The sequence below is a fragment of the Sciurus vulgaris genome (assembly GCF_902686455.1).
Source record: "Sciurus vulgaris genome assembly, chromosome: 10".
NCBI lineage: Eukaryota > Metazoa > Chordata > Mammalia > Rodentia > Sciuridae > Sciurus > Sciurus vulgaris.
The window spans coordinates 2,722,196-2,864,272 of record NC_136470.1 but is presented as its reverse complement, the minus strand read 5'-3'; the positions used below and the strand labels follow the sequence as shown (position 1 = coordinate 2,864,272).

Genomic DNA, 142,077 nt, shown 5'->3' with positions numbered 1-142,077 from the left:
AGCCAGATGCCACATGCCAGGTGGTCAAAACCCACACCTGCTGTGCTGGCCAGGTGTGCACACATGCAGGCACCACACGTCAGACTACCCATCGAATACCACGCACACCACAGGCTACCTACATACTCTCACATGCACACTACACAAACCAGACTATACACATACCACACAAACACACCACACATGCCACAGACTACACACAATCCTGAATGAAAAACTGCAGGCTAAGAGCAACCAGGGCAGCTTTAAGACTCAGGAAGCAAGCACCCGCCAGTGGGCACCATGGAGAAGCGGGGACTGCACAGGCTCAGGAACCACAGGGGACAAAGGCCCCGCTCCCTGGGATGTCCCACCTTCCCCAAGCAGCAACCAGCAGCACGCACACGCTGAGCACTGGCACTTACCCCTGAGGAGGACAGCAGCAGCTCCGGATGGCTGGGCACCACAAGGATGCGGCTCACAAACCTGCAGCAGGACGAGAGGCAGCCTTTCACCCCAGGAAGAGGAGCCCTCCACTCAGCTCCCACAGAACTGGCCGGTACTACGGAGTCGCTGACAGCGCCTGAATGGGGCCAGGCGAGCTGGGGAAACACACAACAGTGCAACCCGAGCTCCAGCCCAGAGCAGGGCCTCGGGCCTCGGACCCAGACGAGCTCCCCAGTCCTGGTCCCAGAGATTCCTCTGCAGCACCTCAGCCGGCGCCGCGAGCCCCCACCTCTACCCAAAACGCCTGCACCCTTGGGGAGCCCCAGACAGCAGAGCCACAGCACAGACCAGATTCCGAGGGCACCCAACACAACCAGCCAGGTGCCTGATCACGGAGCCAGCAGATGGCTCACTGCAGCAGAGCTCTCCCATTCAGAGAGCCGTTGGGGGGCCAGGTTGTGGCTCAGGGGCACAGCACTTGCCTAGCATGTGTGAGGCACTGGGTTCGATGCTAAGCACCACATGTAAATAAATAAATTAAATAAAGGTCCACCAACATCTAAAAACTATTAAAAAAAAAAAAAAAAAACAGCCATTGGGAGGGGCCTGAGCAACCTGGCTCTCCAGGAAGCCCCTCTGCTGGCCAAGAACATGGCCTGTAGCACACACAAGGCTGAGAGCTCCCTGCTTCTCTCCCACCACTAATGCAGTGGCCTCGAGCGATCACAAATGCAAGGGCACCCCAGGAGCTCCCTTGTCCCCATCAGTCAAAGCCTCTCAGGTGTCACCCTGGCCTGGCCCAGGGCTGCTATCTGCCGAGGTACCCAGGATTCTAAACTCAGGTCCTCAAGATGAAAAGCACACCAGCATGTGTCCCACAGGCATAATGCCTGCAAGCGCCTGCAGCAAAGAACAGAAAGCAGCTTCCGCGGGCTGGAACTCAGGCTCAGAACCGATCACTGCTCACTTATCGAGGACACTAAAAATCCACCAAGCAGCTCCTCTGCACCACGGGCTGGGCTGCGGGCCAGAGCAGCACAGGGGCCGCAAAGAGGAGCACAGGCAGACAGGTACCACCACAGGTCTCGGACGCACCGTCCAACAGAAAGAACACACGCCTGGGCGTGGGGGACATTTTGGGCAGGTTAGCTGCCACATGGCAGAGGCAAAGAGGAACAGGTGAGATTGATCTGGGTATGGTTATAGGGTTGGGGTAGCTCAGCAGCAGAGGGTACACTTTACAGGTGCAGAGTTGAGGTTTCATTTGCTGAACTGCAAACTGTGGGGGAAAGTAACAAATTTCAACCCATTTTTACTAAGCCTAGAGAGGTGGTTGGGAAGCTCCCCCCCAAGAAGCAGGCGGCATCAAGCAGAAGGCTGAGAAAAGAGGGAGAGGGGGCTGTCTCAGAAGACTACTTCCATCCGTGGAGCCAGCACATGCAAAGGCCCTGAAAGACAACTAAGCAAGAGTGAAAATTCGCCATCACGAGGGACAGGCTGAGGGACCACGGGCTCCGAGTCAGTCTCACGACAATCCACTGAGAAACAAGAGCCAGCTCAGAAACCCAATCGAGCCTGCAGTTTCTTCCACAGCCTCAGATAACATACTCTAAAACATTCCCAGCAATCAAGCTAAATGCTCTCCTCCCATGCACATTGTGCTCAGCCTCTGGCCTGGGAGCTCCCGCCTACAGGGCATCACAACCCACTCCTGAACACACCCACCCGCCAGGAAACCAAGGCAGGACGGGCCTGTCCTCATCCCCAGCTCGCCCACCTCCTGACTGCCAAGGCAGACACTGACCAGGGAAGGGATCCTCTAAACAAAGCCCCCACCAGCAGTGTGGACACTGGGAGAGGCCAGCACAGAGAGGCAGAGTCACCGCCTCTCAGCCCTGCTCCCTCGGCACCCTTGGGCGCCTCCCTGGGTGAGAGCTGGGACAGCACTGAGCCGGAAGCTGGGCAGGCCAGTCAAGGGAGAACGCGTTCCTCTGGCAAAGGGGTTTCAGTGGTTCTGCTGAGGGGCCCACTTATCTGCCTTAAGCCCGGGGTTCCCGCAGAGACGGGCAGGACGGCCACACTTACTCCGTGTGCCCCAGACAGAAGGCTTCGATGCTGTGTGGCGCAGCAGCCCAGCTGACCCGAATCTTCTCATCCCGGTCGGCGGTGAGCACGAAGCGGTCATCAGGGCTCACAGCCTTGTGTCACCAGGGGTCAGAGAACAAAAAGGGACTCGCTGGCCACTCCACAGTTTTACAGAACCCCGATCTTCTCCCATCAAGTTCCCTGTGGAAGGCCCCCTCCGAGGCCTCCACAAAGCTGTGGTCCTGGAGCTGGCCAGGGAGTCCTGCCCCTCCTCTATGAAGTCGCTGGGGTCCACCCTCCCCACCATGGGTCGCTCGGCTTTGGTACGCCCAGAACGACGCAGTCTACTCACCCCGCCTCCACGACCCGCCACCTTCCAGGCCACCCTCCTCTCACACGTCCCCACATCCAGCGGGCACCACTCCTAGCGAGCACCCCTTCACACCCTCCCGCAACGTCCTGCCTGCAGGCTGCAGCCGTCTCCAGACGGCTGGGCTGGGGGCCAGGCGGAGCCTCGGAGCACACAGTGCCGCCCGCTGGGAGGAGCATGCGCTCAGGGCTGCTCCCACTCCCTCCTCGGGTCAGCCCCAGCCGCAGCCCCCAGGAAGCGACCCCTCACGTCTGGAGCCACACAACCACATCCTGACGCACCTGTCTTCGTCCACCCTGCTGACCACTCCACCTGCCCCAATTCCAGTCTACGTGCTCCTGCCCTTGGACCCTTCGGCCTCTGCCCCAGCAGGGCCTCAGCTGGAGCAGACAGGAGTCAGTGTGCCCCCTACGTACCACGTCCAGCAGCATGGACAAGTGCCCGAGCTCCAGCCTGCCACCGCCATGCGGCTCCAGCACCGAGAAGGAGTAGACGTCTCCAGACTTGTCGGCCACCAAGACCCTCTCCTCAGAGGCTGTGAAGGTCAGGGCTGTGCACCTCCTCACCACAGTCCTGAGAGCCAGAGACGCTCGGTTAGCAGCCACAAGTCAGCACAGCACTCTGCAGACTTTCACACCCTACCCAGCTGGCCCCAACCAGCTAGCCTGGTTCAGCCTGGACTGTCCGTTTGACGACGGTGTGAAAGCACACCCGTACAATCAATCGCTCTTCTCCTTTTTCTGTGTTCAATGCCTTACACAAAATGTTCCGCACACGTCGTTATGAAATAGGCTTCAGTCCATGGTCTTACCAGATGTGAGCTCAGGGAAGCGTTCTTACCATTCGAGGCAGGTGAGGCTGACCCAGGATGCTCTCAGTGAGGCCTAACAAATGACATTTGGTCTAAGGAGTTTACTGGGACATGATCCCACTCTAGGTCCAGCGGCCTCTGTACTGCTGCCCGTGGCACCACACGCACCCCTCCAGCCAGGGAAGACGATGCCAAGAACACAAAGCATGGCTGAGAACTGAATCACAGCCATGCCCTGGGCTGGGTGCACCTCAGCAGCAGAGCACTTGCCTGGCATGCACCGGCCCTGGGTTCCTCCCCAGCACCAATAAAGCCAGCCCCTTGGACGAATTTTATTTCAATAATTTTTCCTTAAGAAAACTGCTCCTGGTCAGGTGCAGCGGCACACACTTGTAATCCCAGTGGCTCAGGAGACCGAGTCAGAAAGATGAACATTGCAGTGTTCTAAGTCAGGCTCAGCAACTTAGTAAGGCCTTAAGCAATTTAGCGAGACCAGCCTCAGAGTGAAAAATAAAAGGGCTGGGGATGTGGCTCAGCAGTAAAGCAGTCCTAGGTTCAATCCCTGGTACCAAAAAGAAAGTTGTTCCCACTTAAGAAAAAAAAAAAAGAGAGAATTATGCTTGGTGATAAGACCTGGGTGACAGACACATGAGTATGTGATGTAAAGTCCTCCCAGCTCAGCTGCATGTTTGAAACCTGTCATGATGTAATGCTGGGGAAACTGCCCTGTGGCCCCAGAAGTCCTGCCATGCCTTTGCAGAGGAGCTTCACCAATGTATGTGGGCCACTATCAGGGACAAAAGCAAAGGCCACCATCCAGGCCCATGGTCCTCGACTCTCCACACCCGCAGTTCCACCTGACTGACCCCCACTGTTCCTGCAAGAAAAGCTGCCAGTCCTGCTGAATCCCACACACACTGCAGGGCTGCCTCGCCCCTGCAGGAGCAAGGGCACCATGCTTCACCTACGAAGGGCAGCAGTGAAACAGCCCTGGAGTCCCCAGCAGAAATGCCACAGCACAGCAAGGAGCGCGGGAGGGGCTGGGTGCCACGCAGTCAGCACACGCATAAAAACCTTTGATCTGGGTTGCCAAGACCTGCCACATCTGCCCATTGGTTCCATCAGAGACACAGCCACATTCAAGCCTCTGCTGAACCAGGGTCAGGACTCAGAGCAGCGAAATGCTAACTACTCTCCAGGTAAGGTTGGCATCTCAACAGCACAGGCTGCTCCACCTTCCCCTCAGCACAAGAACACAAGAGAGCAGCCCTCCCTGCTGTGTCCACACTCCATGCAGGGCTGACTTTCCACCAAACAGCTCCCTGCAGCTGGATACCCACAAGGGAGCAGGAGGAGCCCCAGAGCGGGGTGTGGTGGGGAAACAGAAAACAAAGACAACAGAGAGACAATTAGGCTCCATGCAGGATCGATCAAAATTCTCAGAGCACATCACAATGTCAACGAACAGCCTGCACTGTGCTGGCAGCAAGCAGCCCCCATCCTAAGGAGCCACATAGGCAGCTTCAACAATCAACCTGGCCTGCTGGACACCAGGAGTCCATCCACCCCAGGACAGGGCGAGTGGCAAGGATGCACCACCCAGCTCAACAGCTGACTGTCAGCTGTCCCTAACTCATGCCTCTCAGCTAGGTCTGACCTCACAGTGACTAGGACACAGCTCAGCTGCAGGGAGTGGGCTTGGGGTTAGGGTCCAAGGGAGTCAGGTGGCATGATGGAGCAGGTGTCACCCCAGTTAAAGGTCCCAGTTCCCAGGATTCCAGGGAACTGAGGCAGTGGACCCAATAACTTTCAGGTCCCGTGGAGTCCTAGTCTGGGCACTTCCCCTTCCACCCAGAGTCTCTGAGTTCGTGCCAGAGCCCTACACAACAGAGCACATGCTTGGCTCTGCAGGGTCCCTCAGGGCTAGCCTGCCCCAGCCTGAGCTGGTGCTGCCACGAGCCCACCTCCAGAGTCGCCTGCTCAGGCCCTGCCAGGGCACTGAGCGTTCCAGATGACCCCTAAACACATTTCCAGCCATCAGCCTCCCCACCAGCCCAACACTTGCAGGCAGAGCAAACCCCATCTGGCTTCCTGGGGCACTGCCTTTCTGAGTGCCAGTATCACTCTCTAACAAGTTACTCTAGAAAGGGTAACTGCACTTGGAAGATTTCTCATTCAAAAATGTACATCAGGGGCTGGGGTTGTGGCTCAGTGGTAGAGCACTTGCCTAGCATGTGGGAGGCACTCGGTTCGATTCTCAGCACCACATAAAAATGAATAAGTAAAATAAAGGTATTGTGTCCATCTACAACTAAAAAAATTTTTTTTAAATGTACATCAAAAAATACAGAAGACAGGGCTGGGCATACAGCTCAGTTGGTAGAGTGCTTCCTTGCAAGCACAAGGCCCTGGGTTCAATGGGGGGAAAAGGCAACAAATGCATGTGTCAAAACCGAATTTACCACCCGTCGCCCCACACCCTCATCTTTAGTTGGGAACCTTGGCCTCAGTTCCAGGGCAGAAGGTCTCCTGATCTGCCCAGGTCCCAGGTCCTCTGGCCCTCTGTCACTCTAAATTGCCACCTGAAGAACCACTGTTGCCCACAATTTCCACCTTGGCTTTGCATCAAATACCCCCAGTGTTAAGTTTGAAAGCAGCAGCATGCTAACATGGGAGGCGACGGTCTGGTCCCAACTCAAATGAGACATACAGCAGCACAGGACCTCACTCAGTCAACTAGACATAAACTGAAGGTAAGTGGAACCACAAAAATTCAACCGTGCTTCAGATGTATTAAAGACAGGCACTTTTACCAGGCCTGGTAGCATACACCTATAACCTGAGCTATTCAGGAGGCTGGAGCAGGAGGATCCCAAGTTCCATGCCAACCTGAGCAACTTTGCTAGACAAAAATTAAAAAAAAAAGGGAGAGGGATGTACAGGTTTCGGTCCACCTGTACTCAGTACCACACACGGGAAACAAGGCAGACATGTTTTCCTGAGGAGGGGATCTATCAGAAGCGGTCTGTGCTACCAATTAAGAGTCACTAGGCTGGGGTGTGCAGCCCCGGCACACCAGCCAACTGCTCGCCCCTGCCTGTGGTTCCGTGTCCACCTGTCTGGCCACACGGGAAGCTCCCACTGCTGAAGACACCAGCTCCCGACTCTCCTCCCCTTGCCCCAGATTCTCTCGTTAGACCCACAGAGAGGCAAAGACCTCCCTCAGTGCTAGAAAATCCACAGCCCAAAACCCTAAAGTAATTTAAACAGAGAAAGAAAACTGAAGGGTCTGCCAGGTCTTGGGGGAAGGTGGCAGCGGCTGCACATCTGTCACCACCACACACACCTAAAAGGTCACATCCCACAGCTCCACCCAGAGACAGCGGCACCGTGCCTCTCACTGGGCTCGAGGGAACGGCAGAGAGGCCATGTGAGGGTGACTCCAGGCCCTGGTCAGCTCAAGGCCACCAAGCCACAGGGTGCACAGACAGGCGCTGGCACCTCCCACAAGTCCACAGCAGTCTGGGTTTTGCCATGCAATGTCCCCACTGCATCCATCACATCATCTGTCCTCCACACCAAATATGCAAGTGTTGCCTAGGCACAGTCATCCACTGGTGTCAGCTGAAAAACCTGGAGCAATCCTGTGATTAAAGGGAAAAACTGCCAGGTGCCAGCTGCTGCGCTCTGCCAAGGTACTACTTCCCACCTCAGAGTTTCATCCGGTCTCTAAGGAACTGCCAACCTACTAACATCAAAAAGCAAAACAGGGTTGGGGTCATAGCTCAGTGGTAGGCACTTGCCTAGCATGTGTGAGGCCCTGGGTTCGATTCTCAGCATCACATGTAAATAAATCAAATAAAAGTCCATTGACAACTAAAAAAAAAAAAAAAAAAAAATTAAAAAAAAGGATATTTCTTAAAAAAAAAAAAAAAAAAAAGCAAACCACACACACTTCAGATAGAGCACGTATCTCCAAAATTTATAAAGAACTTACAAAACTTTACACCAACAATACAAAGAACGTGGCTGGGGATACAGCTCAGCTGGTAGAGAGCTTGCCTCGCGAGCATGAGGCCCTGGGTTCGATCCCCAGCACTGCAAAAAAAAAAATTACAAAGAACACAACGGATAAATGGGCCAAGGAACTGGACAGACACTTTAGAGAAGACATATACAGGCGATTAGCAAATACATGAAAAAGCGTTCAACATCTTTAGTAATTAGAGAAATGCAGATTAAAACAACTCTAAGATTTCATCTTACTCCAATTAGAATGGCTATAATCAAGAACACAAACAATAATAGATGTTGGCATGGATGTGGGGGAAAGGCACACTCATACATTGCTGGTGGAGTTGCAAATTGGTGCAGCCACTCTGGAAAGCAGTGTGGCGAATTCTCAGGAAACTTGGAATGGACCCACCTTTTGACAGAGTTATCCCACTCCTCGATTTATATCCAAAGAACTTAAAATCAGCATACTACAGTAACACGGCCACATCAATGTTTATAGAAACTCAGTTCACAATAGCTAGATTGTGGAACCAACCTAGACGCCCTTCAACAGATGAATGGATAAAGAAACTGTGGTATATATACACAATGGAATATTATTCAGCCATAAAGAAGAATACTGTTATGGCATTTGCAAATAAATGGATGGAACTGGAGAATATCATGCTAAGCAAAATAAGCCAATCCCAAAAAACCAAAGGCCCAATGTTTTCCCTGATAAGTAGAAAATGATATATAATGGGGGTGGGGAGTGAGAGATAATGGAGAAACTGGATTATGTAGAAGGAAATGAGAGGAAGGGGGTATGAAAAATGGTGGACTGAGATAGACATCATTACCCTATGTACATGTATGATGACATGAATTATATGAATCTACATCATGCACAACCATGGAAACAAAATGATGTGCCCATTCGTGTACGATGAATCAAAATGTAGTCTGTAAAAAATTAAAACCTAAATAAATAATTTTAAAAAAAAAAGAAATATCAAGTCACACTAACAAAAATAAATAAATAAATAAAACCACAAAGCACTTCCCCCCAAAACAACTGCAAACAAGCATGAAGAGGGACAGGCCTTGTTCACAAGTCACTAGCAAGATCTGCACACTGCCCACGGAACTGACTGGCACTCCAGGAGTCCTGCCCCCAAGTTATCTCATCTCATCAGCCCAACAGCCCCACAGAGCCTCCCTCAAGAATCCCCTCTCCATCATCAGTGCAGGAGTGCAGCCCAGACTCCTAGAGGAGCCGGATCCCGCGAGGCCGGGGCACTGGCTCTTCATCTCGGTCAGCCAGAGGGCTGTGTGCGGAGACACGGGCCCCAGGCGAGCATGTGCTGAACACAGGAGCGCGCCGCAGGCAGGCCCGCACCTGAGGGAAACGGGCAGGGCACGCCGGCGTCCCGCAGAAGGAACACCTCCGATGCTGGGTTAGGGCGGCCGCTTTCTGCTCGCGTACTTCTCTGGGGTTCCCAATTTTCTGTATGAACCAAAATCGAAGGGAGAAAATGGAAAAAGCAATGCGGCAGGACACCCACCCGACTCCAGGGGAGCCGGGCAGAACCAAGAACTCACTCTGCACGTCCATGATGAACGTACTAATCTACCACAGCTCAGAGGACCGCAGATAAGGCCCCTGAAGGTGCCCACCACGCGGCAGCACAAGAATCCCAGATCCGCACCAGTTCTCAGCCCGAGCTTTGAGGTCAGCAGCCAGAGCAAGTGTACTGAAGACGCTTGACGCTCATCCAGTCCCACAGCTATGAGCGCATCGCACGCTGTGTGCTGGCACTGCTGAAAGGCCCGTGCCACTTCTGTGGGCAGACGTCCCTAGAACCAGCAGTCCAACACACTGTGGTGACAAAAGGCACCTCCTGTGTGCAGTGCTGGGATGGAACCAGGGCCCCGCATATGCTCAGTGCTCTGCCCTGGACCCAGCGGCACTCTAGACTCTGGGAGGTAGGCACAGCTCCTTTGGAAGGCAGTCTGGAATTAGCTCAGTTACCTGATGTCCTCCTACAGGTCTACTCCCAAGTGGGAAATGCTACAATCGTGCATGACTGTTCATCAGAGCACTTCCTGAAATAGCAGAACAAGCATTGTGTGAGAAAAACATCCAGACAGAGATGTATGTGTCAGCCCTATGACACACCCAGGTCTCCTTTCCCCCAGGCAGACATCACGAGGTTGTCTGGACACTGCTCAAGTCCCCTCGTCAACCTGGAAGGCCTACTGCCCATTCACCAGGTCTATGAGGCAGCGGGTCAGGGCAATCTGAACTCTACAACATCCTGCTGTTCAAAGTGTGGCCCATGGCCTGGCAACCACAACCACAACCAACCAGGAGCACCTTGAAATCAGACGGGGCTGGGGTCTGGCTGAGCAACAAAGCACATGCTCGACATGCACAAGGCCCTGGGTTCAAGCCCCATTGCCAAAATAAATACACAAGCAAACCACAGCTCGTATAGCCCAGGCCAGTGCATGTCCAGTCTGCATTTCCACAGGGACCAGGTGATAGAGTCTCCTTACACAGCAAAAGGACGGCCCTTGGCTTGGTTTAAATCATCTCATATCTTTTTGGTACCAAAGCCCCTTGGAGACTTCGTGGTAAGCTAAGGGCACGTTCTACAAATAAGCTTAGCAGTCAGGATCAGAAAGACAAGGTTAACCATTATGGGCTAACCTTCCCCCACACTCCTGTGTTGAAGCCCTGACCTACCCAGCACCTCAGAATATGCCTCCATTTGGGTAGGGCCTTTACAGAGCCATATAGATCCAACTGGGCCCTGTTCCAACCTGACTGCACCTTTGCAGGAGTTCGAAACAGACAGGACAGATAACCACCTGAGGACCCAGGGAGAAGCTATATGCAAACCAGGACAGGGGCCCCAGGAGGGAGCAACCCTGAGACACCCTAAATCTCCAACTGCAGCTTCCAGGACTGAGAATAAATGTCTGGGGTTTCAGCTACCTGGTGCCTGGTGCCTGGTTACCGTGCTCAGGTAGCCCGAGCAGACTGAATACCTCCCAGGGTTCCCTCTTCTGCCTTGCCTCCCAGTTCTCCACAGATGGTCAGAGACCCAAAGTCAAGGCCAGCCAGCTGCAAAACCCCCACGGCCTGCAGGGGCCCCGAGGAAGGGGCTCACAGCCAGTGCACAGTGTTCACCTGGAGACACTTCACTCCTCCACACCTGTGGGAAGGGAGATGAGGAAGCCTGGCACATCACTGGGTATCCTTTTGTTTAATTTTGTTATCTTGTTCGGTTTCCAAACCACAGATTTCTACACACAAAGACATACATCTGCCACACAAACACACACTGTGAATACTAAAGATGAAGCAGTATTCAACAGGGCTTTATTTTTAATCTGACAAGAAGAGAGGGCAGGGGGAATACTCTTCCTTTAGATGGTTCCTTACTCTTATCAAAGAAAATGAGATAAAATAAAAATCTAAAGAGTTAGTGGAATCCAATAATTTGGCATGAGCCAGTTACAAAGGAAAATTCCTTAACCTTAGCAGTTTAAGCATGGCAACCTACATGTTTATCTCTGATTGCCAAGGGAGAGTTAAACCAGCAGCCTCGGGGAGGAGAAGAGGAGGGGCCTAGGACTGACTCTGTCCATGTGTTTATGTGTCACAGAAAAAGCAGGATGACAGAGCACTCACTTTCAAGAACACATCAGGAGACTGTCAGAGCCAACAGAATGTAAATCTGCCCGGTACCACGCACATCCTCTCACAAGGACATGGTGGCAGCAAATAAAGGCGGTGGCTTGGGAAACAGATTCGCCGCACTGCAGGGTTACCTGCAGTAACAAAGACGTTTCGAAGGAGGGGCACAGATGCACACAAAGCAGACACTCCGGGAGTAGGGAGCAAGAGCACACAGCAGCACACCTGCACTCCTGCCTTGGGTACAGGCCACGCTAGCTCCCTTCTCTCCTCCAGCACACAAAAACAAGTGCACTCGACCCACTCAGCAACCCAGTGCATGGCAGGACTAGCTGAAGCCTCACCCAGCTAAGGGATTTGCTTCTACCAGGCACAGGGCTGGGGAGCACCATGTGGGAGGCAGGATGGCCCAGTGTCTGGGACAGCAACACTGCCACAAGAAGAATCACCTTGTAAGCCCACTGACCTGAGAGCAGCGGCCCAATTCCTCATCACTAAGGTGGGAGCAAACAAGGCACCTGACAACCTCACAGATGGCTAGGCCCTAATCAACGAATACCCATAAGACCCGGGATCAGTGTCTGCTAGCTGGAACTCCATGTTAGGTGTTTATTACTATGGTAACTATCTCTACTGCTACTGACATGCAAGTATAAGGTGTGCATAAGACATCTTAATGATTCGACATTAACATTTCATACCTGACACTCAGACATTGCCACGGTTTTGTACGGAAAAGAATCAGACGCTTACTGTCATCAGTTAAAGCAAAATAGCTGCCAGACTTGGAGAAGGTGGACGCCAGAATTGTGTCATTCCCCTGATCCGTGGGCCGGCCGTCCTCCCTGGGAAAGAGGAGGAAACAATCAGGCCTTGCCATGGTTTGGGCAAGTGTACCCAAAGGTGCAGGTGCTAAAGGCATGGTCCCCACCATGCTACTACTGGGAAGTAGTAGCCTTTAGAGGTGGGACCTTGCCAGGCACAGCAGCACAGTCCACAGTCCTAGTTCTTGGGAAGCTGAAACAGGAGATAGCTTCTGCTCAAGTTGAAGGCCAGTCTGAGGAACACAGCAAGATCCTATCTCAAAAAAAAAAAAAAAAAAAAAAGTAGAAGGTATTTATTTAGATCAACAGAGGGCATGTCCTTGAAGGGGACTGTGGGATCCTGGCCACTTCCTCACTCTCTTTTGCTTCCTGGCAATGACATGAATAGTTCTGCTCTGCCATATGCTCCTGCCCTGAGGTGCTGTATCAGCACAGGTCCAAAGTAACAGGGCCAAGTACTACAGGCCAGAACCTAGAAGACCCTGAACTAAAATAAACCTTTACTCCTTGTAAACTGTTTATCTCAAGTATCTGTTGTAGCAACAGAATCCTGGCTAACTCACCCAAGAAAATAAGGCTTTATTCCTGGATGGCTAGCCTTGTCAATTTATAACATGGGCAGAGGCAGAAAATGCTAATAGTTAAATGGTTCATGTAGTCAGAACATAAAGACATATTAAGGGGACATGAGAAGGTTCGGAAACTACTGTCATGTTACAAAAGTTACATCTAACTAACTCTATTGTCTCTTAACAAACATGCTAGAATCCAAAGGGTTGCACTGGAAGGACCCTCAGAGATCACAGAGCCCACACCCTCATGGACATGGACTAATCCAAGAAGAGACACAACAGTTAAATAAAACTGAAAATAATGGTAGGACAAACTGATCCAAAGGACCAACTGTACTAAAGTAACCCACCATGCAAAACTGCACTCTCTGCTTTCCTTACCTTTGAGTTAGGTGACATTAATGTCCTATGCATGCCTTCTCTGCATTTAAAACTATTATTTCAAGGAACCAATATAGTAATTACCGACAGGGACAAATTAAATTTTTAAAAGTCCTAAATATTCCTAAAAAAGATTCCTAAAAAAATTTTTTCTTTTTTTTTTTTTTTTTTTTTTTGCGGTGCCAGGGATTGAACCCAGGGCCTTGTGCTTGCAAGGCAAGTACTCTGCTGACTGAGCTCTCCCTGGCCCTCTAAATATTCTTAATACCCAGTATGAAAGTTAATTTCCATGTTTTTCTTAAGTTCATCTCCACAACCAGGTGACATAAGTTAAGAATTCTGCAAGACAACAATTACTTCTTTGCCTAACGGGTCCCCCGATCAAACCATCAGGCATCAACGCTCTTCCCCATCATCTCACCCTTCATTTCCTGGTGACTTCTTTTCTGCAGTACTGCAATCATATATGAAGAGGCTGTCATCATCACTAAAGAAAAACAACACAATGAACATTTTTAACAAAGACGCAGGGTTTGGGGTTTGTTTTTTTTTTTTTTTTTTTTTTACCCTTGGAACAAAACCATTTGTACATTTGCATGTCTGTTAAATTCTGAATCTTATCAATGAGAAGAAGGAAAACTGTTTTGATACAACATTGCCCAGAAGAGTTCAGGAGCTCTATTTGCTTAAACTCCTGTTTGGGTATGTCATACACAATCCACACGATTCTGTCCAAAAAAAAAAAAATCAATTCACTCAGTTAAAAACTCAACCAGAATTAATACGCTGTTCTTTCAGGCACTAGAAAAGCAACACAAGGTGATTTTCAGAAGAAATTATGTTCTGATATATTTGGGATTTTGCACTCAAATTTAAAATACTCATTACTTGTTCAGAAAAATGTCTCATCTACCAGAAAAAGTGACCCCCAGGCACTTTCCAATATAGAAATCACCCATCTTCCCTACCAGACCCTAAGCTCTCTTGGGTTTATCCCATCCCCGGCAGGCGCAAGGCATCTTGTACACGTTGATGACCTTTAAAGTGACAGCACCCACAGGCATGTCTCATGGAACACTAATGCTACAGAAAGAGAAATTGTCTTCAAAGTCGAAAACCGCCAGCCAACGAGGTTCCTCCAAAGGCAAGGACTGAAGGAAGCGGACAGCATCTAACACGCCCTTGTTTCACAATGGCATTTATTAGAGGCTCTGAGCCCTAAACTAATCTGGGACACGTCGCAGGTTCCTGGGTAAACTTTCTGTGCAACCTAAATTCGGCATCGAACAGCAGGCACGCTGCTCGTTTCAGACGTGAAAGAACCAAAACCACCCTGGAAAGGACTCAAGAGGCCCAACAACCGGTACTAAATCCCGGCGCGTAGCCCCACGTGACCCGGGCCGGCCCGCCTTCTGGCCGCGCAGCCGCCGCAGAACCCGGAAGTGCGCGCGAGGTCCGAGGCGGCCGGGCGCTCGCCGCTCCACGTCCAGCTCCCGGTGGGCTCGCGGGCCGCTGCAGGGCTCCCGGGTGGCCCAGAGCGGACGTGGCCATGGAGACCAAGGAGTCGCGCCCGCATTCCCCTCCCACGACCTTCACCTGCTCGCAGTGGAGGCGGCAAGGAACCGGCTGCCACCCCGCACCACCAGCGCCTTTCCGCACAACGCCAGCCCCGCGGAACTCGCCATGTACCCGCCCGCCGCGCCGCCACCCACGTGTGCCGCCCGGCGCTCCTTCCTGACTGCGCCGGCCAGTGACGTCACGCGCAGACGCGGCGAGCTGACGTAGCCCGCGAGCGCCCGCGGAAAAGCCATAGCTGCGCATGCGCGGTAGGCACGGTCTCCTTCCCGCCACTGAGCTCGCGGCTGGGCTCAGTGCACCTGGCCATGTCCAGGACTGGACATGTTCTGGATCTTTGATGTGGACGGAGCCCGGTCCCTACTTGGTGCTGGTTAATGTCCTTCAAGTAACTTCGGAGTTCGAGTTAATGCCAGCACCGGGATGGGGCCGCGGGTGTGGGGGTCACTGTCAGTGTCGCCAGGGAGTCTAGGCTACTGTAAGGAGCAGAGTTAAATGTGTGACATTCTGTGTGCTGTGTAACTTGCAAGAAAAACAACTTGTTTACTCTGTGCTGTGTAACTTACAAAAAACAACTTGTGCTGTGTTAACTTGCAAAAAAATAACTTGAGTGCTCTGTGCTGTAATGAGGTAATGAGGTGGTGTTGCCCCAAGATAAGATTGACGTTGCCCCCAAGTTGGAGACACATGCAACTGACCCAGAGTAAGATAACTAACTTCCCTCGGACTAAGACCGGCTGGCAGGGTCTGAAAAAAGGGGCTTAAAAGGACTCATGATGAGCCTAGCTCCAGTCCTCATGTTACACCAATGACGCCAGTGCTAAGCCAAGCCTGAAGGGGACTCACTGACTTGCTCTTGCTTGATGGGCCATCCATCATCCTGACCAAGACCAGACGTTCCTGTGGAAGTGACAGCGGAGCTGCCCATGTGCAACCTGCCTGAGACGTCTCCACCCGGCCTGCCTTCCAACCGTCCTCACCAATCAGGACTCCCGTCAGAGGGAGCTCCCCAGAGAGACCTCCTGAGCCGTCTTCCTGACTGACCTCTGGGAGTCGCTGCCCTTCGGCTCAAGACATGTCACACAGGAGTGGACCTTAAGAACGGGTCTCAGTAAGGAGTGAGTCTTGCTTATTCGGGGCTTGTAATAATTTAGTGATTAAGTTGTGTGTGACATTAGTGTGACTAAAAGTTAGAATGACTATAAATAGTTGTGTGATCAGCATCAAATAAAAGCCAATTGATTTTGGACCAAATTTACTCTCATTGACTCCTCCTTGCCGCTCCTGAGAGCTACTTCACTCACACACACATGCGTGTAAACAAGCCCAGGACGCCTTAAACTCAAAGTCTTCAATCTGGAAGTGGTGTTTTCAGTATGAACTGATTATGTCCCAGCGTCCCAAGATTCCCCAAAGCTTTGTCGGATCCCAACACAAAGCCCAAAGTCAGGGATGGCATGGTTCCTCCTAGGTTGGATGTGGGTCCTGTGAGGCCGATCTTCTACAACCAGAGACTTACCAGACTAAGAAGATGGGTCCTCCACACCTCGGTCCTGATGACTATGGTGAAGGATGACCACATATACTAACGTGTAGAAAGGCATGCAGTGGACGCACAGAATCCCGGGTCCAAAGCAATTCTGAAGCCTTGGGGAAGAGTTTTGAGTTCCAGCAGCTGTGGCGTGTTCCTTGACTGTTAGGTTGTGGTAGGGACTCGCTCAAAACAAAGAAGATAACATGGCACCATCGGTATCAATGTGCACATTCCACAACTCTGATGAAACATTGTTGCATAGAAATAGAATACCAATCACCATGTGTATTACCTTATATGGGAGACAGCTGGCTAGTAAAAGAGGAACTAACAAAAGGTGTATAAGGCAAAGACTTCTGCATTCTGTGCTCAGCCTTTGAATACGAATCTGCTGGGCAAGAGTTGGCACTAATAAGCACTGCTTCCAGCTGAACTTCCAGTGCCCTCTCTGTGAGTCCCACAAGGTAGCTACTCAACCAGGAGTGGGTGAACAAGTCAAAGACAATAAGGGACCACTGAGAGCTACAGGGAGCCTTATCTGATAGATAAGCACCTGGAAGATAGGGTCCTTGTATGTTAAAACCTAGGCCTGCCTTAATTAGAAAAAACTACTATTTCTGGACCATGTCATCATTATCTCTTGTAACCAAGTCTCCAGGACCCTTCCTTATCACCACCAGTCACCCTACTATCCAAAACATCAAGACCCTCACAATGCTTATCTATTCAAAGGCAATGAGTCAATTAGGGGAGCAGAAAATTGAGGCAAAAACAGGATTACTCAATTTCCTTAAAAGCTTCTACACTATGAGCATCACACCCTGGTCTATGGGAGGTGGTCCATGCAGTTCTTATGCTGTCAGTCAGAACTCAGAAGGTGGGCTTGGGCAGGACTCTGAAAACTTCCCTGGGGCTCCCCATGAAACTCGAGTGCAGGAGAGGCGTGCAGTTCCTTGCCCTTCTAAGAGCACCCACTCACTCCCTTGAGAGTATCCCCCTTTCCCAGCCCTTCTACTCTGAGCCACATCTGAAATCTTTTTGACTTGATAACAAGAATCAGGGTTTACAAGGGGGAGCCTTTGCACTCCTCGGTTTCACAGAAGGTCCGGCCCTATAACAACTGGTCCGGAGAGCTGCCCCAAGGTGCATCTCGGCATTCTTCTTACCTCTGCCCTCGAGTGTCCCTTCTTTCCCAGCACCATCTTGGCTACTTTGAAGAAAGTTCCCTCAGAACAACTTTCACAGTACTTCCTGACCTCGGCAAATTGTGACCCTCTAGCCTTTTTCACATAAAACTCTCTATTTCATGTAACACCCACAATAAATCCCTGGAAGTCTTCCATTTAACTACCTTAAAAAACTTTGAGAGTTGACTGTAGGGGCCACAACTTGGGAGGCTAAGGCAGAAGATTCACAAGTTCCAGGCCAGCCTCAGCAACTTAGTGAGACCCTACCTCAAAAGGGGGAGGGAGGATGGTCAGTGGTAAAGTGCCCCTGGGTTCAGTCAGTGGCACCAAAAACATAAAACCTTTGTGGGCTTCTAATAAATTTGATCCAGATCCATGCCATGCCCCCAGAAGCCACTCCACTGTTCTTCTTGAGACAAGCCTTTAAGAATTTTAGAAACCCACGTGCACTGCCGAGAGGACCTACTGGGCACAATTCAAATCATTTCTACCACCTTCCAGCACTGATCCTGAGGCCACGTTTTCCTGTCACCCCTGGATTTCGACCTATGTCCCACAGGGGAACTTCTTACCTCCTAGAGAATCTAATGGTGAACTCCCCTGCGACTCTGACGGTCGTGGGACTCTGCTTCGACAATGGCCATTTCTTCTTTAACTCTTTTCTGTAGTGCCTTTGAGACCCGGGCCAAAGGACAGTCAACGTAGGTGATGAATGACTGGGTCAGGAAGATGGGCGCTGGTTGAAGGGAAATAAAAGGGAATACCTACACACACTTTCCCTCCTCAGCTGCTGCCAAGGTCACCTGCCTCCAGGGGATTGTTCCTCCCAGCAAGGCCTTATTAATGAATGACCCCTGGATGGCTCCCTTCCGACGTTCTGGGCAGATATGGAAAATAGGGAGAGGGACCCCTCAGCGGCTCCTCTTCCAGCTTTTGGTCACTGAGGCAAGGTAAGAAGAGGAGGGAACAAGAGAAGAAAGGAAACCTAAACTCTATCCAAGGGGCAAGACTCCCACTCCCTCCGCACCAGCTCTGGACCCTCTCCTCTCCGGGGGAGTCTCTCTGTTCTGTCCTTAAATAAAACTCTGCTCTTGCCTCGGCGTTTCTTGGGTGTTCAGTCATCAACACCAGGGGAACGGGACCTGACCCTGATTTTCAAGACCAGTTCCACCTTTACATATTCAGGTTAAAAACAAAGTAATTTCAGCATTATGCTGAGATTGTCTCATTCAAGCCCAGGAGTGCAACGAGTACTTTTCTTTTCCTGTCCGTGTTACTGGGGACGTTTGTTTTGCCAGTGCTTCACCCTCCGTCACACGGGTCACCCTTTGTCCTCATGTTGTTCCAGTCCTCACAGTCGGGCTCTTCTTGCTTTTCCAGGCCTCTGGCCCCAGAGGCAATGCCACACGTTCGGTTGTTAATAGTAGCACCCACGTCCACGTACCTGTCCACAGCGTGCACACCCCTTCTGTGGTCCCATATGCAGATCGACAGCCTGAAAACATAGCCAACAACCTGAGCCTGAGTGATACAGGCCTTTCCCTTCCCACAAAGAAACTCACAAACCATGTGGGTGTGGTGTTTGCTTTTTCAGAAGTGGGGATTGGACCACCAAGCTACGTCCCCAGCCCTTTTTCATTTTTTTAACGTTGAGACAGGGTCACTCAGTTGCCCGGCCGGCCTGGAAGTTGCGTTCCTTCTGCCTCTGCTTTTGAAGTAGCTGGGATTACAGGCTTGTGCCACTGCCCTGGTCTAACCCAGCCTCGGGTAAAAGATATTAGGGAGTTGGGAACACTTCCTTTAAGACAGTAAGACAGTGAGCACAGACTTATTTAAATCTTAGAGTGGCAAGACAGGAATAAAGGTAATATTAAGATCCTGGAGGGTTTTTTTAATTGTATGAAAGCAAATGCCCATCAGTTTTGTGGTAGCTGTACTGGGCTTACCAGTAGTTCTCCAGAAGATCTATCTCCGTGGAACCTGTGAATGTGACCCTACTTGGGATAAGGGTCTTTGCAAATGTAATTAAGATCTTGAAATGAGGCCACCCTGGATTTGGGTGAGCTCTAACTCCAATAGCCAGTGTCCCTAAGAGAGAAGAGAGGGAGCAGACAGAGGAGCAGGCCCCGTGAGGAAGGAGGCAGAGGCTGGCATGGTGTAACCTTGAGCAAAGGGTAGCTAGCAGCACTGGACACCAGAAAAACACGAGCGCTGGCTTGACATACGTGAGGCACTGGGCTGGATTCTCGGCACCACATATAAATAAATAAACATTTAAAAGGTCCATTGACAACTAAAAAAATATTTTAAAAAGAGAGAGAGAGAGAGAGAAAATGCAAGGAAGGGCTCTCCCGAGGCCTCTCAGAGGAAGTGTGGCCTGCCCACACCCTGGTCTCTAGAACAGGCGGGAAGAAGTTTCTGTTGTTTTGAGATACCTAGTGGTGATGGGTTAGGATCCACAGTGAACTAATCCAGCTCCCTAGCCCATTTTGGCCGGCCGCTTCTGTGCTCAACTAGCCCCACTGCTCCTCTGTCCTAGAGCCAGGACCTAATGACAGTACCTGCACTGTCAGGGACACTCAGCGGTGTTCTCTGGTGGGCTTTTTTTCCTTAGGAAGAGTAATCTATTAGCGCGGTGAATCTCCTCTTCGACTGTAATATCTTCACCCTGCTCCTGAGGGACTCGGGCCAAGCCCTGTTCATAAGAACAAGCAGGTCAGACCTCAAGAGAGGATGTGTGAGGTGGCTAACCTCATGTGGCAACTTGACTGGGCTGAGAGGTCCCGGATAGCGGGTAAAACATTAGGTCTGGAAGACATAAGCAGGCCGAGTGAAAAAGACCCCTCTTGAGGTGAGTGGGCATCAGCTGGTCCTTCAAGGGCCCAAACAGAACAGAGAGGCAGAAGTGGTGAAGTTCTCCGCCTTAGCAGGGACTTCCATCCTCTCGCACGCTCCAACTTCTGGGCCTTCAGCCTCAGAGTGACTCCCTCTACCAACTTCCCTCGTTCTGCTTGCAGATTCCCCTGATAAGTCTGTGATGGGATAAATCTGTGCTCCGTAAGTCCTGTTGGTCTGTTTCTCTGAGAACCCTGAATTAACACAATAGAACCGACAAAACACCCACACCCACTACCTGAAGCAGGTGTTTTCTTGTGTGGTGGGGAGGGTGCACCCAGAGGCCCTGCCACTTGCTGTAGTGTTGGTAGTGAGGAAAAGCTGGCCTGGCTCCTTGGATCAAGGTTCAGGTGCCATCTGACTTGAGCTGAATGTGACCTCCAGGCCAGGCAGCTCAGCATGGCTAAGCCGGGCATCTAACCTGGCCTCACATTTATGAGTTGGAAGCAAAATTTTGTTGCTAAAGACCCAGCAATTGCCATAGAGCAGGACCTCTTGTGAGTCCACCACTGTTTATAGGAAGAACCTGGGCACAGCAACACACCTGCAATCATCCCAGCTACCTAGGAGGCTGAGGCAGGAGGTTTGCAAGTTCAAGGCCAGCCAGCTTGGCAAGACCCTGTCTCAAGAGAAAGAGACATTTAAAAAGGACTAGGGGCACAGCTCAGTGGAAGATCCCTGCCTAGCACAAACTCAATCCCCAGTACTCCTGTACACATCTGAGTATGTGAGTGTGTGTGTGTGTATTGGAAGAATTCCTTTATTTTGTTGTTATTGCTCTGTCAATTTAATTCTAGTAAAATCTCTGATGAGTATTAAGATGGATTTTATGAGCAAACACAAATTCCAGTTTGTATTTTTTCTTTCTTTTTTTTGTATCTGGGATTGAACCCAGGGATGCTTAACCCCTGAGCCACATCCCAACCTTTTTTATTTTTTGTTTTGAGACAGGTTCTCTCCAAGTTGTTTAGGGCCTTGCTAAGGTGCTGAGGTTGGCTTAAACTTGTTATCCTCCTGCCTCAGCCTCCTGAGTCATTGGAATTACAGACGTATGCCACCATACCTGGCTCATTTTTTTTTTCTTCCAAAATCTCCTTCTTAACCTGTGCCACCCATGGAGATGGGGCATGATCTAGGGCTTATGAGTGTTGCTGGGTCTCTGAGATTTGCACACTTCCTTCACACTCTGCATGTGAAATGTGTTGGCGACTCTTAACAGACAAGGATAAAATTTTTTCAAGGCCTTTTGGAGATGGTGCCTACGCGAGCTGATATTCACACTTAAGATGGTTTTCACCCATCTTACAAACATACGTTACATACGAACAAAATTTTTCTCATAAAATTACCTGAACACAATACTAGATGTGTGAAAATTAAAGAGAAAACTTTGTTTCCTTTGATTAACATTGTGGATTCCTGGATGGCTTCGTCACAGCCTAAAGTGGCTTACTGAGCTGTAGCTATCATCTCTTCAAGCTCAGGCAGCAGGAGCTCCTTGTGTCTGTCTCCTGAGTCCCTCCAGCATTGATCTTTCAAAGGATCCCTGCTCCCAGGCAGCAAGAATCCTAGGCTCACCTTGAATTTCCTGTTCTGCAAACCATGAAAACAGTAATTTTCCAAAGATGGCTGAATTGTGTTCAAGAATGACATGAACACCTAAAATCTAAGACCTGTGTGTATGATCCTGATCTGCACTTCTGCATGCCACTGTTCATAGGACGGGGTGAAGAGTGCAAGAAGAGATGGTTTCTGAAAGGCTGGGATCCACATCGGGAGTTCCATTTTTCCATTTTTCTTCCGCCATTATGTTGCAACATACTTGCTTAAATTGTTAGTCCTCTATCCACATTGTAACTGCTTTTGAAATTCTTTTTTCCTTGTATCATGTGAACGTCTGTGACTGTGCCAAAATTTCTGCTGGAAATGAATCCCCAGAGAAGCAGTACTGTCACTCAGGAGATGGCTAGGCCATGAGGGCTCTGCTCTTATGAATGGGTTGGTGCCTTACAGAAGGGCCCACAGGGCAAGTCTGTCCCTTCTGTCACTTGAGGACACTCAATCCACCCCCTCCAGAGGGTGCGGCGTTCAAGGTGCAGTACTGGAAACAGAGAGCAACCCTCTCCAGACACGGAAGCCATCAGAGGCTTACCCTGGAGGTCCCAAACCCCCAACATGACAAGCACGTTTTTACTGATGATAGGCTAGCCAGTCCTCTGTATTTTGTCGCGTCGGCACAAATGATCTAGGACCCGCGGCATGGTGCTTTCTTCTTCCAACCGCACTGAGTGGTTTCACATCAGATAAAATCATTTCCCCAGGTGAACGATCCTGTGATTTCCAGTACCTTCAGAGTTGTGCCTCCGTCTCTTCTGCCAACTTCAGAACATCTGTGCCAACCCCAGAGCGACCCTGCGGCCCCAGGCAGTCGCCCCATCCACCCTGCCCTCCCCAGCCCCTGGCGACTTTCACCTTTGCCATACAGATCTTGCTGTTCCAGGCATTTCCTCGGACACTGGGTGATGTTTTGTGACGAACTCCATCACCGAGTTTGGTAGTTTCAAGGCCCCACAGTCACCTCACTCTGCAGCTAAATCGTGGTCCACTGAACGGGTACGGAACATTGTTCATTCCTCGGTGGTCAGGCATCCTTGGTATCTCCACTCTGGGGTCATCTCAAACAGTGCCATTGTCATTCCTCTAGGGACACAATTGCAGGGTCATGGGAACTGTTCAACTTTTTTTTTCTTTTTGGGTACTGGGGCTTTACCACTGTGTCCCCCCCCCCCCCCCGTCCTTTTTATTTTATATTTTGAGACAGGGTCTCACTAAGTCACTGAGGGTCTCGCTAAGTTGCCCAGGCTGGCCTTGATCTTGTGACCCCCGCCTCAGCTTTCTAGCAGCTGGTAGTACGGGTGAGGACCGCTGTGCCCAGAGGTCAGAACTTCAGAGGGACCGCCAGCGTCCCCAGAGTTCCCGCATGCTTCACATTCCCAGTGGCACCATCCCAGGGTTCCAGCTTCCCACCCCACCACACCTGCTATCATCTGTCTGTGTGTGTCAGTCAGCTTTCGGTCGCTATGACAAATGCCTAAGAAAAGCAACTTAGTGGAGGGCGGCTTTGTTTTGGCTCGTGGTTTTGGGGGTCTCAGTCCATGGTTGGCGGAATCCATTCCTTCGGGTCTGAAGTGAGGCAGAACATCATGGTGAAAGGGTGTGGCAGAGGAAGCAGCTCAGCTCACAGCAGCCAGGAAGCAGAGAGAGGGGGAGAAGGAGGGAGGCCGGGAGAAGGAACACCCTTCCAGGGCACACCCGAGTGACCCAGATCCTCGACCACGTCCCGTCACCTGGAGTTTCCCCATCCAACCAAGGAAGGCTCATCACTGCCGGGCTCACAGCTCTCCAGACCCAATCTCCAGAAGCCCCCCTCTGGCCTCTGCTGCCCTGGAGATGCCTTCTAGCCATCCCAGGGGTGCGAAGTGGTACCTCCCTGAGGACCAGTGGTGCTGGGCATCTTTTCATCTATTATTCCCCATTTGGACATCTTCACAGAACTCTCTTCAGGTCCTTTGCCCATTTTATAGTCAGTGTTTGTCTTTTTGGGGAGTGGTACCAGGGATTGAACTCAGGGGCACTTGACCACTGAGCCACATCCCCACCCTATTTTGTATTTTATTTAGAGACAGGGTCTCACTGAGTTGCTTAGCGCCTCGCTTTTGCTGAGGCTGGCTTTGAACTCAAGATCCTCCTGCCCCAGCCTCCCAAGCCACTGGGATTACAGGTGTGCACCACTGCTCCCGGCTGTCTTCTTTTTAAAGTTGAGGATTTGCCAGCATGGAAAGAGAGCCAGGTTACCATGTTCTGAAGTTACTCGAAACCTCCCATCTGGTGTGCTTTGGACAAGCCATGTGTTAAATTGCACCCCCACTCACACACACACAAAAGATGTGGGGGAGCCCTAACCCCCAGTACCTCAGAATATGATCTTATTTGGAAATAGGGTCTTTACAATGCAACAGGCTCAAATGAGATCATTTGGGCCAGCACTAACTAAATATGCCCGGTGTCCTTGTAAGACTAAGAAATTTTAGACACAGAGACAGATGTGCACACAGGGAAGACAATGTGAAGACCCAGGGAAAAGCTGTGTGGTGACAGAGGTAGCTTACAGGTATAAAAAAAAAAAAGAAGAAGAAAAGAAAAAGAACAAAGGAAAGCAGTTCAGCTCAGTGACCGATGGCCACCCCATAAGCAGGAAGAGACAAGAAAGGACCCTGTTCAGGGTCTCAGAGGAAACATGGCCCTACTGTCACCTTGGTTTTGGACTCCAGCCCCAGAACTGTGACAGAATGAATTTCTGTCATTTTAGGCCACCCTGTTTGGGATACCTTGTACACTTACTTTCAAATGCTGAAACCAGACCCCAAGGTGAAGGCGTTAAGAAGTGGGGCCACTGGGTATGAGGGAGCCCTCGAGAAAGGGATAGTGATAGTGTTAGTCGATCTTCTAACACTGTCTCAAACTACCCCAGAACAACTCAGAGGCGGAAAAGTCACTTTTGATTCACGGATTCAGAGGTTCAGCCCATGGTCAGCTGTCTCCAATGCTCTGGGCCCAAGGTGAGGTGGAGCATCATGGCAGAAAGGCTGAGATCTGCTCTCTTTATGGAGGCCACAAGCAGTAAAGAGGGGGAGGGTCCCAGGGAAGAGGCACCCTTCCAGGGCATGCTTCCCCCAGCCACACCCCACCTGCCTCATTACCTCTCCGTCTCTCAGTTCAAACTAGCATATGGACTGACTAGGCCACAGCCCTCACAATCCAGCCATTTCACCCCCACACATTCCTGTGTTAGCACAGGCCTTTGGGGGGACACCTCACATGCAAACCAGAACAATCCACACCTGGTTCCCAAAACTTACATTCATCTCACACTGAAAAATGCATATAGTCCCATCTCCAAGAGTTCCCAGTCATTTTAGGAAGGCCCAAAAGTCCAAGAAGGAAGTCTCATCTGAGACTCGGGGGCACTCCTGTGAGACTCAAAGCAAGTCACAGGTAGCTACACCACATCTGAAGCAACAGATGCCACCAGCAGGCCACAGCCCTCAGGGCTCCCTCCGTGTGGACCTCACTCCACCCCAGGGGTAGCCGCTAGCCTGTTTTCTTGGTTGATTTGTCTTTCTTCTTAGGAAACCATGTGCTCTGGATACTAATTCGTATGGGTTAAACAGTTTCTCAGTTTGTGGTTTGTCTTTGCAATTTTTATACTGCCTTTGGCAGACATTTTTACTTTAATGTTAATAGACATTTTAATTTCGATCATGGTTTGGACTGTTTGTATCTTGTTTAAGAAATTATTCCCTACCCTATATTCATAATGAATTGCTTTTCTGTTACAGAACATTAATTTAGCTAGAATTGTACAAGGTATAAGGTATGTAAAAGGTATAAAGTACAAGGTATAAGGTATAAGGAAGAAGTTATATTTCCCATCTTCTTTTTTTGATACTGGAGATTGAGCCAAGTACTTTACCACTGAGCCACATCCCTAGTCCTTTTTATTTTTTATTTTGAAACGGGGTCTCACTAAGTTACTTAAAGACTCATGAAGTTGCTGAGGCTGGCCTCAAACCTGCCATTCTCCTGCCTCAACCTCCTGAGTTGCTGGGCTCATAGGCCTGCACCACCAGGCCCACCTGCTCTTCCCCTTTTCATCATCAGTTACACCAGCACAGAGATGGAACGGTGTACCCTTTCCTAAATGATCCATGGTAAATCTCTGTCACGCATTGCTGCAACCCTCTTATCTCTCTTGGAGTCCGGGTCAGTAATTAAGGGGATACTGGACATACAGGGGCAATGGGGGATTAAGAAAAACAGAAACAAACATGCATAGGGAGAAAAAGTTGGGGTCGGTGTGAAAGCCCAGCCCTGGTGAAGCTTGACTGACCCCAAGCTAGCTCAGCAAGTTTGCAATATAGGTTTCATGATTAAAAGGTCAACTGTGGGAAAGTTTCAGCAAAGGAGGCAATCTGAAGGACTTGGGACTGGCAAGACATTGGGGTCATCTTGTTTTGCTCAGAATTCGCTATCCCTGGGAGAAGGTGCTGAACTCAAGGCTCCACTGACACAGCTCTATGCTTAGGCATGGAGCCTTCTCAGATCAACATCACCACAGCCATTGGGGCATCGGGACCCAAGCTCAAAGGTAGCCACCGGAGAGTCAGAGGCCATGATTTGATTCAGATCACCGCTCTCCACAACACATTACGTTTCCATACGGTGTGGCTCCTCCACGGACCCTGCTATGTTCTACTGTCAAACCATGCATTCCTGAACCAATGCCACCCAGACCTAACCACACACAGCCTACGTTTAGCACCTACTGAGACCAGACTCTCACTCCCTGCCCCTCACTGCCCTAACTATTCGTGGCCTTTCTTCCTTCCACATAAATGTTATAATTAGGTTGTCAAGTTCCCCCAAAGAAACCCTTCTGGGATATTGATTAGAATATAATTGAGTGCTAGATTACTTTGAGGAAAATCGAATGTCACCATAGGTGGGAGCACCTTTCCTCTTCATTTATTAATGTGCTCCTTCTCACGTCTCTCAAGAAAATTTATCATTTTATCATTTAAAGTGTATGTGCAAAACTTCAACATTTATGTTTCAGCAAAAAATATGGGGTTAACTAATGTCATGGAATGCTTTTAAAATTCTGTTTTTATAAGTGGGGCACAGGACACACACCTATAATCCCAGCTATTTAGAAGGCTGAGGCAGAAGGATAAAAAGTATGAGGCCAGCCTTGGCAAACAACAGAAAGCCTGTCTTGAAATCAAATTTTAAAAAAAACTTAAAAGGTTGGGGACGTAGCTCAGTGGTAGAGTAGCAGGCTAGCATGCCTGAGACCCTGGACTCAATTCCCAGTACTACAAAAAAGAACCCAAACAAACAAGCAAACAAAAAACCCAAACTTCTTTTTCCATTTGTTGTAGAAATACAGTTGATATTTCTAGGTGGTTCACACGCCCAGCAGTTTTGCTGAATCCTCCATGAACTTCCGTTGTGTTTTCAGCCGCCTCGTGGGCTTTGGCACAGACACGGCCAGTCTGCCTGCTGCATGGTGCCAGGCCTGGGGCCTTGCAGGGAGAAGGCCCTAGGCTGCTCTCAGCTCACTTGGTTTGGCCAACAAGAGGCCCAGCCCATGGGGCTTTGCAAGCAGACGGGAAAGAGAGAGAAGGGCATTTCTCCCACAGCAAGAGTCCCTGACAGCTCCTGGCCCTGTGGGATGAGCCCATGGAGGTCTCACTTCCAACAAGCCACTCTCTTGTCTGGCCTCCCAAGGGGGATGGCAGCTTCCCATCAGTGCAGATCTCTGGGTGCCCTTGCTGTCCTCCCTGGCTTCTCAGCTCCTCCACCACAGGGCACCATGTGGTGTGCACATCCCCACCCAAACACAGTATTGAATTGAATCCCTGTTATGAGCTATGAAAAGGTATGACCAGGTGGGACAATTAAGAGGTAACAAGATCCCAAAGGTTCTGCTCCCATGAGTGGATTAGGGATTAGATGGGTCTATTATAAAAGCCAGATTGCCTGTGTCTCTTGGATGTGCACCTCCCATCCTGGGAAGTCCTGAGCTGCCTCCAGATTCTGCATGTCCCCACCAGCAAGAACCTCTCACGAGATGCAGGCCTACCATCTTGGACCTCCCAGCATCCAGAGCTGCGAGCTGAATAGACTTTTATTCCTCATAACTTTCCCAGTCTCTAGTATTTTATTCAGCAGCAGAAAACAGACTAAGACTGCTAAATTCCCTCTGTCATAAACACCTACAAGGACTTCTGTTTTCCTAGTTAGCACTGTCTGCTACACTCACACAATTCCTATTCAAAGTACTTCCCCTTTTGTGGTGGGGGTGAGGGTCCTTAGAACCCAGTTCTTTCCAATGAGGTAAAAGCAGAAGACAGGACTTATGGGAGTTTTGTTTTCCTTGGAAAAAGAGATAGACTGGTGGTCATTCTTTCCTACTCCATCCTATCTGGAAAACAAACAGGTGGCTGAGCGTCTGCTTTCCACCCTGACATTCCAGGTATGAGGACAAAGCCCACATTCAAAGAACAACTGAGCAGAATGATGACTGATGTCCAGATCAATGATCCTTGAATTATCTCACACACACACACACACACACACACACACACACACACACACACACACACAGGTCCTGCAAACTCTCAGAGTTCTCATGATGTGGAACAAAGTTGTCCTTCCTTTTCAGTCACTCTCAGACATGTTTTCTGAAACCTGCACACAAGTACATTCCCATGGATATAGTTACCACTGGTGAAAATTAACAGCTTTGTTTCTTCCTTTCTGTTTTAGTCCTCTTTTTTGCTGCTGTGACCAAAAGACCTAACAAGAACACTTTTAAAGGAGGCTCATTGTTTCAGAGGTCTCAATCGATAGATGGCCAACTCCATTGCCATATGCCCCAAATGAGGCAGAACCTCATGGTGGAAAGGTGCGGTGGAGGGAAACAGCTGGGGACAAGGCACCAGGAAGCAGAGAGAGAGAGAGAGAGAGAGAGAGAGAGAGAGAGAGAGAGAGAGAGATTGCTCCCCTCACCAAAAACAAAATATAAACCCCAAGACTATGCCCCCCTGCAGTGACCCAGTTAATCCCAATTAAGGGATTGATGCACTGATTAAGTTATTACTCTCATAAACTTTCTTGCATATTCTCATACATGAACTTATAGGGCACACCTACTATCTAAACCATAACACTTTCTAAACTCTGATATATTTTCCTTTTCTTTTTGTGTTAGCTATGAACTGAAATTCTTCATTCACCAAATTTAGGGCATTATTTTTTCAAATATGTTTTCTTCTTCATCCTCTTTCCCTCTCCTTCTGGAACTCCAAATAAATAGGTATTAGACCTTTTAATATTGTCCTACTGGTTCCTAAGAGTCTTCTCTTTTTTCTTCACTCACTCTCTTTCTCTCCATTCTTCAGAATGAATTATTTCTATAGATCTATCATCAAGTTACCTGACTCTTCCTCTGTAATTTCCAATCTTTAGTAAACCCATCCAATGCAGGGTGTGTGTGTGTGTGTGTGTGTGTGTGTGTGTGTGTGTGTGTTATTTTAGGTACTGTGTTTTTCAGTTCTAGACTTTTCATTTGGTGCTTTAGATGTTGTGTTTTTCAGTTCTAGCTTTTCATTTGGTGCTCTTATACTGTCTATTTCTTTAATGTGATTTCTCATCTGTTCATTCATTGTGAGCAAAGTTTCCTTTGCATTCTTTATCTTAGTTTAATAGCTGTTTCAAAGTTCTTTTCTGCAACATGAAAAAGCATCTCACCGACTATGATGACTTTTATGTGTCAATTTAACTGGGCTGGGGTGGGGGGAAGGGGAAAAAATAACAGAATGAATCAAACAACATTACTGTATGTGGATTTATGATTACACAAATGGTATGCCTTTGCGCCATGTACGAACAGAGAGGCAACATGTATCCCATTTGTTTACAATAAAAAAAAAAAAAAAAAAAAAAAAACTTAACTGGGCTAAGGGATGCCCAGAGAACTAGTAACACATTATTTCTAAATGTGTCCATGAGGCTGTTCCTGAGAAAGATTAGCACTTGAATTAGCTGTACTAATTTTGCTAACTTTTTGGTCATACAGTGGCAACCTCTTTATCATCTAGAGACTAGAAGTTGCAAAACTGGGACTCATTTGTCCATTAGATAAACTACATACACAGCAAAACAAAATGTGCAAAACACAGAAAACTAGTGTCTGAGAATGTCCAGGATGCACCAGCATATCACCTTTTGGAATCGCTTCCCTACCATCTTATCCACAGCCCTGAACAAGTACAGAATGTACTGTCCTGTTCACAGAGATGGGTCAACAACCCCATTCCCAAAAGACAATATTTCACACAAATTTTGGCAGAAAGATATTTACAAAGTGGTATTTCACTACCTCTACATTTAACATACATCAGGACTTATCAACGTCTAGACAGACTAGATATTTCAAGTAAGAATGCAATTTGTCTACCGTGGCACAACAATCTTGAACAAACTGCACATATGTAACAATAGTTTTAATTAGAAAATGTCTTCAAAACCTGAGTGTTGTGGCTCTTCACTGACCTAGTGGCCTGCAATGATCAAATTTTCAGAGGACAATCTTACCTAAGAACTTTAACACAAAATGTTCCACGTTTACGTTTACTAATTCTACTTTTGTCTTACACTGGCAACCTCTTTAAGATCTAGAAAGACTCAGTGTAGATTAGGAGTCGTTTGTCCTTTATGGACACAAGGAACCCAGCACAGTGAAACAAAGTGCCCAGACAAGATGGTCACTTTGCCTTGTTGTAAGCCCACTGGCGGGGTGCTCTTTGCATTTCTTCCTCCTTTGGAAAACCAGTGCACAGTGTATACTACTCAGCTAAACAGAGAAGGAGCTGTTCCCCACAAACAACATTTCGCAGGATTTTACTTTTTAATTTTTGTTGGAGTGCTATGGACAGAACTCAGGGCCTTGCACATGCTTAGCAAGCTCTCTATCACCAAGCTGCCTCCCCAGGCCTTCACAGGAATTTTTACAGAAGAAATTTACAAAACGTGTTATGGTTTATTGATTCTACTTTTAACCTCTGTTAGGCACTTCAGATCATCTAGAAAGACCAGATATTTCAAAAAAAGCCTCCGGCACTGTCGACTATACACAGTAACGAGGAACAACCGCTGTGACGTGGAGCACGGCCCCCCATGGACTTGTCTGGCACAGGACCTCCTTCTCAAGGCTCATGTCCTCCAACCCTCTGCATGAACGTGGACAGGGTCCCTCCCGGTGCACTCCCATTTCAAAGTCATTTGCAGACGACACTTGTGCTCTGCTGCTTTACCAGAGGGCATCTGTCTTCTAACTGTCACACGCTGGCAACCTCTTCTCCTCTAGAATGCCCAGATGTAGCAGAGGTTCTTTTTGAAGGTGGGGGAAAGCTGAGAGCAGCTTTTTCTATACACACAGGTGTGGAGAGCAGGCTGTGCCCTACTCAGAGTTTAGAATGGCAGTTTTACCTTCTTTCTGCTACTTGTGGATTTAGTCAACTTTTGTATTGCTGTGACCAAAATACCTCACAAGAACAACTTAGAGGAGGAAAATTTTACTTGGGCTCATGGTCTCAGAAGAACCAGTCCACAGATGGCTGACTCCATTGCTCTGGGTTCAAGAGTAGGCAGCACATCATGGGGGAAGGGCGCAGCAGAAAAATGTAGCTCAGCTCAAGGTGGGGTCAGGAAATAGAGAGAGGGAGCAGGAAATAGACGGCAGGGCAGACGCACCTCCCAGGGCTCACTCCCAGTGGCCCACTTCCTCCAGCCCTGCCAAACCTGCCTGCAGAGCACCCAGTCCGTCCAGTCAAGCTAGGAAGGACGGATTAAGTTACAGCTCTCACAACCCGATCATTTCACCTCTGAACATTCCTGCATGAACAGGCGCTTGGGGGGGACACCTCACATCCAAGCCATAACATTTATATATTTCTTTTGCCAACTGATTCCTCATGAGACGAGACCCTGTAGGTATCGGCAACTTGCCTTCCCAGCCCTCCAATCCTTGACCCTCAATCTGCATGAATCAGAGGGACGCCCTCCTTCTGACAGCCAAGTGGGTTTCAACCCAAATGGTTTGCTCCATGCCACAAGCCAGACCTTGGCAGAGTGAGCATTTAGTCTCTGTTCACAAGTCTTTGGCATGGGTGCTGAATTTTATCTATATTGCCAAACAGCTTAATCTATTTGAAAAAAATTTGTATATTCCCAATTATTTTGCTAATCGTCCTTTTACTGATGGAATTCCTTTTTTAATGAATGAAATCCTGCTGACACAGTTTCTTTATCCATTCATCAATTGAAGGGCATCTAGGTTGGTTCCACAGTCTGGCTATTATGAATATGAGCCGCTATGAACATTGATGTGGCTGTATCTCTGTAGTATGCTGATTTTAAGTCCTTTGGGTATAGGCCGAGGAGTGGGATAGCTGGGTCAAATGGTAGGTCCATTCCAAATTTTCTAAGGAATCTCCACACTGCTTTCCAGAGTGGCTACACTAATTTGCAGCCCCACCAGCAATGTATGAGTGTACCTTTTTCCCCACATCCTCACCAACACCTATTGTTGCTTGTATTCTTGATAATCGCCATTCTAATTGGGGTGAGATGGAATCTTAGAGTAGTTTTGATTTGCATTTCTCTTATTACTAAAGATGGTGAACATTTTTTCATATGTTTGTTGATTGCTTGTAGATCTTCTTCAGTGAAGTGTCTGTTCATATCCTTAGCCCATTTGTTGATTGGGTTATTTGTATTCTTGGTGTAGAGTTTTTTGAGTTCTTTATAGATTCTGGAAATTAGTGTGCTATCTGAAGTATGAGTGGCAAAGATATTCTCCCACTCTGTAGGCTCTCTCTTCGCATTGCTGATAGTTTCCTTTGCTGAGAGAAAGCTATTTAGTTTGAATCTATCCCCGTTATTGATTCTTGCTTTTATTTCTTGTGCTATGGGAGTCCTGTTAAGGAAGTCTGAACCTAAGCCAACAAGGTGAAGATTTGGACCTACTTTTTCTTCTAGAAGATGCAGGGTCTCTGGTCTGATTTCAAGGTCATTGATCCATTGTGAGTTGAGTTTTGTGCAGGGTGAGAGATAGGGGTTTAGTTTCATTCTGTTACATATGGATTTCCAGTTTTCCCAGCACCATTTGTTGAAGAGGCTATCTTTTCTCCATTGCATATTTTTGGCACCTTTGTCTAGTACTAGAAAATTGTATTTATTTGGGTTTGTGTCCGTGTCCTCTATTCTGTACCATTGATCTACCTGTCTATTTTGGTGCCAATACCATGCTGCTTTTGTTACTATTGCTTTGTAGTATAGTTGAAGTTCTGGTATTGTGATACCCCCTGTTTCATTCTTCCTGCTAAGGATTGCTTTAGCTATTCTGGGTTTCTTATTCTTCCAGATGAATTTTATGACTGCTTGCTCTATTTCTGTAAGGTATGTCATTGAGATTTTGTAACTCAGGTTTACAGCAAAGAATATCTGTTTCTTGGTGAGGCAGTTTTTGCAGCTTATGGATCCCCTGCTGTTTACCCCATTTGCCTACTACTATCATCTGCAGTCAGCCAGCATATCGACTCCTTTTTGAGTGCAGACTGCTCACTGTCTGGCACCTACCATCTGCCACTTGCCTGCCGCTTACCTGTCCATCGCCTGCCTTTCACCTACCCATCACCCACCGCCCAAGGTTCACCTCCCGATCGCCCAACAGCAGTCAGCAGACTGACCGCAGGCTGCCAGCAGAGCACCAGCTGCCTGCTGTTTCCTGGAAGTTCACTGTAACAGTACCTGCAAGTTTGGTTACACGTGGCTGCCGCCATTTTGAGACAACAGCCAGGACTTGTAGGACCCCTGGCCAAACTGACTGAGCCCCAGGATCCCTCAGCCCAACCAACCACTCCCTGCCACCAGGACCCCCAGACAGATTGACTGCACCCTACCAACAGGATCCCCAGACCAACCGATTGCACCCCACCTACAGGATCCTGCAACCAGACCAACTACACCCCACCTCCAGGACCTCCAGCTGACCACGCCCACACCCTGAGCTGCAGCTCCCCATTTGCCAACACATTTGGAAGCTAGAGCAGCCATCTTCCATAATCCTGGAAGCTGTATCTCCCATCTTTAGGTGGGGCAAATCCCATCCTGAGACGCCTGCTGGAGACTGGAAACTCATTGTGAGGTACCTCTCATGCATCATGCTACTGAAGACTAGGAGGTTTGAATACTATGTAACTGTTATACTGTAGATACTTTTTTTGCTCCTTATTGAAAAATTTTAAGTTTTTATTTCTTTACTTTTCTCACTCTCTTTTCCTTTTCTTTACCTGTTCCCTCAGAGTCTCTTTCTCCCTTTTCTCATACTAACACTTCTTTTGATTACATTCTCACTCTTTCTATGATCTAGAACTTCTATATATTCTTTTCTTATCCCATTAACAGCTACATCCTACACCCCTCCACATCCTCTTTGTCCTCCATTAGAAACTACAGACCTTATTGCAAATCTATTAGTTATAATGAAGCTAATAATCGAACTCATTCTGTTTATTATCACAATATTGTTATTTGTCTTCATAGGGGCTATTTGGTCTAGGGTTGCATACTGTCTGAACTGGGCACTGCTAATATTGATCTCCCCTTAAAGAAAAGCTTTTGGAAACCTATAGGGTCACTATAAGCCTATAGGGGGAAAACTACAATACCCCAGATCTGCACTGCTAGAGGGGAAGATACATGAACAACATGAAAAAACAAGGGAAGAAAATGATCCAAACAAACCTAGATTCTATATTAATAGAATCCAGTAACAGTATGATAGAAGAAATGTCAGAAAAGGAGTTCAGAGTATACATAAATAAGACATCGACAAATTTCTAGAAACATATGATCCTCCCAAACTGAAACAGGAGGACATAGACAATTAAAACAGATCAATATCAAGCAATGAAATAGAAGAAGCCATCAAAAGCCTACCAACCAAGAAAAGCCCAGGACCAGACGGACTCTCAGCTGAGTTCTACAAGACCTTCAAAGAAGAACTTATTCCAATACTTCTCAAAGTATTCCAGGAAATAGAAAGGAGGGTACCCTACCAAACTCATTCTATGAAGTTCATATCACTCTGATACCTAAACCAGACAAAGACATATCAAGGAAAGAAAAATTTAGCCCATTATCCTTGATGAATATAGATGCAAAAATCCTTAACAAAATCCTAGCAAACCGTATCCAAAAACATATTAAGAAAATTGTGCACCACGATCAAGTGGGGTTCATCCTGGGAATGCAAGGTGGTGCAACATCCATAAATCAATAAATGTAATCCATCATGTCAATAGACTTAAGGATAAGAATCATATGGTTATTTCAATTGACGCAGAAAAAGCATTCAACAAAATACAACACCACTTCACACTCAAAACACTAGAAAAAATAGGGATAGTAGGAACTTACCTGAACATTGTAAAGGCTATTTATGCTAAGCCCATAGCCAACATCATTCTTAATGGAGAAAAACTGAAAGCATTCCCTTTAAAAATGGGTACAAGACAGGAATGTCCTCTTTCACCACTTCTATTCAACATTGTCCTTGAAATACTATCCAGAGCAATTAGACAGACTAAAGAAATTAAAGGGATATGAATAGGAAAAGAGGAACTCAAGCTGTCACTATTTGCTGATGACATGATTCTCTATTTAGAGGATCCAAAAAACTCCTCCAGAAAACTTCTAGACCTCATCAATGAATTCAGCAAAATAGCAGGCTATAAAATCAACATGCATAAATCTAAAGCATTTTTATACACAAGCAATGAAACATCTGAAAGGGAAATGAGGAAAACAACTCCATTCACAATAGCCTCAAAAAAAAAAAAAAAAAAAAAAAAAAAAACCAACTTGGGAATCAATCTAACCAAAGAGGTAAAAGATTTGTACGAAGAAAACTACAAAACATTAAAGAAAGAAATTGAAGAAGACCTTAGAAGATGGAAAGATTTCCCATGTTCTTGGATAGGCAGAATTAATATTGTCAAAATGGCCATACTTCCAAAGGCGCTATACAGATTTAATGCAATTCCAATTAAAATCCCTATGACATTTCTCACAGAAACAGAAAAAGCAATCATGAAATTCGTCTGGAAGAACAAAAGACCCAGAATAGCCAAAGCAATCCTGGGCAGGAAGAGTGATTGAGGAGGTATCACAATACCAGACCTTAAACTCTCCTATAGTGCAATAGTAACAAAAACAGCATGGTACTGGCACCAAAATAGATGGGTAGACCAATGGTACAGGATAGAAGACACAGAGACATCCACATAAGTACAGTAACCTCATACTAGACAAAGGTGCCAAAAACTTACAATGGAGAAAAGATAGCCTGTTCAACTAATGATGCTGGGAAAACTGGAAATCCATATGCAGTAAAATGAAATTAAACCCCTATCTCTCACCCTGTACAAAACTCAATTCAAAAGGGATCAAGGATCTAGGAATTAGACCTGAGACCCTTCACCAAATAGGAGAAAAAGTAGGCCCGAATCTCCATCACGTTGGCTTAGGACCAGACTTCTTTAACAAGATCCCCATAGTGCAAGAAATAAAAGCAAGAAGCAATAAATGGGATAGATTCAAACTAAAAAGTTTTTTTTTCTCAGCACAGGAAACAATCAGCAATGTGAAAAGAGAGCCCACAGAGTGGGAGAAAATCTTTTCCGCACACACTTCAGACAGAGCACTCATCTCCAAAGTTTATAAAGAACTTAAAAAACTTTACACCCAAAATACAAAGAACCTAATCAATAAATGGGCTAAGGAAGTGGGCAGATACTTCACAGAAGAAGATATACAGGTGATCAACAGATACATGAAAAAGTGCTCATCATCCCTAGTAATTAGAGAAATGCAAATTAAAACCACCCTAAGATTTCATCTAACTCCAATTAGAATGGCTATTATGAAGAACTCAAGCAATAATAAGTGTTAGCATGGATGTGGGGGGAAAGGCACACTTATACATTGCTGGTGGAGTTGCAAATTGGTGCAGCCACTATGGAAAGCAGTATGGAGATTCCTCAGAGAAATTGGAATGGACCCACCATTTGACCCAGATACCCCACTCCTCAGTTTATACCCAAAGGACTTAAAATCAGCATACTACAGTGATGCAGCCACATCAATGTTCATAGCAGTTCAATTCACAATAGCTAGATTGTGGAGCCAACCTAGATGCCCTTCAATTGACATATGGATAAAGAAACTGTGGTATATATGTGTGTATGTATGTGTGTATATATATATATATTTATATGTATATATTTATAATGGAATATTACTCAGCCACAAAGAAGAAGAAAATGATAGCATTTACTGGTAAATGGATGAAGTTGGGAAATATCATGCTAAGTGAAATAGGCCAAGCCCAAAAAACCAAAGGCTGAATGTTTTCTCTGATAAATGCATAAGAATATATAATGAGGGGATGATGGGGGGGAGAGAAGAATGAAGGAACTTTGGATGGTGTAGTGGATAATGGGGAGGGAGGATGGGGGATGGAAAGACAGTAGAATGAAACAGTATCACCCTATGTATATGTATGATCACATGAATGGTGTGAGTCTACATTGTGTACAACTACAGAAATGAAAAGTTGTACCCCATTTGTGTACAATGAATCAAAATGTGTCTGTAAAAATAAAAAAGATTTTAATTAAAAAAAAAAAAAAGTCAAGAGGTGGACCTGGGCAGGACTCCTTAGACACTTTTCTGGGATTCTCAATAAAACTGGAGTGCAGAAGAGGTACACTGCCCCTCTCCTGTCTGAGAGGACCCACTCTCTCCCCTGAGAGTGTCCCTTTTCCGTTCAATAAACTCATGCCTGTGACTCTGGGGTGACATGTCTGAAACCTTTCTGACTTGATTGCAAGCAACGGGGTTGAAGGTAGAGTGGGGTGGTCTTCATGCTGCCTTAGTTTCCTGGAAGACCCCAGCCTTCGTTCCTTACTGTGGGACAGGATGAGGTCTCACCCAATCACACAGAGCACTCCCTGGAGGACCCAGGTCTGCGCAGCTCAGATGTCTAAAACGGCTGGCCTTTGGGCAGCCATGAGCCTTCTGTGTCCACCTGCTACCCTGGCCCATTCTTTGCCCCACACACCATGGCCACCAGGGGGTGCCTCGTCCTTGGCGATGGCATCACTTGGGCCAGAGATCCAGCAGCCCGCAGTGTCCGGTCTCTGACGTTTGGTCATAGAGGGTCAAGGAGAGGCTTGCTAGACTGAGCTGGGCCTAGTGGGCAGATGCAGAGGCCTGGTGTGTGCAGGGCAGAGGCCACCTCGTCCCCACCCAGCTCCCCAGGCAGCCTGGGCCAGAGGATCAGCCTGCTCTTTCCCACCATGCTCTCTACCAGGACTCATTCCATGTGTTTTAAAACAGTTTTAGGAACATTGGATTTAACTTTCCTTATTTTATCTTGACTCGAAAAATCTTCTAAATTTACTTTCTCTGATGAGAAATTCATTTTTATTTTACTTTAAAGATATCTTACTCAGCAAGGCATAAAACATATGACTATCCTAGACAACTCCACCCCCAACAGTGCTGGGGAAAGCGCTCTACCACTGAGTTGCACTCCCAGCCCGGAGATGATACCTTAAAACCACCGTGCGACTAAAACTGCTAAAGAGATCTTAATTTAAGATACATAATTAAATGCTGTTCATTTACATAAGATAATTTCATGACACATTTCCTTTAGGGCTAAATGGGAATTCATGCATTAGAAGGGTGCAGAGCTGTGGCCTGCTGGCAGACAGGGTGACATCCGAGTGTTTTCTTCTTCTCTCTTTGGCTGTTTACCTCGGAGGTAAGTGGTAGGGGTATGGACCCAAGTGATCCTCCAGTTATACAGTTATTTTAAAAAGAAATTTAAGCTCATCATTGTGGTGCAAGCCTGAAATTCCAGTTATTTGGGAAGCTGAGGCAGGAGGATCTCAATTTTGAGACCAGTGTCAGCAACTAAGCAGGCCTTAAGCAACTGAGTGAAACCCTGTCTCAAAATTAAAAATTAAAAGGACTGATGATGTGGCTCAGTGGTAAAGCAGCCCTGGGTGCCATCCCCAGTACACACCCCCAAAAATTTTTAATTCACCCTTCGGAGACATGAGAAGGTATTTCTGACAGTTCAGGTAGAATGCTATATGATTTATAAAAAAAAATGATATGTATATTTTTATCTAAAAACCCTGGGTCCACTGCTTGCTAGTGCTCCAAGCAAAGAAGATGGTGTCTTCAGGAGTTCTGGGCAGAGGACTAACAAGCAGAGGAACAGCCTCTGCTGCCGGCACAGTCTTGTCCACAGGCTTCTGAGGACTGGACCTATGAAGTCATCCCCTCCACACACTCTGGTGAACCCACTGCCTTTTTACTGGTCTCTGCTACTTTGATTTTTCTGCAGCAACTTAAATTAGCCTCCTACACCTGACCTTGTTCTTTCCACTCTCTCTGGCTATTGTGGTTTGGATCTAGAATGTCTCCCACAAAACTCACGAGTTAGGCAAACAGCAATGTTCAGAGATCAACTGATCAGATCAGGAGGGCTGGAGTAACCTGTTTAATGCATCAAAAATTTGACTGGACCACTGGGTGGTAACTGTAGGCAGGTGGGGCATGGCTGGAGGAATTAGGTCTCTGGGAGTGTGCTTTGGGGACGATATCTGTCCCTGGCCCCTTTTCCTCTCTCCCTCGCTCCTCTTCCTCTCTCTTCTTTCTCTTCTCTTCTCGTCCCCCTCTCTCCCTGCTTCCTGGCGGCCATGAACTGAGCAGCTTTCCTCCTTTCCTCCTTCATACCCTTTTGCCATGATGCTCTGCCTCACCTCAGGCCCAGAGCAATGGGGTCAGCTGACCATGGACTGAAGCTCTGAAACCATGAGCTCAAAATCATCTCCTCCTCCTCTCAGTTGTTCTTATCAGGTGCTTGGGCACACTTGCCAGGTGCTGCCTGGGCCCACATCAGCCTCCCCCTGCTGCGTTAGCATCCTAGCAGTCCTGCTCCTGCCAGGCGCAGGCACTGCTCTTCACAGCGCTCACCATGTGCCTTCCTCAAGAACCACTGAGACAGCTCCCTGCTGCTCACTGTCCCGCCTCCCCAGGGCTCCTCCTCAACACTTCTGAAGTCAACCTGTCTGATGACTACATCCCTTCTGTGTCCATTCATTTTCTGTTGCTATTTTAAAATACCTGTGGTTGAATAACTTATATAGAAAATGTGTTTGTGTAGCTCACAGCTTTGGAAGCTGAAAGTCCAAATAGCATGGTGCCAGCTCTGGCAAGGTCCACTCACTGTGTCACATCATGGTGAATGGCATTGCCACTGAAGCACACGCTGGAGGGTGAGACCACATGGTGAGGCAGCAAATCAGAGAGCAAGAAGGAGCCAGTCTTGGTCTTTATAAAATATCCTTTTGTGAAGATTAACCAGAGTCCCATGAGTATTAATTCCTCCCAAGGGCAGCTCCCCCAGTGACCTAATAACTTGCCACTAGGACCCACCTATTTCCGTCAGTTCCCACATCACCACGCTAGGGGCCAAGGTCCTAACACATGAACCCTTGGGACAAACCACAGTTCCACCAGGGACGTTCTTTCCTCACTGTTTGTTCTTGAGTCTTACATCTCCAGCCAAGATGTCTTCCTGTGACTGGATGTGATGTGGGAAGTGGGGGCCTCCAGGTACCAGAAAAGAAGATGATGTGGATCTTCCAATTCCAATGCAGGTTTCCCGGGTGAGAGTTGTGGCTTATCACCTTTAGTTTTGTTATTCACCTGTCAAATGAGCACACCACACAATGATAAGCAGGAACTTTCCCCTGGAGACAGCGGAATTACAATCCTTGTGTTCGCATGTTTTGTTTTGTTTTCTTCTCTCTTTAAGAACAAAAGAGTATCTTCTGATTATGACCCTAAGTTTGTTCTCTTTGCCCTCCAGGACGAGTTGTTGCATTTACTTCAAACCAGATTCCGCTCTGAAGCAAGTCTGGGTCTGGGGCACCTGTTTCTGCCAGTTTATCTTGCCACTGGAGTGAATCTCCAGCTCAGTCCGAGATCCCTGTTCAGTTGAATTGTTTGTGGAAGGGCCCCTTCCCCTGTGGAAGTTGCAGGTGTGACACATTCGTCTTACATGAAATATTTATGGGGCACTGGACATGGAGTGAGGGAGATGGGGCAGGAGATCACTTTCAATGAGACATGAAGGAAGTTGATAACTAATAACACCTATCCACAACTAAGCTATGCCCCATGTAGGGGGATGTTTCCACTGATAAATATCCAGGTAAAATAAAGCTTCGATTTCCATCTAATTCTGGTGTTGGCAATGTCACAGCCAAAAACAAGCCTGTTCGTGCAGGGTGGAAGATGACCACTGGTGACCACTTGATTGTCGGATCAGACTTCGCAGTTGTATCTATGGAAGGAGACCAGGCATGTGGTGTGGACACAGAGACATGGTGCTGAGGAGTTTTACAACCCACAAAACGTCGGACGTGGTTGGCGCAAACCTGTTATCCCAGCAACTCCGGCGGCTGAAGCAGGAGGATTCACAAGTTCAAAGCTAGTTTCAGCATCTTAGCGAGTCCCTAAGCAACTTGAGGCCCTGCCTCAAAATTAAAAATAAAAAGGGTTGTGGATGTGGCTCAGTGGTTAAGCACCCCGGTGTTCTCACCGGTGCCAAATAAATAAATTCCATGAAACACAGAGGACTTTCAAGTAGGACCAGAAATGCTACGAAGGGCACGATCGGTAAGGCTGTGCACCTGGGAAAGTTTTCAGATTTAAGACAGAGGAAACTGGCAAAGAAGTCAGAGGGATAAGGGGAAATCCAGACCCGCTCTCCGCAGACAGCGAGAGGAGGGGTGCAGCCGCAAAGACCACCTCAGACCTCTACCCGGCCCCAGCAGCTGCGCAAAGGGCACCTTGCGCCGCTGGAGAGGTGGCTGCCCCACCTTCCGAGGTCCACATCTGCCCGGGGGCGGGCCGTTTTGCGCTATTGCCTGCGATTGGTGGACTCGGGCCGAGGGTGTGGCCTAACAGGCGGCTGGAGGTGCGCGCGCAGGTCCTCGTCCCTCACCCCGCCCTTCCTGCTCTGTGATTGGCGAGCTCGGGACCAGGGGCGGGTTTTCAGCGGCGTGCGCGCGCAGAGCGTGTCTCTCGTGCGACCTCCGCCCGCGTCTGCGCCATGGCTGCCGCGCCGGTGCTGCGGCTGGGACGAGCTGGGTCGCTGAAGGTACGGGGTAGTTAGCCGTGGCGCCTCGGAGCGCGCAGGGGCCCGGGGAGGGCGCGGCGCCGACCGGGCCTGCGGCCCCCTCGTGCGGTGCGGTCCGGCTCCAAGCCCGCCTGCGCGAGGCGGCCCCTTGCACAGCGCCGGGTCCCCCGGGGAGTGGCGGACTGGTGTGGACGTTGCCCGGGCGACCCCGCTGCTCCCGGGGGGAGAACCGCCGTCCGGGGGTGACTTGTGCCCCCCGCAGGCTCCCCTAAGGACCGTGCCCTTACTTAGCCGAGAACCCGGCCACCGCGGAAAATCTTGGGCTGTTCTTCAGTCGCACCTGTGGGTTAAGTGAGATGACGGCGCTGGTTGACCCGGTAGCAATCCGGAGTCCGTGGAGAAGCAGGTTGCTTCGCCTGGCCGTGAAAGAAGGCTTGCGTTCTCCATGAAGAGCTAAGGCCGCTACTTTAAACTTTCAGATGGCTCTTATTATGAAAGCAGTGTTTGCCTCCCCCACCCCGCCCTTGGTGCTGGGATTGCACCAGGGCCGCAGCGTGTGCAGTGCGTTCCCTGTCACTGTGCTACGTCCTCAGTCCCCAGAAGCAGTAAGTGTTCACTGCAAAGTAAAGTACACGTGAGGGAAGGAAACCCATTGTCCTGTCCACTACTTATTTACTCCTTTAAGTACCCAACGATTTTTTCCGGTTTTTATGTGTACATGTGGTACACATGCTTACAGTCGTGAACATAAATGTTTTCACATTCTTGTTCTGTGGCCAGCATCTAGAGCATCCTACTATTTAGCGTGTAAGCCTTAGTGATTACCTGCTGAGTGGATTAACGTGTTTTTCATCTCCATTGTAAGCACTTCTGAAGCAAATATCTGTGTACATCATTTTAAATTACAGATTGTATTTTTGCTACTTTCTAAATATAGAAAAAACATTTTATAAAAGGAACATAGTATTTTGGAAGTTAACAAAGTCGGAGATGACAATAGTGTGCACAGGAGGACATCCTTCATTATTAAATCAGATGCTAACAATGATTGTCCTTGAACCTGGGCATTTTCTTATTGCAGTTTTTTTTTTTTTTTTTTTTTTTTTTGTATTTTCCACTGTTTCCTTGACATACATTTGTTATGGAAATTGTGATAACCTCTAGCTATTTGAACATTCATATGTAGTAGTAACATGTAGTATTTATATGTAGTAATAGCTGTTATAAATAATACTACTCTAAATAATCCACGTTTATTAACTCTCTTGTCAGACTATGCTCCTAGAAGCACGGGTATTTCGAGGATTTGCTTCTACAGTTTCTCTCTGTGCAGAATCGGGGAAGAATGAAAAGGGACATTCACTAAATCCCAAGAAGCAAAGTTCACCAAAAAGTAAGATTTTAATGGTAGTCATAAGAGACAGAATGCAAAGTGAATGACTTAGTCAGCCCTCCATGCATGCAAATGAGATTTATTAGCTACACAACTAATGACTCTTCATCTTTGCCATGTCCAGATTATAGTCAGATACAAGTCTGTGACAGACCAAACACATGAGTAATGTTGTCTTTGACTCCACATCAACCCTGAATTGGTTCTTTTTGTTTTCTGAGTGCCCACCTCCAACGTGGAGCCAGTGGTACCAACATTAGTGCTCTGCAGCATTTCTGTGGCCCCACCCTGGACCCCTCACTAGTGCAAAGTAGAGGGACTACCCCCTTGTTTCCCTCCCCAATGTTGACTTTGTTCTCTCTCTCAAACCCTGCGATGGTTTGCTCCATCACAGAGCAGGATTTCATGCGTCATTTTAGGACTGTGGAGAAGGAGTAAATAAGACCAGGCAGTTTTGAACTGTGACTCATTCTGCTGAGGCACAATGTCTGATCTGTTTCCAGCTCTTTATACAATCCTTTTTACTTTTGCCACTAGTTTTTAATTTTTTTTCTCCTCTTTGAATAACAGTATAACATGTCCTTATTGAAGAGCAAAAGAAATGCAACAGTGTTTAATGCTTCTCTTCTGGGTATATTTTATTTTTTTACTTCCTACTCTTCCCCCTCCCCCCCTTTCTGCAGTGCTGGAATTGGAACCCAGGGCCTTGTGCACTCTTGGCAAACACCCTATCCCTGAGCTATATTCCTAGCCCCTGAGCTATATTCCCAGCCCCCTATTCATTATCGATGATTGATTATGATCTAGGCCATTGAATTTAGCTTTAGTTGATGAGAATTTAGTTTACTCTTGAAAGACTACACAGTTGTTTACTATCTCTTTGCAAGTCTTTGATCCTCATATGGGGTTGTAGAATGATAATTGAATTTGGTCTTCCTTTCTTCAAAATACCATTTCCTCAGTTTGAATTCTGAAAATGCCTAGATTCTTTTGCTTGTAGTCTCCTTGACCTGTGCACAGAATATTGATGGGTTTTTTAATTTTTGCACTTGCAGAGAGTGCCAGCCCCACTTTTCATATTGTTCTCCTGGGCTGTGGAGACTCGCCATCCTCCTGGATCTGCATGTCCTGTTGACTTGAGGCCTGTATTGCACAGGAACCTTTTTAAATTCTGTCCTACACCTGCCTCAATTTTAAATCTGGTGTTCTTTTCCATCTTAATGTGTTTTTAAAAATATATTTACAAAAAGAAGAATATTTACAAAAAGAAGGACTCTTCTTTTTGTAAAAATAATCACAATACCAGTACAACACCAAAAAAATGTTTGCAACAGGAATGTCAGTCAGATGCATGCCTGTAATCCCAGCAACTTGAGAGGCTGAGGCAAGAGGACTTCAGATTCAAGACCAGCCTGGTCAACTTAGTGAGACTGTCTCAAAATAAAAAATCAAGGTTTGGGGATGTAGTCCAGAGGTATAGCACCCCTGGCTTCAATTCTCAGTACTTAAAAAAAAAAAGAAAAAGAAGAGGAGGGGGAGGGGGAGGAGGAGGAGGAGGAGGAGGAAAAGAAGAAGAAGAAAAGAAAAAAAGTTAAATTCTATATTATACCTAGCATGGTTTTTTGTTTTTACAAACCCAGGGCCTCATGGTTTTTTGTTTTTACGAATCCAGGGTCTCACGCAACCTGGCACATTTTTTACATTCTTTAAGTGTTTGCTGATGGATGACTGTTGAATTTCGTTACTAACATCATCCTTTCCTTTGGTGAATTTTAGCCTTGCGTTGTAATCCCGCTTCATAGATTTATAAATCTGAACTAAGTAAATTTGAAGAAATGGCACAGCCCAGAGCCTCCTATTTAGAAATGTGTTCTACATGTGCCTGGGAGTGATGTGCTCTGTCCTGGGACAGCTGGGTGGAGTTATGGATGGGAACGCTGAGCTGGGAGCTGGCCTTGGGCTCCTTTGGAGCTTCTGCCACTGGTTGTGGCAGCCTTGCAGGCGTATGAGCCTGGGTCCTTCTGGCCTGATTGGCCAGTGTGCTACCTCCCTGGGTATTGTGAGTCTCTTGGACATGTGATAACATGTATGTATTTTCATAAATGGCAGGGGGGCTTTTGGGTAGAGAAGACAGTTTTTCAGGAATAAATTGTTTTGGGTGTGTATTACATTTGTATCTCATAAGTAAAATAATCTCCATACAAAGAAAAAGGAAGAATGCTTCTAAAATGACACACATGAGCCTGTGTTTTCCCCTGAAGTGTCAGGGATAGGAAAGTGTAAGGATCAAAAATTCTTTTCTCCCACCATGGTGCATTGTTGGCTTACACCCTCTTACCCCGAGGTAGCTTTAGAAGCTCTGGTGGAAGTCTCCTGCCTGCAGATGGGGACCCTAGGTGCTTACCCCAGGATCACATCTCTAGCCAAAGGGTCTGGGCCTGCTTCAGGGCTACAGAAACTTGCTCTGCCTTGTTCTGGGGGTTTCCAGCTCCTTTTTGCACATACTGAGGAAAGCCGCAGGCGTGTGTCAGTCTGGGGTGTCCTTGCAGGGCCCCTCTTAGAGAAGAGTCTGGTTCTCCAGCTTCATCATTTGTTAATCCATTCACCAGGCTGAACTTTGTGAGTCAGTGGTAAGCTGTTGACTGAGTGATTTCTGTGTGACTTTTTAAAGAGTATGTGAGAAGCCAAAGTTAATTCCAAGTCCTATTTCAGGTTTAAAAATGAGGATATTTGGAAATAGAGATTTGATGTATTTGATTACAACCATAGTACCAAGTGCTATTCTGAGCACTTTCCCCTTATTATCTGGTGTGTCCACAGACAAGCCTGTGTGGGATGCTGCTGTCACCTCATGTCACCAGCCAGGCTGAGGTGTCCACAGAGGCAGCAGCGGAGGGTCTGGTTTTGACCCCAGGCATTGTGATTCATAGTTTATATTTTATTCACTGTACTATCTTGCTGCTGAAAAATCTCAATTCTTAATACATTTTTTAAAAGAAAAACGTATCATAGTCAAACACCATATATCACCTATAAAACCCATTTAACTTTATCCTTCTATGTCATGTTTAAATGACCTTTGCTCCTGAATGTGCTTTGTATCCTGAATTAGTTTTGTGATCTATTGAGATTTGGAAGTGTTTTAAGATAGCTGATCTGTTTCAAACACCAGTCATCCTTCTTTTGCTAAAAACTTGAAGGTCATGCCCTCACTTTTCAATCAAGCCCAACAGAGAATCAAGAAGCTTAAGTTTTTTTTTTGAGGAGAGACAGGAAGCACGAGGAGAACGGCCCTCTGGTGTCCGCAGACCTTTTTCTCACGCAGGCTGCTTGGCCTCTTGAGAGGCGGGAATCCCCACAGGCCCCTCTTGTGCTGAGGGCCCAAACTGCCCTGCCAGGCTTGTTTGGCAGCCAGCCATTCTGTTACTTTGTCTTTGAGGAAAGCCACTGTCACACTGGTGCACCGTCCAAGCGTCTCACGTTCAGTCTCCACGTGGAATGGAGAGTGAGCACTGGGGTGAAGGACTTCTATTCAGAGTAAGGGCCGCTTTTCCTTCATGTGGCAGAACTGTCCTTCCAGGCAGCTGAGTTCCACAGTGCAGAACCGCGGAACTCAGACCTGGTGTGCCCTGGACTCCCTCTAGTTAGTGATCAGCTAACAGTCAGCATGACAGGTGGCCCTGTGAGGCACGAAGAGGAGGCTGGGCTTGTGATGTGGGGGGCAGAAACTGGCTCTTGGTAAAAAGCAAACCCTGGTCTTATCCTCCGTTAGCCTTTCCCTGGGGGTTCTCTCAGTAACTAGAACAAACAAAAGAAACTTTAAAACCTTTTATTTCATATAATAAAATTACTTATTTGTCTTTGTTTTTTGTGGTGCCAGGGATTAAACCCAGGGTCTCAGGCGTAGTAGTGAGCACCTCCACCACTGATGCTGTGTCCCAGCCCTTAAGGTTCCTTTTCAAACAGAATTTCTAAGTTGTATCATTGTCAGTCCATCTGGAATGTTCTTTCCTTTTCTATAGGTAATAAGCCAGTTTATAATCAGGTGGGTGTTTGCTGTGTTTTGTGTTTCGTGCTAGGGATTGAGTCAGGGCCTTGTGCTAGGCCAGCACTCTGATCACTGAACTCTGCTCCACCCCAGTGAGGTGATCCCACTTCTGCTAGCAGGTGAGACTGGAGTTCCGGCTTCCGCTGGCAGGTGTCTGAGTGAGGCTGGAGTCCCCTGCAGCTGGGCCTGGCTGCTCTTCATGGCAGGCCGAGCCCTCCAGTGTTGCAGCAGGCCCCAGAAGCCTGCTGTCAATGTCTTCTTTCTGGGTTCGTATTTGTGAATTAAAAGAATGAAATTCACATACCAATATAAGTGAGTGTAAGAGCAGGACTTATTTTTATTTTATGTTTGGAGGGTTCTGGGGATTGCAACTCAGGGGCACTCTACCACTGAGCCATATCCCCAGCCCTATTTTGTATTTTATTAGAAATAGGGTCTTACTAGTTGCTTAGCTCCTCACTATCGTTATTATAATAAATAATAATCTATCAGTATATTACGGATTTCATTTTTTATCAATGACCATGAAGTATCAGACTTTTATATTGACATTTATTTATTTTTTTAGAATTTAAAGTCCATTTCAAGTGATACCTATGCTGTTAACTTATTTAGACCTTTTGGGTGTTTAGCTCTTTTGTTTTCTTGGTTGAAGAAATCCCCAAGTGACCTGTGTGATTGTGAAGGACTTTTCTTTCCTTTTAGGTGAACTTTACTTGAACTGCATTATCCCCTCCCACCACCCCCACTCACACACATGTTCTGTACTTATTTTTGGGGGGAGGGGTAACCAGGGATTGAACTCAGGAGCACTCGACCACTGAGCCACACTCCCAGCCCTATTTTGTATTTTATTTAGACACAGGATCTCACTGAGTTGCCTAGCGCCTCCCTTATGCTGAGGCTTGAACTTGGAATCCTCTTGCCTCAGACTCCCAAGCTGCTGGGATTACAGGTATTTGCCTCCACACCCAGCTGTCTGTACTTTTTTAATATTGGAGAAACACCAAATATTTGCTTGATTTAGGGATTCAAGGAATTATGCATTTATAAAACTTCAGTAGTCATCTAAAAATATCTTTTTATGATTAAATAGTTTAAAAATAACCATCATCAGAGAAGCTGTCAATGTGGAAAATGGATGTAATTTGTTACTCCTGTTGGCTAAAAAACAAAATCTCCATCTTTAATATTTTTAGCAACAAAGGAAAGTGTCTCCATTTCTTACTGCTGGCAAGTATGCAGCTTGGTGTTGCTGGAGAGTGGTCTCCTTGGAACCTGTGTTGGGTTGGTTATGTTGAAGACGTTATAAGTAATGGGTTGATATGCAGTGAAATGTCTATGACTTTGACTAATGAGTTTAAGTTGTTGCGTTAAATATTAAAAATAACATTCCTCTTTATGCCGTTTCCTAGATGTAGTGGAACCAAAGGAGAGGGTCACGCAACTAACCACCCAGGCAGCAGCTGCAACTGCCTAAAGCTTGTCTCCACCCAGGTCTCCCCCGCCAGCTGGGAGTAAAAGCGGGAGGCTAGGTAGCCCCCATCGCAGTGGCAGCATGCTGCTCACAGACAAAGGGCACCCACAGCATTTGTCCGGGAAGACTTTGGTAGAATTTCCTCAAAAAGTCCTGCCTCCGTTCCAAGACCAGGGTTCTGACTCGAAGGTTCCTCAGGTCCCCAGGAACCAGGGGGATGATTCGTCCTCCTCCTCCTCCTCCTCCTCCACATCCAGCTCCTCTGATTCAGAGTCTGACGAGGAGGGGGATGTCTCAGAAGTTGGTCCCCCCGAGTGGTGAGCAAAGGCAAGGAGGGTTTCCAAAGCCAGAGGCTACCCCGCCCCTTTGAGAGGAAAGACCCCAAAGCCACAGCAATCTGCAAAAAGACGATACCAGGGGGCCAAGGCCATCCGTAGATGTCACCTACCCAGGGCAACCCCGTCCGCCAAAGAAGTCGGGGCCCTCCACCAAGTCAGTAGAGGACAGAAAAGCCAAAGCAAAACCCACCACACCCCAGCTCACAGGCCAATGGAGAGATTTTGAAAGAAAAATGTAAAGGAAGAAGAATGCAAAACATATTTAGATCCAGTGAGATAAATGAAGAAAACCTAAAGCCATCTGATGTTAAGGGCATCTTACTGACCACACAAAGGCCGGGTCATCCATGTGGCAGAGTGGGCGGCCCAACGTTCACAACACAGACAGAAGAAGCCAGGGCAGGGGTCAGCTGCCAGCTGCTGCCCCTGGCCCCAAGGCAAAACGTCTGGAACCACAGGGGCCTGAGCCTGGTTGGAAAGCCACTTTTCCCCTAGTCAGAGAAGAAGAGGACACCCGTAATGGAAGGACACGTGAAGACCAAAGGGGGCATCTTGGAAGATCAGGTACCAGTGAGAGAGGTGAGACGGCAGTCAGCCCTGATGAGGAGACTGCAGAGCCACAGCCTGAGGAGAGGGGCGAGGCAGCAAAAGACGCAGCGCCCTGCGCGGAAGCCCACAGCCACACGCAGGGTACACCTCGCCTTGTTAGGCTTCTCTTGTCTTCGGGCGGCTAAGCTCTAATTAACTACTCTGAGTTCTGCTTGCTTAGAAAGAAGTATTAGAGTCAATCAGAGTCTGCTGAGGCCAGAGAAGCTGTCCCAGCTAGGCAGAGAAGTATATATTAGTTATAGGCAATGTACATCTTTACGTACAAAATTCTGAAATCCTCTATTATTTTCTGATATCTAAATTTTTATATTTTTCATGGGTGCATTATAATTATACCTAATAGTGGGGTTCACTGTTATATGTTTGTATATGCACACAATAGAACAGTATCTTTTTTAATTGAAAGAGTATGCCCTTGGCGCACTCTACCTTTTAACCAGCATAATTTTTGCAAACTGGCGGTTTGGCATTGCCACCCTTGACCTTTCAGGGTATCCAGGTGTCTGTTTCATGACCTCGCGAGCATCTCTTAGTCTCCCATCTGGCTTGGAAGGGCAGGAGTGAAAGTGATGCTTAGAGTGATACTCTTCAAGTGAATAAGCCTGAGATCAGGGGAGATTCACAGTTTAGGAACTGAAGCAGTGAGCATCTCGCAAAGGCAGCCACGGACTGTGTGGCTTTTCTTTTCATGCGACATTTCCTTCTCTGCTTTACCTGACAAGCACACCGGGCTTCTTGAGGAAGCAGTGTATTCCTAAGGTGTTACATTTCACGAGCATTGGAGTTTGTGGACATGATGCACTGTAGGTGGGTGTGGCCATATGTTAGTGGGAGGCCTTCAGTTTTAAGATCTGTGGCTCAGCAAGGTTCTTGAAAGCGCAGCATCGCCAGCAACGCCTTCTTTCTGTGCTGCTTCCTTCTTGGAGCCCCTGCTGCCCCGCTGCATCACCTGTGCGTTACTGATGCGGTTGCAGCTGTGTGTGTGTTTCCCTTCCCTTCGACCCCTCCCTTGTCACATGCTTGAGTGCCCGTGCTTGCCAGGCTTCTCCAGACCTCAGGCCCTGCCTTCGGTCATGCTCACCTTTTCCATTCCTCCTCCTCCTCTCAAGTGGAGGTGGGCTCCAAAGCCCTCAGGATAAAAACAGGATTTTTAGATTTTCAGATTCAGACCAACTTGCCAGGCTGGGGTATAGTCAGTGGCAAAAGGCTTGCCTAGCACAAGCCAGGCCCTGGGTTCCATCTCCAGCACTGGTGGGGGGGGTCCTCTTTGCCCTCCTTTCTGAGGCTGAAGAAGGCTGCAGGAGCACAGTCCCCTTCTCGGTGCTGTCTGCTCAGTGCGCTGCAGCTCGCCAAGTGAAGAATTGACTCCTTGCCCTGCAGGTGGACTGGAGTCTGAAACCTTAGGACCCACATCTCCCTGCAGTTACACCTCACCTTGGCCAAAGGTGTATGTGGAGCCACAGAAGAGCTTCAGCTTGTCCAGGGTGGAAAGGTGTTGGTCCTTAGGACATCATTTTGTTTAGCTCAGGAAACTTGTGAGAAACTGAGCTGCTGGAGTTGACTGGGACAGTGAGGAGTGTGTGCGAGTCGTGTTTGCTGCAGCAAGAATAGAGCTGAGGTGGCCCTCAGACTGAGTCCCAGAAATCTAGAGCCCACCAAAGTGTCAGCCTACACCTTGCCTATTGCCCCACACGCCTCGTCCTGCTGTGTCCCACCTCCTGTTGCAGCAGGCAGTGTGCTTGTGCTTCAACCCACGCTTCCAGTTTTAAGGCTACCAACCTCAGAATCACCTAATCTAGTGGAGACCAGAAGGCTCACTTAGTTTCTGCTTAGGAAAGTGTTCTTCTTTGAACAGTTTACTTCTAGTACAGACAGATGTGTAAGAGTGGTAGTGTTTTTTCCTGTGCATCCTCGTGCAACCTGAAAGTCTGCTTGCAGTGGATCTAGGCATTTTTAAACTTAGAAGTCTGGGACCTGGAAGTACACAAAGTGAGATGTTAAGCCATTATCATTTTATTACCAGAACTGAGCAGAGTGTCCCCTTCTCTAGTGGCTGTGTGATGTAAACCTGGGGCAGTTTTCAGTGGCAAGATCAGGGAGAGGTGAACGTTTTGTAGGACCCACTGACAGCTTTGTCCCCAGGTGGTGGTGTAATAACTATTACTTCTTAACTGTTAGGGCCACAAGTTTCAGAATAACTTTTCAGCTAACATCTTTATCTTGCTCTTGAAGGTGTGGTGCCTTTGTGGGTTTTTCTTTTCTAACTAGACAGTTCCTTCATCCCAGATAGGACTGGTGGAGGCTGCTGGTGGGTGTGTCTCCGAAAGCTCTCTTTGTCCTGTGCTTCCTCCACAGAGTCCGCCCAGGCCCCAGTGCCCCCCGAGCCAGCTGACACCACCACCTACAAGAACCTGCAGCACCATGACTACCACACGTACACGTTCTTAGACCTGAACCTGGACCTGTCCAAGTTCAGGATGCCTCAGCCCTCTTCTGGACGCGAGTCCCCTCGGCACTGAGCACTCCTCTTGGATTGACCCTGCATCGTCTCAGTTGCGAAAATAAAATCACTGGAGTCACGAGCCCAGCGTGTGTCGTTGGTTCCCTTTGACACTCCTCAGCGAGGGGTGCACTGGCAACACTGTGGAGTGTTTGTTCACACATAGTACATACTTAGGAACACCTGCTGGGCGCAAGGAATTCTTTAACTGTAAGGTGAAGGCCAGCGGGCACATCAGTGGAACTAGAGGGTGCCAGGTGCTTTCCAGCAGCGAGGTGGTGGTAAGCTGGTTGAGGTGGAGGTGTTGGTAATGGCAGTAGCGACTTCTGAATTTATAGACCTGGTTCTGGTGAATTAGAAATAATTTTAACTACTCATTGCTAAGAACTGTGGTATCATAGCATTTTTTTATCAGAAAAGGAGCAGACTAATTTTGTTTGAGTATCATGTAAACTCAGGTACATTTTCAGTAGGAGATTAGAGCTGGGCGAATGTCTGAGTTGTCTGGGCAGCTGTGCGCCCAGGTGGCCATGGGCCACCTCCCAGCTGGTGTGGCTCCTCAGGGCTCGTCAGTGGACTGGGGACTCCTGCTGCTGTGAGGCTCTGGCTGTGCTCACCTCGGGGCAGTGAGCGCTGCTGTGGCTGGGCACAGGCACTCCTTGGGGATGAGAAGCAGCTGTGGCAGGCGAGAGCCAAAAGATGCTGGCCTCTGCTCCCTGGAGGCCAGGCGGAGTCTGCACAGGTGGGCTGTTCCCCTGTGTTTTGCCTCGCTTTCCTTTTATGGTCTTGATTTTTGTGTTTTACAGACTGCATTTTGATTCATTGTACACAAACGGGATATGACTTTTCATTTCTGTGGTTGTGCATGATGTGGATTCACCATTTGTGTGATCATACATGTACATGGTCTTGTTTTGAGCCCACATTTGGCATTCATTTCATTTGGATCTTGGTCCACATTGCTGTAATCCTACATTTCAGGTATTCAGGAATACCAAAATAGAAAACATAACGTTGAAAGTAAGTGTTGAGATCATCTACCTCAGATTTCATAACCACCCAAGAGGCTTAGCAACTCAGCAAGGGTGCTAATAATCACCTTTTTAATTATAGAAGTAATGAACTAAACTGCGTTCCCCTAAAGAAGGCTGACTCTTGGAACAGCAAGTTTGGAGGCTGAAGCCTGCCCTGCTGGCACTGCCCCCCACCCGTGGCTGCACACGGGTGCAACCCACTCAGATGTCGGTCCCTTCTCTGGGGGATTGGTGGTTGGCTTAATAGCTTGCTCTCAGGCCAAGGCCCTTGGAATCCCTCTGATGCGTGGTGCTGTGCGGGGTATGAAGCCTCAGGGCAGAGCAAGGTAGGAAAGTTTTGCACATGCTCGGAAGCCATTCTGTCCCTGGGAACTGGTTCTGGCTCTCCTAGCCTCCCTGGGAGTCTGGCTCCCTTGGGTCACGCCTTTACAGATTGCCCTCCCAGGTGCTCACCTGGTGGCAATGTGTTGGTGTCCCACAAAGCCCTGTCTCTGCATCAGTTATTTCCTGTGTTCTCCAGGAGTGCTGCCAGAAACACCTGTGAAATGTGCACTCATGTTGTGTTTTTAAATTCTGAGGACAGTGTCTCACTAGGTTGCCCAGGCCAGCCTCAAACTCAATCTTCCTGCCTGCGCGCCTCCTGTCAACTGGGATTACACTGGGCCTTCATGTTTGTGTTTTGTTATTATTTCCTGAAGATGGATTCCAGAAACTGATCTGATGAATCACAGAACGTGGATAGTAGTATTGCTTTCTTTCTGCTGGATTTTAAAACCACTTTAAAATGCATGAATGAGGTCATTATTTTCACCTCTATATTTCCTGTCTCCTGAACTGTGGTGGTCTTTCTAGACGTCTGCTCTCAGGCCTGGTACAGGTGCCCTTGGGCCAGAAGAGGTGGATTGCCTGGGCTGCAGCCACTGCCGATGACGACGTTTCTGGCCCTAATGACTCCCAGGCGGTTGACAGCCTCGGCCATTCTGGTCCTGCTTCAGGCTTGTGTTTGAATAGCTGGTCCTCCTGCTGGTTCCAACTCAGTTCTCCTAAAGCCAGGCGAGACTCATGGGTCAATGCTCCCGGCAGAGTCTGGCCTGGCCAGTGCCTCGCACACAGGAAGCAAGAAAGGTTCGTGAGATGATTTCAGCACCAAGAACTGGCCACCACAGAGGAAGACTAGGGAGACTTGTTCCGTTGGTGCTTTCTGCTGGGGGGCTGGGCAGGGAGGGTCCCAGATGCAGCCTCGCGCAGTCTCACCGCTTAGTCTTTTATAATCCCTTAAGAGTGTAAGGAGTCACTTATAAAATGGACAGTGACCGGGCTCATCTCTGAGGCTGTAGTTTGTCAACCCTGGTATTGAAGGGGCGGCTGTGGGTTAGGGGTTAGGGAGAAGGGCTGATGGAAGATGAGGCGGACAAGTAGGCACTTCCCGTGCTCATCACCTTCAGTTAGCAGCCGTCGCTCCCCGTTCACCTTATCTAGAAGGAAGCAGAAACACTGCAAGCATAAAAGTTATATGCTAAAGCAGAGCAGTGCTCACCTTGGAGGCCTGAACAGCTTTCGGTGCTCCTATCAGCAGGCGTTGGGGGTGGTTCAGAGATGATGGGGTGCTGTGCACCCTCAGAGTTCATGCTGAGGAAGGGGTCCCAGGGAGGCATTGGACAAGGCAGCATGCCCTCAGGACATCCGGAGTGGAGGACAAGAGGCAGGCTGTGGGGAGCAGAAGCCAGTTTGTACCAGAGCCAAAACTAGATGTGATAGGTCACCAGGGTTTGCGGGAGCCCTGGAAGTGGGCTCCGTGCAGAGGCAGGACACCGAGCCACATTGCAGGAAGTGATGGTCGCTGTAGGGGCTGAGGCCAGGCCAACTGTGAGCATTGGGGTCTGGCCCAGGAGAGACTTAGCTACCCTGTTTTATAAAACAAACTATACTTGCTTGAAAGGCCCAGGGTTGGGGGCAGAGTCAGGTGGGGCTCAGCGCAGAGGGGAAACGCTGAGCCATCAGAGCAGGGAAGGGCTCTGGAGCTCCTGGCCACGCTGCTGCCCTGTGCGTGGGGAGAGGACAAGCTCTGCTTCTCCACTGAGCCCCATCCCCAGCCCCTTTTACTTTTTATTTTGAGACAGTATCTTACCAAGTTGCCAAGACTGGCCTTGAACTTGTGATTCTCCTGCCACAGCCTCCCAAATGCTGGTTTTATGGACGTGTACCACTGCATCCAGCTGTTCTCATCTTTAAGTATTTGAAGACTTTCTAGTAAAAAGAACTTTTAAACCCTGCTAGAGGCTGGAGGCCAAGGGGGAGCAGGACACTGCCTGCCCAGGCAGTGAATGGGGAGATGCCAACTCGGGCAGGCTCCTCAGCTGGTGGCCAGGGAGCTCCCAACCCTCGAAGGTCACAGCCCAGCAGCCATCCTGAAAGGCCAGCCCATGCTGTGGTCTTTCCAGCCTCGTGCCTTTGCCAGTGGCGGGAGCGTGGCCTCTGGCAGGTGCTCACGGACAAGCAGCCTTCCTGCCGTCAGTGGGGGGAGGACTGTTCTGCAGCCGAGGCCCAGAGGACATTGCTTTGATAATGACCTGGGCTCTGTGCTCCTTCAGGTATTTGAGACCATTCTTCCTGTGGCTGGAGCAACTCTCCGGTGGTGTACGTCTGAATGCATTTCCCTGCTTCGTTTCCACTTGCTTGGACATTACACCATCAGTGACGTCATTGCTGTCTACCCCATGTGCCACCTTCTATGCCGAGGACGTCTCACTGAGCCTCGTGGAGAAACACTGACGCGTCAGCGGCCAGGAGCTGAGTTTACCTTAGAACTCAGGACTGGGTCCAACCCTGGAGCCTGTCCCAGGTGGAATTTGGGTGCTCAGCACCGGGAGCAGCTGTGGTCAAGGCAGAATGCACATCGTCAACCCTCAGGAAGGGAAAAATAAGCACCCCCAGAGGTAGAGGAGGGACGTCGTCGGGAGGAGCCTCTGGAGCCTCTGTGGCCGCCCAGTCGGCAGCGCTGTGGCACGTTCACCCAGCGAGCCCTGCTGCCCCCAGTCTGCTGCTCAGAGTCTTCCTGGTACTTTCTAGGAGCAGTACCTTGACAAAACTTCATTTGTCTGAGGCTGAGCAATTCCTTTATTTTTTGTTTCTTTCTCAGTTAAATTTAATATTTTAATATGTAATTTCATACCTAAACATGAAGTGCTTAATTAATTAACATTTAATGAATTATTTTAAAATCTGAGAGGAGATTCTTATATAGAAAAGACCAAGGATTTCAAAAATTAATAGTTAATCATGTTTAAACATCTAACCGTCCTTAAAGTTTTAGGCTTACTAATCTTATTCATTTATTTATAAATAAGTTCAGATTTTTGTGCAAGACCCTAAATTCAGTTCCCAGCACCCCAAATAAATATTAAGAACATTTAAACTTGAAAAGTAGAACTTGATTGGATGGCATTTCTTAATTGGAGGTTGGAACTCTTTTTCCAAGTAGCTTAAAGGCTGTGGAGCTGTGATCTGGGCCTTGAGTTCCCCAAAGGCTCATGTGTCAAAGGCCTGTCCCCAGTACGGTGCTGGGGAGTGGCGGGGCAGGTCACCCCGCGTGTGCCCTCCTCTCTCCTGCTTCCTGGCCCCCAGGCGAGCAGCCCGGTCCACCACTGGTTCCCCAAACGCTGTGCTGCCTCAGCACAGGCCCCAAAACGAGGCCACCAACCCACGACCCAAAATCTGCAGAAACAGCTAAGAGAAGCCTTTTGCCTTACAAGTTGGTTATTGAAGTATTTTGCCACAGTGTTAGGAAGCACACTAAGAGACAAGGTCAGTGACCACAACAGGGAGGCGGGTGATATGCCATTGTCAGGGACAGTGGGGTTCAGGGAGCTATTCAGTAAAAAATAACACAGAATCATGAATTCAAAATCACTGCGAAAGTCAATGCCACCAAGTGAGAAAAAACAGCCTGTACATTTTAAAGCTGATAACTATGAACATTGCAAAAATCCAGGGAAAATGCCCTTGAACTACATGTCAGGCAGTCAAAAATTAGTTTTAATATTCTTAGTTGTAGGTGGACACATACCTTTAGTATTTATTTGTTTACATGTGGTGCCAGAGATCAAACCCGTGCCTCACAAATGCTAGGCAAGTGCTTTACCACTGAGCCACAACCCCAGCCCATTAAAAATTATTTTTAACTACATGTTTTGTTTGGTTTGAATTTTGAGACAGGGGCCTCAATAAGTTGCCCAGGAGACCTGGAACTTGTGACCCTCCAGCTTCATGCTCCCAGGTAGCCAGGATCATGAGCGTGCACCACCGTGTCCAGCCCATATTTTGTTCTTACAGAAAAACATGTGCAGGGGACCAGTGAAGCGTGGCCATGCAGTCGCGCTGCCCTATGCAGGAGGCTCTGCCCTGCGTTCTCCTCGTGCCATTGAGACCTTCTCATCCCTGCATGTAGGCACATAGCAGGCTTCCTGCAGGGCGTGAAGGGGACTGGGATGCTGATGACAGCCACCTGCCACCCCGCTCCATAACACTGGTGTCCAGGAAAAGCATGTGGGAAGAGTTGAGTGTGCAAACTCCTTTCTCCAAAGTCCCGCTGTGCTTGGAGTGTCCCCAACCAAAATGTAGGGACCTCCGTTCCTCCGTGCAGCAGTGTGGGGAAGTGGGGCCTGGCGGGAGGTTTCGGGACCGTGGGAAAGCCCTCGTACATGGATGGATGTCTGTGGAGAGCAGGCTGTGCCTGCCTGAGTGACCCAAAGGGCACAGGAAGCAGCTTTCAGGCCGAGCCTGCCCCAAGTGATTCCATGTTGAAAAGCAGCAGTTTGCCATGAGCTACTCCATTTTGAATACAAGTGCCAAGATAGAAACTGATCATTTATTCATGCCAATAAAAAAATTACTGAGAACTTATGCAATTCAGGAGTACATGGACACATGGCAATATCAGATCACATCAAAAACACCAGACACATGAACTTACCAATCACACGAGATATAATTCCTCACTTAAGACCCATAAATGGAGGGGGACCTCAAACTGGCCCTGCAGGCACACTGACCAACCATTTGGTCACGTGTCCAGGTCTTGCAGGAAAATTGTCACAGCAATGACTTCTGACTCTCTTCTGCGGCTGTCAACTAAGTGGGTTTCTCCTGCCCAAGAGGCAGGCCCACTTCAAGTGACATTTCAAGCTGATGCTTCAGAACTGCCTGCCACTCTGACCCTGACTCTGGCAGCTCTGCCTTTGGGTTCCTTCGATGCTTATCTAGCCAACCCGTATGGGCTCTCTGCCCTGGCTCTCAGTGTGGCCTCTCTACAACCCTCTGGCTGCACAACCCTTTCTTAGCTGTCCTGCACCCTGTATGTCAACAAGTGAAATGTCACGTGTGGCATGAGTGTTACTGATAACAATAATTAAGATTGGATTGGAGCCTGTGCAGTGGTTCATGCTTGTAACCCCAGTGATGTGGGAAGCTGAGGAGAATTACAAGTTCAAGGCCAGCCTCAGCAACTTGGTGAGATCCTGTCTCAAAATAAAAATTAAAAGGGATAAGGATGTGGCTCAGTAAAGTGCCATGGGTTCAATCCCAATGAAATTGACATAGCTGGTGAATTTATTATGATGCAATAAATTCTGACATTGTAGAACAACATGAATGTGTCTGCTCTATGTTAATGGCATAGCTCACTCATGACAATGCCTTTCTCTTAACAGGTTAGCAATTGAAGGAGTTCAGCCTCTTTTCTCTTCCTCATGTCTGCCCTCTCTTCCTTTCCACCTTCTGCCACATTATGAAGCAGCACAAGATGTGGCTGTCTAATCTCGGGCTTCCCAAACACCAGAATCATGAGCCCAAATAAACCTCTTTTCTTTATAAATTACCCACTCTCAGGTGTTTTATTATAGCAACAGAAAACAGACTAACACAACCCAGGTTGGGTGCTCCTGGCAAAGTCTGTACCTTCAGGACTGCTGCTCTATAGCACACTAAACTAGCACAGGGCACTAGCACTTACAAAGCAGATTTTAACAATGTCATAATTGAGCTGAAATGGGAAAGCTGAGTACCTTCCTTGGCTCCTGTGGGTGTAAGGCATGAAACCAGGTGTCCTGGAGAGTGGACTGTTTGGGCTCCAATTAAGAAGCAATGCTTTTTACCAAAAGAGGTTGAAAGTCACTTCTCTTGACCCCAGGAAGTGTAGCTGTCTAGACAACTCAGAGAGTGGGGCACAGTGGGTGCCTTTATTGCTGGTCTGGTGAGTGAAGCAAGCAGCTGGCATCTTGCACTGTGTGTTAAAGAGAGCAAATAAGCAACCATGAGGTAGGTGAGGGAGGTAGTTGAACCTGTCACCTGGACTCCAGGACAGTGACCTCCGGGAGGCTCCAAGGGCCCCAGAGCAGTTTCAAGGTGCCCGCGACCAACACTTGGAGGGAAAAGTTGCACTTCTCCGAGTTGGTACTTGCTGGTCTTCTTTCTCCCCAGACACTGACTCTGAAGTCAGGAAATCCAAACAAACGGGAGCCCAGGTACGAGCGTATCTTGATGATCGTAGTGCCCCAGAGGCCTACCGTGCTCATTATTTTTTTGCAGGGTTGGGGATCAAATCCAGGCCTAGAGAATGCTAAGTAAGTGCTCTGCCACGGAGCTACCCTCCACCCTGTTGTTATTTGTAAATGTAGAGCTTAACCTACATCATCTCAGTTCAGAGCCAGCCAGGGGAGGCCAAAGGAAAGCTGTCTCTGCAGAACGTGCAGAGTGTTGCTGCTGTCGCGAGCAAAAGGACTGTCTAGAAAGGATGTTCTCGTACCAGGGCGAAGCTTGAAGTCACCAGAGCTACTTGCAGGGTCCGGGTCCAGCTCAGCGGTTGAGTACCCTGGGTTCATCCCAATACACGACAAAAGCTATTTTCCGGGGGACTTTTAAACTATGGAATTCATGGGAAAAAGTAGAGACAGGGGAAGAGGCATGAACCCCAGGGATCTGGCCTTCTCACTCAGGTGCCCAGCAGGGCAGGAGGGCAGGGGAGGCAGGGAGGCTGGGCAGGGGTGGGGGGCATCACCCAGCCCTGCTGGGCCAGACACACCCGGTTGGCTCTCGCTCAGCCTGCGGCACTGTGGGCCATGCAGGAAGGGCCTCATCTTCCCCTGGCTCCTGGTTTCCACCCTTCCTCCCTTTTCACTGTGCCGCTGGGTCCTTTAAAATCCCTGCTGGTCCTGCCAGAGACACGGCCAGACAGTAAGGACATCTGCAGGCAGGAGGCAGCTCCTATGGTGCTTCTATTGTGCTTACGGGTCATTTTCCAGTACCTACTGGTGTTGGCTGTTTTTTTTTTTTTCTTTTTCTTTTGAAAAAAGCTTTTAGTTATTTAATCTAAAATGCATGATATCTTGCCGTGATTTTAGCACTGGGGGGTTCCCACTTCTTTCCTCTCACAGCAAATGCTGTATTTGTTATTGTTAAAGATCTGACAATGGAGTAGGACATTTTAGGTAGTGCTACTAGATATTCAAAGTTTCTGATTTTTTAGTTCGTTGTTGAAGTTAGTGTATCATCAGAAAAAACAGAAGACGAAAAGGGGCTGTTGGCGGTGTGAGCGTGGAGCGCCAGGTTGGTGCGCAGCGTTCGGAGTCTGTGTAATGGAGAGTTTCTGTTCGTCGTGAATTCTAAGTGACTCACAGACGTGTGGTGTCACAGCTGTTCCTCCCTGGCTGATGTGCGGGGCTGTGACTCAGAGCGAAGTCTATGCCAGGGCGTCCTGTGATACTCCCTGCGGGAGCCGTTCATTGCTGGCGGTGATGGTGACAATGCAGTGACAGGCTGCAGGCGAGGCTGGTGGCGGCAGCACTGTCGGCCGCCATCTCCAGAGCCCTTTCCAACAGACACACCCCAGCCTCAGAATCCTTGCAACGCGCCCACTTAAATCCTTCTATTCACAACACTCCCCACCCTGCAAACCAGCGGCTTCTGAGAAAAGTCCAAGAAGAACTGATTCCCCAGCCCAGTGTCCACCAGGTCCCACCCCCGCTAATGTAGCATGTCCAAGGTTCAACTGTTAGCCCTTGTGACATTGCTGGGTCACCCTGGCCTGAGGGCAGTGTTGCTCAAACTTGACCAAGAGTAGGAGCCGCCCACTGGCACTAGCTGCAGTGCTGATCCCTGATTTAGAAGGTCTGGGCCAGGCGTGAAGGGAGCGCTCAGAGACGAAGCCGAGGCCTGGGGTGCACCTCAGTGGTAGAACGTATGCTTAGAGCATGTTCAATTCCCGGCAACCAAAGGGCCAAACGTGAGATCGATTTTACTGATGCTATCACAATAGAGAGGAGCCCCAGATTCAAGATCAGAGGTCTCTGCCGGTGGCTTGAGCTTAGCCTGCTGTTGGCCACTGAGTCCGTAAGTTTGAGGTCAGCCTAGGCAAAATAGAGAGACCCTGTCTCGAAAGCAAACAAATGAAAAAATTGGTCCCCCTGAAACCAGCCAGACCCGACAAACATCCCTGTTCACTGAGGGATGGCTCCCCCCCCCCCCCCATCCCAGCACAACCTGTGTCCCTCCTGCTCAGCCTCCAGAGTGGTGGGACTGCAGGGGCATGTCCCTGCCCGAAGCAGGGGACAAACAATCCCAATCTCACTAATCATCTGTGAACAAAGAGTGCAAAGGTGCTGGGTCAAGTCTGGCATGTCCCAAGCACGGGGGCAAAATGGGTGGGGAAGATGGTACGCAGAAGGAAGGGGCCTCTGGAGGTGGCGCTTTCTGAGGCACAGGCGCGTTCCGTTATTGGCAGTGCCCGCAATGTCCATTTCTGGCGCTGATGGAGATTAAGGAACAGGTGGAACCAGCCACACCTCGAGAAGCTCTCCAGGGCAGCAGAGTGACACAGGCACTGCCCGTGGCGCCCCAGGAACCCGCTGACTCCTGGCAGTGCCAGGGATGGAAGCCAGGCCTGTGCTCGTGCTAGACAAGCACTCTACCGCTGAGCTCGCCTGACCACACTTCTGGCCTTTCTGGGTTGGTGTTGCCTGTCATGGGAACCTGAGAGGCCAACACGTGGCTCAGGCAAGACCAGGACATCCAGGAGCCACTCACCCTTCTCGAGCCTTTGCTGTTACCTCTGCTCCTGAGGCTGATCGTTAAACTTTGGAGCCCTCAGGCCTATACATCCCGTGATGGCAAAGACACTCTTGACAGATGTCACACAGAGGGCCTGTAGCACGGACGGCCCAGTCTGCCCAGCTGAGGGAGCTTGGCCCTGCCTTCTCTCCTCGGTGACCTTTGCAGGTTCCTGTTCCCTTTCACCTGGAGTCAGTCTGACTGGAACCACCTGGGACGACTTCATGACAAACCCTGGTGCTGAGCAGGTGACTGGCCTCACTTCCCTGGCCCAGCTGCCTTCTGCTGCCTCTCCCCTACTCAGGGCCAGTGGGGTGCAGAAATGCATGTGCAGACCAGACAAACTGAGGACACTCTCCCGGCACTATCTCCAGGCTAAGGGAGGTGGCAGTGTCCCTGGGGAGGGGCAGCAAGGGATGGAGGGAGCTGGGGGCTGTGAGCAGAGGTGCGTGACAAAGGCAGCCCAGGTGTATTGACAGACTCCAGCCTTTCCTCCTACAGTGAGAGTTCAGTCCTCCCCGAGCGGGGACCTTTTCGGAGGCCTGAAGGCTACTGTGCTCCTCTTTTGGCGATCCCTGATCCTCACTGGTTAGGGGACTTTGCAGGTCTCTTCCCTCCCCCCAGTGCATGGAGAGACAGGGAAAGTCCCAACGTCCTGGCTTCTGGCCAGGGAGCTCCAGGCATCTCTCGGGTATTGTTTTCTGAACCCGAGTACTCATTCAGGCCGCTGGACTTCAAAACCGCCATTGTGCTGCTCAGCGGCGAAATCTAGCACGACTGTTCTAACCGTGAGTGGATAAGCTGGTGGCAGGAAGAAACACGGAGAGGGCAGCTCAGGAAAAGCCCGCGTGTCCCTGAGAAGGGTGGCCTGCATGGTCGAGGGGAGAGAGCCCGGGTCTTCAAGTAGAACAGAAGTATGAAGAGGCAGGTAGAGGAGGAGAGGAAGGACAAGGAAAAGAGCTTCCCCTCGGAACCTCTCACCGCAGGTTCCCATCCCTCCACTCCCAGGCCAGTCTCAAATTTCTGGGAAATCTAAAAATTTTCACTAACATCTTAAGGTTATCGGAAATCCACTTAAGAAACGTGCCCTGTGCACTGTTAACTAACCCACAGGGATTGAGCCCAGGGGTGCTCAAACACTGAGCCACACCCCTGCCCTTTGTAATATTTTATTTGGAGACAGGGTCTCACTCAGTTGCTTAGCCCCTTGCTGTTGCTGAGGCTGGCTTTGAACTTACGATCCTCCTACCTCAGCCTCCCTAGTCACTGGCTTAATACATGTATTTTAAATGGATTGAGCGAAGGGATGTGAGACCTGTGATGTTGGGGCTTTGCCAGGTTATCTCATGATCACCTGAGGACCCTGAGGACCACCAGACCACCACACACCGTCCTGTGATCGCAGCCTCATGTCAGCCTACACACCACCACATGCCCAGCCCTTTAGAAGAAGAGCTGGGAACCCAGCCGTCCCTCTGGACGTGGCCAGGTTCTCCTTGGAAGTGCACACCTTGCTTTCCTGAATAAACCCCTGGGCTTCAATGCCTGATGCTGAGATTCTTTTCCATCACCTTCATCAGGGACCCTCATCCTGAGTTGAGTCCCCCTCTCTGGGACCACCTTGGACCCCTTCTGGTGACAGAATCCCTGGCCACCAGACTGACTTCCATCTACAACGCCCTCCTCCTGGGAGCTCAGTGCTGCTCTTTCTAAGCCTGACCACCCCCATCCTGAGCGCACAGACCTACCACAGAGCAAAGACACTCAGAGTCCGGGGAATCAGAAGCTCTCTCGCAGGGACAAATTTTTGTTGAACCACACCTCCCCAGTACCAGTGCAAGGGACCAAAGAAAATCTCCAATTCAGTCTTCTGTCCTCTGGGGCCCATGCAGAGAGCCACACCTCTGAGAGGGCCTGAGCCTGCTGACCTGTCTGACCATATCCCCAACCCTCAAATAAGAGCCAGAGAGACCCCAGGAAGCTACGATGTTTGTGGCGGAGGAGACATGCTCACTAAAAGTCTCCCCAGGACACTGTGTTCGAGATGCCACGCTGGCCATTCGCAGTAGCAAAAGGAACAAGCAGGAGTTCCTGCAGGATCCCAGCGGCCAATGCGTGCTCCGGTCCTGCGACTCCTCACGCGTAGCTTTTATAAAACATTCTTGTGGGTAGGTATAACTTGGGGGACTCAACTTCCTATTCATTATTTAAAGATGAGGCAGTAGGAATAAAAAATAGGTAGACTGGAGACTTAAAGGAAGAACACGGTAATAAGTGTTTTTTGGGGTTTTTTGTTTTTGTTTTTATTTTTTACAGTACTGGAAATGAACCCAGGGGCCTGACCACTGAGCCATATCCTCAGTCCTTTTATATATTTTATGTTGAGACAGGGTCTCACTGAGTTGCTTAGGGCTTCAACAAATTGCTGAGGCTGGCTTTGAACTCGTGATCCTCTTGCCTCAGCCTCCCAAGCTTCTGGGATTATAGGCATGAGCCTCCGTACCTGGTTAGTAATAAGATTTTAATTCAGAAGTTCCACATACTTTTCCAGGCCTGCCACTCCCTAAGCCAGTCTCTTAAGGCCTGTTACTCCCAAACTCCTGGGAGATCTGTAAATCTACCTGTGCACTGTTAATCAACCTCCCAATATATAAAGCAAAGAGAGAGATGTCATCTTGAGGAAGCTATAAGTTAGGAGGCTTTCCAGAACCACGTGTTGATCAGGTCATGAGGGCCATGCCTGTCTGAGGCCCCTGAGACTGCCAGACCACCAGAGACGGCCCGGAGTCACCAGACTGGCATCACTCCCAAACCTTCCCATGGATTCCTTTAAAAGAAGAGCTGAGAATCTCAAAACCGAATCTTTCACTCTGGAGATGATCCACACTTTCCCTTGAATGTGTGTTTACTGCTGTGAACAAGCCATGCTGTTAACATGGACCCAACACCCTGTGTCTTTCCACAGTGTTGGAATTTACTGAATAAAAAGGAAATCATAGGGACTGGGGAGATAGCTCAGTTGGTAGAGTGCTTGCCTCACATGCACAAAGCTCTGGGTTCGATCCCCAGCACCAAAAAAAAAAAAACGAATTCACGAATTCACAAGATACATCACTTTCAGTGGTACCAGTTCACCAAATATTTGTGGATCACTTGACAGTTATAAGCTGGGCAGATACAAGTTCTTTTATTCTAGTCTTCATCTCTAATATCTAGATCACTCAAGTCACACAGCCTGCTCCACACTATGATGTACATCACAGGAGGACTGGGAGAGGTCGAGACATGGTGACAGGCTGCAGAGCCAAGATCCAGGCAGAGACACATGACTGCAGAGTCAAAGGGTGGTCAGAAAAGGGTTTTTTACAAACCAGTTCCACAGAGTTGTCAAGGCAGAGGGTTTGGATGGATGGATGGACAGCAGTTTTAGAACATCAGCTTGAAATGTTTGCTCAGGATGCCAGCTTGGCATGGGCCACTCATGGTTGTCATGGGCAGAAGGAACCCCACTCTGCTAAAGCCCAATGGGGCAGGAAAATGCAGGCTTGTCACTGTAGCGATTATCCGGAAGAGGCTCTGACAAGTGGACAGGTAACAGGATTGAGGCGCTGCGGTGTGCTGTCTCGGAGCTCCTCCTTTTGTGGGTCTTGGGGGGCTGCATCTGGTGAGGTTGATAAGGGGCTGTGTCTGGTGTTGCTGCTATGATTTGGGATGTCCATGTGTCCAGGGGCTCCTGATTTAGTTTGATAAGTTGGCACATGTAAGGTATTTATCAGTGAGTGCCTCGTGGTTGTGCTGGCCGCTGGTGGGTGTGTACTTGCACAGACAAGGTGTGGAGTCACCCTGCCTTGGCACCTGTACTCCAGATGGAGCAGCTCATGGCAAACGGCTGCTTCACAGGGTGGAGTGACCAGGTGAGGCCAGCCTGAGAGCTGCTGTTCCGTGCGACATGGAGTAGCTCAGGGCAGGGCAGGGCCTGCTGTCCACATCTGCTTTCCTAAATAACCTCTGTCTGTGCCTCTGACCGGCATGTGCTGAAAATCCTTCCCGTCGCATAGCTAGGGACCCTGGTGGTCCTGAGTCGAGCTCCCCCTCTCTCCAGGAGCTCCGTGGACTCTTCTCCGGGGTACCTCTTCTCCCGTGACAGAGGGACTCTGGTTTTGCGTTTCCAGAGGTTTACCTGGAACAGTCAGGGGCCACTTAGGGAGCAGACAAGTTCGGCCTGCTACCTGCTGGAAGCATGGTGTGTGTCTCTCCCCAGCCTCTCGCTCACTTGACGTCGCGGTTATGAATCTCTCTCCTCTTTTCTGCCTCACAAGGCACACATCTTTCCCTGACCTCCTAGTCTTTTTATCAGTTTGACCATAAAAGACCAGATGCAGGGTAAAAACCAGGATGGCGCCATGATGTCTTCAAGGCCAAGCTGATGGCTGGTCTGCATCTTTCACAAGGAGATTTCTTGTGGGGGAAAAAAAAATACACTCATGACCAGTGGAAAATGACCAGATTTGACCTGGCCCACCCAACAACTCAGTGAAGCTGGCCCATCCCTGGTTCTGGGAACAGCCTGCTCTCTGGGTGCTGTCTCCCTCTCCTGGAGCTAATCCCCCAACCACAGCTGGGCCTTCCTGTTCTGCTCCTGGCTTAGTTTCCTTACCACTGTCACCGGGTCAGAAGTCCTGGAACCCAGTATCAAACTCTCAATTTACTTGAACACTATGACTAAAACAAATAAATCTGTGTCATTAATCTGTTTCAAAGTCATTGCCACAATTAATTTTTCTAGTAGGTGACATGCTTAACATGTAATTACATAACTAAGTGCTAAAAAGGTAACTAAGTAGCCGGGCATGGTGGTGCACACTTGTGATCCAGGTCACTCAGGAGCCTGAGGCAGGAGGATGGAAAGTTTGAGGCCAGCCTGGGCAACTAAGCAAGTCCTCAGCAACTTAACAAGACTCTGTCTCAAAATAAAAAAAATAAAAAGGGCTGAGGATGTGGTGGAACGTGCCCAGGTTCAATCCCCAGTACCACCAAAGCAAACAACAACAAAGCCGGTAACTAAGGAAAATATTTTTTAGAGATGTCTTCTTTCTTTTTCTTTGTTTCCCACTGTTGGGGACAGAACCCAGGGCCTCAGACATGCCACCGAGTGCTCTGCCTCTGAGTGCTTCTCCAGCCTGGGAGTGGTTTCTTTAGCTCGTAGGAGCACTGCATTGGAAAGAAATTCTCTATGACATCCAGTTTTCCTACAGACTCTGTCATTTCGAGTGAAATTCTTAACTTTCAGTACCTTTCCCCCAAAATTGAATTAATGATATGTGCCCCTGCTTCAGTGAAATAACGTGATGTCTGCGGTTTGCTTTAAAATCTGAAAATCTAAGGTTTACTGAAAAGAACAAATAAAAAATTTTTAAAAATAAAATATGTAAGGCGGGGTTGCTGAGTGTCCGCTCAGTGGTAGAGTGCTTGCCTAGCCCGTGAGGCCCTGGCAAGCACCCAGCAACACAAACAAAGAGCAGGGATGAGAACAGATATAAGATTGGCACAATGCTAACTGGCTTTGTGTGTGTGTGCACATGCTGCGTGCACACTCTACCACTGGGCTCGTCCCCAAACCCTAAGTTACAGCTGAATGCTGGGCACGTGAAGGCTCATTCCATCTACCCTTCTCTCTGCTTCCATGCATGTGAAAAAATTTCCAAAATAAAATGTTAAAAAAAATAATAAATAATGCCTGGCCTTGCTAACACACGACATCACCGTAGCTTCGAAGTCTTCTTCGGGCACTTCCTGTTCCTGAGAGAAGGCTGCTGCCCGAACACAAGATCAGGTTTTACTCGGCGGCCCTGAAATCATCGCATCACTCTGTGAGGTCCTGTAGACAAGGAGATAAAAACAGATCAGAACCCAGGGAAGCACAGTTACGCCAGACGAAGATAAAACTTTCAAAGATGAGAGGCTCAGAGGAGGATCTGGCCTTAGTGTGAAAACTGGGACTCCCACCTGGGAAGATTGATGACGTAGGAAATGAATGTGCAATACATCAAGAATATGTGGCCCAGTAGCTGACAATTTAGTTTTGGAATTCCACGGGTGTAACGTTTCCAGTCTCTTAAATAATAAATAGTAAGTTTTATTTATAACTCACTTGTTCCCAGAGGCAGATGAGTAGTGAGTGGAAGGGGCTTCGAGGAGGCGGGTTAGGCCCCCAGTCCTGTCGATGCTCTGCTCTGCGAGTCGAGGGAGTTAGTGTGCCAGCAGGCGAATCCAGGGAGCATAGGAAGCTAGGCCTATTAAGACACAAACACGATTGTGGGACGCGCAGTACAAGCCATCTAGAAGGAAAAGCGCTGGAGTAAGTTCTGTGACAGTTATTGAACATCAGTAACAACGACCTTGTCCCCACATGGAGGGAAGTTACACCTGAGAATAAACTATTCTTGGCTCCTTTGAAGCCCCTGAGTTTTCTGTAATCATACAAAGTGAATTTTCTAGAGATTAGGAGTAAGTCTTCTGTGAAGCCTGGGAGGGAAGCATGCCTGCTCCCCATACCAAGAACCTTCCCTCAGAGAGCGGGGTGTCTGTTGATCCACACATGAACTGGGCAAGCCAAGGGGCACGGAGCTCCAGGTCTCCCTGAGACGACAACCAGCAAGAAAGGCGACATGACTCTTGCTGAAATCAGGGCAGGGGGAACCCCAAATTATTCAGGAGCTCCGTGGGTGAATGCAATGAGCCCATCTCTCGGTGAGTGCGAAGCTGCTGGGCAGGTCCAGGAGATGGAGCAGCAAGAAAGGGTCATCACCTGTAGTAAGCAAGAAGCACACGGGACTTAATTGGCAAAGCAGTGTTCTCTCCAAAGAAAGAAAGCAGGGCTTCGCACTGTCACCCGCCCAGGCAGACGCATTCCTGAGCACGCTCAGTCCAAGTCAGAGTCATGTGTTCACGCAGAGATGGTGGGCACATTCCTTGAGCATAGAATTTAGTCCTTGTAAGCTTTCCAAAGAGCCTTAGCTGAAACAAAAAGAAAAACAACTTTGAGAACACGTCAGCAGTCTTTCCTGGGCAGCAGCTTCCCATCAGTTTAGGAGTCTGCCCCGCCCAGTGTCAGCCTCGCCGAGCTAGCCACTCAAGGCCGCCCCAATTTTTTAAATCATGAAACACCCCATCACTGCCAAAACAAAAACAAACAACAACAAAAACCTACAAAACAAACTCCAGTTACAGAAGTCTTTGGCAACACAGGGTCACTGAAGATTGAAATGAGACAGGAGTTGAAGCTTATTTTTGTTCAGCCTTTGGTCCTGGGATTAGATGGTATAGAGAAGGCCTTGGGGGGAATCTGAGGAAGTAAGAAATGTCTCTTAAGGGACTTTGAAAACTTCTTTATGACCTTAGCAAACACTAAATTATTACACATCATTTTCATCTAGCTGTTAAGTAATTCTTCTACAGATCTTTACTAGGCAAGATTTCTTATTTGAATTGAAAGTAGTGAAAGAAAACCAGGCACGGTAGCACACACCTGTGATCCCAGCAGCTTGAAAGGCTGAGGCAGGAGGATTGCAAGTCTGAGGCCAGCCTCAGCAACTTAGCAAGACCCTCTCTCAGAATAAAAGATCAAAAGGGTTGGGGATGTGGTTCAGTGGTAAAGCACCTCTGGGTTCAATGCCTGGTGCCAAAGGAAAAAAAAAAGTGAAAGAAGACACCCATTTGCAGGACATCAGAATAAGTCACCCAAATATGCCTTGTGGGCATGAGCTGATTATTTTGAAAACCAGCAGACGCTGGAAGACACTGAAGCAGTTCTGAAGACAGAGTACAGGGTACTTTGTAAGGGAAATTCACATTTATCAAGGAAATCTTCATTTGTAAGAGTGGATTCTCTCTCTCTCTCTCTCTCTCTCTCTCTCTCTCTCTCTCTCTCTCTCTCTCTCTCCCTCTCTCTCTCTCTCTCCCTCTCTCTCCCTCCCTCTCTCACTCTCTCGCTCTCTTTCTCTCTGAAAGATGACTAAATTACAAGAGACTGAGATCCGCATCAGGAGCGCTACCTAGGTTTACCTGGGCCATCTTCTCCCCTTCTGAATCCCATACCCTTCCCTTCCTGAACCTGAAGGAGGTATCTAGGCTGTTTACTGCCTCTTCACATTCACTCATTCCCCCCTTAGAAGAGTCACGTGTTAACCTACCTCCATTGGTTGGTCCCTTGTTCATATGCCTTTTCTAACAGGGCCCCAGGGAGACACAGCAGGGTAGGAGGAAAGAGAGATTTCTCCTCCATAGGCTGCTGAGCACCGGGCAGGAGGACCAGCCAGGACCTGGAGCCAGCCTCCAGCTAGTGTCCTACAAAAGGACCAAGTGAGAGTCCTCCCAGGCTTAGAACTTCTCATTTTACAACCTGCTCACTAATTTTCTCCCGATGCTGACTGACACTCACCCATTTACAGAATGCCTTTATCTGCAGGTGTGCAAGGAATGTGGACACAGCCCACGCAGAGTGCCACCAACAGGCCCGCAGGAGAGGCGCTCACTGGCCACCCAGGAAGCCACCTGCACTTACGTCTTCCTGTTGTATTCTCATTGGAAATATGTTGCAGATGCAGAGACTGTGTTCTTTGATGTCTCAGGACATCAGATGGCAGACACTCATTTTGGTGTGATGAGGTGGACAGGCAAGAAGAAGGGGCAAGACGTCCAACTAGATGCTCCTTTTAGTGCTAAACATGCCATCCTGGGCCCAGGAAGGCTGTGGGCCCGTCACCTCCGTCTGCCCTCAGAGTGCTCACCGTCAGCCTCCCCAGAGGAGCCACAGCAGTCTGAGTCCCTGGAAGAACTGGGCAGAGAGATGGACAGGGCCTGTAGCCAGGCAGCCACTGTTTCTCCCTTGCCGCTCCATTCTCCCCCGGGCTGAGCCACGTTGAGAGGGGCCCAAGTTCCTCCAGGTTAAGGGCCCTGTGTGAGCAGACGCACAACTATCCAGGTGACACTGCTCTGGCCGCAGAAGAGCAGGAAATAGGAATCTGAAAGCATCTTTTCCGTGGCCAGTCCTCAGCTGCACCGTCCGTCCCTCAAGAAGATCTGAGGGAGCGAGGTCAGCCAGGACCATGGGCCTTCCAGGGTCTTCCCCTGGTGGCCTTGACCATCCCAAGGACGGAAATGGTACGATAGACCCGTGAAGCCTGTACCGCTCATCACCCAAGGGCCCCTGGGGGGTCAGGATTCTCCAGAGAAACTACCAGCAGGACAGAGGGCTGTAGCTCTCTGTCTGTCTGTCTATCTCCACCTATTGAGAGAGACTGGACGGGATTGGGGACTGGCTCATCTGAAGTGTGTAGGTGTAGGGAGGTTCAAACTTGCCCTGCGCAGTTTTGGTAATTGAGTATATGCTTAGTCAATGGACAGCAGACAGATCCATAGGAGGGAAGGATTTCTGCCTGTGCACATGTGCACAGAAGCCTCACCAGGACACTCAGAGGAGGGCCCAGGTGAAGACTGAGCACCCTCTTCATGGGGGAGAGGAATGGGGTCTAGAGGCCATTTTAGAGGGCCATGATGTTTTAGAGAAATAAATGGATCTGAAGAATGGACGACAGCCTGAGCCGAAGCTCCCCAGGAGAGAAGGTGGCAACAGGATGGAGGGGAGGGTGGGACCGCCCTGGAACAAGTTGGCCTCTGCAGGAAAGGCTCTCTGTGGTCCTCGGAAGAGATGACGCCTTTAGTCTGCTTTGCCAGGCACACTTCTTTGGAAGAACTCCCTCAGTCAGGGAACAGGGTTCCATGGGCTCCCTCCTCCCGGTGCGAAAATGGGAAAGCCCTGCTCTACAGGCTGCGTCCAGGGCCTCGCGGTTTCCCATAGTTCTAAGTGCTCGGAAGCATCTTTTTCCAAGTTCGAACACAGGGCAAGCCGCGACTGGGAACTCCAGCAAGGCGTGATGTGCAGTCTGGAGTGGGAACGCTTCCTCACTGGGCCCCCAGGCTTTTCTCTGAAGGCCTCATCTTATGGAGAGTCATCTGCTCTGCTTAGTAAAATGTCAGCCTCGCTGGGTATGGGGGTGCACAACTGTAGGTAAGCCCAGCTACTTGGGAGGCTGAGGCAGGAGGATCACAAGTTTAAGGCCAGCCTGGACAACTTAGCAAGACCCTGTCTCAAAACAAAAAACAAAAAGGGCCGAGGGTATATTGCAGTGGTAAAGTACTCTTGGATTCAATCTCCTATAACAAAAATAAAATAAAATTAAATAATAATTAAATGAAAAAATTAAAATATAAAAATAAAATATTAGCCTTATTTAAAACTGCTCTTTCACAGAAACATCTTGTCTGCCTTTCATCATTTAACTGGGCACACAGCCTAGCCTTCCTGACCCCACCACCAACCGTCACAGGAACGTCGTCCTGTCCCTGCCCAGCTGCAGCAGGGCCGGCGGATGCACCGGGGCTCACAGTGCCTTCTCACGGAGCCCCTTTTGCTGCCCCAAACTTTTTCCTTCCTGGTGCAGGCATACTCCACTGTCTGCCCAGAGTCCATGTTTTGTCTGTAACCCTGACTTTCCAGGAGGTGGAAGCCAGAGTATTGCTTGAGTCCGAGAGTCTGGGGCTGGCCTGAACAATGTGGTGAGAAAAAGAATTTTTTAATTGAGCAAAGCAGCTTGTCACTTCAACCATGGACGTCATTTGCCATCAGTGATAGAATCTGAGATTTCAAGCTGAAGTTAGAAGTCTGAAAAGCTTGTATTTGTCATTATGAACTTGACCACGTTCCAATATTCACTGATTTTTTTTCTGTGTGTGTGTGTGTGTGTGTGTGTGTGTGTGTGTGTGTGTGTGTGCATGCTCATGTGTGTACTGGGGATTGAACCCAGGGGTGCTCTACCACTGAGCTATACCCCCAGTTCTTTTTGTTTTATTGAGAACTTGTCTCAGAATACCTTGAATCCTCCTGCCTCGGCCCGCTGAGTAGCTGAGGATCACAGGTATGCACCACACACCTGCACTTACTGACTTGTCTGATGAGAGTAATATTAACAACTGTGATTTTTTAATTTAGTTTGGAGAAGTGCACCAACATTTGGAAGGCCCACATAACTCAGTGAATTATTTTCCAAAAGGCCATGTTACAAAATCACTGGTGGGTAAGACCCACTAGATGTGCCAGGAAGAAAATAGCTTTGTCTATAGAGTACAGGTTCACCTATACGTGACCCACATCCATACAGACGGACCCATAATGTATACGTGTCCACATTACCTGCAAAGGCTGTATGAAAACCCCTCCCTTTTCCCACACAAATCTCCACAAGTTCCAAGTTTCTTCACAGATGTCAACCAAAATGACCTATCATGTTGGGCGCATATCATGTGATTGTAGTCCCAATAACCCAGGAGGCTAAGGCAAGAGGATCACAAGTTTGAGGACAGCCTCAGCAATTTAACAAGACCATCTCAAAATAAAAAACAAAAAGGGCTGGGGGAGTGGCTCAGTGGTAAAGCACACCTGGTTCAATCACCATTATCCCCACCTCCAGAAAACACAAAAAACATTACAACTTGCTGAATGAGAGGCAGGCAACAGCACTCTGGTCTTCTTCAGCCAAGTCAGACATACAGGAGATTCTCAAAAATGTAAAAAACAAAGACTCCCTTTTCATTCATTATTTTTTTGGGGGGAGGGGACAGTTATTTTTCATAAAACCTGTTGTTTAATCTATCGTAGAATAATATGGAATAGGTCTCGTTGTAATTTTAACAAGTTAACAAGTTTTTTTTAAAAAGCCACTGGTTTTGCTTCCTAGCGCCACACAGTTGCGTGAGCCCAACGGCTCCTGTGGAGGGAGTCCGCTCAGCCTCTGGCCGGGGCCGTTCAGAGTGGCATGAACGGACCCACCACCATGGCTCTGAGGAATTTAACCTTCTTAGTTCCTTTTCTTAGGAAATTTCTCATCGTGAGCTAACTTTCCTGAATATTTTGGGAGCTCAGAGGGGAGAGAGAGGGCATTAAAGAGATTTGGAAACGAAGGGACCTTAAAAATCATGGCACCACTCCATACCCATCAGCATGGGTACAACCAGAAACCCAGAAAATGGGACGTGCTGGTGAAGACTGGAGAGAGCAGCCCCTACACACTGCACTGCCGATGGGAATGCAGAAGGTGCAGCGTGCAGACAGGAGGCCACCTCCAGCAGCTTCCTTAGGGCTGCGTCCCCAACACTGACGATGTGGCCTGAAGAAGCATCCGCACACCATGAAGGGAGCCACCTCGTTCACAGCAGCCCACGGAGGGACCCGCCCAATTGTCCATCGACAGAAAAGGATGAGCATGAGGTGGCCATCCGTACCACGGAGCATTGGTCAACCTCAAAAGAAGGACCGCTTGGCCACGTCCTCCAGTGGGTGAACCTTGAGGACATTATGCTAAGTGAAATAGACCAGGGGTACCAAGAAACGGTGGAAATGATTCAGTATTCACGCAGACAGCAGAGAGAAGCTCAGCTGCTGACTGACCCTTTCTCAGACCAGTGAGCGGGCATGCCAGGCTGCAGGCTGCCAGCAGCCCTGATATTGGGTGGCGGGATACAGAGTGAAGCCTTCTTGGCCCTGTGAACTGTAATTTCAATGAGAAAAATGATATCCCACACAACCTCCCTTGACTGTAGATCTAATTTAGAAACTGGCCCAATCTTAAAAGAAGTTGAAGCCACAGCTGGAAGGCAGACCCAGAGACATCTCCAGCCATCAGTGCAGATACTCCAGGGCAGGCAGTGGGACAAAGGCCTAGAAAGCTGTCCAATGCCTCACATTGTTATGGCAATGCCAGGAATCCTGGAAGCAGAGCCACGTGTTGTTTGTGTGGCTGGTTAAAATTCCAAGTAGGTAAGCCCAGAGACCAGTGGCCACCACAGTACCGTCTCCAGGGCAGACCCTCTGCACACCTTTCAGTGATGGGCAGATTTTAAGTAACCCACCAAGATATACCCTGAATAAGAAGTGTCACTGTGGAGCCAGGGTTGAAGCTCATTGTACGGAGGACCTTTGATGTAGACAGGTGTGGCCTATTGTGGCTGTGCAGTATCCAGCCATGAAACAGGTCATGGGATCCTGCTGACCTATTGGTAGTTATGGGGCAGGATGAGACCCTCACAGAGCAGGGTCCTGGTGCCACGAATGCTGCAGTCAGAGCTCAGGTCCCAGGCCTCCTGACAACTCTGCCAGGACGACTATTTGCAGGTTGAGGTTTCCTGACGGTGGGCTGAAGTGGGCTGAAGTGGGCTGTTCCTCCTGCTGCTCACACACTGGAAGCAAGGCACCTCCATAACCTTGCAGCTGCACTCTCTGCAAACAGCAGATCGCTGGTGGACAATGTGGCTCCGTTTTGACACTATCCGACTGGAGACAGCATCAGACCCCACAGGTTAAGGGCTCAGTCCCCAAGACAACCCACCTCAGACACCAGTCCTAAGTCTGGTTGGGACCTATGCTTCTGACCAACCCTCTGAATTGGAGGTTCCTATCCATCCCACCCCCTGACCCAGACCAGGCTTGACCATTTACTAGAAAGACTCACAGAACACAGAAAACACTATACTCAGGTTGACCCATTTTTATAATGAATATAACTTGGGTTGTGACCAGCCCCCATACAGGAGCCCACCAGGAACCATCTCATAGGGGCAAAAGATGATCCTATCACCCTGGAAACTCCCAGGCATTAGGAGCTCCGGACTGAAGCAGGGTTAAAGGCCAAATATTAGAACAAAAGATGTTACTAGCACCCCTATGGCTCAGGAAATAGCAAGGATTTTAAGGAGTTCTGTGCAAAACGTGTATTTCTTTCTGACGATAAATCACAATTTCACAAATTATGCCCCCAAATTTATGTGTTGGTGTCTTAACCCCTGGTACCTAAGAATGTGCCCTTTCTTATAGATTTTAACTTTACCAAGTTAAAACAAGGTTATCAGGGTGGGCTCTGATCTAACATGACTGGTGTCCTTACAAAAATGGGGAAATCTGCAGACAGACATAGGTGCAGGGAGAGGATTGTGTGGAAGCACAGGGTAAGACTATGGCCACACTTTTACAAACCAAGGAACACGAGAGATGGTCAGCAAGCTTCCAGACGCTGGGCGGCTCCAGGGTCTGCCTCACAGTCTCCAGGGCACGTGGCGCATCTTGAGACTGGACTTCTGGCCTCTTGCGTCGGTAGAGAAAAGGTGTCTGTTGTTTAAGTCACTCAGTTTGGAGGACTTGGTGACAGTAGCCCTAGGAAACGGACACACCTGATATAAAGAGACTCGGAATGAGGAAACATAAACAAATAAGTAGCTCCACTGGGAGAGCACCCATTCTTTCTAGCTCGCCCTCCTGGGTTATCTAGGGTAGCTTTTCATTGCCTTTGGACCAGTTCCATTTTTGAGTTTTAGATGAGGGATGAGAGTGGACATTATTATCATTGTTATTATTATTACTTGGTACTGGAGATTGAACCCAGGGGCACTTAACCTCTGAGCCACATCCCCACCCCTTTTTTATGTTTTATTTAGAGACGGGATCTTACTAATTTGCTTAGGGCTCACTAAGTTGCTGAGGCTGGCTTTGAACGTGCGATCCTCCTGCCTCAGACTTCTAAGCCACTGGGATTACAGATGTGCACCACTGGGCCCCAGTGTAAATTATTTTTGTCGACGCACATGCTAATGCATTTGTGCGATGGAGGGACAACCCTGAGTCCCCCAAACTGCCCCATTCGAAAGTAAGTTTTGCACAATTTAAAAGCTCATTTAAATATACCTAACCCGTGTGTGTGTTCTTCATATTCTCCTTTGAACTGGTTGTAACATCTTAGCAGTTTCTATTCAATTAATGAATTCAATACCATATTTACCACATGCCCAGGGCATAGCTATATGACAATCATGGTTTTTCTTCCTTTTTGGTCAAAATTATTTTTAACATTGTAAAGTCTCAAATTTGGGCTGTGGCTGACATTTCTCTGCTGCATTTTGCTGGAGTCTTTGTGGGGGAAGTGCAGTGGTGGGGACAGCAGCCCTTCCTGATCTCTTTGGGGACTTTCCTGTTGGAATTGCTGTTTTGAGAAAATGTGAGGCTTAGGAATGAAGACCTGGGGGTCCTCCCCACGGTCCCGCCTGCTCCCAGTTTTCCACTCAGAGGCCTTACAGTGCAGAAGGCTATTTCTGTGTGAACCACTTCCTCTTCTGCATTCCATGAGAGATGCACTGTTGTCCGGCTTGAAGATGGAGGGAACTGGATCCCAGAAGTGGGTCACCCCATTTAGACCACGAGGTGAGTGCACATCTAGCACTCTGAGGATGACACCATACCTGCCTCATGTGGGTAGCCCAGACGGCCCCCAAGACCCCTCTCCCATTGAGTGTGGGCAGGACTTCAACTTGCTTCTGTTTGGCAAAGGGGATGGGATGTCACCACTTCGTGATTATGTAAGAACATAAATTCTGTCTTCCAAGCAGAAGTTTTGATGACCCAGCTGCCATGTATGAGTTCCTTGTGGCAAGATCCACATGACCAGAAATCAGGGGAGCTCTAGTCAACACCCAGCAAGGAGCTGAGGCCTGCAGCGCATCTGTCCACAGGGAATTTAAACCTGCCAACAACCAGACCCTTCCCCAGGGGATCTTCAGGCAAGACCCAGCCCTGGCTGACACTCCACTGCAGACTCGGGAGAGGCACTGAAGCAGAAAACACTGTGCTGTGCCCAGACTCCCATTCACAGAGACTGAGATCATGAGTGGACATCGTTTTAAGCCACTACATCCACAGTGATTGTTAGGACAGCAGTAGGTAGCTAACTCAGCAGGCTTTAGAAACATTCACTCACACATTCAACGTCCCAGGTGCTTGATGCACATCTGTGAAAGAAATAGAGCAAAATTCCTGCTCTAATGGATCATGTTTTCTAGGGTCAGGATGTGTGCATGTTAGCAACAGACGTAAGAAATAAGTTATACAGAGACATTAGCCAGGGTGCTCAGAGAGATGGGAGCAACAGGATATTCAGATGAAGACAGCGATGCACAAGAGTGAATGTACTGGGGACCTGGCTTGCATGTTTATGGCAGGTGAGTGTTCTATTGTGGGCCATCTGCAGGCTGGAGACTCTGGGGTGGCTCCTCCATCCTAGTCCTAAGGCCTCCAAACCAGGGAGGCCAATGGCACAATTTTCAGACTGAAGACCTGGTAACCTGGAGAGGGACAAGCCTGGTGTTCTGGTGTCCAAGCAGGAGGTGGGCATGTCCCAGCTCTGTGGGGTGAGGGGACACCATTTCACCTTCTGTTTGTTCTCTTCGAGGACCCTCACCTGACTGGGTGGTGCTCACCCACACTGAGGGTGGATCGTCCCCACCTGGTCCACTCAGACTCACATGCTAAGCTCCTCTGGAAACACCCCAGCATACACATGCAAAGTAATGCTTTGCCAGGTTTCTGGTTAATCCTTTGTCCAGCCAAGGTGGCGTGTGAAATTAGCCATCTAGTGTCCTAGTCTGTTCAGCCTGTTAGAACACTGCAGACCAGTGGTGTATAAACAGACATATTTACCTCACAATTGTGGAGGCTGTGAGTCTGCTGTCCGTGGGCCAGTGTAGATGGGTGCTTGGTGAGGGCTCTTCTGATTTGGGGATGGCTGCCTCCATGCTGTATCCTCACATGGTAACAACAGGGTGCTCTGGTTCCTTCCTCTCCTTGCAAGGGCACGCATCCCATCATGGGGGCACACCCATGGTTTCATCTAAGCCTAATCACCTTGGAGTCTGCACCTCCGAGCTTCACATTGGTGATTACAGTTCAACATCACAAATGCTGTGGAGACATTCAGTCCATAGCACATGCTATAGTTAAATGGTTATAAAACATGCTAGAAATACCTACACAACACTGGAAGGTAGGATGAGGAAGGTGGGGAGTGGGCTGGGCATTTGTTATTTTAAACCTCTCCTAGGAGAGTGATTGGGGCAAAGACTGAAGGAGGGAGACAGCCATGCAGATAGACTAGGGAGGAGCAATTCATGCAGAGGGACCAGCGAGTGCAAAGGCCCTGAGACTGAATCACCTCTGGAGTGATAGAGGAGAAGCCAGAGGCCCTGACTGGAGCAGATGAAAGGCAGGGTGGATAGAGCGGAGGTCAGTGGTGCAGAGGCAGAGGGAAGATCTTGCAGGTCCTCATGGGTCACTGCAAGAACTTTGCTTTTACTCTTGGAAGAGTGACATGCTCTGACCATTAACTGCTGGTCACTCCACCTCCTGCCCACTCTTGCAAACTGGAGGAATTTATAAATCAGCCAAACAGCACCTTAATAAGCAAGATACTTGCCCTGCTTTGAGGTGGTTTTCTTGATGAAGATTTTTCAGGATCCCAAACATCTTCTGAGGACACCCAAAGCCCTGCCTTCTCCCACCCCCTCTAGCTATATTCTCAAATTCTCAGCAGGGTGGGCTGCATCCATCTGGCTGCTTCTGGCCTTTGTGCACTGTGCAGGAAGCTGTGCTGAGCAGGGCTTACATCCTACCTTTCTATTAGGTGCCCAGGAGCTCTGTCTTTCTGGCTGGTGCTTGGGCAGAGTTCTGCCATTCCTGTGGCTTTCTATGAAGAGCTTCTCCTCCAGCCTGTTCCTGCATCTGCCATACTTCTTCCTTGCAGCTCCATGGCGCACAGTCCATGCTTAGTGCCTGTGACCATCTGGTCCTCCCCTTCCCTATTTCACCAGTGGGCTTTACATATGCTGGAGCCATCCACACTTCAAGGATTAAAATGCCCTATTAATGAGGATGATAGATGAATTTTAAGGAATGCAATGAGTAAGGGTGTTGGTTGTTTAAATAAGTTCATGTCCAAGTGAAAGAGGGAAAAGCAGTTTGCATATTTAAATTCCAACGTTCTTTTAACGTTACAAGTTGCACCCAGTGTTCTTGGCAACAGGAAAGGAATACCACTCATGTTTCTATAAAGAATAACTGTATATGTGGCTTTTAATTTTATACACCTAAACATGTTCTTTGGGGAAATAGTAACATATCTTTAGGAAACACACCCAAATTCAAAGTCTTGTCCTTAAGGAAGGTCCCCTAATGTATGAATTTCAAGGCCCCTGATGTGTGGGCCCCTCTTTGGAGGTGATTAGAGATGATAATTTCTTCTTTTTCTGGAGACAAATTGGTGGCAAAGAAGAGAGAAGTGGCAGATCCTATTGGGAAAGGAACAGTGTTGCAGGCTGAGAAGGCTTAGCTGCTGATCCCTGGCACCCAGAGACCAGGTGGAAGGTAGGCAGGCCTCTGCAGTTTGGGGCAGCAGCTTGTACTAGGGATCACCAGGTGACCACTACCGCCTCACAGACTGGATGGGAATCAAACAAAAGCTTCAGACAGAGGCCCAGACTAGGTAAGGGCAGCAAGGCCAGGGACCCTTCATGGACGTGACCCAGCAGTGCTTGCAGGGCCCTGCGTAGGCGGGCCTATACTTGGTTCACTTTCTGCCGTTGCTGCCCAGAAATTCTTGATAATTTTTAAGACCTTATACTTCTATTTTGCACTAGGCCCTGCAAAATAGAAGTAGAGGTCTTGATTACCGAGTTTTTTGTGTCCCCTTGAAATTCTGCCCGAGGCAAAAATTCACTGACCTCCCCCTAGTGCCTGCTGCAAGCCCTTTCCACCCCAGCTGCCCTCCAGTCATTAGTTCTGGTCCTAGGTCTGGTTTCCTCCTGGGGCACCATGGGGTCAGCAGAGCTGCCCTCCTTCAAGCTGTGTGGACTCAATGCAATGACCGCACTTGGTAAGCCACTGCATAAATCAATGTCCGCAACTACGTGTGACCAGCCAGACCAACATCCTCTTCCCTCAGCGCTGCTCTTACGTCTTTGAGTGAAGCCAACAGCGGGACCTGTGGGTACACTGCGACAGATGACCTGGTTCAGACGGTTTTCTTAAGTACAGCTTGAAATGGAGACCACAATGTCCAACCATCCTAAGGAAGGACGACTTTTCCTGGAGCTAGGGTCACCTGGGCGGGAAGGTGCACTCCAGGGAGAGCAGGCGGGCAAAAGGTCAGCCCGAAGTCTCGGCTGCGGTGCTCCTTGGTGTGAAGCCCTCACACCAAAGGGAGAGGGTGCAAGGGATTAGGTCTTTAGGGAGAGACCTCAGGCTCGGGGTACACCCGCCGCCAAAGGTTGTTGTGCACGTTTGCATCCCCTACATCGCCCCAGCCCGCAACCACCAGGGCGGCAGAACTCGGGCAAGGCGGCGGCGGGGCGGACGAGTCTACACCCAAAGAGCGTGCGGTTCGGTGCGCGGGACGTCCCGCGCGGCCAGGGCCTCGAATGGTACATCCCTTACCCCCCAACTCAGGCCACAGTTGGTTCCGCCCGGCTCAGCACACTTCCCCCCCGGCCGCCGCGGAGCGCTCAGAGGGGGCGTGATCACGCCCTGCTGAATAGTCATGAGTCGGGAAGCTCGGCCTCCGGGGCGGGGCAGGCCGTTGCTCGCGCCCCGACGCGGCCGACCGGGGAGGGGCCTGGCTGCGGTCGCGAGGGGCGGAGCCGAACGTCGCTCCGCCCCCGCGCAGGCCCCACCTCGCGCCCGCCGCCGCGCAGAGCGGGGGCGGGGCCCGTCGCCGGCAGGCCCCGCCCCCGCGGTGAATATTGATGCGGCGCGCGTCGGCGTCGCCCTCCTCCCATTGAGCGAAGCTGTGTCGCGTGGCCCGGCGTCGGCGTGACGGTTGGACGCGGGCGCGGCACTGCGGGTCCCGATTGCTGCAGCCGCTTGTCAGTGTGATGAAGATTGGCACCCAGGTAAGCTGTCACTCAACCGCTCCGCCGCCGCCGCCGCCGCTCTCGCCGCCGCCGTCCCTATCAATCACACCGGCCGCGGCCGCCGCTGCCGCACCGCTGCGCCGCCTCGGGTCGGGCGGGCGGCGCCCGGGGCCCGCACTTGCCCCGCCGCCCGGGGCTGGGGGCGGGCGCGGGGGAGGGGAGCGCGGCCGGGGGAGGGGGCGCCGTCCGCCCGCGGCGCGGGGGCGCGCCCGGCCTGTTTTCCTGTGTGGGCTCAGGGACGCGGAAATTTCTGGAAGGCGCCGCGGCCGCCGCTCAGGGCCCGCTCGCGGCGCGCGCTGCTAACCGTCCCTTTCGGAGCGCGGCGCGCGCCCCTGCGCGGGCGGCGGGGGCGGCGGGGGCGCGCCGAGCCGCGGGCGGGGCGCGGCCGGGGGCGCGCGAGGCCGGGGCGGGGGCCGGCCGAGGGTCGGAGCGGGCGCGGCGGCCCGGGCCCGGCGAGGGACGCGGCGGAACATGGCGGCGGGGTCCCGGCGGTGCGGGGGCCGCGGCGGGCGGGCGGGTGCGGGCCCGCGCCCCGGGCTCGGGGCGGCGGAGACGCGTGCGGGGAGGCGCCTGGCCGGCTGCCCCGCGGGCGCCGCTCGCGTTCCCTTAGAGGTCGGGCCGCCTGAAGAAAATGTGAGGAGCGCGGAGGCGCCGCGTGTCGCCTTCGGAGAGAGGCCGGGACCGACCGCCGGGCCGCCGCGGACCTGGGGCCCGGACCCCGCCCGGGGCTGTGTCGGGGCGATGGAGTCGGCGAGCGGCGCCCGCACCGGTCGGAATCGGATCGCAGACCTGCCGCAGTTCGGGCGGGTCCGACGTCCATAAGCCGTCTAGGCGAATGTGAGGCGAGCGAGGCCGCCTTCTGTACAAGTACCGGCTTTCCTGAAGACACGGTACCTCCCGCCGAAGGATGGATGAAAATCCGGCTTCGGGCCCCATCTCGAGATCCCGAGGGAAGCGCGCTCCGCTGGTGCTGGTTCTGGTGGACTGGGTGAAATGCGGGCGTGTGTGCCGGTGCAGTACGGGTGAAGCGGTCGGATCGGTTGACTTGGAAGGGGGCAAGTGACTCTCCGTCTCTTGTTCCTTAATGAGTTAGTGTGGCGAGTGATGTGTGGTCTAGTCGCAGTAGTTGATTGCATCTAAAGTGCACCGTTGTTTTAGGTTCTCTGCTCACATTTCCTACCGTTGCAGTGCTTTCTTAGCTGGGCTGTTGGAGTTGAAGCATTGAAGACTTAAGTGTGCTGTACAATCGAGGAAACTTGGGGAATGAAGGATGGCTAGTTCCAAAGATTAACAGTCTGTTTATAATTTTAAGTGTCAGCAAGTTACCTGGTTAAAGACCCGGGGTTCCTGTCCTCTAGCTTACATTTAGTTACATTTCTGTGACAGTGTATCCTAATTTTAGGGAAGTTCTAATTGTGAATAGCAGAAATAGAAAGTTGCAACTTGAATAGTAACATTCTGTTTACAGTTTTCATTTTTGTTTCAAATTGTTAACTGCCTAAAACTTTCAAAGAAAAGCCTGAAAGTGAGAAAGTGATGCAGAGTGTAGACCTCAGGGACCTTCACTCTCCAGGCCAAAATAAAAATATCAAGAGAATGAATGATATTTGAAATAGTCATCAAAATATTGAACCAAATTGTTGATAGAGTCCAGTCTGAGCCTTCTGTTAGCGCAGTACATCACCCAGCTGTGACTCTGGTAAGTGTTTTGGAGTAGTAATGAGGTTTCCTTGACAACTGGGCGCTTTGTGAACTTGTCTGTCACTGATCCTGCTGAAAATCCAGGGCTTATTGTCTGCTTTCCTCATTGAAAAAGTGCTAAATTTCAGCTGGAAGTTATGGCAGATAAAAGTTTTTATCTTAGGTTCACATAATGGGTTCTTCAATAGAAGTTCATGTGCTCTGAGCCCATCCTTTTTGGAGTATGGATGGATGTGCCCCATTTCCCCCTTTTGACAGTTTCGTTGATGGCAGAGGTGACTATGAATTTAGATAGCAGGGCTAGGGAAACAGCTTAGCTGTGTAGGCTCATGGTGGGGCAAGGCTGTGAGTGTGAAAGACAAAGCCACAGCTGTAGGAGAGGCTCTCCCACTGGTTGTGCTGACTGAGCAGCTGTCATGGTCTATCCTAAGCTGTTTAAGAAAAAAATATAAAGTGGGTGCATGTTGTGCAAAAAGTTTCATCTGGAAATGATGAACATTTGAGGAATGGGAGGCATGGTCATGTGTTGGGAAGTGCCTGTAGGCCTGGCCACCAAAGGCTGCCAAGTGTCCTGTGTCCTGCAGATGAAAGTGAGTGTCAGGTACGTAGCCTGCTGTCTGCCTTCTGCAGGTGAATGGCAGTCCCTTGATAGACTCTGCCAGTCCCTGCCAGTTTTCTATTTCTGGAAAATTCACACCAAAGGCAATGTGATATTACAGCAAATAAGTTGTTAGACCTGTAGTTTAAAACTTGTTTCTCTGAAGTTCGGTGGTTCTGAGAACATGTCTTAGGGACTTGGGAAGGGGACGGAGCAGCCTTTTAATTCTATGTAAGATTTTTTTGGGATAAAGGTGTACAGCTTTTCAAAAATCTTGAAAACTACCAATCTCCAGGTTTAGAGACTGAGAGTCTGTGAACTAGTACAGCATTTGGGTTTATTGTGCTGGAGATGTCACTTGGTAAAATGTATGCTCAGAGGGTGCAAAGCCCCAGGTTTGATCCTTGTGAGCACGCTTGCGCGCGCGCGCGCACACACACACACACACACACACACACACACACACAAATGGGATTCATTTTACCATCTGGGGCCTTTCTCTAAAATAGTGTCATGTGGTTCATGTGGTTATGCTGACAGGTCAAGCTGCCAGGCCCCTACCTTCACTCACTCATCAGGTTAAACTGCTCAGCATGAATTGTTAGTGTCCCTGCCTGGGGGAGATTATTTTTGCCCAGGGTGATATTGTTACCCTAAAGGTTTGTTTTCTTTGGCTTATCCTCCAGCAAGAGTAAAGTTATCTCAAGGCGAGGCTGCAGAGGGAGATCTGCTGTGATCACCAGGAATAAGCATAACAGAAATCTAACGGGACCCCTGGAATCAACATTACTGGATGTCTGGGCAAGTGGACCATGGTTCAACTCTGTGTTAGCTTGACGTCACTGTGGCCAAAATACCTGACAACAACTTAGAGAAGGAAAAAAGTATTTTGGACTCACAGTTTCAAAGGTTCAGTCCATGGTCGGCAGATTCCTTTGCTGTGGGCGTGAGTTGAAGTAGAACCTTATGGTGAAAGGGTGTGGGAGGAAAACTGTTTAACTCATGACAGCCAGAAAGCAAGAGGTGAGAGGAGATAGAGCGTGGACAAAATAGAGATCCCAAAAGCACACACCCAGTGATCTGCTTCCTCCAGCCATTGCACCACCTTCCTATGGTTGTCACCAATTAGTCCATTCAGATTATTAATCCATCAGATGGATTAACCCACTGGTTAGGGTACAGCTCTCAATGTAATCATTTCTCTGTTGGACATTTGTGCATTGGGGAACTTTGGGGAGCTTTGGGGAAATACCTCATACAGACCATAACAGGCTCTGACAGTATCCAGCCGCCAACCAGGGATCTTGTCGCCTTTAGGAAATTAGGCTGTTGCTCTCAGCTCTGTGCTCCTTTCTGTACATGGACTCTTCAGTTTGGGTCACACCCAGCTCTACCTGCCTCATCTTCTTCCCTTTCTCTAGTATACCTCAGTAAGACTGACCAAGTTCTTTACTCTGCATACCACAGGCTTCCAGGTGTAGTGAGGAAGGATGAGCCTCTGCATCTGCACAGGGTCCCCTTGCAGCAGGGCCTGCAGTTGGGATGGGTCACTTAGGCTGTGGATTGGTAGGTACCATGATTGCAATTTCTAGAACAGTCAGATCAGATTTGTGCAAAAATAATGCCTTCATGAGAGTTTGGTAAGCTTCCAATATGTTTTGTTATATGTTTTTCAAGATGTTTTATTATTAAGATCTGCATTTTTTTATACTAAAAGAATTTAAGGCTATAACTACAGGAAAATAAAATGATAAACATTAAATTATCAAACTTCATGTTTTTAAAAATTCAGTTATATGTTTATGTGTACTTTCTCCCAAACTTTTATTGTGGAGATTGATCTTTCTATCTATCTGGATACATAAACAAATTTTACTCTCTTGACCACTTTTAAGTGTACTGCTCCATGGCATTTAGTTCATTCTTGTTCTGCATCCATCAATTTTCAGAACTGTTTTCTTCTTAAACTGAAACTCCTCATCGTTAAACTCCTCATTGACCCTCTTCCCAGCCCCTTGGCAACCACCAGTCTACTGTCTCTGAATTTGCCTGTGTAGGTTCCTCAGACTAAGTACAGTCACACAGTACTTGTCTTTTTATGTTTAGCTATTTTGTTTAGCAAATGTTCATCCATGTTTTAGGATGTGTCAGAATTTTCATGTTTTTAAAGCAGATTAATCTTCTATTGCATGTAAGTATCATATTTTGTGTTTACATCTGTTGTTGGGTACTTGAGTTCATTCCACTGTTCGGTTATTATGAATAATGTGACTACGAACACACGTGTGCAAAGACCCTGCATTCAGTTCCTCAGGGTATAGACTAAGAATTGGAATTCCTATATCATATATTAGTTATATGTTTAATCTTTTTTTTTTTTTTTTCCCTCAGTACTGGTGATTGAACTAGGGTGTTCTACCACTGAGCTCCCTCCACAGCCCTTTTTATTTCGAGACAGGGTCTTGCTGAATTGCTGAGACTGGCCTTGAACTTGGCAGTCTTGCCTTAGTCTCCTGAGTTGCTAGGATTATAAATGTGTGCCACTGCACGTGACTCTACGTGTAACTTCTTGAGGAACCACCATACTATTTCCTATAGTGTCTATACCAATTTATATTTCCAACAACACCGCACAAAGCTTCCAGTTCATATCTTCACTATCGTCTTCATTGTTTATGGTGCTTGGGGTAAAACCTAGGCCTTATGCAGCTATGCAGGTGATCTATTACTGGACTATATCCCCAGCTCCAATTTCCTATTTTTTGATAGTAGCCATCCTAGTGGGTGTGAGATGGCATCGTATTATTTTGATTTACATTTCCCTAATGGTCAGTGTGATGTTGAGCATCAAGTCCTTTGTCCATTTTTTAGTCTAGTGGTTTATGTGCATACATTTTACATATTGATCTGTTAAGGTATTTTGTGTTGTATTGTCAGTTGATGTTGTAGGGTATTTTTGTGTATATTTACATAAATGTTTCTCATTAAAATCTAAGATCTTAACAGTTTTTCAATTGTTTCTATGTATGTGTATACATAATTCTTTATAGTCATGTCCAGTGTGTCAAAGTCTTTAGCACTTAAGTTTTTTGACATTTTCTGTGTTTTGCCCTCTGAAAGCTGACTTTCCTCACCAAGCTTGATGCTAGCCAGGTTGATTGGGAGTGTGGGTCTGAAGTGCAGCAGCTTCTGAAAGGGGTGGGCCTGCTAAGGCCATTTCTACACTACTGAGTCTCTGAGCATAAGCAGTACTTTGGGAGAAAGACTGTCATTGGGAAAGGCTTCCTTGGTGTAAGGGTTAAGGCTCCTATTTTTCTTTCTTTTCTGGTGCTGTGGATTGCACTTAAGGCCTCATGCCTACTAAGCACATGCTCTACCACTGGGCTACATCCCCAACTCCCTCTTTTTCATATAGCTCATGCCGTGATCCTTAATAACAAGGACATGATGGAAGTTTTTTTTGCATGTCTCACTACTGGAAGATGTCTTGTGCTTTTAATTATGATGAACAGTGATAACATAGTAAGCTCATTTCTATAGTTCTGTACACTGAATGTGACAACTAGGAAAAGTAGTATAACATGATCCGAGGTGAACTCTAAACCATTTATAGAAGTTGATTTTCTTGAATACAATAAAAATTGTGTTAACTTACAAAAAACAAAAAATTTGCATGCCAGTTTGTAATGATGTCAGTGAGAGTTAAGCTTTGATATGAATGCAAATTTACTGCAATAGGTGCCTACTAAAACAAATTCTAAATGCACTAAAATGTTTTTGTTAGAATTTTGCTTTGTCTTCAGTAGACATATACAGACTTTTGGATTAGAGATACTTTCTTTGTACAAGTTTTCAAGGAATTTAATATCTGTGATTTTATTTGGATGTTAAATTTCAGGTGGGACTTCCCCAAACCTTGTTTGAAAAATAAAGTAATTTCTTGGCAAATGCTTTTGGTTGAATGAAATTATTTGTTGATTGAACATCTCTGGGGTGGGAAATGAGGGGCTTGTCTTTTGAGCCCCAACTGGCTAAAACTTGTCAAAAATAGTGAAAACTCCCTAAATTATAGTGATGTGTAGTGTCCCAAAAGGTAGGTTAGAGAAGGTGTCTTTTATGAATATAGAATTTTGGCAATTTTCTTGGGTGCCTTGACAGTTTTTGTAGGTTTGTTAATAGATTTAGTTTGGGAAAGGATCATCAGTTAAGTGTTTTGGGGAAAAAGTAATGAGGAAAAAATCTAGAGATTCAGCCCCAGGACTCCTGCTATTGCCTCTAGTTCTTTTCTAGTTTCATAGCTATGTGTCTTAATAAGGCCTTTGACCTCGAAGATACTAGAACTGAGCTTACCCTTCTGTTCTGGGTAACATGTTCTGTGTTTTGATAACAACAGGGAGGTGCTCTGCTAGAGTGGTAGTCCTGTGTGTGTGGCAACTGGAGAGGAACTCGGGATGCTTGGACTTACCAGGCACCAGTGCATGATATATGTCATCAGAATGAGTAGAGAACTTTTCCACAGGGCTGAAAGAAGTGCATTTATTTATTTATTTATTTATTTTAAAGACATGGCTTTAAACAGCTGTACTTCAGGCCAGGGATTGGCAGACTCCAGGCCTGTGAGTCATATCCCAGTGCATTCTGGTTTCATATGCCCAGAGCTGAGAATGGTTCATACATTTTTTAAAAAAATCTATAAAGAATATGAATAGAAGTAGTATGTGGTTCACAAACCTACAATACTTAATATCTCACCCTTTATAGAAGAAGTTCACGGGACCACCCCATCCCTCACCCCTACCCTGGCCATAGTTCTCAATGGAAACAAATCAAAGTTGATCTGGATCTAAGTGAAATCAAATAGCGTTATTTTGAGGGAAATACGAATAACAATGAGGAATAGTTGAGATAATTTCCCCTTAATGGGCTCCTGCCTTGATATGATGGGTATGTAGATCACCTGTAAAAAGAGAGCCTAAGGAAATAGCTCTTAAATCATTAGGATTGTAAGAGTACACGTATGTAGGTCCTAGAGCTTGACTCTAGAATTCTTTGCCCTAGTGACTAGTTCCCTTTGAGCATTGGGAACGCTTACTTTGCTTATGTGTAATTGATGATGCACAGTTATGGAAACCAATTGGGATGGGGTGTTCTGTTTTTTTTTTAGGTGGTGGAAGATAACTACTAGATGCCTGAAGTTAGGATGCGTAACTCCTGAAGTGCAGAGGGGGGAAACACAAAGAAAAATCTCAACAAGAGAGACTAAAGGAAAAACAAAAACCCAAGGAAATGCGCTTGGGATTTTTTTTTTTTTTTTTAAACAAAACTAAGGTGATACGAATATGCCAAATATGAGGAATCACAGCTAATGTGAAAGGGTAAATGTAAGGTAATAAACTTCCAGATTTAGTACAAAAGAGACATCTCGCTGAGTGTTCTGCATAAGTCAGACATCTAAAGCTAACACATAGAGGAGAAATAAGGGATGGAGAACTGAATCAGTCCAATAAGAAAGAGTGGAGCATCGTCACCATCAAACAAGGCTGAAGTCATGATAATGGCACTGGACAGAGGAGAAGAGCTATTGAGGGCTACTAATGTCACTACTTACGCCTCACTGCAGTCGATCCTGATGGGATGGGGGCTTGTCGGCTCTGCATGCAGAGGGAGGGACCTTGCCCTGACTTCTATAACCCAGGTCAAATGGAGTTCTCAGCCTGGCATCAGGGTCAGCCTCCGTTGAGATCACCCTTATGCTAATAACAGAAGTGTCTCCAGGCTTTGCCAAATGCCCTTGGGGGGGGGGGGGGGCAAAATTGTCTCCAGTTGAGAATTGTTGATGTAGGGGATTTAAGTAATATGGTGACTATGTTGGAGCTAATGGACAAGTACAGAAATTTGTGCGCGATAAACAAATGTAGATTCTTATCAGTCACATAGGACACTTCAACAAAATTGGCTGTAAAGAAAAATTAGGCCATAAAGAAAAATCCCAAGTGTTCAAAAGAAAATCCCATAGGTCAAAATCTCAGACTGCAGTGACACCAGCTGCTTGGAACTTCAGAGTAGGATAGCTTGCAGGGTGTGGTGGCCATGCCTGTAAGTGACTTGGGGGCTGAGGCAGGCTGGCAACTTAGCGAGATCCTGTCTCAATAATTGAAAAGGGGCTTAGGATGTAGCCAGTGGTAGGGTACCCTTGAGATCAATCCCCAGTACCACAGAGAGTGAACAGACATCTAAAGGTATCTAATCATCTGGATATTTTAAGATCTGTATATATCTTGGATTAAAGAGGAGTTCACAAACTACTTTCTGACTACAAGTGAATGACAGTAAAGGTCCTTACCTGTGGGGTGAGGCACAAACTGCTTTTGGGAGAAAAACATGATGGAGCCTAGTGCATTTATTGGAGAACAAGCAAGTAAGTGAATTGAGCTTTCAGCATAAGATATCAGAAAAATAAAATCAGCCCCAAAAGAAGACAGGCAAATAGATTAAGGAGCAAGGACAGTGTTTTTTAAAGGAACATAATGGCAGATTAAAGGCACGCCTAAGAACATGCCGTGTACGGCTTGATGACTTGAGGAGCTCTGGGTAGCTTATGACTGGGCTATAAGTGGTCAGAGTCAACCTTTGAGGTAGAACACCTGTATAGACCAGAAGTTTGAGACAAGATTGAGAAGGTAGGCAAGATGTATCTCCTTCAGAAGCCTCTAGGCACAGATGGGTGAGTTAGATTGAATTTTCATGAAACAGGTAATTCCTGTGTTGTGCAGATTGTAGCAACGATTTGCTAAACCAAAGTCAGCACCTACCAAGTTTGAGCACCCCACATCGTGATAGTAGCTGAGTGCAGTGGTGAACAAACAGGAGAGGGTTTCTGCTGATCGGTAGTAGTGAAGGAAGGAGCTCTCAAGACCCCTCAGGTAACGGTGGCTCACAACTGTGCTGAGGACTGAAAGGGGAGGCCAGTATGCTGTGAACGTGGGTCAGAGGTCAGGGATGACTTCTTCCTGGGATGGGAGGGAGTGAAGCCATGCCAGATGGAAGAGAACTGGAGCTCAGAGGGACCCAAAAGGACTGGCATGACTGTGGTGCAGGGAGGGGCTGGATGAGGCCCAGGCTTGCCCAGGATCATTGACTGTGCTCAGCTTTAGGGTCTTTATCTGGTAACCAATAGAAATGCCCCGAAGGGTTTTAAACAGGTGTGTCATGATCAGATTGAAGTTTCCAGAAACTCTCTTTAAAAGACTTGGAAACATGCCTGTGCCCACGCAGGGGAGTGGCTAGGTGGACAGTGGTCAGTTTAGGTGCAGCTGAGCATGCTGCAGCTCTGAGCAGGAGCGAAAGTGATCTCCACCTACTAAGAGGCATCCGTAGGCCAAGTGAGGAGAGCAAAGCCCAGGGTGTGAGGACCAGGCCCTTTACCTAGACAGGCCCCAGGCCAGTCAGCAGGAGATCCTTGTGGAGGAGGCAGCTGGCAGTTCATTTTCCTCCTAGCCATTTTAGGATTATTGCTGGATCCCCTGCAACCAAGAATAGCAAGAGAAAGGCACACAATTTATTTAATCTAAGTTTTGCATGACATGGGAACCATCACAAGGAAATGAGGACCCAGTGGAGTGTTTGAACCTGAGTGTTTTTACTAAATTTGATTAAGAGAGGAGAGCCGTGGAGAAAAAGGGAGTTATATATAATCCACTGGGGAAACTGAGCAGGGCTGATTTACTCCATTTCCTCTCAGTGTCCCTGCTTTAGGGATAAGATCATGCCCTTCCTCTAGTATAGGGAAGGCACCACTTATTGGAGGGTCTTATGACCTGTTCTGGGGGAGACTGTGGGGGACAGTAGACTCCCTTACATGCATTTTCTCAAATTTGCTCAGTTTAAAATATTTAATATGCCAAGGTGCTACCCTTAGGATAGTATGACCTGAGCTCTATCAAAGCCCTATGCTTATGTATAGTTGTTTAAAAATTAGAACAAAAAGAACCTAGGCAGTTTTTTAGTACTTATACTTTTAGTAAAATTATTTGTGTTATTTTGAAACTACTATGTATTTCATGATAGATGAATCATTATGTTGCTGTTAGGCAACGAGTTTAGGAGAAAAGGCATACAGATATGAAATCAAAGCAATTAAATAAATAATTTGAATTATTTCCCAAGTTTGAATTAGATCTATCGTGTTATTTTAAGAATTTTTTATGAGAAATATTTCTTGTCTCACTAGAAACTACTCTGAAGGGGGATAGGCTTGGGAATAGTTGCCACCCAGTAGCAAGGAGCAAAAACAGACTTGGATCGTGCCCTCTGTCTCACCCTGAGGAGTCACACAGCCCCTGGGATCAATGGCAGTGTCTAGGTTTGGTACAGAAAATGGGACATGATTATCTCATTTTATCTGAAAGCAGGAAAGCTACTAAGAATTAGTAGGATTGTGTTAAAGGCCAGAGAGGCTAATGGAAGGGACTTGTGTTGGCTGGTGATGGGATTATTTGTAACATTAAAAAATATGTATGTAACTGTGATCTCAGCCACTTGGGAGACTGAAGCAGGAGAATCCCCAGTTTGAGACCAGCCTGGGCAACTGGGCAAGAGCCTGTCTCAAAATAAAATAAAAAGGGCTGAGGATGTAACTTAGTAGTAGAACACTTAACCTAACATTTATGTGAGGCCCTGAACTCAATTCCCAGTTTAAAATATATTAAGAATGTCTATTTATCTAACAAAATGTTCAAAACCATGAGATCATAACATGCTAAAAACAGCCTCACTGGTCAGTACTTGGAAACACTAGGGAACCAGTATATTGTTCTGAACCAAAGGGAAAGAAACAGGCATTTAAAAACCCCAGAGTTTCTGGTCATGGTGGTGCAGGCCTGTAATGTAACTAGCAATGTGGGAGGCTGAGTCAAGTTCAAGGTAAGCCTCAACAACTTGGCAAAACCCTGTTTCAAAAAAATAGAAAGGGCTGGGGATGTAGCTCAGTGGTAGAGTGCCTCTGGGTTCAATTCCCAGTATCGAAACAAAACAGAAGGAAACAAACAAGCCCATGTTTGAGACTGCCATGTGGAGAATGGACTTAGGGGTTGGTAGGTATGGCATGGAAGAAAGGCCAGAGGCTGAATCTGGGATTCAGAGATGGGGAGGCGATGGGGTGCCTCACCTGCTCTGCAGTGAAGTGATGGAGTGACCAATAAACTTGGTGTCCACTTCCAGCTGACTCTAGAGTGTAAATTTGGAGAATACTCTGCAATTGTAGTCAGGTTCTTTGTCATCCAGAACAAGCCTTTCTATTCTCAGGAGCAGTGTCCAGTATCCTTCCTGGCCATCAGTATATGGTGGTGCGCCTGTGTTTCTTATGTGAGCAGGTGGAAAGAGTGACCCTTCCGTTTCAGGAACTGTGTTCTGGCTGTTGAAGATGCCCTAGCTCCAGGAGGCCTTCCCTACTTCAACTGATGAGCCCGTCATTCTCCTTGAAGCAGAATCACATGTGTGTGCAGCAATGAAAGTGTATCCTGGTCTTGATAGAACCTGGGTCATGCTGTTTACCTGACAGGTCGCCTTTTGCTGCCTTGGTGTTTACAGATGGAACTGAAGTCAGCAGGCACCAAAGCTGTGCTGATTGTTGAAGATGCTTCTGATTTTCCATGTGAGGTCCACATTCTCTTAGAAACAAAACTGTCTTATTCTCAGACACAGTGTCAAGTACAACAAATGACAGGGCTTTAGCACCTGACAAACTGAGCTGAGAAAGTTGCTCAGCCTTGGTACTAGTTTCCTTAACAGTGTTAATGTGTTTTAAAGCACCTCCTAGAGTGTCCGGTCCTTCCTGGTGTGAACCCAATAACCCCATCACTGACATAGAACAGCCTTTTTATCTTCTGTGCCAGGAGATTGGGAAAGATATAGAGGAAGTAGCCTTTCTGTCCTCCACCAAGTTTGGGTCCTTGGCTGGGAGGACAGGGGTGGCTTGAGGACTGAGGAACAGAATTGTTTAAATTATTTTTAGTTGTAGCTGGACACAATGCCTTTATTTATTTATTTATTTCTATAGGTGCTGAGGATCAAACCCAGTGCCTCACACATGCCAGGCAAGTGCTCTACCACTGAGCTACAATGGAGTCCCAAGGGACAGGATCTTATTTTGGTACTGGGGATGGAACCCAGGATTGTTTAACCACCGAACCATATCCTTAGCCCTTTTTATTTTTTATTTTGACACAGGGTCTTGGTAAGTTGTTTAGGGCCTTGCTAAGTTGCTGGGGCTGGCCTTGAACTTGCAATTCTCCTGCCTCAGCCTCCTGAGTTGCTAGGATTACAAATGTGCACCTTTGCCCAAGGAGGGACAGAATCTTTAGCAGGCATTTTCTCAAGTCTGGCAGTTGATGGCAATAAGCTGAAAGATAAGTGGGGGTGCTGACCAGATCAACTATCTGTGGATGTCCCATGTGACTTGAGTTTCTCACAGCCTGGGGCCTCCCTCACAGCCTGGGGTCTCCCATACAGTCTTGGGGTCTCCTTCACAGCACTGTGGACTTCCTGGCAGCTTCTAGAGGCCCTCCTCACACTGTAAGGCCTTGGTCTCATCAGTCTTCCTTTCAGGGGTCAAGGAGTGAGTACTCTTGCTGATAAGGCAGGAGCTGCCTCATCTTATGAACCAGGCCTGGAGTCACTCCTTGGTCTGTTTCTGTTGCTGTAACCGAGTACCACTGAGTTGGCTGCAGAGTAATGTCCTCCAAGGCTCACACATTGAAGGCTTGGTGCTCAGCGCATCCAGGTTCAAGGGCGAGGCTTTTGGGAATCACTGGATCACCATATTCTGATCTCATCAGTGGAGTGCCAGAGAAAGGGAACCTGCTGGCATGGGCAATATACAGTAGGCACTCCAACACTAACTCTCCTCATGCTCCCCTCCTCCACTCCCTTCTCCTGATGCAGGACTTGAAGATGTGGCCTCTTGGGAAACTCCTCTGTGTGTCTGTCATCTGCATGGACTGTGTCAACAAGACTGCTGGGGGCTTTTGAAACACGTTCCTTCCAAGCATCACACGTTCACCTCTTGGGCACCTGTGCTATACACAGTCCAGGACACAGCCATATATCCCAGATTAAGCAAGAGGAATCTGGCCTGGCCCTGCTTGGTGTGGGTGCAGACAGCACCAGACCTGTCTCACCAGAGCCTTAGTCTGTGCTGGAATTTGTTGCATTCAGCAGGATTTTTGTAAAAATGAAAATTTCAAAGTTTTGTGTATTTTAAATATTTTTAAAAGCTCTCCCAAGTCCAGTGTCTTATTTCTTCTATTCCATTGACTTTTTAGTCTGTTCTTATGCTATTACCCACCCTTTTTTGTTGTTACTGTGACCTTATGTTTTGAAATTTGGTATTTTTAAAACTTTTTTAGGGCACTTCAGCTACTCGTGCTACTTGCTCTGTTTACATTTGAGAGTAGTTGGAATTTGTCTAATACAACAGTATTTTGGGGGGGTTTGGGGGAGCAGTGCTAGGATGGAGCCAGGGTCCTGTGCATGTTAGGCAAGTACTTTTACCTCTGCTAGGTCCTGAGGCCAACAGCAGGAGTTTTGATTGGGATCTGCATGACTTACAGATGATGTCTACTGAGAAAACCCAGAGAATGCACATCAACTGTTAGAATTAAAGGAGAGTTCAGCAAAATCGGCAAGTGCATGGTCAATCTGTCCAAACCAGTGACATTTCTCATTAATAATCCACCAAAAAGTGTAATTTCACTGAGGTACTTGAGACAACCACAAGAAAACCCATGAGGAATTCAACATTTAGAAGACTTCCCTAAAGAAGACATCAGACTTCACAGTAGACGAGGTCGTGGACCTGAGTAATGAAGAGGACTCTGCGCTCTTGGGAAAGATGACTGGGATGTCGAAGATGTCTCTTCTCCCCAGATTAGTCCATAAATAAGTTTCACAGTTGAAGTTGTTTCTTGACAGCAGGAACTACATTTGTTCACTGCTCCCTGCCAGCACTTAGGACAGATCCTCGCAAGAAGAGGGACCTTCAGAGGTAGCTGTGGAGCTGATGATGGTGCAGAGATGCTGGTGTGGCTGCCTTCTCACTGTGGGGTGCCACTCGCTGCTCTGCGCACCTTGGGGTCTGGCCCTCTCTTTTCGTGATGGCGTGATGGATGCTTATGGCTGATTTCACTGTTCCCCTGTGCCCGGATGTGAACAGGCTCTGTTTCCATTCTTTATTATTGTAAAGTAAAAAACATCTTTGCCATCTAGCTTTTCCTGTCATGATTTTTTTTTTTTTTTTTTTTTAAGTTTGCTTTTGGTGCTTGGGATGGAGCCCAGGGCTCCCAGCAAGCTGAGCATGTGCTCTACCACTGAGCTCTACCCCAGCCCCTTGCCATGATTTTTAAATGCCCTTTGAAATGAGGCTTTTAAACCCAGAAAAGATATACTTTCAAATCAGTATTTCTTAGGGCTATACTTACAGGCCAGGTTTTTCCTTATGCTTTTATGTAGAATTTGTAATTCTACATAGATTCAGTAAGTTTGAACTTTCCACCTTTAGGATGACCTGTGAATAACTCCAGTTGATCACGTTAGGTATACTGTTTTTAATGATCAGTTCCATTTACAACTTGAATTTTATGCATTTTGAACTATAGTTTTAAGTTTAGTAGGTACAGTTTTTTGGGGGAGCGGGGCAGGGTACTGGGGATTGAACTCAGGTGCACTCGACCAGTGAGCCACATCACAAGCCCTATTTTATATTTTATTTAGAGATAGGGTCTCACTAAGTTGCTTAGCACCTCGCTGTTACTGAGGCTGGCTTTGAACTCCTGCCCTACCCTCTGGAGCTGCTGGGATTACAGGCATGCACCATCATACCTGGCAATAAGAGTTTATTTTTAAGAGTTTTGTTGTTTTTTTCCCCACTTGAGGGGCCGGGGATTCGGGATTCTGTGGTCCTTGCTTTTATTTTTAAAAGCACCTTAGTGTCTGATTAAAGAATTCCCTTCTTAAGTAGATCTAATAATTCGGAAATACAGTAGATCTCAAGTTCTCACGCTTTGTAAACCCATCCACCAGGAAGTGAGCTCTGAGGGACCAGGTCCAGGCCCTGCCACTGGGCACCACCAGTTTGAGAAGAGTGCTTGACAGTCTTATCAGCTTCAAAAAGTGAGGAAAGTAAGCAGTCTTAGTAAATTTCTCTCTCAAATCTTTTGACTGAAAAAGAGCTCATTTCTAAAATTTAGTAATTCATTCTATGTTGGAATCAAGGCCAAAATCAAAGATTAATTTGCCAAATTTTCTAAAATACTACAAACAGTTTCTCTTGGTCTTTTTTCTATTGCTAAAACAAAATACCTGAGATGAGGTAATTCATGAAGAATAGAGGGTTTCTTTGCTCACAGTTCTAGAGGCTGGAAAGCCCAGAGTGTGGCACCTGCGTCTGCTCAGCCCTGGCGGGGCCTTCTTGCTGCATCACAAATGGGGGACAGCAGGTGTGCCAGCTTGGGTCTCTTCCTCTTCCTGTAGTGCTACCCTCATGACCTCATCTACCCTTATTGCCTTCCAAACTCCCCCTCCATATTCCATGAGAATATATGGATTGGGGGATTGCTTCCAGTACATGGAATTTGGGGTAACACATTCAAACCAGAGCATACTTTTAATACCAAATACATTGACTATTCTGAAACTGAAGACTAGAATTAGAATGTTAAAGTCGAGAAACCTTCCATTAGGATACCACTAAGATAATTACTGAATCGTTCAGTCAAGTAGAGGGTCCCCTCTGAGACCCCATTGGCAGGAGGCCCTTGGTGGTAGGGATGAGCAGGGATGGGGGAATGCCACATCCAGCTTTCCTGTCTGTGCTGGGTCTCATCTCTCTGGGACTTTACACCAGAGTCACTGTCCAAACTTAGCAAAGGTTGGACATCACTGCTGGTGGGACTCACTCAGTCTGGTCACATCTGACTCTTCTGCTCTGTTCTTCCAGTGGCCAGACTAGCATGCTTAAAAATATCATCAACATGCCAGCCTGTTAGAGTCAGCCCATATTTCACACTCTGTCAGCCTTTAAGGCCACCACGCTAAAGCTATATTCTCAATTCTGAGATACATGTAACATTTCTGTGGCTAGGCTTGTATATGGTCAAACTGCTTTCTGAACCAGTGCACATGTGACCTGGGGCCAACACCCATGAGTTCCAGGTTCTACTTCAGCTTTGCTTCAAACATAGTAATTGGTAGGTGAAAAAGGATCTCTCTCTCTCTCTCTCTCTCTCTCTCTCTCTCTCTCTCTCTCTCTCTCTCTCTCTGCCACTGAGCTATATCCCCAGTGTCTGCCTATCTGTCTGTCTGTCTCTGTCTCTCTCTCTCTCTCTGTCCTGGGGATTGAACCCAGGGATGCCTTACCATTGAGCTGCATCCCTCGTTCTTTAGAAAAAAAAATTTTTGAGACCAGTCTCACTAAGTTGCTGAGATCCTCCAGTCTCCCAGATCTCTGGGATTACAGGTATTCACCACTGCACTTGGCCTTGATTGCCTCTCAATTTGAAATCAGCATTGGGTTTTGATGTAGTGCCTAGTAGAATGGTTTTCGATAAAGGTGGGCCTGCTTACCACTCCTTGTGGGCTGGGTTCTTTCCTAGTTAGTGAAAGGTTTCACTTCATCACTCAGGTTCTGTCTTGGGCCTGTCCTGCCCTGAGTTGATGGACAGAGGTGATGGCCTGAGCTTAATTCAGATCATGGCCTTGTAAAGACTAAGAAGTTGAGCTTCAGCGAGACTGGGATTCTGCTGGGAACTGTTGGCCTGCCAGATTCAAGGGACTGTCAACTCTGCTACCAAAAAGGTGGTGTGTCCCTCTGCTGGAAAGTGAGATTCAGTGAGCAATTCTACAAATGATGAGCAGCAGTTTTGCAAGTGACTCTTTTATGAGTGTGGCCATCTTGAGTGGGAGGCACCATCTGTAGGCAATTTCTCTCTGGCTTCCTTTCTTGGTGGTCAGTAGGAGTTTTGGCCATCACAGTACTGTGCTCCTCTGAATTTACTCAACAGTATTTGTTGTAAGGAGTTGTCTTATTTATTTATTTATTTATTTTTGGGGGTACCAGGGATTGAACTCAGGGGCACTTGACCACTGAGCCACACCCCCAGCCCTATTTTGTATTTTATTTAGAGACAAGATCTCACTGAGTTGCTTAGTGCCTCACTTATGCTGAGGCTGGCTTTGAACTCAAAATCCTCCTGCCTCAGCCTCCCAAGCAGCAGGTGTTGCCTTTAAAAAAAAAAAAAAAAAAAAAATTCTTTGTATGGTGTTTTGATATAGGGAGAGCACATATTTTCAGAGCTTTTGACACAACTTTCAAAATTTTGCTTTAGAATGTTTTAATAAATGTATATCAAATTTAGAATTTTTTTTTACCAGTTTTGAAAAGGATTACAAATATTGAAGCTTTTGAAATAAAATTCTGACTTTCCCCCAATATTTATTATGAACATCTGGAAAGAGAAAGTTGAAAGAGAAGAAAAGTGATTACCTGCCACCTGGATTCCACTGTGGTTGATGTCTGGCCCAAGTTTACTTAGTTATGTGTGTACTTTTGTTGATCCAGTTGAAATAAGTGTGGCTTTCATAACCCTAAATCAACACACCTCGGCATGAGCCTCTCAGAATGAAGATACTTATGCAGCAAATACACATAAATAGCTTTATCAAACTGTCAAGGCAACAATCTCTAATACTAATTTTATTTTATTTTATTTTGGGTGCTGGGGATCGAACCCAGGGCCTTGTGCTTGATTAGCTGGGGCAAGAGCCATGCACCACTATTCCTGGCCAGCTTTTGTTTTAATCACATACATGTTTGGTTGTTGTTTCTTTTAACTCAAAATACTTACTACACCTCTTGTATAATTTTAAAATTTAAAAAGCCCTGTGCTTTGAATTTCAGACAGAGAAGTTGCAGAGATTGTACAGATTTCCTATATACTTTTCCCAGATGTTAACATTTTACCAAACTCTAGCTTTATCATACTTGTTCTCTCCATCTCTTATATTCTCTCTGTATAGATACACACACATACTCTTAAACATTTGATTCACAGTATGCCTCTCAAAACCAGAATACTCCACCAACTAACCCTAATACAGTGGTCAGGTAGGAAAGTAGTACTGATACAGTACTAAAATCCACTCTTTGTTTAGATTCTGCCATTTGTTTTACTAATAAGCTTTATAGACCCAGTTCAGAGTCACATGCTGTGCTGTTGTTTCTTTCTGACTTGGAGAGGTCCATTAGTCTTTTGTTATCTTCACACTTCATAGGAGCACTGGCTACTTATTTTCCAAAATGCCTCTTGTTTTAGTCAGCTTTTTTTACTGCCATGACGAAAAGACCTGACAAGAACAATTTTATGTAGGAAAAGTTTATTTGGGGGCTCACGGTTTCAGAGGTCTCAGTCCACAAACAGCTGGTTCCAACTGAGGTGAGACCAATTTGGTGAAAGAAAGCAGCTGAGGACATGGTGCCAGGAAGAAGAGAGGCTAAGCTGAGCTCACAAAATATATACCCCAAAAGGGGTGCCCCCAGCAACTCTGCTCCTTTAGCCACAGGCCACCTGTCTGTAATCACCATTCAGTTAATCCCTGTCCTGCAAGTAGTGGGGTCCCAGGTGATCAGGGCCTGGGGATGGTGCTAGGCTGGAGTCCACATGGGCAGAGGGGCAGGTGAAAGTGAAATTAGAGAGAAGATGGAATTTGGAGGAGGGCCAGGTTTTGGTTAAGGAGAAACCCTTAGGAGACACTCAGGGACAAGGTTGTGTGGTGTCTCTGCCTTGAGAGTGGGGCTGAGGGTAGGATCGAGCACAGCTTGGGGATCCACATGGTCATGGTTCACGAAGCTTTTCCTTGTGTCTTCACTGTGACACACGTGCCTCGGCTTCCTAGTTGAGCTGCTCATGATGTCACTACAGTTGCTTCTGGTGGTGGAGTTTCAGGCGACAGTGCTTCTTCCTGTCCTGCTCCCCTCGGGCTCTCCACTCACCAGCTGTGGTGCTCAGCCTTCTTTTTCTTGACCTTCAGCTGTTCGTGTGATCGCCACCCACCCCCCATGTGGTCTCAGTGGCACAACCTGGTTCTGCTCGTCCCACCAGCTGCTGCTCCTCATCCTGTGCTTTGTCCTCCCGTCTTCCTGACCTCCAGACCAACTCGGTCTCATCCAGTCTGGGGGCTTTACACACTGCGTTTGTTTGCTAGGGCTGCCGTGACAAATTGCCACAGACCCGGTAGGCTAAAGCAGCGTGCTCTCCTGGCAAGGGTGAGGCCTCAGATTTGATCCCAGACCCTGTTAAAACCAAACCAAAACAAAACACGGGACTTTCCTCTCACATTTCTGGAGACCAGAAGTTCAGGGTTTGATGCCTCTGAAGTCTCCAAGGGAGGGTCCTTGTCTTTTTGACCTCTGGTGGCGCCAACCATCCTTGGCCTCTGCCATTAGTGGATGCCCTTGCAGCCCCTGCTTTTATCTTGTGATGTTCCCCAGTGTGCCTCAGATCTTTTCTCTTCTCATATGGACAGCCCGTCACTGGATTCTAAACCTGGGATTCTGTCACCTCAGACCCTGACGACATTTCATCTGTAATCCATTTCTAAATCAGGTCCCACACACAGGTCCCAGCAGGAGGGAGTTAGATGTGTCTCGTGGAGGATACAGTCCACCCTCCACACGTACTAGCCATACCCTGATGATGACCAAGTGTGTTTCCAGCCCAGATGCCTGCGTGGTTCTGAGAAGCCTCTCCAACCTGAAATCTCTCCTTGTTTTCCCTCCCAGGCCAAGAAGTTGCTCTTTACCTGTCTGCTCGTCTTGGGACCTACATCTCTGCTCTTCCAGGTGCTCAGGTGGGAAGCTCATACCTGTCCTGGACCCTTTCTCCCTCCACTCCAGTCGGCCCGTAGTCCCCTTGGCTCACCTCTGCCTGGACTCTGCAGTGCTCACACCCCAACCCCATCTTTCCTGGGCTCCAAAGCTACACAGTCTCTTTTGCCCACGTAATCAGAGCTTGAGTCACATCATGGACTGTTTACATCTCCTGTGATTTTCCATTCAGCGTGGGACACAGGCATCTTCCCTGTGGCCATAGAGTCACCTCTCTTGCATCTCCTCTGCCCTACCCAGTCACCCTGTCTCCTGACTTCCTTTGGTTCCAACACCTCCTGACATTTACCTGCATACACATCAGTGCCTGTGGTGTCATCAGTTTGTGTCTGCCCTGCCTGTCTTGTTGGCCTGTTGTGTCTGTGCCCCAGTGTGTAGAACTGCCCAACACAACAAGCATTTGCAGAAGGAGGGAGAGAGTGATCCCGTGCCCCCATGGTTTCATGAAGTCATGCATCAGCCCTTCCATACACCAGCTCCTCAACCTGTGACAAGCCCTGGTCCCTGGTGACGGCTGCAGAACCTTGCTGCTGAAGTTGAGACCAGCAAGCCTTTGGCTTGCTCTGTGGGCTTGACCTCATTACTTAGCTCCTCAGCAATAAAGTGGGCATTATATGAAGAATCCCTCCTGGGGTAGCATGCTCAGGAGGTGGCCTGGCTGCAGCATTAGTGGGCAGGACACCTACATTGTCTCATTAAGGCTGCTGCCGATTCCTTCCCTGGCTTGCTTGGCAAAGTCCCTGAAGTGCTACTGGACTTCCCCTGGTGGCCTTGGTGGTCTGGCTAGTGCAGGACAAGTGGCATGACTGCCCCTGACTTGCATGTGGCCTTCTTGGCAAGCCCCAGCTCACCTGACTCTCCGTGGCCACACCAGACCCGTGCTGGTCTTGCCGGCTGGGTTGGACCTGCACTCCTGCATGGCTCTGCAGTGCCTCTCGTAGCCCCAACTGTCCTTCCAGCTCGTCAGTGTGGAGGTTTTGTGTCACCAGGCAGGTAGCCATCACATACGTATTTGTGTTACACGCATGTATACAGCAGTGCTGTTGTGGCCACCTCTATTCTGTCATTTCATTCCTCATTCACCCGTCTCCCTGTTCCCAGTGTATCAGCAGGTCTGGCTTAAATGGCCTTCCCTGGGTGCCTGCATGACCACATAGCCACTCCCACCTCTCCTCACCCTGCGCTCATGTCTGCTTGCTGTCCCTCCTGTTGTTCTTCCTCTATGCATCTGTCTATTCCCAAAAGACAGGGTCTCTCAAGACCAGCTTGCTCCTCACTGCACCACAGGTCTCCTGTGTTAGTTGGCCTTTGGTCACTGTGACCAAAATACCTGATTAGAACAACTTAGAGGAGGAAATTTTATTTTGGCTCCCAGTTTCAGAGGTTCAGTCCTTATCTCTGGACTCAAGGTGAGGTAGCATGTCATGGTGGAAGGACATGGCAGAAGAAAGCAACTCAGGACAGGGCAACCGAGAGAGAGAGAGAGAGAGAGAGAATGAATATAAATCCCCCCCCAGGGACCTACTTCCTCTAGCCATACTCTACTTGCCTACAGTTATTGCCCAGTTAACCTATCAGTGGATCAGTCCTCTCATTAGGTCAAATCTCTCATATCTAATTGTTTCACCTCTGAAAATTCCTGCATTGTCTCACGCATGAGTTTTTGGGGGACAGCTCACAAGTAAGCCATAATGACCCTCAACCCTTGTCTTGGATAGGAGACATTTGCTAGGTATCACTGGGTGGTTGGCAAGCTTGGTTGACAATACCAGAGCAAAGAGGGCTCAGCAAGTGAAGTGCTGCCCAGGAGGGTCCTGGTCATAAAAGGATGTCAGGATGTATTATCTATATAAAAAAATATGTGTGCTTTAAAAAATTATACAGATGCTATGGAATAAAGAACATGTTGAATAACTGTTAAACTAATGCACTTCTCCTTTTATTTTCCCAGATACCATTTGCTTCTGTCTCAGGATGATTTGATGTCTTAACTAAAACCCTTGTCCACCATGATGGCCACACAGACTTTGAGTATAGACAGCTATCAAGATGGGCAGCAAGTGAGAGCTTGAGCTTTATTCCGTATTCTAATTACTGCCACTCATTGTTGCACATTCAATTTTAAATACATTATGCATTTATTGTATATTGGTGTTCAGAAAGATTAGCTATAGAATTATTCATATTATTTCCCTAAGTGATATCAAGATTGCCAGTAATTTTGGAGTCTCCCCCATCATATGAATTCTTTGGAAATTTACCTTTTTAAGGTCAGTGTTAATTAGTATTGTGACTTTTAAAGAAAAATTGGATGCTTGCCTAGCATGTGTGAAACCCTGGGTTCAATCTCTAGCACTAGAAAAAATAAAATAAAGAGAGCCAGATGTGGTGGCATGTACCTGTAATCCCAGCCACTAAGGATGCTGAGGCAGGAGGATTGCAAGTTCCAGGCCAGCTTCAGCAACTTAGCAAGGCTCTAAGCAACTTGGTGAGACTCTTGTCTCAAAATATAAAAGGGGCTAGAGATGTGACTCAGTGCTGGGTTCAATTCCTGGTACCAAAAAAGAAAACAATTAATTTAAAAAATTCATTTTTAAAAATTAACTTATTTTTATTTGTTTGTTTTTGATGCTGGGGATCAAACCCAGGGCCTTCTGGATGTTAGGCAACTGCTGTACCACCAAGGTACAGCCCCAAGTTTTGACAGCCACAGATTCCCTCATTGACAGTCATTCATCTCAGTGCCTTACTGGATCAACTTTTCCCCTAGTTTCATCTCCCCACTTGTAAGTGTGGGCACTGACCCAGTAGCCAGCCCTCCTAGCAGAGCTACAGAGCAGACCTGTTTACCTGAAACATGCTGCCACCAGCTTCTTGACTGTCTCCCACTGTGGAGGAGTCTGCCTTCCTTGGAACTGCAGTTTGTGTGTTTGTCTATCTGGTGGTGTGTGCTCTGTGACCAGCAAGGGTTGGGGAGGAGAAGGAGCCCAGCCGAGACACAGGCTTTCTCAGGACCCCTCAGAACATCCTAAGTGCCCTGAGTGTTCCACATCCTGCTGGGGTTTGGTCTATTCTCTATTGAAAGATCTGACCCTGCCATTGCATTCCTGCTAATCAGGGTCTTCCTACAGAGTCAGGAGAGGAAATGGAATGCATCCTCTCAGTGCTTCTGCTCCCGATGAGGATTTCTGAAACTGGGGAGGCTTCTGCAGCTGAGGCAAGCCATGCCTCCCTTGCCCTGGTGGCCACTTTTGCATCATTCTTCTTTGGTTCCTGTTGCAGAGACTGGTTTTTGTTACATGTTTTTGCATCTTGCAGGCATTAAGGGAGGGTTATCCTGGGATGTAATCTTGGCCTGAAAGTCATTAGGTATTTCCACAGCACTTTTTCCCCCTAAAGTGCAAATCTGACAATATGCCTTCTTTCTAACTCCTCCAGTGACTCCCCATGGGTTTTAGGCAAAGACCAAGCTGCCCCAAGCCCACATGGCTTAGTTTCTGTGGCCCCTCAGTCCACACCCTCCTCTGCCAGACACACCTTGGCACCTCTCGCCTGCTTGGGGGTTGGCCCTGGCTCTTCCTGGCACTCTTCCCCTCTTACTCCTCTTTGGCTCAGCCTTGCCACCTGCCTCCCATCGTGTGTTCTGTCAGAGGAGTGGAGATGGTCCTCTGACCTGGCCTGGGCTCCCTACTACGTCTTGCTGCTGTGTGTGGTACTCTTTCAATAGTTGAAAGTATCCCCAGGACTTGGAAGGCCTGTCGTGACGTGAGCATTATTTTAAACAAACATTTCATTGTTTCTAGTGTAGACATAATCATACTTAGTCATTTTTCTAAGGTCAAACTCTTAGGTTTCTCTTTTTTCAGTCATTAAAAAGAAAGCACTGAAATAAGTCTTTTAAGGCTTTTTATACTACTGTGAGATTCCCTTCCAGAAGGATTGTATTTGATTGTACTTTAGTTGCTTTTTAAAAAAATTTCTTAAGAGAAAGATAAAAACACATTCTCAAGTATGTAAACTTATCTAAAGGCAGCAAAATGGACATCTAGCTCCTTCCTGGACTGAGAGAAGAGAGCAAAGGGCCAAGGGGAGTCTCTTGGGGTTGGGCATGCCTGGATGCCTTGGAGGGCAGAAGCCTGGCAAGCTCCTCACAGAATTTCCTAAATCCTGGGTCCTGAAGAAACTAGGATGGGGCAGTCCAGGCTTCTCATGGATAATTAGAAGTTTACTGCAGCAATTTTGTTGTTTTGTAAAACTGAATTCTTTAACAATTTAAATACATTTTACCTAAGTGACAAACACATAGCTTGTCTAAAGCAATCTTATGTCTTTAAGACTTTAAGTAAAACACAACTGGTCTTTACTTCCTAAATGCATGACATTTTATAAACTTGTATTATGTGTGTGCACATGTGCAGGCCTCAAGCATGTGCTCACCACAGAGCTATGCCCCCAGCCCATGTTAAATTTTTATAGCTTATGTATTCCTGAGGGATAGGGTGGACACTAGAAAATTTAATCCTGTCACAAGTATGTAGCATATTGAACTTGAGTCATTCTTGTGAGAACAGAACTTGCACTATTTGTTTATCCTTCCCATTATTTTATTAAATATGGGGATTTATAGTAAGAAGTTACAGAAGAGTAAGGTTGCAAATGTATGATTACTTCAATGGTACATAGTTAGTATGATTTTTTAAATCATAAGCCTTTCATAGATTTTGAAAAATCTCAGTTCTTAGGCACTTTGGAAATTAAGCCTTTATGTTATTCACTTTTAAGGCATTTTAAATAAAAAGGAATTTTGTTGATGGTATTTTTTTAGATATAATTTACCAGTCTGAATGCATTCCTGTTTGACAATAGAATACTTAGTAGGAACATGTTTTTGTGTTTGATAACAAAAATTCTTTTTTATAGATGCAAGTGGTAACGGAGTTAAAAACAGAGCAAGATCCAAACTGCTCTGAACCGGATGCAGAAGGAGTGAGCCCTCCTCCTGTAGAGTCTCAGACCCCAATGGATGCGGACAAGCAGGCCATTTACAGGTAGCACCTGTGTGTGGAGGGTGTGGATTTTCAGAGGACAATGGAGAATACAAACCTGTGAAGTGGAAGACCAGAACTGGTAGCTAGGCAGAATGGGAGGTACCATCCTGAGGCTGTTACTGCCTGATGGGTGAAAAATTTTCAGTTTAAGATGTTATTTTTTAGAAAGTGTTATAATGTAAGCCATTTTGGTTAACCTTGCAAAAAGAAATCTTCAAGCCCAGATGTTTTTGGTATGTCTGTATATACCATATGTTGTTTATCCATTTGTCAATGGATACCTGGGTTGCATCTACCATTTGACTATTGTTTTTTGAGAGTTTTGAGTTTTGTGATGCTTCGAGTGGAACCCAGGGCCTTACACATGCTAGGCAAGTGCTCTACCACGGAGCATATTCCAGCCACTAAACGTAAGTGTACAAATACCTATTCAGCTCTATGCTGATGTCAATAAAGGCTTTATTCACAATCGTCCAAAACTGGAACCAACTTAAGAGTTTCTTGCCTGATGAATTGATAGACACATAGTAGTGTATCCATACCATGGAATGTTATTGCAACTAAAAGGAGGGAGTATCGATATGTGAACAGCTAAGTCAGTCCTAGCTACACTGTGCTGATTCAAGGAAGCCTCAGAAAGTCACATATTGTATGATTTCATTTGCTCTTGTAAGGATACAACATTGATGATGATGACCAGGTCAGTCATCTGGGGCTAGGGGCAGGACCAAATGTTCATAACATTTAAAGTAGGTAAAAGCCAGGTGTGGAGGGTCACAAGTTTGAGTCCAGCCTTAGCAACTTAGCAAGACCCTGTCTCAAAATAAAAAATAAAAAGGACTAGGGATGTTACTCAGTGGTAGAGCAAAGGAAGGAAAGTAGGAAGGCAGGAGGGAAGGAAAGAAGGAAGGAAGGAGGGAGAAAGAAAAAGAAAAAGAATGTAATAAGTTTGGAGATAGAAATATGGGTGAAACCTTCAATCCAGGATACCTTGTTAAATAAGCACAAACTCAGAAAACAAAGCAAAATGACTGATAAATTTCATCACCACAAATCAAACTCTGTATGTGACCAAAGATGGCGTAAACAAGTAGCAGATAGGGGCAAATGTGTGTAGCAAAGGGGCAAAGTATTGATTTCCTAAAAGCTCAAAGCAATCAATAAGAAAAAGACAAACAGCCTAAAGTGAAAGTAGGCAGGTCCCCGAAGAGGTCAGTAGATGACTGAATGTGAAATAAATTCAACAGTGAGACACATTTTTTGGCTCACAGATTAGCCAAAATGAAAAAAGATCAGTAACAGTGGTGACAGCCATGTTTGGGGAGATGACGATGCCCTGTCACCCTTTTTGGAAAGGTAATTAGGGATACTCCTTTTTGGAGAGCATTTGGCCCTTGAATAACTTCTTTTTATGTTAATTACTGACTTTGCTTTTTAAAATTACAGTGAAGAAAGAATTTATATATTTTTGTGTGGCACTGGGAATTGAACTCATGCCAAGCACACACTCTACCAGTATACCATCTTAATCTTGAAGCATAAGGTTTGGTAGTGTGAAGTATATTTGCATTGTTGTGAAACAGATCTTCAAAAATTTTCATCTTTTGGGCTGGGGTTGTGGCTCAGTGGTAGAGCGCTCACCTAGCATGCATGAGGCCCTGGGTTCAATCCTCAGCACCACATAAAAATAAAATAAATGTATTCTGTCCACCTGTAACTAAAACAAAGTATTAATAAAAAAAATTTTTTTTTCATCTTCCAAATCTGAGACTCTACCCATTAAATAACAAATCATCTTTCCCCTGTCTTTGCTTTCAGTCTGGTGATCACCATTCTCCTTTGTTTTTATGAATGTAACTTTTGTAAATAACTTACATGATGCTTGGCTTTTGATGATGCTCATAATAACTTGCACAATATACATTCAATTCCATTCTAGGCAGCTCTTCTAGCAGATGATTGCAAGTATATATTAAGGCTTTCCTACATTGCAAATATTGTTAACTACAAACAACCTAAACAGCCAATAGGCAAGGGACCACACTTGTTGAGGTTTTCTTTTACAGGTTACCATCCATGATTTAAAGAATAACAAGATTTCCATACACTGACACAGGCAGTCTCTTTTTTAACTTAATTTAAAAATTATTATTATTGATATTACTTTTTTGCAGGACTAGGAATGAAACCCAGGGCCTTGTTTCACTAGACAAGTACTCTACCACTGAGCTACATGGACAGCCCATAGACAGTCTCTTAAGCAACGCTGGCTGCATAATTTGTGGAGCTCAGTACAAAAGAAATCACAAGGCTCCTTGTGTTGGTCATCTCTTTGTCGCTGTGACTGTAATACCTGACAAGTACAATTTAGACAGGAAAATTCATTTTGGCTCATAGTTTCAGAGGTTCAATACATGATGGGCAAACCATTACTCAGGGCCCAGGTAAGACAGAACATCATGGCGGAAGGTGTGGTGGGGAAGCCCTGCTCCATTCATGGTGGCCAGGAAGCAGAGAGAGAGAGGGCAAGAGACCACAGGGAAGATGCGCCCTTCCTGGGCATGCCTTAAGTGATCCAGCCATGCCCTAGCTACCTATAGTTACCATCCTGTTAGTTCAGTTAAACTAGGACACACTTATTAGGTTACAACTCTCATAATCTAATCATTTCACCTCAAAATATTTCTCGAAACATTAGCATAGGAGGGTTTTTTTTTTTGAAGGGGTTAACACCTTGTATCCAAACTATAGCATTCTTTGTTACAAATCTTAGAGTTTTAATCCGGCACTAGCAGGGCATTGAACTGATGGGGGGCCCTGTGCAGCTGTCCAAGCCATACATCCTTATAGTCAGACTTGTGTGTGTAACAGACTTTAGAGAACAAAGCAAGTTTCTAGAACCACATTGAAGGTGCAGTGTATTCTGAAGAAGGGTACACACCAAAATACCAACGCCTTTGGGGAAAGCAAGGAAGGAGCACAGTGTGATATTCCAGAGGACTATGGTTGATCCAGGTGGTCTGAATTTTTTTCCAAGAGGTATATATTCAGTTATTATGTAATTAAAAATAAATACCAGAGATACACCACTTTGCACCTGTTAGGCTGACTGTAATTAAAAAGAAAAAACAGAAACTAGAAAGTGTTGATGAGAAGGTAGAGAAATTAGAATCCTTATACTTTGCTGGCATGTATGTAAAAAGGTGCAGCCACTTTAGAAAACTTTGGAAAACAATCTGTCAATTTCTCAGAACATTGAACATAGAGTTCCATTTGATCCAGAAATTTCACTCCCGTGCATATACCCAAGAGAAATGACAGCATGTGTTCCCACAAACACCAATACATGATCATTCATAGCAGCATTATCCATAATAGTCAAAAGGAGGAAACAACCCAGATGTCCATCAACTGGAAAAACTAAATGTGGTATCACCTTACAATGGGATACTATTCAGCCATGAAGGAATGAAGGACCCATACTTGTTACAACACTGGTAAGTCCTTGAAACATGCTAAGTGACAGACACCAGAGACCTCATGAGTCCCTTTATGTGTGATGTTTAATTTATGTGAGCATAGAGATAGAAAGCAGATTTGTGGTGGGCTGGGGTTTGTGGAAATGGAGAGGACTGCTAGTGGGTATCACAATTCTTTTGGGGATGATGGTGTTCTAAAATTGTGGTGATAGTTGCCCGACTCTAGAATATACTAGACCCCACTGAATGGTACCCTTTAAACAGTGACTTGTGTGGCATATGGATTAGAGCTCAACAAAATCACTTTATGAAATTGTGCATCCTAAGTGCCAAAGCATTCTTGTAGAGATGTGGAAAGTATCTGTGTTCTTTGTTCTTTTGTCCCCCAGGCATCCACTGTTTCCATTATTAGCTTTGTTGTTTGAAAAGTGCGAGCAGTCCACACAGGGCTCAGAAGGCACAACTTCTGCCAGTTTTGATGTGGACATTGAGAACTTTGTCAGGAAGCAAGAGAAGGAAGGGAAACCCTTCTTTTGTGAAGATCCAGAAACTGACAACTTAGTAAGTAAAGTAACTGCTTTATTTTTGTTTATTTTTCATAATTCAAAATTCGATCATGAAATTTTAAACTTCTCATTGGAACTTCAAGCTGCTTGTAGTTCTGCTGAAGGGGAGAATTGTGTAACTATGAGGTAGCTTGTCTTCCAATATGTGTAACTTGAATGTCCCCAGATCTTCCAGTCTAGTTATGTTTCCTTTTAGAAGCCAGTAAAGTAATCTGCACCTCTGTCCTAAATGCCTGGGGGCTCAGTGCTCTCCTGAAGATCCCAAGTCTTCCCAGGGCTGGGGTGTTCTGCATCATGTCTGTGCCCAACTTCTGCTCCTAATCCTGGGTACAGGACTTGGACTGTATCCTTAAGACAACTCTGAGTCTTGAGGCTAATGCTAACTTCCTGCTCCCAGGGCTCCAAAATCAGGGCTTTCTGGACTCTGTAGAGGAAGTAAAGAAGTTCTTGTGGCTAAAATCACTGGTACACCCAAAGCCAGCCATTCCTTATAGGACTTGGGTGGTGCTGGCAGTCTTTCTTAGGCACCTGCTTTCTCTGCCCTCTCGCCTTAGCATGCCACATGTTTTCATCCCTTCCAGATTCAGATTGACACAGATCTGGCATCAGGGTACCATTGCTGGGTCACAAATGCCTTCTAGGGCCATGTCAAACCTTAGTCGGGCTCTGAGCATAGAAGGGTCTTTGGAAAATAATTTCTTTCCTGGATAAATTGCCCATCTCTAACTTTCCTAAAAAGTTTTCATTGTATATTTCATCTTTACTATCAATGGATTCTGTAAGTGGGTTATCTGACTTTGACCCTGCCTGCTCGCCTCTGGAAGGAGACTAATGGTGCATACCCTTTTACGAGTCAGAGCTCTCTCTGCTCCTGGGACAGTCATGCAGTCAGTCATCCTTCTGGCATGGTGCAGTGAGTTGAGGGTAGGCATCCTCCACACCTGCCTGGCTGCAGAAACACAGTCCTCCTACTCTGTATTTAGCACAGGCCCTTGCAGAGTTTGATGCTTGAGAATTATCGGTTTTGATGGATTCTTTCATGCCATGGATACATATGACCTATTTTATATGTTAGCTTACAAGTGGACTTTGGAGTTATCAGGCAGGTAGTGCTAATGAAAACAATTTTATCATTGGCATTAGTGATCTGTTGCTGTGGGGCAGATTACTCAAAACTTAGTGACTTAATATAAAACTAAAATACTTTTGGAAAAAACCCAAAAGAAAATCTTTGAGATTTAAGGATAGGAAAGCATTCTTAGACTTGACACATGATCCAGAAACATGATCCAGAAAAGATGGATGTATTGGGTGTGATGGACCATGCCTGTATTTCTAGTAACTCAGGAGGCTGAGGCAGGAGGATCACAAGTTCAAGGCCAGTCTTAGTACCTTAACCAAGGCCCTAAGCCTTAACTTTATGACACCCTGTCTTAAAATTGAAAATTTTGAAAGAAAAAGGGCTGGGGAGGTGGTTCACTGGCAAAATGCCCTGGGTTCAGTCCCTAGTACCTAAAAAAGAAAATTAAGAACCACGAGTCCAGATTTGTCCCTACTTATAGATATAGAAATAGAGCGAGGGTAAGAAACCCCCTGGGCCATGGAATGATCGAGTGGCTGGTAAAACAGCCCAGCTATCTTCAGGCAGAGCTTCACTGCCAGCACAGCCTCCCTGAGGCTGGTGCCAGGCTCCCATATTCCCCATACACCAAGCACGCAAAGCGCAGGTTGTAGCGCTGTGGCAGTGCAACTGTTTGTGTGCTTTCTGATGAAACTCCACTTCTCTTGCTTCCTCTGAAGAGGTTTCTGATGAACTGGGAACCAGTATGATAATGATGACTATACTACTACCTTTCTCTCATCTAAAAGTCTTCACTTTCTCTTGTTTCTAGATGGTAAAAGCAATCCAGGTCTTGCGTATTCATCTTCTTGAGCTGGAAAAAGTTAATGAACTCTGCAAAGATTTCTGTAGTCGGTACATTGCTTGTCTGAAGACGAAAATGAACAGTGAGACTCTGTTGAGTGGAGAGCCTGGAAGCCCGTACTCCCCTGTGCAGTCCCAGGTACTTGCCTTTGGTGCCCACCTCACTTTTGGGGGTCACTGTGACTTTGGCATTGACCTAAGACCAACAACCCTTTCAGAATTGCTGGGGCTGCCTCAGTGACTGTCCTGCTTGAAGTACCCTCTAGGTCTCTAAACCTGGGCTAGCTTGGGAGTAAATTCAGGCCAGAGGTGAAATCTTCCTAGACTTCATGCAGGGAATGGCTGAGTCCTCAGTCTTTTTTCTGGCTTCTGCCAACACCACCCCATGTTTATGGAGAGTAGAGTACCATTCATTTCTTTTTTTATTGGGGAAAAACACACACATTTTTAAAAATTGAATAACATATGCATAAATTTTACCATCTTAACCATTTTGTTCACATAACCATTTTTAAATGCACATTTAGTGGTTTAGTTCATTCACATCGCTGTGCATCCTTCACTGTCATCCCTCTTCAGAACTCTCATTTGCCACCCAAGCTCTGTCCTAATTAAACACTGACTCCCTCTCCTCCGTCCCAGCCCCGGCAGCCACCAGCCTACACTTTGTCTCCTTGGCCTTCTCTGGGGACCTTGTATAAGTAGAATCAGGTAGTATTTGTCCTTTGTGCCTGGCGCACTTCACTCAGCATAATGCCCTTAAGGTTTTGTGATGAAGCGTGTTCCCTTTTACCGTTCTAATGATGTGCAGTGGTGGTTCACTGGGGTTTTTAATTTCATGTCCCTGCTGACTAACCATGTTGATTTTTGTGCATATCCAGCATCTGTTTATCATCTTTGGTAAAATGTCTGTTTGTGTCTTCTGCCTATTTTCTGATTTGATTTTCTTTAAATTGCTATGTTTTGAGAGTTCTTGTCTATTCTAGATACTAGTCCTTTTTTTGATATATGATTTGCAAATGCATTTTCCAAGTCTATAGCTAAGTATCTTCCCATCCTCTTAACATGTCTTTTGCAGAAGCATTTTTTAATTTTGATGAAGTTTAATTTTTCAGCACTTCTTTTATGGTTTGTGCTTTGGGTATCAAGTCACCTATCTCTAGGTCCCAAAGATTTTCTTTCATTTTCTTTTTCTCCTGAATGTTTTATAGTCTTATATTTTACATTTAAATTCTTTATCAGTTTTTTTTTTTTGTTTGTTTGTTTTTGTGGTGCTGGGGATCAAACCCAGGGCCTTGTGCTTGCAAGGCAAGCACTCTACCAACTGAGCTATCTCCCCAGCCCTCATTATCAGTTTTGAGTTAGCTTGTGCAGAAAGTGTGAGGTTTCATTGAGGTTTTCTTTTTGTCTGTGATGTCTGTCTGCACCAGCACCTGTGGTGCTATTCTACTTCCACTGAATTGCTTTTTGTACCTTTGTCAAAAATCAGTTGGGCCTGTTGGGGGCCTGTCTCCTGTGTTTTCTGCTCTGCTCCATTGATCTGTGTGTCTACTACATAGTTTTGATTGCTATAGTATATTAGTAAATCTCCAAATTGAGTAGATACTTTCCTTCCACTTCTTGTTTCTTTTCAAAATTGTTTTAACGGCTCTGGTTCCTTTACCTTTCCACATAAATTTTAGAATGATTTTGTCTAGGTCTAGTTTTGAAAAATTCTACTGGAATTTTGATAGGAATTTCATTTAATCTGTATGTTGATTTGGGGAGAATTGACATCTTTACTGTGTTGGATCTTCCAACCCATAATTACGGTTATGTCTCTCCATTTATTTATGTCTTCTAAGGTCTTTTTTTCCATCAGTATTTTATAGTTTTCAAAATATTTGTCCTATACATTGTGTTTTTAGAGTTACATCTAAGCATTTCATCTTCTGAGTGATCGTGAATAGGTTATATTTTTAGTTTTTGTGTCCGTGTATTTGTTGTTAGTTTACAGAAATATAGTTCATTTTTGTATGTTTATGCTGTGTCCTGTGACCTTGCTGAACTCATTTATTAGTTCTGGGAGTTTTGTTTGGTAGGATATTTGGATTTTATTCCTGCTAAGCCATGTGGTACACCAGTAGGGACAGTTCTGTTTGCTTCTTGTTCTAACCTTATGTCTTTTACTTCCTGTTCTTGTGTTATTGCATTAACTGGACCATTCAGCACCATCTTTGAGAGTATGGAGATCAGACTCCCCAGCCTTGCTCCAGCCTTAGGGAACCTTTCAGCCCCCACCTTGCTTGTATTGGTATTTTAAGACGCTCTTATCTGATTGAGGACACCCCCCTCTATTACTGTTTTTCTTAGAGTTTCCTCCCCCTCCCCCATACTGGGGATTGAATCTAGGGGTGTTTAACCACTGAGCCACATCCCAGCCCTTTTTTTTTAATTTTTTATTTTGAGACAGGGTCTTGCTAAGTTTCTTACGGTCTCAGTAAGTCGCTGAGAATGTCTCCAGCTTGTGAACCTCTTGCCTCAGCTTCCCAAGTTGCTGGGATTACAGGAATGTACCGCCTTACCTGGCATTCTGAGTGTTTTTATTATGTTGAATTTTGTCGGGTGCTTTCTCTGCATCAGTTTATATGATCATATGATTTTCCTTCTTGGTCTTGTTGGGAGATTACATGGATTGGCTTTTCTAATATTAAATGTCTTGCATTCCTGGAATAAACTCCACTTGGTCATGGTACATAATTATTTATATATATGCCTGAATTGTGTTTGTTAATATTTTGTCAAGTATTTTTGTATTCATAAGGGATATTGGATTGAATTTTGTTTTCCGAACTGTCTTCGTTTTTGGTGTCAGGATAATACAAGATTCATAAAATGGATCGGGGAGTGTTTTTGGCTCTTGTTTTCTGGAAGAGATTGTAGTAGGTGTGGATTCTTCTTCAGGTATTTGATAGTTAGAAGTTCCTATTGAAAATGCACAAACCTGTAGAGTTCTTTTCTGAGAGTTTTAAATTACAATTCCAGTTTCCTTAACAGGGCAGGGCTGCTCAGAAGGTCCCATCCATGCTGAATGAGCTGTGGTGGCTGAGTTTTGGGATGCTCATCTGCCTCACCTTGCGCCAGACCTGGGTGTGAGGTTGTGTTCACTTCTTCTGACCTTTGGTGTCTGCAGGATCTGTAGTGATCCCATGATTGGGAATCTGGGTCTCTCCTCCCCCTTCTCTCCTTCTCCCTCTCTCTTTTTGTGTCTTACTGGAGGTTTGTTTTGTTCTTTTCAATAAACAAGCATTTTGTTTGTTTCTTTTTTTTTTTTTTTTTTTTTTTGCTTTTCTATTTTCAATTTCATTGATTTCTGCTCTGATCTTTATTATTTCCTTTCTTCTTGTTTTAGTTTCATTTTGTTCCTCTTTTTCTGGGATCTTAAGGTGGGAGCTTGGGTTATTGATTCTAATGGCTTAACTTCTATTATGGCCAAATTAGTGTGTCAAACTTTAAGGGAACCTAACAGTCACTTCCAGTTACCTCCCAGTCTATGGTATGATCTGTATTGTGCGTCCTGTCCTGTCCTGTCCAGGAGGCTTTAGTTTGTGGAAATCTCAGTTATCTGAGCAAGCTCTAAGGAGAAAGGTGTGTGATTAGGTAGCAGGGTTTTCCTGGTCACCTCCTGGGCTTTACAGCACATGGAATGTGAGAGTGAGACATGTGGTACTCTTTTAGAAACCACATTGCCACCTAACATTTCAACCTTGGTTGTTGTATATTAAATAGTCGGTTTGCCTCTCTTCATTTCCTGTATGTGATGCTTGCTTTCTGAAAGCTTGGTCTCTGACTCTGCTCTAGACCCAAGCCTCCCTTTCCTTTCCTGTGATATCATCAGGCTGCTTACTTTGAGATTTTAACATGGGTTTTCCGTTTTCTAATAATTCCTACAATGTGCATGTTCTAATTTCAGCAGATTCAAAGTGCCATCACAGGCACGCTCAGCCCACAGGGAATTGTGGTGCCTGCCTCTGCCCTGCAACAGGGGAACGTGACCATGGCAACAGTGGCAGGTATGGCTGTGGGAAAGGGGTGCTTTCTACGGGAGCTTTTGCAGAAAACAGGTCTACTGTATTAGAATGAGTATAAAAATACAACTTTTTAAATGTTTAATTTTTTTCTTGATTTCACAGTATTTTAACTAATACTGATATAATAGTTCCCAGTATAATAGTGCTAAAATATAGAGCTTCTTGAATGTGTGTTTCTTGTTAATTCTCCACAAATATATTATGCACAATGTGTTTTCCTACCAAAAGTGTATTGGCACGGAAAAAGTTTTTATATCAGAGTTGGAAATATATAGCAAAAACCAATTATGATTTCCAGATTAGATAGTTCTTAATTGTGTTTGTAGCAACACCTGGAAAATCCTAAGTTGTATCATGAATTGATGACAATCAAGTGAAAATACAGCTTAATCTCAGTATTATTTGTATAACAAAAGCACTATAGGAGGTCGCAGATTCCAGTGTTCCCGTATATGAAGAACATTATAAAGACAAAACATCATGACAACAAAACAGGGCATGTAGGAAGAAGGTGCAGTGTATACTGAACACTTCATGCCACCTTGATGGGGAAACCTCAGGAGCAGAGCTAGAATGAAAATGTGTATTATTCAGCACCTTTGGCCAAATCCTTAATGTGTGCTAATTATAGGAAAGAGCAGAAAGCCAAACAAGCAGAAGGAAAGGGCGTGCCAAGCTGCTAGTCAGCCAGTGGCTTCCAGCGCATGGAACTCCAAGGAGCCTGAGCATGGCCAGTTCAGCAGATTCCTTTGATAATTTACAGTGACAGGTCAACCTGCAAAGTATTGTTGACCATTTGAAATGATTAAAACCTTATTCAACTGAAGATTTGATTCCATAAGTTATATTCCATAAATATATCAGGAAGAATGTTTAAAGTCATCAAGACTTAAAAGTAGCTTAATTTATAAATTTTCTTCTCCCTTTTGAGGAGGCACAGTGTACCAGCCTGTCACAGTTGTGACTCCGCAAGGCCAAGTAGTCACACAGGCATTGTCACCCGGGACGATTAGGATCCAGAACTCCCAGGTGTGTATGCCATCTTCTGGAGGGTTTGGGGGTAAGTGCTGCCCGTGTGCGCCAGCACAGTACAGCAGGCTGAGCTAGCCCTTCTGCGCAAACATCCTCTGTCTCCTGAAGCTGTCTCTGGTTGATGGAAATGTCAGTGTTTGTTTCTTCTCATTCCTCCTCTCCCTATGTAGAAAATTTGTAAAAACTCAGTAAAATATAAAGAAGCAAGAAAGTCATTCATGCCCCCAGGAGCAACCCACTGCCCACTGCTGAGGCTGGCTGTGTGCAGGCTCACTTTGCATATCTATCTGGAATTTGAGGTCCAGTAGGTGCAGAAGAGCAAGTTCTTCATCCCTGCAGCGCTTGGCTTATACCTCCACCGTGAATTCTCCAGCATGAGGCTGCCATTGTGGTCCCAAGCTTAGGAAGCTCTTCAGTCCTCTCTGCTGTGCATCTTTTTTGTGTCTGGGACACTTCAGTGAAACAGACCCTGATGGGAGGTGGAGGGGTCCCAGTGGTGGTGCTCAACCCTGCTGCCCCAGGCCCCTGCCTTTGCATGTCTGGCTCCCAGAACATGGACAGTGCCTGTGCAAGCAGCAGGTCGTAGCAGAAACGCCTGTGACGTGGCCGCCTCTCCCTGTGCCTTTGTGGCGAGGCAAGGAGGCTAGATGTGCTGGACTGCGGTGACCCTGTAGATTCTGGAGATGCACATGCATTTTTACATTGATGAAGTTAGGTAGATCAGACCACGTTTATTTTAAAGTTCTTATTCTAAGAGCATTGACTCATTCTTTGTGTTAGACCTTGAATGTGACCTGCAGAGACATTTTTTACATTCTTGTTAAGAACTCTCTGTGCCCAGCAGTGTAGGCAGTCTGGGGCTGCTGCCTTGAACTTAACAGGTCTTGTTGACAAAGTCAACTAAAGCCATAGGCCATGAAGCAGGGACCAGTGTGAGGCTGGGGGACTTCAGAGACCATCTGGGCTGTGGTAGCTGCCCAGACCCAGACTTTCCTAGGGGAAGAGCTAGATCCCACTTATGCTATTCCTTGATTCTCTGGCCAATCTTCTTTCCTTATGGTTTTCCATTTAAGATACCTATGACAATAGTCATGTCTGGTTGCAGAATAATTTCCTAGGATCACATTATTCTCTTTTAGAGGAAAACGTTTTCAGGTCAGATGCCTTGTCCTGTTGTTTAAGAAGGATGTTTTCTATTTAACTGAGTTTTTTTCAGAAACAATTTAAATAGCATACATGCGAGGTTTGTAGAACTCTCTTACTAGAAGTTGGAGTGGTGATCCACTAACTCCTTTAGCTGGACTTCGGGGAATGTAACTTCATTTTAGTCCAGTTGCAGAACCCCATCTGTGCATGATATTGCTTGTCCTCTGCCCTGCGTTACATCCCCTTTGTTGGCTTTCCGTCACTGTGACAAAACACCCAATGAAATCAGCTTGAAGAAGAAAGGTGTATTTTGGTTCATTGAAAGGTTTCAGAGATCTCAGTCAATTGTTGTTTGGCCCCATCACTGAGGGCTCATGGTGAGGCAGAACATCATGACAGGGAGGGCATAGAAGAGCAAAGCTGCTTATCTCATGGCAGCCAGGAAGCACAGCGAGAGACAGGAAGTGGCTGAGGACACAATGTAGTCATGAAAGGCATGCCCCTAAGGACCCACTTCCTTCACTAGGTTCCACCTCCTGCAGTTTCCATCACCTCCCATTAGTCCATTCGGTTATAGATCCATCTGTGCATTAATTCATGGGTGAGCCTCAAGCCCCCATGATCCAGTCAGTTCCCAAAAGCCCCACCTCTGAACATTGCTGCATTGGGGACCAGCCTTCAACACTTGGGAGTTTTTGTGGGGGCATTCCAGATTGGAACCAATCTACCCCTGGCCCCAAGACTCATCCCTCTCATAATGCAAAATGCATTTAATCTATCTCCAAGAGTCCTGAAAGTCTCCAAAACAGTTCCAGCATTTATTGAAAAGTCCAAGTTCCAAATCTCCAAGACTCTCAGCAAACTCTTAGCTGTGAGCCCTTGTAAAAATGAAAAAGCAAGCTACATGCTTCCAGTGTACAATGTCACAGAGTAAACATTCTTATTCCAAAAGGGAAGACTAAAATACCAAGGAAACATCACGCCAAAGTAAGACTGAAATCCAGCAGAACAAACATTAAATCCTGTAGTGCCATGTCCAGCAACCAGGGCATGTGTTGGTAACGTTCTGTCCAAAGGGCCTGGGCAGGCCTGCCCCTGTGGCTTCCCGGTGGCAGTTCACATGACCTGTCTAGAGTTGAATCTGCTTGCTGCCTTCCCCTTTCCTTGACAGATGTTGCGTGCTCCTGGCATCTCTTATCTTCTTGGGGTCTTCATTGCAGCTTCAACTTTACTTTCAGCTCTATGCACCACCCTCTCAGGGGCTCCCCATAGGGAAGCTTACCCTGCCATACATTGTCTGTCCTCCCAGATATTCCTTTAAAATCTCAGTGGATGCCTCTGTGATCCCATAACTTGCATTTTGTATGCCTGCAAATCCAGCACCACATGGACGATGCCAAAGACGGCTGCTTGTGGGAGCAGTAGCCAGTCCCACTGGACCATTGCTGCAGTGGCCTCTGAGTGCCAGGATGGCTACACAGGGGAAACACTTCCTATAAGCCTCTGAGAGCAGGATACCTTGGCTGTCTCGTCTCAAAGCAGAGTCCTTCAAATAACTTGACACTTTTATGTCCTTTAGCTGCAGTGGGTGGGGCCTGGCCAATTCCTGAAATGCCTTCAAGGCATCTTTCCTACGGTTTCTGTTCATAGTACTTGGTTTTTCCTTAATGGCACTAATCTCTTCAGCAACCACATCTTCCTTGGTCCCGATTTTTCATGTACTTTTTGTCCAAACTGCAGGTTTTCTACCTATTTCCACTCTGCTCCTTGTTCCTGATTATTAACTACAAACCTGGCTAAAAATTGCCACCAATACCTAGATGCTGAGCTCCTTTGAAATTTCCTCCACTAGATCAGTGAGTCCATCACCTTTAAATTCAGCCTCATACAAAGCCTCAGGGCATGGACAAAACATAGACAAGTTCTTTGCCAGAACGTAACATGAATGGCTTCTGGTTCAGTTTCTAGCAGTCATCTATAGCCTTATGAGCCCAGTCTTCACTGTCTACACTTCTATCAGCATTCTGATCTTCAGTGCTTCAGAGTTCCCACCAGAATTGCCCATTAAACTCCTCTTACAGTATTTCTTTTTGAGTACCAGGGATTGGACCACCGAGGCACATCCCCAGCCCTTTCACTTTCTATTTTTAGATATGATTTCACTAGGGCTGGGGTTGTAGCTCAGTGGTAGAGCACTTGCCCTGACATGTGTTAGGCACTGGGTTCGATCCTCAGCACCACAAAAAAATCAATAAATAAAAATAAAGGTATTGTGTCCACCTACAACTTTAAAAAATAAACAAAAAAGCATGATCTAGTTCCAGTCTGAGACTGAAGGCATGGAGCTCCCTGGACAGTCACTGGTGTGAGTCCACACTGAGAGCCTGAAGAAACTGCAGTCTGATGTCCACGGGCCATGGTATAGACACACCTGCTGGAGAGAAATAGGTCTTGCACACGCTGGCAGGCTTCCTTCTTCATCTGCTTTTGTTCCATCTGGGCCCCTGGCCTGTTGGTGCTACCCATAGTTAGGGCAGGCTTCCCCTCACCCCGTTAGTTTCCTGTCCCACATGCCAGTCATCTCTGGAAACACCCCCACAACCCATCAGGGAGTGTGTTCTATGAGCTTCCTAGGCATCTCAGTCCAGTTGGGTGACCATCAAGATTAGCCGTCACATTCCCCCCACATTTATGTCTTCTAGTGTAGCAGGTTTTGGAAACGGTCCAACTGATGAGGGTTTTTAGGATGGACAGAGGGTTTGACTGAGGACTTTACAAGGGAGGTGTTCTTTGGGTGAAACAAATGTAGGTGTGTATGATTCTGTTGTAGCTATTTGTGCTGTTCTGGCGTTTTTTCTTCTTTGGCCAGAGTTTGGGTTCTTGCTGTGTTTTAGGTGATTGACGTGACTTACCAGTGAGAGACTCTATACTTTGTGTCAGAAGCTACCAGGATGGTTTCTCAAGAAAATCACGGGTGATGCACTATGCCCTGTGTGTCGCCCCGGCAGTCAGCATTGTCCTAGGAGACACTCAGTGGTGGCAGAAGGAGCAGCTGTATGGGTGACAACTGAAAATTACCCTGTGACCCTCATTCTAGGTTACTCTCAGCTGTCACACGGGGCTCCCTGCCTGGGGCAGCATGTCCAGGCTCAGGTGGTTTGACATCCTCTGCTCGTAGGAGGAGCTGTGATGTGCGGCGCTGCTCCCCAGGAGGGAGTCATCCACCGTGCAGGACATGCTGGCCTGTTCACATGGGGCCCAAGTAGGCTGGCGTTGGATCTGTCCCTGGCGTGCTCACTAAAAAGTGTTCGATTATGCTACTCACACAAACCCACTCGAAGGCATTTTTCATTAATGAGGAATTGACGAGGGTAAGGTTGTTGTCTTCCCCTCACTTTGCCCGGCAGGATTACTTGTCACGTCTGTAGGGTTGCCCCCTTGCCCTCTCTCAGGTACTTTCAGGGTTTCTGTGTGTCACAGCTCAGACCATCCATACCCTGCCCCATATGTTACCTGCAGACCCTTTTCAATTTCTTCTGCTGTTTTTCTCTGTTTCTGAATAAGATCCTCTTAACATCCTTTCAGGAGCCTGGCTTGGCCTTTGATCCGGTTTGGGGGCCTCGTGTTCTCAGGTCCTCTTCTTGCTGTGTCCTGGTGGTCTCATCACAGCTGCCCAGTCCATGTCGGGGTTCTGTTGTCAGGACTGGTCCTGCTGAGAGAAGTTTGGGCCTTGATCACAGTACTGCTGTTTCACTGGCCATTTTGGTTTTGTCCTATGTGTGTCTGGATGGAAGCTGTTAAAGGCCTCCCCAGAGCTCACGGCCCTTCTCTCTGACTCAGGGGCTATCCTCCAGGCCTGAGCTCCTTCTGCCATGTGAGCCATGGGTGTCTCCTGCACTGCTTCCATTTCTTCCTTCTCTGCTCAGCCCACATGTTCCTCTCAAGTGGTGCATCCCTGTTCATTCTTATCAGTGGCTTGAAACCTCTCATGGGCTAGGAGATGGCGGGTGGTTGCTATTCTCACTGCAGGAAGCACAGGTGATAACAAGTAGCAAGTGGTGGGTGTGGAAGCCTTGGAGGAGCACCTGGCTTGGGACTTGGAGGCCCTCTTAGCATCCATCCCATCTGCCTTCTTGGGTCGGGAGGCCCTTGCAGAGCTGAGTCCCCGTGTGGAGGGTGAGGCTATGGAGGGAACCACGTCCTATAGGCAGAGAAACCAGCTGTTTCCCCTGGGCACTCACGCCACTCAGTCGACATGGAAGGTTTCTGGGAGCTCACAGGAGGGGATCTTCTCCCCACCAGCAAGCAGTTGATGCCAGCTGGGCATCCCCTTGCTTAATGCAGTTCAGACACAGTCTGCCTGGAGGCAGCATCAGGTCCCACAGGTTGAGGGCTCAGTCTCTGTGATGGCCCCACATTGTGACCTGTGCTTCTGACCAAACAACTATGAATCAGGGTTCCTGTGACCTCTTCCTCAGGTTCAGTTACTTTGAGTGGCTCACAGAACTCAGGGAAAAACTTGGATGCTTACAAGATTATTATAAAGAACATTACAGACAATGTGGATGAAGAGATGCAGCGTGTGGGGAGGGCAAAGCTCCCGTGCCCTCTCCAGTTTGCGCCACCTTCCAGGAATCTCCATGCACTCAGCAACCTGGAAGGACTCTGAGCCCTGTCCCTTGGGTTTTCATGGAGACTTCATTATATAAGCATGATTGTTAAATCATTGGCTACCGGTGATCAACTTAACCTTCTGCCCACACCCTCCCCAGTGGTTGGGGCTGAAAATCCCTGTGATTCTACCTTTGTCTTTCCCATACCCACTCCAAGGGCCTGGAGTCCCCTGAGGGCTGCCAGCTAGCAGTCAGCTCATAGGACAGGAAAGACTTCAGTTACCACTTTGAGGATTCCAAGGATTTTAGGACCTGTGTGCCAGGACATGGGAGGAAGATCACTTTTACAATACCCTGCACATCCCAGGAGGAATCCTGTTAGTGCAAATTGTGACAAATCTATAAGACCCTTGACTGCCCCTCCGGCTGAAGTCATAGCCTACTTGCACATGTCATTGCTTGCTGTCTCTAACATCAGCTTTCAATTGTGCAAAAGCTTCAGTTACAGTTAAACCAAGACCTCAGCATCCTGCACCAAGATGATAGCTCATCCAAGAACAAGAGAGGCGTCCTGCCGAAGCATGCCACCAATGTGATGCGGTCCTGGCTCTTTCAGCACATAGGGGTAAGATCAGTGGACTGGTGCTGTGGGCAGCTCTCTGAGATCTTTCTTCCTGACTGTGTGTCATGGAAAAATTCTCGTGTGTCTTGTAGGCCTGATCCTAAGTATCACGTTTTATTGAGTGTCGTGATGGGTTGAGCATGGGACGGGGGGCTCCCTAACAAGTGGCTCTAGGAAGCTTCAGATGTAACAAGGATCTCACTGGTGGAAAGGGAGTTAAGTCCACTTGTGCTGGTTATGTATGTGCAGGTAGAAAAACCCGACCCCGGAGAGTGATTGAGATGAATGGGTGGAGAAGTGGGGTGAGAAGAGATGCATTTAGGCAAATCCTCTGGAAGCAGCAGTGCTTTTATGTTGGATCTGAAAGGAAGCCACAACAAGGTTGAGGAGAGGACCATGCTGACGAGGGCCAGAGGGCCAGCATGTGACTCACATAATGACATGAGTCTGGCCCAGCAGGGGGCAGTTTGTTCAGTGCTCTGTGGCTCCCTGCCTCCCAGAGTGAGCAGAAGCCTTGTCTCCTCTTCCCCAGGAGGTCTCAGGAAGCATGGTGATACACCTGCCCTGCTGGCCACATAATGTTGTGGTTGTGGCCAGCCATCTACCCAGGGAGCAGCCAGAGTGACTCCCTGGTCCAGTGCCAGGACCAGGGGTGATCAGGCTCGGCTCTCTGAGGAGGAGTGCATGAGGCCCAGGCTGGAGGTGTACATGAAGTGAGGGGGGCCAGAGGCAGTGGGCGCATGGGGACCAGCAGCGAGGGAGGAAGCACGCGCTAGGGTTCCCACAGCAGCCAGGGCGCAGGCTTGGCACAGCAGCTATAGCTCAGGGAGAAGTGGGTGCCTTCCTTCCTGTTATTTTTTCTTTAGTGTTTTGGTGACTTCTCAGCACTGAACCCTGCTTGCAGGAGCCCTTAGAATGACGATTTTTGCCTCGTACTACCTTCTTGCCCCTCTTACGTGACGCCTCTTCCCTAGAGCATCCCTGAGTGCTGTTTATTTCTGGCTGTGTGCTCGTGTCTTCTTCCTCGTTTCTATATCACGAGCTTTTTAAAGGGCAAAAGCAATGTTTATGTTTCCACAGCCTTGAACTTACAGCCACATACTCATCTGTTGGGTCAGCTTGAATTATTCTGTTGATCATTTGCAGAGATAAATAAGTGGCTGCCAAGTAAATCTGATGCAGGTTCATTCCTACCTCACTGTGCAGTGACTTTTCCAGATTCCATCAAGTATTTAAAATCAAACCACAACAAATGCCCACTTCCTACTGTGAGTGCGATTCACACCTGGGGACCCTGTGGTCCAAAATGAGGGATTTGGCATGTGCAGTTTTAGCAGAAAGTCTTCTTGATTTCCATGCACAGACATCTGTCAGTCATGGAGGGACTGTTCTCCTTTGGTACTTCTAGGAGTTCTTATATTTGCTTCTGGTTAAAATTGGTCTTTTTTTTTTTTTTTTTTTTTTTTAAAGTGGAATGTTTCCATCATACATTAGAGAGGGCCCCAGGTGTGGTTCTTCACTGACAGCCTTGGTGTGTTAGTCAGCTTTCCCTCACTTTAAAAGTATACCTGAGATAATTAGCTCATAAAGAAAAAAGGTTTATTGAGGCTCACAGTTGTAGAGGTTCTGTGCCATGACTGAGCAGACCAACAGCTCTGGGCCTTTGGCAGGAGTGTTGGGTAGTAATGGCAAAGAATGACTGGCAGAGCAGATGCTCACCTCATGGCCAGGAAGCAGAAGAGAAAGCAAGGGGCCAAGGCCACCATCTCCTTTGAGGTTATGTTCCAGTAACCCAAAGACCTCCCACTAGGACCCAGCCCCTAAATGTTCTACCAGCTCCCAATATACCAGCCTGGGGAAGCCCTGCAACACATGGGCCTCAGGGGACAGTCAATATCCAAACCTTTAAACCAGGTCAGTCCAGCAGGGATTTGATCCAGAGAGCGCCTTGGATGACAGCCCATCCCAGTGTCAGTTTATTCTCATGGTACTAATGACCGAAACATGTCACCTGCCATGCGATGGGCCCATAGCAGCCTGCTTCCACCCCTCCACCAGCTGAGGTAGGACAGTGTTTGCCACAGAGGGCGCTGTGAGACCTTCAGGAGTGACAGGGAACATGCACCTAGTGGCCGAAGTATGCATGGGCCACACTCACCCACCGACCTACTTGCAGTCCATGGGGTTCGTTGTTCATAAATGGAACCTCAGTGGACTCGCTGCAGGTCTGCGGATGTGTCATGTGCTCACTTGGGGCTGGCACAGCACACCTCACAGCAGGTCAGGGCTGCTGCTCCTGCTGCCTCATCCTCCTCTGTGCCCCGGGGGATGTTATGGCTGACCACATCTCTGTGCACTGACCAGCATCTGCAGCATGGAGAAATGATTCATTCTGTTCTGGGTTATTTCCAAAAAACTTATTTGTAAGTTAGGTTTGGCTACAAGCATTATCAATACCAGTTTTTATTAATACTTAACTTCTATTCTTATATTTTGCCTAGATAATCTTGCTTTCCTTTTCAAAACTCAAAGTCCATGGTAATCCTCTTTATTTTTAGCATCCTTACCCAACAGAGGACGAGAAGAAGCAGATTGCTGCTCAGACAAACCTGACACTACTCCAAGTCAACAACTGGTAAGATGCACCCTTTCTGAAGTTGTGCCTTACCACCAGAGGGCCTTGGAAGTGCTGATGCTGGTGAATGGCGAACTTCGTTGAACATGCATGCGTGCTCTTAACTGGCAGCAGTCTCAGCAGAGTGCTGCAATCTGTGGCCGGGTACTTGAGAATAAATCAGCCCAGATTTCAGCGTGATGTGATTGCCAGTGCTCCCTGTGCAGTACGACCCATTCACCTGACTAGAAGGCTTTCTCTGTGGTGTTCCTACCCCAGTCCTGCATTCCTTCAAAACTGGGATGTTTTAGTGGATGACCTCTGTGGCAAGTGGGGTGATGGTGAGGTGTGCTGACCCTGGGGGACCCTCTGTTCTCCTTTTGAAAACTGCCCTCACTTTCCACCTGTAGTTTAGGGATGCAGTCCCTAAGTCTGTGGTCTGTTTCTGTGGCTATTCTGCATAGCAGGGCCTGGAGCCGTCCCCCAGTCACACCCAGTGCAGGGTGGGATCTGTGTTTATTAAGAAACATCCCTCCTGATCCTGGGGTTACAGTTGTGGTGGGCACTTGGATCCTGGCCACATGTTTCTCTCCAAAAGAGCTGATGCTCATCACTCGAGCTCATGTGGGAGTGCAGCTCCTCTGGGTGCCAGTCATTTTTCTCATTTTTGTTATTGATCAGTTGTAGGAAGCAATGTCAGCTTGGTAAAATGGATGCAGTAAAGAAACGTTATCTTCTGTAAACACTACTATCTTTTCATTTTAACTATGCTAAAATGTAAACTTGCTTAGGTTCCAATATAAACAATTAAATTTTCAATTGTAGATGCAGAGATATGCTTTGGTGTAGCATTAAATATTTCTGTTTTCTTAGATTTGGGCTGTGTTTTTTTTAATTTGGATAGCTTGAGTCATTTCCTATTAAGTCTCCTAAATAGAGAGCTAACAAAACTGTTAGGCTTCCAACATGTTGTTGCTGAAACGTGTGATTTGTCAAGCCTGTCTTGGTTATTTCTACATAGCATGCTGGAGTGTCATGTTTGGTTGGTCTTACTGCAGGTAATGTTGGATGAACATTGCCAGGGGCACTGGGGCTGTCCTGGGGTGTTGCCCTACTGTGTGCACCTCTACTTTCACCCTTTCACAACTTCCTTGTGTCCCCTGGCGTGCTATCTGTTGAGTTCCAGGACTATCCTATCTAGAAGGCCTCATGTCAACTTTTAGCTTTAAAATTAGTAGCATGTCTTTTTTAAATTCTAAAATTTCTAAGATCCTTTAATATTTGTAGCTACTTTTAGTTTCTGTGGTTTACTTTCCTTTTATGTTTACCAAACTTACATTTCGAATGGAGAGAACAGGCCCAGTGTTAACGGGGGGCCGCTGCCTAGTATCAGTGTGAATAGGGAGACAGAAAGGGGTATTGGGACGCAGTGGGGGCTCCAGAGCCTGGTGGCACCCTTAGCCGGGTTCCACTCTCAGCGCTTGTGCTGCAGGGACCATTTGTTTCCCTGAGTGCAGTCTAGCCCCTGGTGAGAACATGTCCTCAGATCATTCTAGGTGTTCCTTATTTAAAGCCTAACGTGGAGCAGCCTTGGAGCTCACCCTCTTCTGGTTCTGGTGTTTTATGGATGAGGGCCTTCAAAGAGGGAAGCCGGTCTGAAGCAGCACTTTAGTTTCTGGACACCTGTGAATGGCCCCTCATTTTCCACCAAGTCTAGCTCGTAGAGGTGGCGTGTATGGATCTAGCAAGGGGTCAACTGCCTGTCTCATGCCACTGAAACAGAAGCTCAGTAACTCTAGAGTTTCTACATTAGATGAGCAATACTGTGTGAACCTGAAGTGCTAGGGAGTGATATTGACCAAGTTATATTGTAATTGTGTGCATGTACAGATAAGTAATAACAAATCCCATCCTTGCTACGTACAACTATAATGCACCAATAAAAAAGTGTGTGGAGGGGGGAGAAATAGTGTGCAAACCTGAACAGGTTCAGGGTGGTGGTGGTGGTTTCCTGTGCACTGCAGCTGGCTCTGTAGCCAAGCAGCCCCGGGAGCAGTGTGGAGCAGCATCACACAACAGTGCAGTGCGGGTGTTATCGGTCCTCACACTCCAGCAGCCTGGGAGGAGCTGCTGGGGCGAGGTCCTTCTTGCCCTCCATGTTGTCACATTCAAAGACATCAGCTTGGTGCATTCGGGGATGGAGTTGGAAACAAGCAGTCCTTTCTCAGCATGTCTTTGGCGTAAAGCCATGTCCAGCCTGACCTTACAATTTTGCTGATGTCTCCGTGGGGATCACAGCTCAGGTGTGAGGTCTTAGTCTTACAGAGCAGCCAGAGTCCATCAGGGACTCTCCATGCACAGGATTGTGCCAGCTGGGCTTCCAGGACAGCTGATGAAGAGGGGCTTCTCCTTTGGAATGGTCTTTTGCGAAGAGAAGCTTTTACCTCAGACTTCTGCTGTATGAACCAAGATACCTCCCTGAAGGCGTGGTGTGGCAGCTTCCAGAGGCACAACCATGCTGGGAAGGACAAGCAGTAGCTTCAGGTGTAAGGAGATGTCAAGTCACCTACTACGGTGATCTGCCTTAGAGAAAGTAATGTCAAGTTATATCTGATTCACAGGCACTAAGCAAATCAGGTAAGGTGAAAAAAAAGTGCCCTTCTTATTTAAATGGTTCTTGAATAAATGAGTAATTTTTAAACCAACAGGCTCTGTTTTTTCTGAAGATTTAAATAATTAATATGCTTGTTATTCCTCTGAAATGTTTATTATAGTGAGAGAATGCAAGTTCATCTTTTTGGCATGGTTCATTAAGCTGTGTGTTCATTAAGAGCATTCACTGCCATATGCAGTGAACCACATCTATAATCCCAGCGACTAGGGAGGCTGAAGCAAGAGGATTGCAAGTTCAAGGCCAGCCTGGGCAACTTAGCGAGGCCCTAAGCAACTTACAAAAATATGAAAAGAGCTGGAATGCGGCTGGGTGGTAAAGCACCTCGGGTTTCATCCCCGCACCCCCACCATAAAAAGTGTTTGTTCATTCTACACAGGTCTTTACAAAGGCCGCTTTGGCCTAAGCTTCATGTCTGCACACAGGTTCATCAATGCTAGAAGACGAATTCTCCAGCCAATGTTGGATTCCAGTTGTTCAGAGACCCCGAAAACAAAGAAAAAAACTGCTCAGAACAGACCAGTCCAGAGGTTCTGGCCCGATTCCATTGCATCAGGAGTGGCACAGCCAGCACCGAGTGAGCTCAGCATGTCAGAAGGTGGGCAGTGCTGCGGTAGCAGCAGCGAGAGCGCAGGAGAGGCTGGGCGGCGCTGGAGCCGTGTGGGAGGAGGGTGCCCAGGGCGCTCCCTGCAGCCACCAGCCCCGGGAGCTGCCTGCAGAGGTGCTGGAGGGAGCTGCACCTGGGAGGAGAAGTGGAGGCATTTGCGTTACAGTCTGTCTCAGAGACACAGTCACAGCAAGGTGTCCTGTCCTTTGCTCCCATCTTTGCTTTTCTTCCCGACTTCAGGGACAGACAGTGGAGGTCACTCTCTTCTTACCACTGGAATCTCACCTTTTAGGCCATCTGCCTGCCTCCTGCTTCTGTTTATTCCCTATGTCCTCTCCCTGTCTCTAGCCACCATTCTAATGTGTTTCATGACATCTTTCTGGTTACATGAGCTCCTCGAGGGTCAGATTGCTCTAGTGCACATTTTTAATTATTATTATTATCATTTTTAATGTTTTTGCACTACTGGGGATTGAACCCAGGGTGCTCTACCACTGAGCCACATCCCCAGCCCCCTCCCCACCCCTGCTTTTTTCTTTTCTCTCTCTCTTTTTTTTGAGCCCAAACCCCAGTAAGTTGGTGAGGGTCTCCTTAAGTTGCCGACCTTGAACCTGAGATCCTCCTGCCTCAGCCTGTCAGATTGCTGGGATTACAGGTGTGCACCACCACCCTCAGTTCCATTTTTTCTTGAAGTCTATTTTCTTTCTTTCTTTTTTTTTTTTTTAATTTTTTTTTAGTCATTGATGGACCTTTATTTGTTTATTTATATGTGGTGCTGAGAATTGAGTCGAACCCAGTGCCTCACACATGCCAGGCAAGTGCTCTCCCACTGAGCTACAACCCAGCCCCTTGAAGTCTATTTTCTGACACCTACCCCACCCACACTTTGAAGAACATCAATTGTCCATGTATTGGGTAGTTTAAAGTTTCACATTTTTATTGACGCTCTTTTCAGTTTATCTTTTATTTCATTTTGTATAGTTTCTACTACTCTCCTTTTATTTCACTAATCTTTCTTCTCTAGTGTTAATCTTGCTTTAATCTCATACAGTTGAACTATTTATATTATTATTATTATTATCAATTATCATCTTAGACATTGTACTCTTCATCTTTCCAGACATTCTGTTTGAGCTCTGTGTCTGCTAGGTGTTCACTGACTTTGAACACACAGAACACTGTTGTGGTGACTGTCTCAATGTCCTTGTCTGCTCTCACTTCTCTGGCAGTTCTGGGGAGCTTTCTGTCTGTCTGCCTAGTAATCTTTGGCTGGCTGCCAGTCATGGGGCCTTTGTCTGTGTGGGTGCTGGGTGGTTTGTACTCCTGTAAGTCTGCTGGGCGTTGTTCTGGACGTAGCTAGACTACTTGTTAGCAGTCTGACCCTTCTGGGTTTGGCTGTCACAATCTCCTTGGTGTCCATAGGCGTTCTTGGGGTAGAGTCGAGCATACTCACTACTGAGGCCAGAGCTTCCTGAGTCTCCACCCAGGGCCTGTGGCCGAGTTTTCCAGGCCTAGCTCTATGAGCGCTTGAAACTGTTTTCCTGTATCCTCAGGGGATTCTAAGAGTTCTCTACTGAATGCTCAAGGGGGTTTTCAGCGGTGCTAGTTCTGAGGTTAGGTTAGTGAATCACACTTATTCTCTTGTGTTTTATGCATTTAAAGCTAAGTTCTCCCAGATAATGCTTTGGCTTCCTTGTTTTAATCTACGGGAGTCTCATGTGCACACCTGAGGAATTTATATTTTCAGGTTTTTCTCTTTTAGTCCAATAATTTGAAAGGTATTCTTAGATGAATCAGCTTTCCATCACCATAATAGAATACCTAAGGCAATTAACTTATAAAGACAAAAGGTTTGTTTTGGTTCATGGTTCTAGAGGTTCCAGTTCAAGATCAGGTGGCCCCGTTGGTTTAGCCTCTGGTAGTGGCAGCACATCATGGCAGGAGCACATGATAGAACAACCACTTGACAGCATGAACCAGGAATTGGAGAGATAGGAAGAGGAAGAGACCAGGATCCCACAATTCCCTTTGAGGCATGCCCCCAATGACTTGACGACCTCCCTCAGTACTGAGTACCTTCTAGTACTGTCACCTGGGGACCACGGAATATGGGCCTTTGGGGGACACTCATTCAGACCACAGCAATGGCTGTCTTTCTCTCTCTCCTTCTACTTCAGAAAGGGCAGGGAAAGAATTTAAAACAAGAGTACCCAGTGAAAAGAGGGTCCTCTTCCATCCTGCTGTCTGGTCTTCTCCAGGAGGTCCTCTCCTCTGTCCCTCTGGTGCAGAGAGTCACGGATGAACAAATGTGTCTCTTAAAATGTCCCCATTCATTAGCATGTCACATAACACCATCTCTTCTTGCTTTTATCATTCGCTAATACATCTTAGGGAATTTGCAAATGAGTCCTTCTAGGTTTGTTGTGTTGTGATGGCTTGCAACCTGGCATCCATCCCTTGTATGGGTCCTTTAGGCCTAGTTCATGCATATTTGGGTGGTTTCTGTCCTCTGTGGTAGGCTGCATGACAGGGGTTTGCATGTTACGAGGTTTTCTCCCCACCCTCCCTTTCAGTCATCCTTTATCTTAACTATTCTTTTTACTTTGTTACCACATTTATCTTCTTGTATATCTTTCTCCTGTATTTCTGGTTTCTTTTGCTCTCCTTGCAATATACTTTGCTGTGGAAATCTGCTCTTTATTGTCCTGATCCTCACTGAGACTGTCTTCAGATCAGGATCTTATTAGCAGCTGGGCATTAGTACTTGTAGATTCACTGTATGGTGATTACTCACAGCCTGGTGTCCCACTGTTGAGTGTGTGTCATTTGGGCCCTATTCATGCATATTTGGGACTCTGGAGGCTGAGGCAGAAAGATGATAAGTTTGAGGCCAGCCTCAGCAACTTAGTGAGGCCCTAAGCGACTGTCTCTGATACAGATATTGTCTCAAAATAAAAAAATAAAAATAAAAGGGCTGGGGATGTTGCTTAGTGATTATTCACCCCTGAGTTCAATCCCAGTACCAGAAAAAAAAAAAAAAAGAAAGAAAAAAGCTTGTTCCGCCCCAGGTTCTTCAATTCCTGTGGAGCTTCTCCTAAACACATAATAGATGTCTTGACTTTAGGTCATAAAGCAAGCAGCACCCATAAAATGTTCCTCTCGAGTACCGACTGAAGCAGTGATGCACTGTGCTCTGCTCCAGGTGCTGTTGTGACCATCACCACACCTGTGAACATGAACGTGGACAGCCTCCAGTCCCTGTCCTCAGATGGGGCCACCCTGGCCGTGCAGCAGGTCATGATGGCAGGACAGAGTGAGGACGAGTCTGTGGACAGCACAGAGGACGACGGGGGTGCCCTGGCGCCCTCCCACATGGGGGGACTGGTGCTGGAGAACAGCGACTCCCTGCAGTAGGATCTGCTGCCCCCGTGCAGGAGCCAGCACACCGGACTTTTTATAGTTTGCACAGCAAACATTTTACACAGTTTTATTTCTAATGTTTTATATGTAGATATAGAAGAGTGCACTTTTGTATTTCATAGTAAGCTTCAAGAGCGTCTTTGCCAGTGCAGCGATTTCTTTCCAGTGTGTGCGCGTGTGGGTTTTTAAAGAAATTCTTTAAAGTTTTAACACTAGAAATGTGATGGATGACCCCCCTGCCCCAGTCTCTGATTAGGTTCAGGAGTAGTGCTGCCATTTTCCAAATTATAATTTCAACCTGTGGTTCATAGCAGGTCTCAGGGGCTCTCCATTTGTGCAGCTCACAGACCTAAGAGCAACTCTGCCCCTGAGACTGTCAGTACACGGCAGCAAGAACACAGCAGACTGAGTTTCATAGTGAGTGGATGGCAATTTCAGCAAGTTTAAGTTCTCTCATGGTCAGTGAGCCTGTTTCATTTGCTATATATAAAAAGAAACTCCTATTTTTACCTTGCTGGAATTATTGGATAAAAAGCTATTTTTATAAATTCGTTATGAATTGGATTATGACTATATTGAGGATAAAATTTCTAGAGAAGGAACAATACATGATTATATTTCGAATGTTCTGAATTACTCAAATTTAGTGACCTGCCCACAGCTAGCTACTGTTGCACAGTCTCCTGCTCCCCAGGTGGTTTACATTTACTGCTGAAAAGAAACAACTCTCTAGTAGGATTTTGGTATCCCCAAATTTGTGCTGATATGTAATGCTCAGATTGCATTTTACACTTGACCTACGCAAGTGTCTAAAGGTGTGTGCTAAGTAGGACTTCAGGTAAGTGAGGTGGAGTGTAGCCCTAATGAGTTGAAAGCTCTCGCCACACATATTCCAGTCTGATTTGAATTGACTTCAGTTACATGGTTCCTCTACTGTGTTAACTGTATTGTTTTAGAACCTTTTTAGTCAAAATACGTTATGCATAGAATGTGTATTGTAAACTAATGTAAAAAGTGCTTGACCCCACTGGCTCAGAGCTGGGGAGCATAGCCATCCAGACTTTCTTTCGCAATTGGCGACATCCGCCAAGCTACTACAGTGATGTGAACTGTGACGGGTTGGGACAGCGCACCCCATGGCTCACACACGTGGGCCTTGGTCCCTGGTGTTGGCTCCTGTCCTTGCATGTTGCTTCAGAGTTCTCAGAGCCCTCCCCCTTTACCTGATCACATGGGTATAGATTGATTTGGGGACTTCCATTTCCTGGTGATGAGAAATTAAGAGTCAGTGGCTCTTGTTCTTTGGCATGATTTGGTTTGACTTAGAAGTGGAGACTTTTCCTCAGAGAAAACCAGCCACCTGCTTCATGTAGTGTCTTCTTGTCATCCTAGACAGGTGCCCAGAGTTCATCTGCTGGCCAGGGCAGCTGTGGGGCTAGCACTGCCTCCAGTTCTTGAGATCCAGCAATGTGATTGGTTAAGGACCAAGGCTACACTGAGGACACTTTTAGCTAATGTAGATTTTTCTAGAACTGACTGCCCCAGCCCAGTGGTTACAGTCAGCTGTATGTTGTCCTGGACAACTTACAGTCAGAAAGAAGCACAGAGGTTTCTTTAAAACTCCTTTAGGAGCTTCAACTGAAAGAAAAACTTGATCGATCATCAACTTTTGGGGAGAGAATAACATTTTAAAGCTGCCATGGATTCCTTATTTTCTTTTTATAATGTTTCAGGTCAGATCTGCACATGCTTAAGAGATTATTTTAACTTTAAGTGCCAACTTTGTTGGACTTCTTACAACTTGGACCTGTGGGAACCACAGCCCTTCCTCCTTCCTCCTGCCCTGTCTCCCAAGGCCCTCAGCTGCCCTGCTCTTCGGCAGAGCAGGGAACATGTTCACAGGATGTGAACTCCTGCAGAGGGCATTGTTTCTTCCCCACAGAAATCATGCGTGGTGGGTTGTGTCTGAGAGGGTGGGGTAAGCTGTGTCTGCATGGAGGCCTCATGGCAGGCTGTTCTAGCTGAGGGTCAAACATCACGCTGAAGGACACGGTATATATTCTGTCGAGCTGAAATTGGTTTTCTTAAGACCTGAGCTTCCCCTTGCTAAATTCAGAGGATTAGAAAGAGGGTACTGAAGGTCATAGCTGGGTTTCCTTCACCCTCTCCATAAAAACTAAGGTGATTTTGAGTAACTTCCACCAGGTGAGCTGTTCTGGTTCATAAAATCACTACACAGCTTTGTGTTACCAGTTTGCACCTTAAAAACACCGGTTTTCTAGCCCTTGGTTGGTGGAGAGTATCTGAAAGTGCATCCCCTTGAGCTTTCATTTCAAATGGTCAGATTGGATCCCAGCTTCATTCTTGTTAAATTCCTCACCATGGTGGAGCCTTTTGAATGTGCCCTGAGACTCACAGTGAGCCTGTCATTCCTGCTGTTTGCTGCTGAGCAGAAGCTGGACTGGCTTGCCTGTACTAGCAAGCTCCATCTGGCGGGCTCAGCACTCCAATTTTAAATTCCAGATAGTCAAAAAAGTATAAGCATCTGTCCAATATGCAGAGTGGCCCTGATAGCTCAGGGCTGCAGGGATTGCTCTGGGTGGCCTTGGGTGAGGAAGCAAGGGATCCTTCCTCCTGTGGACAAGCTGCGGCGGCCCAGCAGGTGTGCGCCGTCCTGAAGGACATCTCTGGCTGCCAGTGACACAACTAACTCAGCAACCTGCCTTTTTTAGTTATGTTCGGTCTTTGAAACTGACAATCTTTAAAATGTGAATACTGTAACAATATGTTTTCTTGGATTGTTGTCTTTAAAAAGGATTTTTGTGAAGCAATTGATTTATCAAAGCAAAAAATTAAAAATAGAAACATGCCTTATGGATGTTTTATTTTATAAGGTTCATGTCACCAAAGCTACTTTGAATTTAAGGAGACATTCAGGTGGTCACATGCTCTGTGGGGATGCTTAGGGTCTGTGGTGACCCCTGCATGTCTTGAAGCCGAGGCTGGCACTGCACTCAACTGTTAGAATTGTTTACATTTGCAGGCATCTTTTCTAAAATTGCTTACTTCAGCCAACCATTGTTTTCCAGGAGAAAAGCAAGGTTTTGTCATTGTTGTGGTTTTCCATAAATTATCTTGACAGTAATGAGAAGAAAATGATTTATCTGTGAGGCAGCATGTAGCCTTCTGTCATGCCAGTTGTAAAACTTCATGGTGAGGTGGCAGCTGGGCATGTTCAGGAGTACATGATGACCCCTGATGGTTTTTCTCTCTTGTCCAGAGTCTTGCAACCTCCCAACAGCTGCTGTTCTTAGAGGCTAAGGCATGTCAGCAGACAAGGGTTTTTAAAAAGCACATCTAACATTGTGAACTTGGTAGTGATCAAAGTGAGAGCTGAGTGTGTTATTTCAGGAAATGTTTTGAAATGTCTGTGTGAGATGTTGGGTCTATAGAAAATGGAGGCACTGGGTTGTTCCAGCTCCTGAGGTGAGAGAGGGGCATGAAATTCCCCAGGACCACAGGCCAGCCTCGAGCTCTCAGGCTGCACAGGCTTTGCTGCTGGTAAGGAGGAGAGTCTGGCTTATGAGGTTTATTCTAGCACTGAAATGATGTTGATGATTAATGAAATTCTGCCTAAGTAGACAGAGATGAGCAAACAGTAATGTTCTAGCAAATCCTGAAAATGAGAAATACATGTGGTTTAAATGTTTTAGTGTTTTGCATTTGGTTGAGTTATGCAAACATCAACAATGTATTAGGTTTAGCATGCAGCCCTTCTGTGTACTCCAAGAAGAAACCATTGGTATAGAGCACCTTCGCTCTCAAACAGTTAGGTCTTTCCACCTGCACCAAGACCTGGGATCGGCATACCACTTTAAACTAAAACACACAGATCTGCTGAACCAGGCACCCAAACACCATGCTGAGAGGGAAACGCTGGTCTAGAGGGCCAGCTGCCCACGAGAGCCTGAGCTAACGTTCCTGCCTCCTCCACAGAGTGGCTCCAACTGCTCCTCCTGCCAGGCCTCTTCCAGCTCTGAGGGATGGGCACAGTCCAGCTGTCCTCCGGTGAGTGCTTTGTGTACAGTGTTCAGACGGCGTCCTCTGGCAGAATTGGTTCCACTCTTTATCTTGTTCTTTGAATGGACCCAAGACTTCTGCTATGTACAGACCAGTGGTGGCTTTAATATAAATTCTTCTAGCATAAGTTCTTAAGATAAATTCTCCTAGCATGTTTGGAAAGGACCATTTTAATGGTAGTAATGGCTTTGGTTGCTACTTTCAGAAAATGGCTCATCGAAAAATCAGGCATATTTTAAAATATTTTGCTTATGTTAGCACCATTTTCTTTTGTCATCTAGTCACAGCATTCCAATTCAGAAATATGCTGTGATGCTCTTATTACTTCTGCTGTCTTGGATGTTAGTGGAAACTGTCCTGTCAGTAGAGCAGAGGAGGGCTCAGCTTGATTGTGCCCTTCTGCCAAGACAGGAGTGGCCCAGGAGGGGAGCTGGTGTGGGGACTGTGCTGGGAGGCCAGAGAGAGGTGACTGGCGGCTTAGGTAGAGCATGTTCAGAGAAGGCCACAGGTTCCCAGAGGAGTGATGGAGCCAGTAGGAGATAATGCGGGAGCTCATCTCTGTTACCCTCGGGGAAGGAAGCTCTTCCTTAAGACCCCAGATGCACACATACCAGGACGAAGCATTGCTAGCTCTGGCCAGTCAGAGCTAAGGATCGTTCTGTGCAGCGAAGAGCACCGTGGGCTGGCAGGTGAGAGGCATCTTTCTCTTTCTTCCTTCTTTGTTTATTGAGTGCTTATTTTTTAAATTCCTTTTAGATCTCTTTCTTCCTGTTTTGATGTCTGAATCTGGTAAGGGGTGAAGGTTTAGGACTGTGGGAGGATTCCTTCAAGTCCACAACAGAAGACTAGAGATCAGTGGGGAAGTGGCAGGCTGTTAGCAGAGCACTGAGGGGAGCAAGTGGCCAGCGTGCAGTGCCTGTCCTCTCCACCACCCCGACGTGCCGACAGGAGCCACACCAGCTCACCACGTGTGTGCCAGCAGTGTGTGGAGCTCTGCAGAGGTGAGGGCTGCGGCACGGGCGAGGGCCACGCGCCCCTGGTCCTCACCTCAGTCAGGAGACATGTTCGGCAGGCTCAGCTGAGGACCTGCAGAGGCGCTGCTGCAGACTTGTGACGGACATGGCAGCAGCCACAGTGCCAAATGGATGTACCAGCAAGCTGGGCACCGCTGCAGATGACCTTTGGCTTCTGGGGTGGGGCAGCTGGGTGACAGGGCAGCTGTTCTTGAGTCTGGTTCCGTTGATGGCTCTATTCCCTGGTAGTTGGTTGACTTCGCCGTGTGCCTTGTGACTCTTAAGGGCTGGATTTTCTCTTGTAGGATGGTATAGAGACCAAGGTAGAGTCCTCATGCCAGCAGTGGGCAGGCCCCTCTGGGCAGGCTGCGCGTGGGTCTCTACGGAGCACCGCCGTGGGTCTGGGTGTTGCAGTCCTCGCTTGCAGCCCCGGGACCCTCCAGTGCTGGGCGTGGCTGCAGCTGGCCTGGGCTCAGTCAGAGGCTCCAGGGGGGTTTTCCATGTCGCTGCTCTGCCTCCAGCAGGGCAGTGCCACCCTGTGGCATCTCTGCTCTTGGCCCCACCCCAACAGAGGGCTGCCACTGCCAGTGACAGAGTTCTCAGTTCTGTTTGGCCTCAGTCATGGCAGGTCCCTTCCCCCTGGGTGCAAAGCTCATGCCCACTCCTGCGTCTGCTCCCACACCTGGCCTGACATCTGGGCAGTACTGGAGCTGGGAAGCACTGGGGCAGGGCATATTCAGGCCTGGCAGGGTCTTCTCTGCTGGAGGTGCTGTTCCTCCTGGGCAGGGAGCCCTGGTGTTCCTGAGCCCTGCAAGCTCCCCAGGCGTCACCCCACAGCTACCACCACTCACTGGAGCGTCTCTCGGTGTTTGAAGTGCCTGTGCTGTTCTTCCCGTGTTCTGCCCTGTGGCAGCCGCGTCCTCTCCCTCCTGGGAGGAGCTCGGCCCTCTCTGGAATTTAGTCCTTCAGTGGTCTTAAGCTGTGATTCTGAGCTCAAGGATGGTTAAGATCTTGTGCACTGGCCACATTCTGTCCGTGCCAAGGTGAAGTAGTGCTCTTGTGACCTGCCTTACAGTGGAAGTGGAACTGTGATAATGGTGACTAGACAAGTTTGAACATAGAGAAAAGCCGCAGACAGACTGCACCCTCCTGTGCAGCTGCCGAGGCCGGGGGACACAGGCTTCCTCAGGACACATGCAGAGTTGTGCATACCGGGGTCCCTGCGGAATAAGTGCAGTGGGGGTGCAGCCTGGTCCTGCACCACAGGTTCCATCCCCAGTGCTGCAGCAAAACAAAACAAAACTGACACCTGTCTGCCTGTACATGTCCCAGGAAGTTTTAATTCTAAAATATAAAAAATTAGAGAACTTAAAAACAATCCTGAGGAAAGAGCCAGCACACAGCCCTCTGCCCACTGCCCACCCTCCGGACAGCATTGACCTCTGTAGGAGCAGGCGGTGCTCAGAGATGCCAGTGGGCATGTGCACTGTGGGGGCCTGTGTGAACCTCCCAGGGAGATGGGGTCCAGCACTTGAGACAGAGCCTCCAGTTTTGACCAGAGCTGGCCTGCGTGCAGGCTCCACCCTGCTCCTGCAAGCCTTGCCAGTGCCTGCTGCCAGGTTCCCAGCCCCCTGCTGCCTGGTCCCTGCTCTGCTGAACACTGTCAGAATTGTTGCCAATGTGCTTTTTCTCATGATTATGAGGACTTGGTGACACCACTCTGAGGGACCCTGGAAGCTCCTCTGTGTCCGGACAACTGTCAGGAGGCAGGTGTCCATCGAGAGTATCCTACCAACTGGCCCAGACCCCACTGGGCTGGTGTCTTGGGATGTATCCAGCCTGGGTCATCTGGAGGGGATTATCACCAGCCATGAGGGAGACTGTGCCTGGGGCTGCTGTCCAGTTGGAGCTGGGCTCTGTCCCATTGGTTCACCAGAGGCTCCAGAGCCTGCCATGCATGCTCACAAACAGGAGTGACGGGTCCTGGAGGAGGAGGCCGAGGCTGCACGTGGCGGGAGCTAGGCGCTCTTTACTTGGGACGCTTCTATAAAGCTTAACATTGTGGCTGCCTTGAGAGCAGCTGTCTCTGCCACTCCCCTGCATTCCCTGTGAGCCTCGGCTCGGTTCTGTTGTGACTTTGTGCACGGCCTCCTCAGTGGGGTGGCAGTGAAGCCGCGGAAGAGGAACATTGTCAGATGCGCAGCCTGAGGCTGCGGGGAAAGGACCTAGGTGAGTTGACATCACTCTTGAAGATCCTCTTTGAGATTGGTGCCAGGGGTTTTAGTATTGCCTAGAACAGATTCAGCTGTCAGATGGA

The 142,077-nt window shown here is 47.4% G+C and overlaps 3 protein-coding genes and 1 long non-coding RNA gene across 14 annotated transcripts in view; 2 read left to right on the top strand and 2 right to left on the bottom strand.

Annotated features, from left to right (window-relative positions):
- WDR4 (WDR4 tRNA N7-guanosine methyltransferase non-catalytic subunit) overlaps positions 1 to 15,611 on the bottom strand; it is a 20,565-nt gene extending 4,954 nt beyond the window's left edge. Inside the window, exons 1-6 of the mRNA XM_079101339.1 lie at positions 14,768 to 15,611; positions 13,593 to 13,658; positions 12,096 to 12,239; positions 3,298 to 3,454; positions 2,512 to 2,624; positions 405 to 465 (exon numbers count right to left, since the gene is read on the bottom strand). Coding sequence (XP_078957465.1) covers positions 405 to 465; positions 2,512 to 2,624; positions 3,298 to 3,454; positions 12,096 to 12,239; positions 13,593 to 13,658; positions 14,768 to 14,982 — 756 coding nt within the window. The 5' untranslated portion in view covers positions 14,983 to 15,611. The remainder of the gene's footprint in view (positions 1 to 404; positions 466 to 2,511; positions 2,625 to 3,297; positions 3,455 to 12,095; positions 12,240 to 13,592; positions 13,659 to 14,767) is intronic.
- A 26,558-nt stretch (positions 15,612 to 42,169) lies between these two features.
- On the top strand, positions 42,170 to 52,725 carry NDUFV3 (NADH:ubiquinone oxidoreductase subunit V3). The gene is made up of 3 exons (XM_079100524.1): positions 42,170 to 42,299; positions 43,551 to 43,671; positions 52,499 to 52,725. The coding sequence occupies exons 1-3, from the start codon at positions 42,252 to 42,254 to the stop codon at positions 52,660 to 52,662; spliced, it is 333 nt and encodes a 110-aa protein (XP_078956650.1). The 5' UTR covers positions 42,170 to 42,251; the 3' UTR covers positions 52,663 to 52,725.
- A 13,204-nt stretch (positions 52,726 to 65,929) lies between these two features.
- Positions 65,930 to 82,365, bottom strand: LOC306638255. Of its 2 annotated transcripts, XR_013757451.1 has the most exons (5): positions 81,664 to 82,365; positions 80,324 to 80,570; positions 69,335 to 69,796; positions 68,931 to 69,072; positions 65,930 to 68,657 (listed from the first exon to the last, which is right to left on the bottom strand). It is a non-coding gene; the product is annotated as an uncharacterized lncRNA (long non-coding RNA). The 2 variants fall into 2 exon arrangements; XR_013757452.1 differs by lacking the exons at positions 80,324 to 80,570; positions 81,664 to 82,365 and adding an exon at positions 69,990 to 70,107 and having other exon boundaries at positions 68,931 to 69,796.
- A 117-nt stretch (positions 82,366 to 82,482) lies between these two features.
- Positions 82,483 to 137,537, top strand: PKNOX1 (PBX/knotted 1 homeobox 1). Of its 10 annotated transcripts, XM_079155976.1 has the most exons (13): positions 82,516 to 82,597; positions 99,595 to 99,767; positions 102,751 to 102,818; positions 104,807 to 104,915; positions 107,776 to 107,903; positions 111,772 to 111,943; positions 113,841 to 114,011; positions 117,825 to 117,924; positions 118,874 to 118,971; positions 125,230 to 125,358; positions 127,914 to 127,990; positions 131,066 to 131,238; positions 134,450 to 137,537. In XM_079155976.1, the coding sequence occupies exons 4-13, from the start codon at positions 104,865 to 104,867 to the stop codon at positions 134,659 to 134,661; spliced, it is 1,311 nt and encodes a 436-aa protein (XP_079012102.1). In that variant the 5' UTR covers positions 82,516 to 82,597; positions 99,595 to 99,767; positions 102,751 to 102,818; positions 104,807 to 104,864; the 3' UTR covers positions 134,662 to 137,537. The 10 variants fall into 10 exon arrangements, with proteins under 10 accessions (XP_079012101.1, XP_079012104.1, XP_079012108.1 ...); XM_079155975.1 differs by lacking the exon at positions 99,595 to 99,767 and having other exon boundaries at positions 82,483 to 82,597; XM_079155980.1 differs by lacking the exon at positions 82,516 to 82,597 and having other exon boundaries at positions 117,828 to 117,924.
- The last annotated feature ends 4,540 nt before the right edge of the window (positions 137,538 to 142,077 follow it).

What these genes read in the sequence shown, in the direction of transcription:
- NDUFV3 (XM_079100524.1), top strand. Translation starts at nt 42,252, where the DNA reads ATGGCTGCCGCGCCGGTGCTGCGGCTGGGACGAGCTGGGTCGCTGAAG. An exon ending in GACGAGCTGGGTCGCTGAAG is followed by an intron (nt 42,300 to 43,550) that starts GTACGGGGTAGT and finishes CTCTCTTGTCAG; the next exon opens with ACTATGCTCCTAGAAGCACG. An exon ending in GAAGCAAAGTTCACCAAAAA is followed by an intron (nt 43,672 to 52,498) that starts GTAAGATTTTAA and finishes CTTCCTCCACAG; the next exon opens with AGTCCGCCCAGGCCCCAGTG.
- PKNOX1 (XM_079155978.1), top strand. Translation starts at nt 104,865, where the DNA reads ATGATGGCCACACAGACTTTGAGTATAGACAGCTATCAAGATGGGCAG. An exon ending in GCTATCAAGATGGGCAGCAA is followed by an intron (nt 104,916 to 107,775) that starts GTGAGAGCTTGA and finishes TCTTTTTTATAG; the next exon opens with ATGCAAGTGGTAACGGAGTT. An exon ending in TGAGCTCAGCATGTCAGAAG is followed by an intron (nt 131,239 to 134,449) that starts GTGGGCAGTGCT and finishes GCTCTGCTCCAG; the next exon opens with GTGCTGTTGTGACCATCACC.